Below are 144,179 nucleotides of genomic sequence, written 5' to 3'. Positions count from 1 at the left end.
ATGGTGCTGAGGGTGGGCATGGGGGAATGAGTGGTCCATGGGTAACAGTACAGGTGGGCTAGAGCAGGGAGTGCTGGAGGAGGTGGTCAGCCAGCGCTTCTCACACCCAATTCCTTGGCCCCTAGAGGTGGGTGTGTGGCTTGCCCAGGGCCATAGGGGAGGGGGCGGGGGAGGTTGCTGTCATTGCTGCTGCAGGTGGTATTCCCACTGCCAGGCATCCTCCATGCTCCACACCTCCTCTGCCCAGGCCTTATGGAAGAGCTCCCCATGGCCTCATAGTTGTTATGTATCATGCAGCCTGCAACAATGACCTGGGGAGATTATTTTCAGTGAACTTAATATGGGCAGTGAGGGTGTGCCAGTGTCCCTTGAGGTGGCCACCGGGGTGCAGGTCTGGCCAGGCAGCAATTAAAGTAGGCCTAGCAGGAGCCCAGGTGGCTGGTGTAGGGATGCATGATCCAGGGCAAGTGCAGGTAGGCAGGGGCCTTGATGTGGAGGGGTGGGACCACCATGGTGCCCAGTTGGAGGCCCAGCACCCGGGGCATGAAGTGGCTGCTCTGCACCACGGCTGTCAGGGTAGAGTTCCTGTACACATGGGCATTGTAGGCACTGCCTGCCCAGCCAGTGCTCATGTGTCTGATGGCTCCACAGTGGTCCACGATGGCCTGGAGCACCACAGAGTGAAAGCCTTTCTGTCTGTAGTAAAGCCAGTTGCCATGATGCAGGCAGGTGATGGGGTTGTGAGTCCTGTCCAGGGCTCTGATGCACTAGGGGAATCCCAGGTCATGGAACCCCACCACCACCATCAGGGAGTCATGAACGTGGAACACAGTGTCCCCCAGCAAGTCCTGGAGGGTGCTGCACACCTCCAGAATGGCCTTCTTGGCAGTGGCCTTGCCCCCACCAAACTGTTGTCTGACATACCACAGGCTGGTGGGCATGACCAGCTTCAGCAGGGCAAGGGCCAGCTGGGTGTCCATGCCAGTGTCCTGGTGCTCCAGGTATAGCTAGAGCTGCTCCAGGAGATCCTGGAATGTGGCCTGGGCCATCCTGAAGGCCTCCAGCCATTGCTCATCATCCCAGGTATGCTAGATGATGTGCTGCCACCAGTCCTGACTGGCCTAGAGGGCCCAGAGGCTGCAGGGCTGATGGCCCGGGAATTGTGATGATGGCTTTGGTGGTAGCATCCTAGAGCTCAATGTTGTTGTCCCTACTGGGATCCAGCCAGGCAGATGGGGTCAAGGTGGCAGGTGTCTGGTGCAAGTCCTAGAATTGTACATGGTGAGTGGGCAGGAGGTTGCTGAATGTTGGGGAGCTGGGAGGTGGGGGGGAGGCAGATGGCTGTGAACCAGGTAGCAGTGGGTGCAGGGCCAGCACAGTGGCCAGCAGGAGCCTGGGGCACTGGTTGTTACCACCAGGGACGGAGGTTGGAGCAGCCATAGCATAGAAAGCCAGAGCCTCAAGCTCCTCCCAGTGACAGCAGAGACCCTTTACAAGCCCTTAGTAGGAAATCTGCTCCCACTTCCCTGTACATGTAGACACCTGCCCAGCACCATTTACTCGCGAGTAAATGTGAGTAATTTACTTGCGAGTAACCTGGTGCTGCAGGAAATGCAGGTGTAGATGTGCTTAGTGAGATGGATAGGAGGGGCTTCTGGGCTCTAGCCCCTGTTTCTAATGGAGCAGAAACATTCCTAGTGATCTTTATCCACTTTATCTAGTGAGTACTAAGTGCAAGGTGCAGTGATTTCACTTTAAGCAGGGTAAAGAGATTTCTGGGAATACCTAACCTGTCACCTGGTTGTTATATCACTAAATTTAAACCCACTCAGATTTTAGGAGCATGGGAGTGTAAACCCTAGGTCTCCTGATCTCCGAGCAAGTGTTCTAACCACTGAAGTACCAGGCTAAATCACGGGAGTACACTCCTCCTCTCACCAACCATGTAATTCTCTTCTATCCTGCATTGAAATAGAATTCCAAAGTAAGTGTAAGTGTTAAAAACTGCAATTACAGAGTTGCATATTGCATTTAGGCACATATAGTGAAATAGGGTTTAGTTTTGAGTCTTCAGACCCATAATCCTGGTTCAATCTGTTCCTTTGCAGTAATGGAAAAGAAAATTAGATCAGCAGATTCACAGGGAAACAGAAACACAAATCCTGACATACACCCATGCATGCAACAGTTGGTGTCTATTTTTTGAATAACTTTATCAGGCTGGATTAATTCTTTTGAGATCTCAGGGTAGAACTTATTTTCATTTTGCAGTGATTTTGTTCTACCAGTTCCAACCCCATCTGACTGGCTGCTTCTACACCAGACACTGACTGCACAGTAGCTCATTACTACTGCACACTAGCTTGTTACTACTGCGCAGTAGCATGGCATGGCATGAAGCGTGATGCGACGCTGCTGAGCAGTAGGAATGAACTACTGCACAGTCAGCATCACTAAAAAGTCATTTAGAGATGCTACTGCACAGTAACTCTATTTACAGTGCAGTCATTTAATACTTGTGTATTCAAGCACTAAATGACTGCACAATAGCAACTGCGCAGTCAGCATCTTGTGTAGATAGTCACTATCTAGCTATGTCTTTTTGCGCTTTTTTTTTTAATGTCACCCTTCTTCATATCTAGTTCTTGAATCTATAAGGAGGAGCAATGTGGAACTATAATGTTGGCTGTCTTCCATGTCAGGAACATCTTTATGCTGAGAACATTTCCCAGGTAATAAATCTGCCCAATTTATGACCCCTGTATGCTGCTGTAGAAGGGTAATAGTTTTGTATTATACTGATGAATCAGGCATTATGTCTTTTCTAGTGAGCCTATTGACATGTCAATTATTACACTATTATTATTTATAATCCTATAAATATATTTCTATATAGTATGATACATGTTCAACCTAGCAGATAAAGAGAGACTTCTTGTCTGAAAGACTGTACACTGTACAGCATGATGAAACAAGACACTGGAAGAGAGGAAGGAATACACAACAAGGCTATGCTGCTCCTTCAGTAATGCAGTTATGCAAGCTCTGAGAAAGCAGTACTACTAAATCAGTACTAATTAAAGCTAGAGTTATGATGCCAACCTGCCTGTTATATTGGTGGTGATAAAAATTATATGATATGCACATCTGTCCTTTGGGAACTATATTGAAACCTCCAAATAGGTTTGCATAGTCCTCTGAAAACCATGGGATGCTTGCCATTTTTGTTCACTACTGATCTGGCTTCACTTAAATCAGTGTCCTCTAGGCTTTATTCACCATTAGTCCCCTGATTCACCCCATTTCACACAATACAGTTGATTTAATTTAATCCTGCCAAAAAAAAATAATTACTAACAAATTGGACAGTTTTTTTTCTTGTTCTTTTCTAAATTTGCAAATTATTAGACATAATTTATTTGAGGTCCTTTTCCTGTTTCATGGTTTGTTTGTTTTTTAAATTAGAATCTAATTAAATGTGTTCCTAACAATTGTAAAATACATTGATTGCAGATGAATTATATTCAGTTGTGATCGATATTGGAATTTCACATGGCACATCTCTCCTGGTGTGAAGCTAAAAGGGAATTTGAATCATCCCTTATTCCTTTCCAGTGACTATACTCCATTAAACACTAAATCCAATAAATGCAGTCAATATTTAGAATGAAGTAATGTGCATATTTAATAAATTATGCATTGCTTAAATTAAAAAGAGCAAAATAATTATCTAATCTGTGTCTACCGATTGGGATATACTCATTAAAGTATAATTAAGTGTAAACACTGTGTTACTTATATTTATTTTTTGTATTGTAGTATTTCCTAGAAGTTCCAATTAGTATAAGGGGGCACAGAACTGGCTTCTAAACAAATGTATAGTCAGCCCTGAAAAAACATGTATGTGTGTTTTTAATTTAACGCAGGGGAGTAACCCCATTGTTTTAAATATGGCTGCTCACTTAGATAAAGCTCAGCATGAGTACATGAGTTTTTGGGTTCTAACTGACAGACCCAATCCCAAAGAGTTTTATGGTCTCCTTTTCATTGTTCCCGGCACAGTTAAAATATGGATTGGTAAAAACCATTTAAATATATTTAATATATCCTTTTCTGTTTTAGTTTTAGTCATGTGGGTTTTGGAGTGAATAAATTACTCAAAACCAGAAATCCCAGAACAAAGCTGAATTAAATACATTTAGGAAATTCAAAGAATTCAAATGCTCTAAAACAGCAGTGCTTAACTCAAGCCCTGTGGGGCAGATAAGTGGTGTAAGGCTGTTCTGCAAGCCGGGTTTAGCATTCAGGGTTGGTCTACAGCCTGGATCTGATGTGTGGGCTGGTCTGTGGGCCACATCCAGCATGTGGAGTTGCATTATTTGGTCTGTAAGGCTCCCACGAGGTCCAGAAATTTGACAGGTCTGGAAATTTTATGTTGTTAATGCTAAGTTTCCAGACCCATAAGGAACCATATCCAGCCTGTGGTCCATATCTTGTTCACCCCAGCTCTAAAACAATTAAAGGTTTGAGCATAAAAAGAGCAATCTTAGCAGCATCTGGGTTTTGTCTGAACTTTATCTTATGCTAGATGTGCATTAATTAGAAGTAAGGTGGAATGAGCATTGTACTTGCTAGTGTGCAAAAATTAATGCAGGTTTCTCAATCGTACCCTGAAGAATACCCTGAATCTATAGGAAGGTATGCACTTGCTTAACATACTTACTGAAATCTGTTCCATTAAGTCACAGAAGGAAATCATACCCTCATTGGTAAAGCTCCTTTTGACATCCATAACACCAAGATTTCATCCACAGGAGGAACTCACCAGGTATGGTGTCTAATACAAATTCCAATTTTTACTTTCTGGTACAATTTGCTTTTTTACCTTTTTGTTCAATCTACTTAACTCATCACTAATATTTAGAAAAAATCAATCATTCATTCTTCATTTGAAAAAAAATTGATAGAGAAAAAATTTAGGAGGACCTTTAGTCCTATACCCTCTTAGCTATCTTGTGTACTCCTAAATACTTAATTTATGTCAATTTTTTTTTCTGGCCCAAGAACAAGCACATTTATTCAGCACTTTGTAACTCTGGAAATGACACCTTCCTAATAAATGAAAACATTAATCCTGTTTCAAGGTTGTCCTCAAGAATAACAGAGCACACATTTCTTCCCCTAATAACACACCTCATGCCTTGTTGCTCGGCTCCTTTATTAAAAGATAAAAACTTACCATGGCAACCTTTCAATTAAGGGCCTGATCCAAAACCCATAGAAGTCAATGGCAAAAAATCCCATTTTTATCAGTGGGATTTAGACTAGGCCCTTCAAGAGCAATCCTGTAAAATAAAATTATTCAGACTGTGGGAATGTTTGTTTATTCTACAGGGCTGCATTGTAAGGATAAGAAATGTATTGTACCTTTTTCTCTTATGATAATAGTACTCCATTTTGGTGGCAGACAAGCTACCTTTTTCATCCTTTCACTGCTGGAGAGCAGCTAAAACGTGGCACTGATTAGACCTGACAAGTTATTTCTGTGCCACTGTTTTGATGCAGGAAAATAAATTCCTTTCCCTCCTATCTAAAGCAGAGGTTTATGGAGTCTCTAGACACTTATTGTGATCATCCTTCTGTGAGGCATAGAAGAATAAACTCTACCCACCTGTCTTGTCTGCCAGCAAATTGAAATGTCCCCTAAAGTGTCATGGATTCTCCTAAGCATACCTTTTAAAATCTTGATAGATTCTCCCTTGTGACTGTTAGATGAAAAGAGTCTTTCTAGCTATAGAACTGTCTTCATGTCATCCTGCCTTTTATTCACTCAGCTCAGCGGGGATGATGGAGCAGAGTGAAGTTTTCCCTCTGGTTTCTATGGTATAGTAGTCACAACACCTTGGTTTGGATTTACAGCACCTGGGGTGACCTCCCATCCAACAGCTAGTCAGTCCCCAGGGTTGCTTAGCTTCCAGAACTAATTTGTTTCATCATGGCCACTCTGTTTTGCAGTGATCGCAAACCTGATGTTTCCACTGAAAGTGCTCCCGCTGCCTTAGTCCTGTCACTTGCTTAGCCAGCTGGGGCTACAGCTTTATTAGAAGCAATAGCTTAAGCTTCTAAGAGCAAACAGGCTCACGTTTTTTTCAGACATTTTAACAGTCCCCAATACTGGATTTCTTCATTCTGTTGATGGCCAAGGGGGGATGGGCTTTTGGTCGAAACCGAAGAGTGACTGTGGTACTTGCAGACTGGCCAGCGAGTAGGGGGGAAGAGAGAATGCCCTGACAGAAGAATGGATGGAAAAGTCGGGTTGTTTTGTGTTAGTTTGGGTTGGGGTGGGGGGGGGTGGACTTTAAAACAGCAACAATAACGAATAAGGATATAAAGCCGAAGCTTACAAACAGCCAGGCCGCTTGTCACACGAGGGGTAAAAATCAGTGAGTAATGACCAAGTGGCAGCTTGGACCGCTCGCGGGTGAACTAATCCTGGGTGGGCTGCATCGCACATGGGCTCTTCTTGCACGCGGGCTGCAAGCGCCCTTCCGCCGGAGGCTGGGAGCCCGGGCGCTTGGCGGGGGCCGGTGCCGAGGGCAAGGAGGCGACCGAGCCGCTCCGAAAGGCCCGGGTGTCTGCGCCTCGCAGCTGCTTGTGTGCGCATGAGTCCCGGCGGCGGGCGCGGAGCCCGGACTACTTCGGGGGCTGAGCACTGTGGCTGTGGCTGTGGCTGTGGCTGTGGCAGGGAGGAGGAGCGGGGGCGGGCGCGGGCTCTGGGCGGGCCGGCTGCCGCCGTGCTGAGCGGGCGGGGGCCGGGGGCCTTCAGCACCCTGGCCAGCGCCGGCGGCCCGCGCGCTCTGCCCGGAGTCTCCCCCAAGATGCCCGGGCACCCCCGGGGGCGCTCCCAGGAGGCACCTGTGCCAGCTGCCATGTGTCGCCGCTGCCGCCGCCCTGAAGCACGCCGTGTCCTGGCCCAGGGGCTCGGGGCGACGTGTTAAGACATGGACTTGGCCGGAGTTCTCCTGGCGTTTCTCCTCGTGCTGGTGCTCGTGGTGTCTCTGCTGTCCAACCTCCTGGTGCTGCTATGCTTCCTCTACAGCTCCGAGATCCGCAAGCAAGTGCCCGGGGTCTTCCTGGTGAACCTGTCCTTCTGCAACCTGCTCCTGACCGTGCTCAACATGCCCGTCACTTTGCTGGGGATCCTGAGGCACCAGCAGCCCCTCGGGGACTGCATCTGCAGGGCGGTGGGCTTCCTGGAAACTTTCGTCGCCTCCAACACCATGCTGAGCATGGCCGCGCTCAGCATCGACAAGTGGATTGCCGTGGTGTTCCCCTTGAGCTACACCAGCAAGATGCGGTACAAGGACGCCGTGCTCCTGATGGGCTACTCCTGGCTCCACTCCCTCACCTTCCCCTTGGTCTCCTTGTGTTACTCGTGGGTAGACTACAGCAGCGTCTACGCCTCCTGCACCTTGCACCTGAGAGAGGAGACGGAGAGGAGGAGGTTCACCGTCTTCACCATCGTCTTTCACGCCACCAGTTTCATGCTGTCGCTGGTGATACTGTGCTTCACCTATCTGAAGGTGTTGAAAGTAGCCCGGTTCCATTGCAAAAGGATAGACATTATTACAATGCAGACGCTGGTGTTGCTGGTAGATATCCACCCCAGGTAATCAAGTGAGGTGTGTGTTTGTGTGTGCGCGTGCACACCTTCAGTATGTGTGGCACAGTGTGTTCACTCGGTAAGTATCCATTGTAGGTAGTGTACTGGGGGGTGTACGCTGAGCTGCTGGTCGTGTACCGGGGTATATGCTGGTAGATATTATCCTAGGTAATACACTGGGGGGCGGCGGGGGGGGGGGGCGCACACAGGCCTAATATGACCGTGTCCATATCACACTGTGTGCGTGTGCGTGTATGTGCGTGTGCACGCGCGCGTGTGTATGTGCGTGCATGCGTATGTATGTCTGTGTCTGTGTGTGCGTGCGTGTGTGTGGTTCTGAACGTGCCGACGCCCGTGCCCCAGCGTGCACGTCCCCGTTTCTCAGGGGCAGGGGAAGGAGCCAGGCGTGGAAACCTGCTCCCACCGGTCTCCCGGCTGCCCGCGGTGCCCCGGGGGCACGCCGTTCCCAGCCCCAGGCCCCGGCCCGGGCGCCGGCTCCCGCGAGCACTTTCCCGCGGGGCAGGGCCGAGCTCCCTCGCTTCTCCTCTTAACCCCGGGACTGTGGTTGTCCCTTTTCAGTGTGAAGCAGCGGTGTCTGAACGAGCAGAAGAGGAGACGACAGCGGGCTACTAAGAAAATCAGTATTTTTATAGGCTCCTTCCTGATCTGTTTTGGCCCCTACATTATCACCAGGTGAGTTGTGCCAGGCTCCTGCGCTGGGAGCTGCCTGGGGCCAAAGGCGCTCTGCCCCTCAGCCTCACCAGCCCTGCTCTGAGCTGGCTCCAGCCTCCCCTTCGGGGGTCTGGAAACCCTGGCTTGACGCCCAGGAGATGAGGCGGGGGTGGGGGTTGTGCGCAGACACGGGGAGCCAAATCGCCCGGCTAAGTGGATCGCTGGGTGGTTATGGGAGCCAGGCGGAGATTTCCCCACTGGGGCTGGGCTCTGGGAGTTCATCACGTCCCACCGGGAGGTGGGAGCCGTTCACCTCCGCCTCGGCTCCCCCCTGATCGCAGTGCAGAGATGGAGGCGGTGGAGCATCAAGGGCAGAGGGAAGCGGGGGTGGCTTTCCCGAAGTCTCCTGATTTTGCCTTCGAGAGGCTCCTGGGCTGAAAGGGGTCTACCCGGCCGGCCGGGAGGGTTGACATCACTGGTGCGATAAGCTCTGGCCTGATCTGTCACGCACTGACATCAAGAGGAAAGTTTCCCCTGGTTTCAGTAGTGCAGGACCGAGTCCACAGTCAGACGTGATAGCTATTTGGTCAGCTTAATAGTTACTATGAACACGGAAAGTGGGGACGCCCCATCTCTAAATGCTACGATTTTATAAAGGAGGTTATTGGAAAAGCTGGTGTCATTTGGCATGGGGGAACACAAGAGAGGAGCAGTGATTTACATCCAGCTCATTATTTTTATATTGGGTAGAATTAAGTTAGGCTTCTCAAAAGTAACTGGTGATCTGAGGTGCTTCAGATTTAGGTGGGCAAAAGGGGATGATTTGCAAAAAGCGTGGGGCACTGCCCTCTTCAAATCACCCCCTTAAAGATACGCAGGCACCAAAATTACAAGCCTGTTGGTTTGGGTACATTGGCTTTGCTAGGACACCTGGAATAAGTGTTTGCAGAACAGAACACAGGGATTACTGTTCTTTCCACAGCATTCTTCTCCTTTATAGATGTTAACCTTTGAAGTGACATTTCCTATTATTGCACATTTTTTTATTAGATGAAAACGATTCTTGCCAGATTATCTAGGCAACTGCAGTTCTTCTTTTTTGGAAGAATTGTTACAAATACTAATGTGATGCCAGAAAGTTTAAATGCTAATTGATTAATATTCCACCCATTATGAGTCATGTTCTGTTCACTGTTTGTGACCATCAGTATAGAACACTAAACCAAGCAAAAGAAGGATTTTAGTATCCTTATTCAGCCTGAACTGCATCCTGCTCACGAATTCTAGCCTCCAAGCACTTTTCCATATACAGTTATTTCCCATAAATGTAAAAATGTATGTAAAGTGAAATGAAATGAAAAGCTATTCCATTTTGCAGGCAAGGTGCTTTTGAAATGTAAGATAATGCATTTTTAAGTCCAGTAAGTGGCACCAGATATGTCAGCAGAAACATAAATACATATGTGTGCACGTGTACATATTCATGTGTGTGTAAACATAACTATGTATGGCAGCTTCTGCTGACAGAATTACAACTGCAAGGGTGAATACTGCCCTGCTCCCATGGCCTAAGAAAATCTACTGGCAACAAGATAAAAAGGGTTTGATGATGGCAGTATATGTATCTGGGAGAGTTCTTTCAAAGGCACCCTGTAGGTAATGCTATACTAAAGGATGGAGCTGGGTGATCTTATTACCATGCACATTTCCCCATATTTCTTCCATTGCATATAGGGTGCCCCCAGAGATCATTTCAGCCTTTGTGCTGGAGGAGTTTGGCATACAGGATTCTTCCCTAGCACATGGTCTGGCCACTCAAATTGCACTCAGATCAGGATTTGGTCCTAAAAATACAAATGTGAATGAGATTTTGAATATTAACAAGAAATTCAGTCTTCCAGGCTTAAAATAAATGGAAAAAAATCATCTTGGCCATTACAGCATTGCTGTCAGTGAAATGGTATGAGGGACAAAGCAATGGAATATTTTAAAGACCCAATAGATAAGACTTGGTATTTTATCTCATTGTCTCAATTGTATGAGTGTGAGTTTTCCTATTAATTTTAAAATAAGTAGGCCAGTCACATAATCTGTATAATACACATGTGCATGCAAACACACAGTAAAGCTGCAAACATAGTATTGCTTTTTGACTGTGTCCTATAACAAAATGTCACTCATTTACACATATCCAACACAATGAATGCAGGACGTGATGGTAGTAACCATGCTGGGATAAACTGAGGAGTATTGTTTCATTTGATAAACTGTAGAGCTATATGCAAAACTCATCATTCACTTTTGACATCTGACTTAATGTGGTGGTGGTAGTGGTGGTGGTGGTGGTGAGGAGGGTGCTTTAATTAGTAGGCGGTGCTAATTAAAAGCACCAAAGCATCACATGTATCAGTGTCCCCATGCTGAAAAAATGGTGGTGGGGTGCTTTGAACTAAATCTTGTACAATGAGCTTTAATTCAAAATACCCCACTGCCATATTTCTTTGATACTAATACACATGAGGCTACTGGAGCACCTTAATTTCTTTACTTCAGCAGACTTGATTAATGGAGTCTTCTCTGACATGCTGGATTTACACTGTAAATTCAGTGCGTTGAAGCAGCCTATCTGCATGTGTGCAAGTGCCCTTTATCATTGATTTAAATTCCTGGGAGTTGTTCTGAGACTCCAGCCCCCTCACTTCTCTGAGCAGCTTCAAACATCTTTAAATGCACATATCAGGGAAATGAATGCACTAAATTAAACATGAATTGTTCATGCAGTAGTTTCCTCCTTTTTCCATCTGCTAAATCTCATTATCACATAACTAAAAATAGATACATACTTTCTTAAATGTATGTTTCTAAGAAATCAAATGCAATAGTTGCCACATGGATATGATGAGATTGCAAATTGGAAGAAAAGTGGTTTGCATGGCTGAAGATGAAAATAAATATCCATGAGACAAGCTACACGTTAACCCAAGGTGTTTTATATCACACCAGTCCATCATACACTCTTTCAATATATAAAGAATTTCACAAATGTAGTTAAATAAATCTATCATTATACACTACAGTCTTCCAGCAAGGAAAGTTTAGGCCAGATATTTGGTAAAATTTTCTCACTAGAAGGGTAATAAAGCACTGGAACAAGTTACCCAGCGAGGTTGTGAAATCTCCATCCTTGGAGATTTTTAAGACCCGACTAGACAAAGCCTTAGCTGGGATTATACAGTTGGGGATAGTCCTGCTTTGATCAGGGGGCTAATTTTCTATTATTCTATGATTATTGACATTTTACATGTCTGTCTATAGCTCTCCAAGACAGTGTGGAAGCAATCCCAAGTCAGACTTGTCAGCAAGATCTTGAATATATTTGAATTTGCCAGGTTATTGCATCAGGTAGAATCTAGAATATTTTTTTAAATTGCTACACTATTGGGGTGCAAGCTATCAGGAGAATTTGACCCTTCTTTGTTTAAATATATATTTTATAATACATCTTCCCCACCATTCAACATAGGAAATTGGGAACGTCACAGCAAAATCTGAAATCAAAGGGAATTTTATCTGTGTTCTGATTACAGAAACTGCTCCTCGGCTTTTGCATAGTATAATCATTATCTCTTCTGTTAATGTTCTCCAGAATGTGCATTGAACACTTCGCTAGTGTGGATATAACATTGATCTTTTCCTTTTCTTCTTAATCTTTACAGATTGATAGAGCTCCTTCCCTTTGTTACCATCAACTACTACTGGGGAATTATAAGCAAGTGCCTCACCTACAGTAAGGCTGCATCAGATCCATTTGTTTACTCACTTTTACGTCAACAGTACAAGAAAGTCCTGATCAACATAGTCAACAGGATACTTAAAAGGGATCTATATCCTTCATCGGGCTACAACAGCTCTCTTGACACCGAAAATGATTACTGCTTACACAGAACAAACTAATAACTTGGCTATCCTTACTCTTCATGTGAAGACAGGTCTCTGCTACTCTAGGAATATCACCTGATCTTGTGCACACAGATCTGACAATGGTGACAATCCCTTTGAGACATGAAAGCTGCATCACTACAATGCAGTGAAATGTGCAGGCTTTCCTAAAAGGCTCTTCCATTGTCTGCAGCTAGTGTAGACTACAGCATCACAGTAGCTGTCTGGGATGGGCAGAAAGGAGCCTACCTAGCCAATGCTTTGCTCACTGTACTGGTTGCTTGTTGGTAAGTGGAGTAAATCTGAGGTCTGTGGTTTAGCTCTCAAAGTCTCTAATATTCCAGGTCTCAAAGTCCTGATATCTTACTGGGCATCCAGCATCTTCCTCTTAAAAGTCAGAGATAATAGGAGCACTGGAACTTAGAGCTTGGTGAGACAGGTAGAGCACCCATTGTGCTGTACATTTACCTGTGCAGCCCTGGATCTGTGGTACTAGTTTTAGAACATGTTAACTGAGTATCTTAACTGATGGTTTGCTGTTATAGTGCCCAGTATGGGCATTATGCGTAGGCATTTTGCAAATGAGATTGTTGTTATTTATTATTAGGCATTATGATTGTAACATAGCCTTTAAAAATGATATCTATATTCAATATGCCAATATTTTATCAAGCATAACCAAAGGCCACATATCTGATTTATTAATATTTAGCACTTTTGTGATAATACATCATTAACAGTAATTGCAGTGATATAATCAGAGTTTAATTAATATTGTATTTTACATCATTGAGCCAGTCCTACTCAACCAACCTTGCACTCAGAAAAAAATCAAGTCTTTAAACTGTAGAAATGACAGATGCCACTATATTTGAGATATATTGCTCAATAGCTATTTGGTTTTACAGACCAAGATTCAATATATTAATTCTTTTTAAAGGCAATGTAATAGGGAAAAATTGTTCATGTATCAGCTACATTATATGAGCTGCAACAATATTGTATTTCTGATTTACATGTTTAGAAATCTTGTTTTGTTTGCCAAAACGCTCTAGGGATATTGTAGCCAATCAGCTGCCAAACCCCCATGTAATACACATCAGACGCATTTACACATGCAATTAAGGCGGAGCAATAAACTCTGATGCAGTTTGCACCCAAGTCAATTGCTCCCAGGCACAGCGTCTACACATGTGCCTGAGACTGAGGCACTTTGAGCTAGGGCAGAGCTGCCCCAGGCTGGCAGGGGGCCTGAGGGAGTAAGCTCTGGGCTCCAGGTGGCAATGTCAGGCAGTGGAGGGGCTGGCTGGGGCATAAGGATGCTACAGTATGGGACTAGGTGGCAGGCAGGCCCTGCACTTTAGTACCCTGGTGCCCCAGTCAGCCCTTGTCACTGTTTACATGTGTGTTTGAGTGCAACTAAGTACTCAGCTGTAAGATCAGTACTCTGCCATCCCAAACAGTACTACCGTATGGCAGAATTAATTAATTTACTGCACCCTAATACTGGAACATATGTAGATTGTCACACTTTACTGCACAGCTAATTAGTCTACTCCACAGTAAAGTGCACATACAGATGCACCCATCAAGGAGGAAAAGCAGCTCTGTTTCACTATTAGTTTTTCACTTCAATTTTCTTTAAATCTAAAGAGTCTTTGGAGTCTAATTCCCTTGATTATGTATTATAAAAGACATGAAGAATCAATCTGCAGTGGAGCTCAATAAACCAGTGTTTTATCATATAAACATTTAAATGAAAAATGAGAGCAATTCTAAATGTGTTTTTAAGAATAAAATGACATTATAGAGTTATTTTCTAAGTTACTGTGGCAATAAAGCTGGAAATATTTGCCTGATACTGCAAAACACTTAATCATGAGATTAATTTTAAGAATGCACTTAAGTCAATGGGGCTAGCAGTTAAATGTACGCTTAAGTATTTTGCAAGATCAGGCTCAGAGTGCGGAGTCTTTTGGAGGGTTGAACTATAATATACAATTAGACTAAATTAAAGGTCCTTACTGAAATTGTATTTAAATCAATGAAAAGACTCATGCTGAAGAATGGACATGGTGACATATTATCTCCTGCTTTCAAATGTTGAGGCCTTTCTAGTGCTTTATTGACATGCAAGTAAATTAGGCCTCTGTGTTTTGCATCTCTAGTTCTGCTTCTGTTAAAACTGAATGTACTATGTTTGTTGTCTTGTTAAAGTATTTGTACTCCCTCTAGTTTTCTGTAAATACAATCTTTCAGAAAAAAATATTTGTATATGAAATCTATTAAGTTCCCCCACACCTCACAGCTCTCCTACTAAAACCTGGTGTTCACATCTTTTATAGTAACTGCATTAACAGTGTAACAGTTCAGCATCTCTTCTGGAGGAGGGATTGTGAATGTTCATTTGTTTTTAGAGTCAGTCACTTCTGTGCCAAAAAGTTTTGATAAACTATAACATTCATCACAACCATATTATCTTTAAACTTATGTGAGTTTACTAATACCTGCAATGTTTAGCTGAACTATATAGGTTTTTAAAGAAAATGCTGCTCCCTTTGAGTAAATACATATCACATGATTATAAATGTTTTACAAAATGTGATCTCCAAAGCAATTTGAAGACTAATAAAATTTTTATTTGTGTTTATGGGCTTTTTTAAGTGTGAATAATAGAGGGGAAAAATAATGGATTGCAACAACTTCTGAAATCAATTCTTCAAACATTTAAAATGACGAGGAAGAACACAGTTAAACTGGTACATCTCTTCCCAAGTTAATTAAACTATGCTGATTCACATCAGCTGAGGATATTGTGCCATGCATACACTTTGCAATAAAAGCTCAGGCCTGCCAGATGCTGAGTCCCTACTATAGGCACTTAGGAACAGGTCCAAAAGGGAACTTCAGTGCTGCAGTACTGAGCACTGTAACACCTGAGTTTTAGGTGCCCGATTCCTATAGCAGGTGGGAATGGGGTTAAATTATGGACAAATGTGCATTTTAGCTGCTTTAAAGGAGTGTGTAGCTGCTGTTATGATTTAGCTATTAAATCTGCATGGACCATAGAAACATGCAGATGTACCAGATGTAGTGTAACAGCTTGTGTTGGGTGTCCTTTGATCTACAAAAACAGCATACTGAGCAGGGTGCTGCCTACATGAGCCAACAGGAAAATGTGGTGAGTCGGTTTGTGTCTTACCTCTTGCTCCTCTTGGAGGCTTAGTCACTACCTGGGGCACCTTCCTCTATCTGGGATTCACAGACCAGAACTCTGTCCTGACAGAAGGCACCAATTGGGTGTGTGTAGACAAAATGGAGGCCCAAATTGAAGTGGTGGGTTTTAAAAAACACTGTTTCAAATTAGGGCCAATTAAACCACTGTGTCATGCACACACCCCGCTGACTTACCTGCCTCTCCAGCACGGAGGGAGAGCTGCTGGTGAGTGGAGTGGACCCTGGGCTGGGGTGGGGGGTGCTATGGCACCCAGGTCAGGGGGGTTAGGGGGGGTACTGCAGCTGCAGAGGGAAGCACCAAGCCCCCATGCAGCTCAGGCAGGCAGGCTCTGGGGGGAGAAAAAAAAAAAGATCAGGCTCGCTGCTTTTGTTGGGCAGAGCCTGCTCTCCCAGGCTGCTGCCAGGCTGCCTGCAGGGCTTCCTATAGAGCCGTGGAGCTGCCTGGAGCCCTGTGCTTCAGTCTGTGGCTGTAGGGGCAGCAACTCAGAGGAGTTTTAGTTTGCTGCGCCCCAAGTCATTTAAGGTGTATTACGCTGCTGAATTTCCTACAGCATCTGGAATTAATGTCCAGTACGCCACTGAGGCGTGCAAACACCAACACCATTAAAGCAGTGCAAAAGCATTTTGCCCTCTTTAAAGTGTTGTGCACCCCCCCCCATTTTGTCTATGCATGGCCATGTCTTTTCTTTCAAAAAATGGCATGACGTCCACTCTTTTTTTTCATGATCTGCCTTTTATTGACTAGCTACAGCATTCATGTAGATGTGTGACACCTAGCTATGATTTCCTTTTGTTCCCACAGAGGGTGCATCCCAGTGAGCACACATTTGCAGGGGCATCTCAATGAGACACACATGCTATTTTTGCATGAGACAAATAGCAGCATCACATATTTGTGCCACTGCTATTTGTCCCTGGGTATTCTCCTGCCCATGCACGCCGGTGTGCAGCAAAGGGGCCGCAGGTGGAGTAGGAGAGGCTGGAGCCAGCACGTGTGCTGGCCCCAGCAAACTTACCTAGAGTCCTGGGGCCCTCCAGGGGCAGCACTGGTGCTGAACCAGCCACTTAGAGCCTGGTTGGCAGCCAGAGCATGGCTCTGGCCAGCCAGGCTCCCTGTTTGGTGGCGCACACTGCTGCCATGTGTGCTATGCCATTTTTTTCAGCTGAGGTTTTTTTTGACACTGGGATCTCTTGGAGTCAAAAAAACCTGCTGCAGTGAATGGTTGCATGTGCATTGTGTGCAGGTTGCAGTGACTTGGACTACTTTGAGGCACTGCAGACTGCATGTGCTTGCTCGTTAGGATGCTCCCAGAGGCTGTGTCCAGATGAGCATAGCTGTGCAGTCTGTGGTGCCACAGACCTGCCTGTGTTGCCACACACCACATATTCAGGCATTTCCCATGCTTCTACCTTGCAGTGCAGGGTTTGGGTTTTTTTGATCCCTGGATCTCCAGAGCTCAAAAAAAAAACCTGTGCAGAAAAAAAGCAGGGCAGTGCTTGTAGAAGCAGCAGGCGCTGCCCAAAACCTGGTCCAGCTATTAGTCAGACTCCAACCTGCAGGAGAGATGTTTCTGCATCTTCCCCAGCCTCCAGCACCCCAGGTAAGGCTGCTGGGGCCAGCACAGCAGCTGTGGGCTGTGCTGGGCATGTGCCATGGGCATTCCCCAGGGACAGCTAGCAGTGGCACAAAGTGTCCCACTGATAGTTGTCCCTGGGGAACCAAACATCCAGGCTAGTCTGAACATGGTCAGAGAGTTCAACCCCACCCTTGCCATCTCCCAGGTTTGTGCAGTCTCTGCAAGGTTATGGGCTATTTTATAGGGAAAACAAGGGGGCATGCTCCACCCCTGCTTTGTTTGAATCATAAATTGGATGGAGATGCCTACATTACACTTCAATCCCCTACATTAAGTCCCCTATATTCTTCCCTGGATCTAGCCTATGGGCACTAAATTTTGCTTAACCCAATACTTGTCCATTTTTTGGACCTAGGTCTTAGAGCCTTTATTTTTCATGAATTTCAACTCCAGAAGGTGATTAGAATCTTCCAGGATGGAGCATTAGGACCAGATAATTCATACAAATAAATTAGCACTTAATGTACCTTTGTGAATAATCACCATTGCAGAATGATTACTGAGTTATCCCACCCCAGTATGACTAACACAGAGATTTTTAACTTCAGTTTCACAGATATGTTCAGCATCCTTCTGTTCCAGGCTTCCTATATGACTATTACATTGGAATCACAATTCTTCAAGCATCACTTGGCATCCAGTTGTTTGCCATACATTTAGAAGGCCAACTTAAATTCTGTGAGCAAGGGTGACAGAGCTACTTGAAAGAATCAGCAGCTTTGAATTTTAATATATTCAAAGTATCCTTGGAAAATAATGTCTAGTAAATATTTCCAGTCTGTGGCTGAGCCTCTGTGCCTGTGTAGTCACATGACTGTGTAACCCCTCTTTGTACCCTCACAGAACTTTTGCTGGGGAAAGCTGGAGACCAAAAATGGTACTTGGTTTATTTAGGCAGGCAGGAGGCTACTCTATGTTATGGCAGCTCCTCCTTTTACCTAAGGCTGTGGCACAGCCCAGACTAGCAGTAGCAGCATGTAGGACAGTTGGTTCCACTCTGACCTGTCCTGCTCGTGTAATGTGTAGGTGCCTCTTCCTACAGTAAGCAGATGGTGCAGTGTGGAGGCGGAGACTTTCCTTGTGATTTCTATGACTGAGAGCACAGCATGTCATAAAACAGTAATGTCTTTTAACCAGGTGCCCTGTGTTTACTTATTTAACAAGCTTTTTAGGAGCTGTGATATAGTAAATGTCCAAAAGCAAACAGAGACACATTTCGATAGAGAAAATCATCAGCCTTTTTAGTCCACTCCTGTCTCCTACATTTTAAGCAAGTATGTTCTGAAACATTACTGATAACTAAGAATATCCTTAGCCAAGACTGGAACCCATTAGCACTAAGGGCCTCAGGTAGGCTTCTAGGAAGCCAGTTTTGTACAATAGCAACATTCTAGGTATAAAAGTCCTTTTTTAATATCCAGTCTAAATATCCTTTAGTCTTTCCCTAGTTCATTCCCCTGATTTTCCCTTTGTCATCATTTGAACTTATTCTTTTTCAGGTCTTTGGGGCATTACATCAGGTTAGAGGCATAGCACCTGGGGTCTCATGATAAGAAGTGGTAGTGGGAGGATGGTGACAGGGGCTGGGTCAGCTGTGGTGTCTGTGGTAGCTGCAGTAACCGAAGCAGCTGCAGTGCGAACTATCATTTCTGTGCCTCCTCCAAGTGGACATCTGGGGCTGGTGCCTTGGTCAATGACCACTTATTAGGATATGGTGTTAGGTATTTTTAAATGCTAAATAAGGCTCCAAAGAAGCCTGCTTTCTTTTTCTAGGCCAAATGTGTTTGCTTAGGGAGACATTGTCTAGGAAGTCATCCCCTTTCATATCCCAAATAAGCTTTGCGTCATTCCTCTAGGTGCATTTTCAAACATTTGAAAACCCTTTTTAAGGCCTTGAAGAGTACTACTCCCACAACGTTCCAAATGAGTCCTGACAAGGACCTGATACTGCAGACTCATTACCACCTTTGCATCACTTTATAATTCCCCTCTTTATATATCCAGTCATTCTGTTTTCTTTCTTTGCAGCTGCCATACACTTCAGCTCATTTTCAGGATGTTTAGTTGAATTCCAATAAATAGTTATGCCATGAACTACACTGAGTACTCTCAGAGACCATTGCTAAATGGCCTGGTATTTCTTGATAGTGTTCTCAAAATGTTTTTAGACCACTTGCTTCCAAGATTGTACCTGCACTGTGGCAGAGAAAAATATTAATTGGTTATAGATGACTTTTGTACTATAAACTAATGCAAATCTCCCCTTTCATTTGTGCAATTCAGATTGGCATTCATCTTTAAATCCAACATTCAGATTAATCAAGAAAAGTGATTTATTCATTGCTGATTTTAAAAAAAAACTGTTCTACTGATCTTACCTATCTTTTCCAACCCTACACTGCAGTATTGGAGTAATTCACAATCTATAATGGATTTTTCCTGCTCTGCTCTGAGAATTAGGTAAGTATTATATCCCCATTTTCCTGCTGAGAACTGAGGCACAGCAGAACTATGAGCCAGGTACCTAAACTTCCACTTCTATACGTGACCAGAAACATTTCAGTCTTTATGGGACTGAGCAACTAGGCAACTGAAGTGATAGTCAACAAAATTGGCGTTTTATGAATATTAGTTGCATTTTTAGTTGTATTTTTTCTTTAGCTATACTTTATGCACTCTTTTCATCCTTGTGCTGCTTAAATGTCTATGTGCATTAAGAATTGTGTGCTTTAGCTTGCCGTTAAGCAAGATTGGTTCTTACAATAGGATGAATGGATATTGCATAGACTCAGAATTTTCACCATTTTGTTTGTCATGTTTGAACCTAATACAAGGTGGAATCCAATAAGTAAGCAGGAGCCAGCATGAAGCATCCAATTGGTCTGGTTTTTTAAACATGGTATACTTGGAGCACACATATTGGGTCATGTCATGTTATGATTCACAAATTCCATGTCTCCTGTAATTTGATTGGCTTCTTAGCACTTAACTCATGTGGTCTCGTGTAAGTACTCATGTAGCCTCTGACAGACAGTCTGTGCAATAATTTCACATCAGACCAGGCAGTTTTTTGGGCTTTTTTGCTAAATGCAAGTTTGACTCGGAAAATATGGGATTCTGTTGCTTCTGCCTAGATGTGACTGTTTGCAATTGGATTTGTAAGGATAATCAAAATAAATATGTCCCCATGTTTATAATGTGGGCATTTGCTTGAGCAGTCTGTAACTATATCAATTGTTTCTGCAAGTTCACAATGTGTGGGAAGTGTCTGAAGATATTGTATTCAAGGTTACAAATAGACACTGAATATTTCAGAATAATTTGAAGCTGCATTTGAATGGAACAAGGTACACAGAAATGCCAGAGCTCTCATTAGCAATGAAATGTCCACATCTTACACAAAGGCATGGTTTGCCCGTAAGCAAATCAGTTTGTTTATAAATTGATTTCTTTATAAATATATAACACATTTACTCAAATCCAAGAGGACTTGAATTTAAGATGACACCCCAAATAGATTCTATACATGGAAAATTATAGATTATAATAATTTAAATCATTTAAATTATAATCATTTATTTATATGTAATTTAACTATTGGATAGTCATTTAAAATTCTTCCCCCTCACCTTTGTGGTAGGGAAAGTAGTGGCATGGATGCAAGCATCAGGGAAAGCAGTGCAAAGGAGCAAGCAGTAGAGATGGCAAGTGGTAGGGAAGTAGGCAGCCTGACCTTAGCCCCTTGCCCCCTGCTCCTGCTTGTCTGAGTGCTTCTGATGCTTGCCACTGTGCTGGGTCCCATGTTTAACCAAGCAGATTCTTCTGATTGCAGGAGTTTCATTTTTATTTAATATTTAGTTCTAAGATAAAGCTTTGTTTTCCCAATATTAGATGAGGGGGGAGGGAGGAACCTCATCTTGGAATCAAGTAAATACAGTGTATAGTGATACTGGCTTTTGTAAGAGCAAATTCTCATATAGCCATGATTTTCCATAAGGAACACCAAATCTATGAAAAAATAAATGATGAATGGAAAAGGAAAAAGACATGAGAATCTTGTAGGAAATGGAATGTGAAACAATAAACTAAGAAAAAAGTTGGTCACTGGCTTTGTAAACTTAGATGTGGAGCTCAGCTTAGTTGTCACTGGCACAGACATTAAGACCTCAATCAATGATAACCAGGATACAAAAGCGTCTGCCCAGTTCAGCTTGGAACGAGCAGTGTCCAGAGTGGATTCAGAGAGACTAGAGTGGCATGGCGGCCCCCTCCCTTTTGGCACTGTGGGAACTGCAGCAGGTACTTTTTTAAAGTCCTCAAATCAAATAAGAATTCCATCTCTCTCCACTCCTACCGCCTGCCATTTGCACCCCTCTCTTCCCCTCTGTCCTCACCAGCAAGTTCCCTCACCTCTTATTCACTCCTACCTCTTATTCATCACTGTCACTGCCTCTGCCCCCACTGTACCTGGTTTATGGGGGAGTGGTCTCAAAGTACTCCTGTCCTGCTCCAGTTGGTGGCTGCAGGCAGCTTCCTCCTCTCTGCCTGATCTGTCCAGGTGTTCCCTGCTAATGCAGCATGAAACATGGGGCAGCTGAACTTGCCCACTGCCTCTGCTGTCTCCTGCTGAGCCCAGTTGCAGTAGCTCTAGAGCCCTTCTCCTATGTGAAATAGGATTAGAAGGGTTTTGGTTCGGGAGAGCAGTGGGGGCTCCAGAGCAGCTGCAGGTGACAGCAGCATCAGTAGCAGTGGGCTGTTTTGCCCACCTCATGTTTGGTTGTGGGTTGGCAGGGAAAACCCAGAGTGATGAGGTGGGGAGGAGGAACCTGTGTGCTGCCCCTACTGAGTCTTTCTGGAGAAGAGCAGGAGCAGCTCTAGAGCAGGCTTGATGGAGGGAAGGGAGGAGGTACCAAGATAAGGAGATGGGATTCTTACCTATTTGAGGACTTAAATAAAAATTCCTGCTTCTGCTCCTGCAGTGCAGTCTGCTCTCCTGGGCACCCCCTGAGAGTGCCAGTGCACCCCCTGATTGGCTGCACACACTGTTTAGGCAATGGGTGGGGGGGCAGGCAGGAGCGCTGTTGCACCCCCTGCAAGCTCCGGCCAAGGAAGGGATCTGGAAGCAGCCACAGTGATTGGCCACCTCATGATCGCCATTGGGGGGACCCGTCCCCAGTCGGTGGGTTCGGCTGTGAGGGGACTCCCCCAGTCAGCGAGATTGGCCGTGGGGGGACTGGTTGCTGGAGGGTTGGTTGGGGGCACGTGACTGGTCTCTGGGGTGGCACATGCCCCCCTGACTAAGGTGGCACCAGTTGCCCATGCTCCTGGGAATAGGGGGGGAGGAGCAGGGAGTGGGGTTACAACCAGCCTGGCAGCACTGGTGCTGCTCTTGCACCTCCTTCACAAAATCCTGGATCTGCCCTTGATAGTGGTATGCTGTGGCTTATGGCACTGAATCCTAGCCTACCTGCATTGCACTCACTGATACTTCAGGGACATTAATAAATGCTGTCTAATTCCAGAAGAGCTCCTCTCTTCATATTGGCTGGCCCATATCTCCTTGCATACATACTGTTTGCTGCGAATCCCAACCCTGATGTGCTTAGATATCTCTTTTTGACTTCTGTCTGTTGGCACATGTACCTATGTTTTCTGCAGTACAGTGATCAGCATTGTTGCATCTAGATCCCCTAAGAGAGGCAGATCCAGGGAAGAGTGTACTGGTGCCCATTGATTCCTGGTCCACCCAAAGTTTAAAACCAACTACCTGGCAGGGACAGTAGCATTTCTCATCCTGCAGTGCGAGAGTCAATTGACTACATAGCTCATTATAATCTACTTGATCCCTTCTAAACTCGTCATTCCACCAGTGTTAACAACCCTCTCTCCTTTTTAGTGGTTTTGATATTGCACCAATCAAGTTATCCTTTGCTCTGCAATTCTGCTCTGTTAGCCATTTCTGGTAACGAAGCACCTATTCCACAACCCTGAAGATTGTTTCCAATGAAGTTACATATATTTGTTTTTCCTTCAGTGGAGCCCTAGGCCCCTAGCACATGGATAAACCTGTCAGTTGATTTTTAACTGGAGAAAAAGATGTGTTGCTTCATATGTGATGATGCACCTCATCATCTGCACCTCCCTTTTCAAATTTATAGAACTGCCCACTTCCTTGAATTAACTTAGATCCTAGCTCATGCCTCAGCTTATTTGGAATCCAAAAACAGAGCATTCTTTCACCAAAGTCCTCTTTGTTTGACCCTAGGGGCATTCTCAGAATATGCCTAACACAAATCTAATATATTAGGTCCACAGGTCATGTAGTGTGGACTACCATTTTCTTTTGAAAAGATTGATTGGAGAAGATAGACCTAGTGCCTGTTTCAGTCCCTCCTTGAAGGGCTGGTTGTGCAGTTCTCCAAGCTACCAAGCTATTCCTCTAATTGGTGAACCAGACAGCAGGACTGATAAAAGGAAGCTGAAAATATCCTAAGGGTGAAATCATGGTTTCATTAAAGTCAATGAGAACTGGTTTCATTGGGGTCAGGATTTCACCCCCTTTCTCTTACAGGCAGGCAGGCAGCAGCTGAAGACAACTTCAGAATCATTGTGATGAGCTCAAGAAGTGCACTGCAGTAATGTTAAGAACAAGCAAATTAGATGCCTGGGTTCATTACAAAGTCGTAGTAGATAGTAAATAACATTGAACCTGAAAAGGAACTCCAGTGTCTTCATTTTGTCAACTGATTAGAATGAAAAAAATGACATTGATGGTCTTATACCAGCTCTCAGGATTCCAGTTCTCCTGTTTACCGAACTGGCCCGACTCTATTTTCTATCTGCAAGCCCTTTCTTCTAGAAACCTGCGACTGTTTTTCTTCTTCAGCTTTTTTCACTTCTTTGTATTATGTATTCACACAAAATAAAGGGTGAGCACAATAAAAATAAATATGTGTATTTCCTCTAAAATTTTCTTTGCAAGTGTTTGTGAGGAAATGGCTTCAGTTGAGTTACTTTCATCATCAGGGTTGAAGAGACAGACTGTTTACTGCAGGTCCTGTCTTTTTCAGTACACGCGTGTCATGTTTTGCGCTGTGTGCTGCTACTGACAATCCACTCACCTTCTGTTCTTCTGTAAGTCAAAGGTTAGCACACCCCCTTTGATCCTTGTTTGCACTGAGAAGAATAATCTTTTCCAGAATTATTAGAGCCAGGCCAATGTTACTCCCCAATCAATAGTTTTCCCATTGTTACTTGAAGGATTTTGCCTTTCTCTCACATCATACCTTATCTTTGCTTTTGTTTAATTATTCCTGTTGTTTTCCCTCATCGAGCCTCATTTGATCTAACTTGCTGCAGACTCTGAATATAGTTATATATTCACATTTATACAGTCATATTCACATTTTCCATTTTGCGCAAAACAGTAGTTTAATGGAATGGTCTTTCTGTGCTTGCTCTGAAGGGTCCAGGTACTTGGTACAATCTGGGCTATACAGCTTTGGTAATTCATGCCTTTAGGTCCAGGAGTCACAGGTTTTACTCCTCAGTGAATCGGGCAAGATAGTCATGCCTAAAGGCTTAGAATTAGCTTTAAGCTTAAAATGCTTAAAAGCTTCAAAAAACAAGGTGCCATGAAGGAGAAAATCAGGATCAAATCCTAGGATCTCATGGCCTCTTTACTTCCTGTGCCAGGCACTTGTTCTGATTGTCTGACAAAGTCTGAGGGTACCAGCTGAAATAAAAAAAGCCCAAGACAAGAACATAGGAAGGGATCACCCACTTACTTGATAGGATTTCTGCAGATACTCACATTATAATAATGGCAGAGCTGGGAATAGCTCACCATGAGAGGGAAGAGTGAAGTTTGATAATGAGTGATACGGGTGTGTGTGTGTGTGTGCGCGCGCACGCATGTGTGTATGTAATAAGAAGGAGTGGTATGAGTATGTGTGGTGGGGGGCAGGTCTATGTTTTAGTCGTCAGAGGTAAAGAGGAGAGCAATTTGCCTCTCTTGGCTGCTTTGCAGGGTGATGGCAGTATTTGGCTGCTTTCATTTGGCTCGACCTTGAGAAAGGGAGCATTTATTTACTCTTAGAGATTCTGTTCTCTGCAAAGTGACAGTATTTCCCTTGTGATCCAGCTGCTATGACTGGCAGGCAAGGTGCTGAAGTCTGATACTCCACCTTAAGGGGAAGGGTGCTCAGTATCCAGTGAACAATTTCACATCCATTGTCCTTGGAGGCAGTGAGATCTCTATGGTCCATAGTGTCCTGGCAGTGAGATCACCATGCTCCAGGTGTACTGGCTAGGAGTGATTTGGCCTCAAGGTAAGGCCAAACAAAATCATCACAATTCTGAAGAGCAAAGTGAGACATTTTCATGAGTAAGTGTACATCTTTCTTCCCCTGTCTATAATAAAAGAATAATGGATAAACTCACGAAATTAATGACTGGGAAAATTAGAACAAATACAAGGGACAGTATATAGTCATCCAATAAAAGTTACAGGCATAGTAAGTCATGGAGTTAATAGAGTATGGCTAAAAATATTAAAACAATTTACTATTCTAAGAGTATTGATGACTTATTGTGCCTACAAAGGGCCACAAAAATCATGTAATCTTTAGGAATTTCACCTTGTAGGTGTGTGCATTATGATTCCTCATCTTCACTAAATATTATTGCTTTGGACTACAGCCTCAGTTGTTGCAAACTGGTGTAACTTCATTACTATCAACAGCACTTAGAAAATATATACTGAGCAAGGCTTTGTCCCCAAATACTCAGCAGGCTGGTGGGCAAGTAGGAGGTGTATCCGTGTATCCAAAAGATGATGTTCAGTTTTGGAACTGCTGATATGTCATTCCTACCTATCACAGGTTTCCTGATATTTGACCTCACTCGTGTTTAACCTTATTTTCTTAATCTAATTTTTATCCCTTCATTCCTAATATCTCTGACTACCTGTAACCTTCCAGAGCTACTGACATACTTATAATGCTTGTAGACGGCTCTCACATATCCTGTTAGTCATCATTTGGCCAATAAAAAACATACACAGTAGTTCAAATAACCTCCCATAATGAGTCAGTTCTTCAAACCCCTGCATTTTCTCTGTTCTTCTCCAAGTTCCCATCAATTTGTTGACATTTATTCTGGTATTGAAATACTACTGCTTTTAATGTTATTGATGCAGGTAATAAAAGTGTGACACCCAGCCATGCTGTTAAGAACTTTATTCCCAAGTCTTATTCATATGACAGAGGTCAGCACCACTAATGCCTGTGGGCACTTTTGTAACCTCCACATTTTTTTTTTTTTGTACAAGACATGGTGAGTTTCCTGTCTTTCAGTCAGGATCACTGCATTAGCAGTTTATTGTGCACTTCATTTTTTTCAGGGTGCAAAGCTGCAGGACCTGCACTCAGTCTAAGGGTTCGCTGGTGGGCCTGGTCCAAGGGTCTCACTGAAGTCAGTGGAAAATCTCCCACTGATTGCACTAGCTATTAATGTAAAATGCACATGTGAAAAATGCCTTCATGTTGGCTGTCAGATGTGGACCCAATAATAACGCTGTAAAAGAACTACTTAAGGAAAGGCTACCCCAGCACTGATTTTTAGGTCAACCTTCTTTAATTTAAAGATCCAAGTTCCCTGAGAGCTAAAGGTGCTGCCATCTGTAGATCATCTACTGAAGAATCACTGCAGGATCATGTGGAGCATCTCTTGCTCTAGGAACTGATGATAAATGTCTCTTATATTTATAGACCCCTCTAGAAACTATCAGCCTAAACACTGACAAACTTCACCTAAAATTCAAACTGTTAGTGTAAATTGTTATGTGATTTTTTGAAGGTCTTTAGATGCCAAACTTCCACAGAAATCACCAAAGCTGGACTTATGATTTCAGTCTTAGACCCAAATTATGATCCATGTTCAGTGGTCACCTAACCCAGCATAAACTTACTTTGCACCTCTGGGGAAGCTCTGCAGGTGCCGTCTAGCATTCTGATTCTCGTGCATGCTCAGACATATCCACTGTGAGTAACTGGGTGGCTATGTCCCACCAAAGCCTGATTCTATTTCAGAAATGTAGTGATGCAGTGCCTAAATGTCTTGAAGGGCCCAATCTGGCAGGCAAGTCTGGTGCACATAAAAGATTTTCAATGCCCCCCTCAGCCTAATGCCTTCCTCAAACACTGAATAGGAAGTCTAAACACCTAACATGGGGTCCTGGATTCTGGTCCAGGCCCCTGGGTGACTGCACATTAGTAGCTACAGCCAGGAATTTCAAAAGTAGCTAGTGAACGAGTAGTGCAATTCATGAGTGTCTAGCTGAGATACATTAAAGGGGTCTAATTATTGGAAACACCTAAATATGTACTCTCTCAAAATCAGGCCCCTTTAAGTAGTCTCAAGTTGGACATTCAAAAATTAAAGCATATAGGGCACTAAAAATTTCTGAAAAGTTTGACCATCATTTCCTAAAAGGTTACTCACAATCCTAAAGGACATGCATGTTAGCAGTAAAGGATTAATCTTGTATCTTTGGACTTCAATATTTTCTGAGATCAGGAAAGACAGAAGTGAAATGAGTCTCAAAATAGGACTGTTAAGTTCTTTTCTGGTAGAGCTGGTATTAATTTTTAATATTTCATCTATGATCAGAAGGAGAGACCTTTTGTTCTCAGCATAAATCTTTTTAAAGTACATCTATTTTCTCTGGTAGGCTTTACGTGTTTCTTTCTGAGCTTCTTAGACCTATTCATAAGTTTTTTATTATGCTTCAAGATAGAAAGAAAGAGTCAGTCATGGACTCTTTTAACATCCTAGACTGTAGCTACAACTTTCCTTAGCAACGATGCTGCACATTTGAAAAGCAACGCATACTATTAAGCACACTAAATGAAATTTAATTCACTTTGGGACCTTTGAGAATATAATAGGTCCCTGATCTCAGTACAGCCTCTAAATGTTGCTATAATGCAAATAATAATATATTCAGGAGCAGTAGCTGCTAGCCAGTGTTGTTTTTCCCTTTTCCCTTTGCCCCTTTAGGCCTTTAAGTTTATTAATAGCCAATCTCTCATTGTTGCCTGCAGGCCCTCCCACATCACTTTGCAATATGTCTCTGCCTTCTTCTGCTTGTTCCCCCTCTGGTTTCAATCTATACATTTGATCATGGTGGCATTTTAAACATAAAGAATTTTCACCTTGCATAGAAAATGAACTTTTTAAGAGAGAGCATTTCTGATGTGTCTGCCATAAAATGCACATGAGCACAAGGGAACTGGTAGTCCCACCAGGGAGCTCTATCGACACCTGCACAATTACATCTTTTCCGTCTCCTGTTTTAATTGTACACTTGAGCACTGTGACAGAATTGACTCTGTCAGTCACAGGGAAGTGGTATGACAACTTTACTTTGAGGATCACTGATTTCATTAATCAGTGACCAGTCAATGATAGAAAATGAAAACAAAACATAATCATCACCGTGGGTATTTTTATTTTGTTTGTTGTGTTTCATTGCATTTAAGCACAAAGTCAATGCTTTATTTATTTATTTATTTATTTATAGAAAAGGCAGAGGAAAGGCAACTGGAAAAAAAAAGTGAAACAACAAAAACAAACGACAAGAAGTAAGGTCCAATTTGCTGCAGAAAATCTACATTTTGAAGTGTGGCTAGACTGGAGTGCTCAGGGGACTTCTCATAATAGCACACTGAGCCTTCTGCCATTAGTGAACTGATTTAAATATAGACTCAGGACAAGAGTGACCAAAATAATTACTACTTGACAGAGATTCAGTAGCGTATCTGACAAGAACAGATGGTTTTAGTCCACGGTCCATTAAAGGTAGAAATCCTAGAGTACCATTAGGAAAATTCACTGTTCTTTTTCAAAAACTATCCAATTTAATCAGTAGTTTACATTTCAGTTTCAGTCTCTGCTACAGATGTTTATATACAACAGCTTCTAAGACTGATGCAGTGTCTTAGATACGCAGGAGTATGAACAGGATTTAGATAAATATTACTCAGGCCCACATTTGCATAAAAATTTGCTCCTCTCAAAATATTCAGATTACCATAGAAGACAAAGAGGGGGAAAGATCTACTGAAACACCAACCTGCTCTCGCTTGACAGCATTTTTATTTTCTATTCTTTTTTTCCTTTGGCTTTTGGCTAGCCTAATTTTGAACAACTGATGTACTTTTGGGTCTGGAAAACAAGCACATCCAGATTCTCATATCTTTACTCACATTAACTAGTAACTAGACTGATTCATTAGACAAGCAATTAGTACATGAATTGTTACCTTATTTTAAGACACCATAACACCTGGAAATAAAAAGAGAATTCTAGTCAGTCATCTTCAGATTGTCTCTAGTCTGTGAACCACAGGGAAATATTAAAGGCAGAAGAGCATGCTATGCCAATGCAAATGAAGAGGAAGCATAGCAACGGAGATGCCTGCCTTAACCACCAGCTCTCCAGTTATTTCACATGTAAAAAAATCCTACCAAAAGAGGACACTTGGCCTTACTATTAATTTAATAGATTTCATAGACATTAGGGCTGGAAGGGACCTCAGGAGATCATCGAGTCCAGCCCCCTGCCCAAAGGGCAGGAAGTCAGCTGGGGTCATAGGATCCCAGCAAGATAAGCATCCAATTTACTCTTGAAGGTGTTCAATGTAGGTGCTTGAACCACCTCCGCTGGCAGACTGTTCCAGACCTTGGAGGCTCGGACAGTAAAGAAATTCTTCCTTATGTCCAGCGTGAAACGGTCTTTCAGGAGTTTGTGACCGTAATGAGTTTGTGACTCATTAAGATGAGTATAAGAGCATAGTACAAACAGTGGGGACAAACTCGGGGAAGCCACTGTATGAACTGAGATATAGACAGGAAAGAAAGAGGAAAGACAGGAAGAAATGGGAATGTTTGGTGTAGAGCAGGGGTGACCAACCCATTACCCACGGCCAGATTTGGCCTGCGGCACCATGTTATCTAGCCTGTGGGACTTGTCACCGGTCTGGAAATTTAGTGGCAGAGAAGCAGTGCTCCCAAATTCCCAGACCCATGAAGAGATCTGAGCTCTGCACACCTAGCATGTAGGGCCAGGCAGGGGCAGCTATGTGCCCCAAGGCCCAAACCCGGGGGTGGGGGGGGGCTACAGGGAACAGCAACAGGCCCACAGGGCCCAACCCCAGTGTGCAGAAGCGGATGATGAGGGGGCCTCTGGGGCCCAGTCCCAGCATGCAGGGGTGGGAGGAGGCATTGCCCAACTGTGGACCCAACTGTGGCAAGAGAGGCAGTGCCAGGGCTCCAGGGTACAATCCCAGGGGCCCAGTTCTGGTGTGCGTGGCAGGGAGGGGTGATGCCTGGCCCTAGGCAGTGGTCCTGGCATGTGGGATAATCCAGACCACAGACAAGTCCAAGAGAAGACAGAGGGCATTTGATAGGGAAGGATTTTTGTGGGTGATATATTGTATCGGACCAACTGCATGGTCATAAGACTTAGAGAAGCTTTCAAAGCAAAGCATTTTTAGTCAGGTTCCTGACTATGGAAACTTTCACCTAGTGAAATTATCTTTTGAAGTTCAAAGAGTTTGATACTGGAAAAATATCTGGGCCTAATTCTCATTTACACCCAGTCTCTCTCCAGCATAAAGGATCTCTAAAGTAAGAAAACATTTCACATTTTCTCTCTCCAAGTGCTCTTTACATTGCAAGAGGGATGGAAAAGAGCTTTAGTGTAATTATATAGGAGGCCTTTTGTGTGGCTGCTTCATTGTGGAGTATGGATTAGCAGCAGGATCTTATTTTGATTTTAAGGAGACATTTAATTATGGTCACTTCCTATTAACCCTCGATTGGAGGCCAAGCAATGAATCTTGCATTGATAAATACATGGTCTGTAAAAAGAACTAGTAAAACTGTGTTCTGGCATGTCTGCCATAAACTGCAAGTGGCTTCAATCACGCCAGCTTTTACTTGAAGTTATCCTGCTGCATCCAACCAGAACCAAGCTATAGTTTTAAGATTTGCTTGGCTACTTTTAGGAAATGTGTTGCTATGGCCCCTGACACATTACACTGAAGACATAATTAACTGCTTAATCACAGCTTAAGTACTGACCTGGCCACAAATTCATTCAATTAATGTTGAGGTAGAACCAGGAATAAGTAACTAAGTTTTTACACAAAATATGCATAATAATTTTGTGGCTGGTTCCTATCATGCCTTTAATTGATTGCGTGGCCAATGCTCCCAGCCTCTGGAGTACATTCCTGTGTGGTGCACACAGGAGTGTACTCCAGAGGCTGGAGCACTGATCAGAGGTCCAAGCTGAGTGAGCTCCCCCTGGCTGGGAACCCCAATCAGATGATGGAGCCCCCAGTTACAGAGACATACCATGCATTCCCCGGGCTGGGAGCCCCATTCCCAGCCAGAGGAATGAAGATTGCCTTCCGGTATCCTCCTGGATCAGCAATATGGCATGATGGGCTCTGATGCTCATATAACCTAGTCACCCTTTGTGTACCTCTTGACAAACACCAATAAGCACGCATAAGACAAGAGAGCTTAAAATGTGATTATCCTGCACCTTAAAGCTTGTTAACTGGTACTAAGTGTCATCTAAGCATCTCAAAATTATGCCAGTTCAGAAGAGGGTTAACTCTGGACTCTGATACCTACCTTGTGTTAGTGTAACTTTAGTCTGCTCCACAGAGATGAAAAGTCCTTCAGCATGCCAGGATGCCCTGTTCCCCGGCCCCTCCCGCCCAAAACAGGAGTAGAGCCCAGGTGGCCTGGTTCCTAGCTATGCCCCTGCTTACCAGCCCTCTCCTGGCAAGTTAGAGCTATGCAGGCAAGAAATGTAACTTCACCCTTACTGGAGCAGTCCTTTGCTGATGTAGATGTACCCAGTGTGACTCATACATGCATATGTGCATGATCAGCATATTCTGTGTGTCCAGTGCCACCTGGGTACAGAAATTCAATAACAATAAGTGTAGTTTCAGCAGGTGGACAATAAAGAGGAGGTATGAATGAATGAATGAATGAATGGTGTGGCTGTTGACTGAGCCAGAGACTCCGGATTAATTTCTTAAGGTCCCCAGAAGTATATTACGTGTTGCACATTACACTTAGGACACATTAACTGCACTTAAAACATAGGTGTTTGCATATTCAAACAGTAAAACACATGCTAAGTGCTATCATATCATAGCAAAGTTACGTCTTTTCATGGTGAGATAATCTTCAGATCATGTTAAGTAACAAGTGTTCAGCTATTGCCCACCTACTCTACAGAAATAATATGAGCACAACTCACTGATTGCTGGCCCCAGCTTCAGTACATTGGAGTCTCCCAAAAGTCCTGAACTGGCTTCCATGCCATGCTGTGGCTGGGATCGACCATCCGTGAGTTGGGCATAAGAAATCATGTTAGAGATGGTATTAGAGAGTCTAGTAAACATTACCATGTAATTGCTGAGAACATGTTCTAAATTTTAAGACAGTATGGTAGTGCTTACTACAATCTAAAAACATATGCTATGTGCCCCATGTGACAAGGCCCTAAGACTTGCTTGAAAGTTAGTTAGATCCCTCTGGAATGTGACAAAAAATGTAGCAAACAACTGAAGATTGTTGGGAGTTGCCTAAAAGACTTAAGTGCCTGAAAATTGATTAATGTATACACCTTCTATTGAGTATCTTGTCAACAAGGGTGTATCTTACTGTTTGACTTGGAAGCTGGCAAACTAGTGACAGAATGCAGAAATAGTACCCAGCTGTGTGTACATGTGTTAGCCTGCAGTTGGATGGTTCAAAGGATAATTCGTGTAAACAATGCATGTTTTCAGCGAAACTTTGGATTTGTGCTTCCTGGCATTTATCCCTTTTGTTAGTTTACTTGACCTGCCAGCTGACAGTGAATAAAAGTTACTTGATTTCTATTCACTGTCAAACTTCAGCAGAATAGGAAGTATTCCTGGAAATGGCAACAGGCATGAGCAGTACTTGTCATCCATCTCAGAAAGGTCACTGGAGAACTGACAGGGGTTCAGAAGAGGGTGATGAGCAATTGGGGAACAGAAAAACAGTTATGCAAATGATATACTGAAGACTGCAGTTGTTCACCTCAGAAGGTGATGTGAAAAAAGTATATGAAAAGATGGATGGTAAAAATAAGATAGATTCAGAGTTCCTGTTCCTTCTGTCTCATAATGATAAACAAGGGGATTTTCAATTAAATTGTGAGGTGGCAAATTCAAAATTGACAAAGTAAATACTTTCGAACGTAGCAAAAGAGCTAGGAAACTCATTGTCCCCACAAGTCAGAGGCCAGGAATTTAGTCAATTTACTGTTCTTTTAAATCCCTGTCTGGGATTCAGAAGAGATTGTGTAACTTTGTAAGTATTTTCTTGGCCATTGTCAGAGACAGAATCTTGAGCTAGTTGGATCTTGGGTAGGATTCAGTAGGGGTAATCCTGTCTTCCTGTGACTGTGCACGTGGACACGAATGGAGTGAATCAGGGTGAGTATAAGTAAGTTGACAAGTGAAGGACAGGATGAGTGTGGTGCATTGTGGTTGTGTAAGAAAAAGCTCTTTCAGAGAGACAGAGATGGAGACAGGGAGATAGAAAGCTACAGACTGTGTTTTATGTGATAGCCTGGACATGTGTATGTGTCCACAAGTGAGAAAGACTAGGGAGAGTGTGTAAGGTAGGAGAGATCAGGAATATGCTGAAAGGGGGCCAAGAGCTGCACTTTTCCAAGTTCAGAATTTCTGTTTTCCAAGAAATGTCAACATTTCAAAATTTGATCTTGCTCTAAACTGGAGTGAAGATGAAAATGTTTAAAATGTCCTATTAAATGAAAATCCTTGGAAATTTCAGTGGCAGGGAACTTTCCTGTTGGTATTTTGAAAGTTTATTTTAGAATTGTTTTTATTTATGAGGCTTTTGTCTTTCATTATTTTGTACATTATGAAGATGTTGTTTCATGATGTGTCAGGAGTGTTGTGTACAACTACTGCTGACGTAATACAACCATCTCTTATTTTTATTGGTTTTTTTTAATAAAGGGCAGCTGCTACTTAGTGCTGGTTGAAACATCTGACCTTCTTTTCCCAATCAAAGTGTCTCTAGTTTGCATTGTAATGAAGTAGCTTGACATTCTGCTAAAAGCCTGAGGAGAAGAACTCAGCCGGGATAGACTGGCAGAACTCTACTGAAATAATCAAAGGGTTTGGCCCTTTGTTTCTTCTAATACTTTTGCAAATCACATGAATTCATCCACTGTACATGACAGCTCACTTAGTGGGAAAACTGAAAAGTATACAACATGAAATAAATATTAAATGAATAAAATCATTTTCAGAAGGAAACTTGATCTAACACTTTCCCAAAGCACTCCATCAGAGAAATAATTAATGGCTATGGTTATTTTCCCAAATAATCTCTCTATATATTCCCAGTACAGCAAACACCCTCTGCTTTGTTTTACTCACATGTGGTGTCAGGAACAGCTTGTTATAAAACAAATAGCACAGCTACTTGCAGCTGCTGAAATCAGGGTACACTAGTTTATAAAATGCTTTACAAGATGCTTTAGGGGAATCAGGTGAAATGGATTTTGGTTTGCCATTATGTTTAGCTGCTAAAAATATAAATGATAAAACATGCCATATGGAAATAAATGCAAGGAATCTGAAGAATTGTGCGAGGAAAACAATTCATGGAAGTAATTTATTCTTCATGCATAGAATCAGAAATCAGAGGGATCTATTTAAAAAAAGGAGTGGGAAATGGGAAAGCTCTTTGGAGAGCAATAATTACAGAATCAATTTGAAACCCAAACTCACCCTGACTAATACTGGGATAATCACTGGATAGAGTGCCGTTCAACTTGAATAGACCTTGCAGATTTAAATGTGTGGACATTAAAAGACTTCAAGGCATAAATTACAGATCTAGACATGCTAATCCAGATTCCATCATTGAGAAAAAATAATTTCCAAGACACACTTATTCTGACAAATAGGTTGTTGTTTATGAAAGTTCACACTTCTCTGAAGCAGTTAATCTCCAGATTCCACTCTTCCTGACTTCAAATTGACACAGGTAGCTAGCTACCTTTGCACTGAGTCCATGAGATAAAACCAGATCTAGAGCTGATCCTTTTTGTGACGAGTCTAAGTATATGAACATGCCAGAACAAATCATAAGCTTCTCCTAAAAACTGGATTTAAAAAAATGCTTTTCTGACATTTGCAATAGTTGTCTCACATCACTGCAGTGCACTTCATTTTGTCTGCATACTGAATATAAACTCCGATTTCTTCAGATTCAGTAGGAAGCACCAAGCATCATGGACACCAGAGCTGTCCATACAGGTCTTCAGTTGTGTCACTTATTCCAAATTCTCGATAAACCAAGTGCTTCATGAAAAGCGTGTACACTTCTCTTGTTGCTCTATTTGCCCCTGATGAATATTTCTCTCCAGGAGTCATGATTTGACTTATTTTATTGAGTAGCACAATAATTTAGTTACAAAGGCATTTTATAGTGCAAACCAAGCACTTATGAGGGCCAGATTCTCTGCTACATCAAGATCACTTAAAATCACATATTTGAACTCATCAAGTAGGTAACTGACCTTAAAATGGCACATGGTTTTAGGATTGCTAGAATATCTGGATCATGCTCCAACTCCCCTCGCCCCTGCCAAATCCCAGCTTGTCCTTTATCATATTGCACCCTTCAAGGAGGGGGGTACTCTTGTACCTGGGGAATTCTTACTGGGCTAAATGTGGCAGAATTCAAAGCCCTTCTGTCACCAGAGTAGGCGGTAAGGTCAGAACAGAAGGGACAGTATGTCCTATGTGATTTATTAGTTTATTTCAAACTCTGTGGTCTACACGTTGTTCAAGGGACAAATTCTGTTTTCATGTACTCTGCCAAAACTTTAATTGAAGCCAATAAAGCTACAACTTACGTTGGCTATGAACATAATATGCCGCAGTACCTCCCTAAGTGTGTTAGCTACTGTTCAGGTCCCCCAAGGCTCTGTCCTGCCCTGTGACCAGTGGGGTCCCTCAAGGCTCTGTCCTGGGACACATCCTGTTCAACATCTTCATTAATGATGTGGACATTGGAGTCAGGAGTGGACTGGCCAAGTTCGCCGATGACACCAAACTTTGGGGCAAAGCATCCACGCCAGAAGATAGGCAGGTGATCCAGGCTGACCTGGACAAGCTCAGCACATGGGTGGACGAGAACCTGATGGTGTTTAACAGCGAAAAATGCAAGGTTCTCCACCTTGGGAGGAAAAACCTGCAGCATCCTTATAGGCTCGGCAGTGCTACGTTGGATAGCACTACAGAAGAAAGAGACTTGGGGGTCATCATTGACCACAAGATGAACATGAGCCTGCAATGCGATGCTGCGGCTAATAAAGCGACCAAAACGCTGGCTTGCATCCATAGATGCTTCTCAAGCAAATCCAGGGACGTCATTCTTCCCTTGTACTCGGCCTTGGTGAGGCCGCAGCTGGAGTACTGCGTCCAGTTTTGGGCTCCACAATTCAAAAAGGATGTGGAGAAGCTTGAGAGAGTCCAGAGGAGAGCCACGCACATGATCAGAGGTCAGGAAAACAGATCTTACGATGACAGGCTGAGAGCCATGGGACTCTTCAGCTTGGAAAAGCGCAGGCTCAGGGGTGATCTGATGGCCACTTATAAGTTTATCAGGGGTGACCACCAGGATCTGGGGGAACGTCTGTTCACCAGAGCGCCCCAAGGGATGACGAGGTCGAAGGGCCGCAAACTCCTGCAAGACCGTTTCAGGCTGGACATAAGGAAGAATTTCTTTACTGTCCGAACCCCCAAGGTCTGGAACAGTCTGCCAGCGGAGGTGGTTCAAGCGCCTACATTGAACACCTTCAAGAGTAAATTGGATGCTTATCTTGCTGGGATCCTATGACCCCAACTGACTTCCTGCCCTTTGGGCAGGGGGCTGGACTCAATGATCTCCCGAGGTCCCTTCCAGCCCTAATGTCTATGAAATCTATGAAATCTATGAAGTACAGTCCCTGCCCCAAATACTGAAAGACAAAAACAGACAAGAAATGAAGGAATATGCACAGGAACAGCTCAGTCATGGCATTCCCATATTGTTAATCCTCCATTGCTTCTTCCTGGTTTATTTTGAATTTTTCACTGCCACTCTGACCTCCACATAACATAGACCAGACACCTTACCCAACAGTTCCTGCATGCAGACCATCACTTCCATTTGAGCTATCAGATAATGTAATATGAAGGAGGTGCATTTCATTTTGATGCCACTGTGCATATCACATTGTAAGAGAATCTGGCCTTCTCTCTTCATGCGATACATGCTTCTTAAAATACCTAAGGTTTTTTTCTTTATTTCTAAAAGAAACTTACTGTGCTCAAAAACAATTTGAAGACTAAGTTCACGCAAATCTACACACCAATTTAAAATATATTTTACTCTTTCAAGATTTTTTCCAGATTTTTTTTTAAATTGACACAAGCTATTTCTTACAAATATCCCTCAAAGGCTTTGTTCATGTTAACTGGAATTGATTTTGTTTGAGGAAAAGTGTATCCATAGGCATTGTATATACAGAGGGAAGTCAGTCCGTGCTTTATAGCTTCACATTTTGGCTGTGTAGGATAGGGAACAACTTAGGGGCTCTGCACTGTCTAATTCTAACTGAAATTTGTAATGAGGTTAGTGTACGAAATATCATTTTCTTGAAGGAAGATGCAAGGCAGCTTTCAATTGTCTCTTTTCTCTCTGGTTTTCTTTGTGCTTTCCCAAGGCAGTTAGTGTCAGTTTAATACAGCTCTAATGTGAGACACGCTTTAAGGAAGTTCTCATTTCCCTTGGGCTCTGTAAAGCACAAAGAGCAAATATGCTTGACGGTTAAGTCTAGGAGCAGGCAGCAAACTCCTGTGGGAGCCTCCCCACAAGTTTTAACAAAATTAAAAACCAGGCTAAACAGGACAACAGGGGGAGGAGTTTCTCCCCCTCTTCTGTCTTAAAATCTTTTGCTTTCCAAGCACAACTGCTAACTGTAATATGACTCCCAGACCGTATATCCTGTAAAAAGTGGGCACGCACATGCAATACACTACTTTCCTTTGCAGCCTGGAGAGACCGAGCTGTGTTAAGGCTCAAAGTGGAGGAACTCTTCCAGCAGCCAGTGCCACATCACTGTGCTTACTGCACACAAAAGGGCTCCAGCATGCTTCTCCGCATCCTGCTGTTTCTTGGGGCCCTGGCTAAGGTCACTGAGCCTGCCCCACGCTGTGAAACCGGCCAGGAAACCTTAGGTAAGGCTGAAAAAGAAAAAAAAATTACCCCTTTCTCTTTCATTTCTTCCCCTCAACTCTGCCTCCGGAGACAAGCAGAAATACGGCTTAGGCTTCAGGGAGAGGCAAAAATGAGCAAGGTATTACCTTAGAAATGTGGGGTCAGCTGAGACCTTGGGAGAGTGTAGAAACTGCCAAAGATGATAATGGGTTTATGCTGAGAAGGTATGAACTAGAAGAAAGACAAATATGTTGGTTGGTGGGAGAGGGACAAAAAGATGATGTCAGTGAGTGTAAAGTGTTTCCCCCTTGCCACTCAGTATGATATGTGTGGATGTCTCTTTGCTGAAGTGTTTACAAAGTTACAAAGTGGTAGGGTCCTCTCATTCCTATTTTGGGAAATGCAGGAGTTTCTTCCAGTCTCTTGCCTTTCCTGCTAGGAATGTGGTGGTCAGTTTGCTGAAAAATGAACTTTCAACCTTGTGCTTTTCTGCTTAAGAAAATTTCTCTCTCATTTTTTAGGTAACTTTTTTGAAGTCCAAAGTATGGAAAAGCCTTATATCTAAGTGTATAGGGTGGCTTTAGATTTCATGTTGGCCTGGTACAAATGGCACGTATATACAATTTTTATGAATTGCTTGACTAGACAAAATAAAAACCAGATTTGTAGAGGACACTTGTGTTAAAATGAGTTCAGATTTTATATTTCAGTGATTAAATTTACTTTTGGATCTGAGCAGTTCTGAAATAAACATAATGAGCCTCTTAAAGTACTCAGTGCCTTTTATAAAGTGAACTTAATTCTGGCTTCATTTACTTGTAAATTCAGAGTAGCTCTAGAGTAGCCAACGTAATTGCATCAGAGAAAACTTAATGGAAGGGAGAAGGCAGTTTTACTCAGTGGATTCAAAAGCAAAAGAATCAGACAACATTTATTTCATATGTAGGCATGGGTGACGTGGTGGGTGCACGTGAGTGCACATGCACCCCCGGAGATTGGCAGTGCACCCCCTGAGAGAAGTGCTGCTGATGCTGCTGGCGGCACCTGTGGGTGGTCGCCACTCACCACCCTCCCTCCTCGCTGCTGATACCACCGGTGGCATCTGTGGGTGGTCACCAATCTCCACTGGTTGCTGCCAATGCTGCCCGTGGCATCTGCTCCCTGCCTGCCACCACCACGCCCCCACCGCTGCTGCCACCGCTGCCTGCGGGTGGTCGCTGTGCCCCCCTAGCCACCAGTGGCATGTGTCGTTCATGTATGTAGGAATGTGTTTGGATGAAGGGAGAAGTTAACCTGAACTTGACCTAAATGTTATCCTTAATCTATAATTTCAGTTTTCTAAATATAACCAATACATGTCATTTGGAGGTTAAAATAGCATCCAGTAGAATTCACAGGGCATGTACTGCACATAAGCTGGAAGCATAGTTCCCATGAACATCAAAGTGAGGTCTACCACAGACTTAAGGGACTTTATTTTTGGATAATGCTGCCCAAAAGGAAAGTATCAGACTATTTTGAATTGGCAACAGGAAAGGGACATGTAGGGTGCAATATGCTGTTTCTTTGTAGGGCTTTATTCTATACCAATTACATTCAGCCAGAGTGCTATTATTGACTTATATGGGTATGTACTATTAAGATAAAATACAACTGGCAACATCAGTGCTGTCAAACATTTCCCATGAGTGGGCAGGTAGGGTGAATTATACACATCCCACATCTGGATTCAGAATTGACCCTGGACCGGGTAATACAGTGTATAGAGGGGAAAGGTTCCTTCTCAGATGGCTTCAATTTCCCACGGAGAGATTATGAAGGAGTTGCATCTATGTATAGTTCAGTAGAGAAAGCACCCATTATACAGACATGGGTTCTATTTCTAGTGCTGTTGCTGGGCTTTACCTTGCTGTTCCTCAGTTTTCTCACTTGGAAAATGGGGATTATAATACAGCTATGATTTCCTTTGGAAAATGCTTTCAGGTCTCCTGATGCAATGTGCTGGAAGGGGATTATTACTGTAATTCACCCCAAGAACTGTGTAGCACGTTAAGGGTGTGGATCTTATGGCCTGCACAAAGCCTGTTTACTGAAGCATTAGGAATGTCTCTCTTGCTTAATGATACATTTCAGTGCTAACAGCAACGCTATACTTTATCACCAGTAAAAGTCTAAACAAAGCAGAGGCATTCTGGAATCACAGACAATAAGCCTAAGGCAGGAAAATAATGAAGAAAAAACATTTACTGGTTACTTTCATTCTGCTGCACTCAGCATGAGTCAAACTCTGGTCCTACTGAAGTCCATGGGAATTTCATCACTGACTTTACTGGGAAATGGCCAATGGTTTATATTTAGGAAAAATCTCATCTGAAATGTTTAGGGTGAGATGTAAGAGGTGGAAACTAGTTTTATTATAGAAAATCACCTTGTTTTTCCAAGCATCTAGATCTAGTGCTGAGGAATAATATTTATTTTTTATGTGGGGGGGAAAATCTTTTTTGCTGGGAGTTTGAAGAAAATGTAAAGGGTAACTCTGAAGCTGCCTGTGGTGCCACCTAGTGGCTTAAGGGCAGAATTGTGTTAGAGGCTAATTTCCAAAATCTTTGATGTAAAAAGCGTATGGGCAGCTCAACAATAGGAAGAGTAGCATGAAATCAGTTAAGTACTTACCTGCTGCTGTTGGCTTTCAAAAAGATCTCCTTCTAACTCCATATTAAGGTCATCCTCTAAGAAATGAAACCCCAAACTAAACTACACTCCTTTAAAAGGTGAGTCTTTTTTTTGAAGAATCTCTATCCTGTGGCCAGTAGTACATTTCTTATTAAGGTGGAATCCAACAGCTTGAAACAAGGGACATATCTCACTTTGTTGTGACTTGTCTCCTGTTCTTAAGATTTTTTTTTCTTTTGCAGAATTTTTTATTTTTAACAATAGTGATAAAAGCCCTGAGCTTTTGTGAGCATTGGAAAGACTGTATATCTGTGTCTGAACATACCCATGACTATTGTTTTACCTAATATATATATTTCTGAGAGTACTTTCCCATTGGTGTTTGTTTTTACACGTACAAAAAGCATGCCAAAATAATGTTAGTATCACAATGAGTTTCTGACATCAAAGGCATGTAAAAAACCCAAGAAATTCCGAAGTTGTTAACCCACATCCTGCTCTTTGTTACAAACATATATCTAGAGTGTCTTCATTGACATATATGAGCTATTTTGGATATATGACACTGTAACTGAGAGAAGAATTTGACCTAATATTGCAATGTGAATAATAACCAGGCATTGAACATCCTATATGGTATAGATTAATTAATATAAACAGTGCTGCATTATGGTTCATATTTGACAAAAAGAATGGGAAAGGAAAAAAATTACCACACATGAGGAAGCTAGGGTTATAGTGAATTTTTAATTTCCAAATGTTTTTGTGTCTACTGAAATTGTTTATGTACAATAAACAATTTTTGCTGTTTAAAATTTTTAAACAAGACCAATTTTTAATTCTGAGTCTTTCATGCAAAGTTGAATTGGGCATTTTAAAATTTTGCATGTATTAAAACCAGAAGCAAAATCTTTGCTAGAATATTTAAGTGATGTTTTAGAAATGGGTTCCAGAGTACAAAGTTAATCTAGATCTTGATTTTAGAAACCACCTTTCCTTTAAAAAAATTATAGAAAATTGGAATTGGGGAGTTTATAGTAGCTGTGTCCACGATGAAGGTCTTGATTCTTCTCAGAGTGGTGTAACTCTGTTGACTTCAAAGGAGTTATTTTTTTCTTCTTTGCATGGACAGAAAAATCAAAAGGCCTGGGGGACAGATGTATAGTTAGGAAAATGGAATTTCTACCTATACTATACCAAAGTTTGGGGAATGTAGGGCTTTGGTTAAGATCCTCTGTGTCTTTTAATATATAAATATACAGTGAGATTTGGTCACACTTCTGTTGTCCCCACGATGGACATTTGCTACATTACAATGTCTCTCACTTCTATAAAATAATGAAAAGATAGTAGGGGAACAGCTACTATATTATTAATACAGTTGAGCCTTTTTATGTCTTTTTATTAGAGTGATGCAGTCCTATGTGGCTACGCTTAACTGAATCCACTTGCTTAGCTTCCTATGAGCTAAGCCTGACTGCTGTTTGGATGGATGACCTGTAAATACAAACGAAGGAGTTTTGACTGAACACTTTGCATGTAGGGCCTAGAAACTGAATAAATGGCAGTGTTTTGTATGGCTCTGTTCTCATTCCTGAGCTTGCAGACTGGAATGAAAGAAAGTACTGGAGGTACTGAAGAAGAGTCCTGTTGTACTGCATGGACACAGCCAGTCCCTGCCCTGAAAACTTAATCTTTAATAGGAAAAACAGACAAAGCTTTCAGCTCTTAGCTTCTTATTCCCCACTCTCTGGGAAGTCTCACTTGAGCATTTCCTCAGCTCTCAACTCCCAATATTCCTCTCACCCCCTCTAGCTCCCTTTCCTGGGACCTTCTAGCTTCCTGTGGCCAGATAATTATCTTCCTCAGCTGGCCCAGTCCCCTTAGGCAGCCTGCAATTCCTCCTAGCTGCCTGTGGCTGAGCTGTAGCCCCAACTGCTCCCAGGCTTATTGAGCTAGCAGACTGCTACACTGCTAAACCCTCTTATCTAGGTCCCAAGAAGATGTAATCCTCAGACCCCATCTGCTACTTTAATATCAGTTTCCTCCCAAACTGACCAATTTCTCTTTCACTCATATCCAAGGATCTTTGTAGATTAAATGAGAGGAGTGTGTGCACAACACTTTAAAGCAGTCTAAATGCTTTTACACTGCTTTAATAGTGTCAGTTTTTGCACGCCTCCATGGCACATTATGCATTAATTTCAGCCGCTGTGTGAAATCCGGTAATGCACCTTATGTGACTTAGGGTGCAGCAAACTAAAACTCCTTCAAGGAATTTTAGTTTGCTGCCCCTACAGCCACAGAGCAAAGCATCTGGCTCTGTATGGCTCAGGGGCTCTGCAAGAAGCCCTGCAGGCAGCCTGACAGCAGCCTAGGAAAGCAGTCTCCACCCAAGAAAAGCAACGAGCCGAGCCTGATCTTTCCCTTCCCTACCCGCCACCTGGAATCTGCATGCCTGCATGAGCTGTGCAGGGGCCTGGTGCCAACCCAGATCCAGCCTCAGATCAACCCCCTGAGCTTGCGCTTCCCTGACCCTGTGCACTGTATCCTGCACACCAGCATGATCTGGCCCATGGGACTCCCAATGGGTCTGGAAAATTGGCAACAGAGAAGCGGTGGCAGCATTAATTGCTGTGGCCCTGGGACCATTGCCACTGATCCCCCACCACCATATGTGAGATCCTGTCCCTGCCCCCTGCTCCCAAATTTCTACAGCTGTGCTGACCCATGACAAGATGACATGGCTCTGTAGGTCAGAATTAGTCTGTAGGCCATAGGAACACCCCAACTATAAACTAGGAATCTATAAAGTATCTATTAAGTAGGGATCTATAAAGTAGCTCCTGTGTCCTCAGTCCCTTGTCTTATGGAGTGGCCATGAGCAGAACAACAGGCAGGCTACTCATTTCCAGCTGCTGTTATAACCTCCAGTGTTCTTTTTTGCATAGTACTATTACCTCCTTTAGTACTTACTTTTTTTATAATACTGCTCATAGCAGCTTTTCTGTATATAGACTTCCAAAGCAGATTTTCAGAGTGAAAACAGACTTGATTAATTATGTAGTGTAGCAAACTAATAATGCTAATATCTGTGAAAATGGAAATGCTTTGCACAGATTCCAAAAAGTGGGTGATTTATCCATAAAACCTTTAAAAATGAATAGCAGTTTCTACCAAAGAAAGCTCAGCCTTTTTATCTCATACTTTCAAAGATACTCAGTGAACCAAGAAGTGCCTGTGTGAGTTTTCACAGCACAAATGATCTAATCTGATTCATTTTGTCAATCATAACATAGCCACGACTTAGGTCTCACAAAAGTATTTATATAATTCAGATTTAGCAAAATCTTTTTGGTCAGTCTTATATCCCTTGTGCACACAAGACTTCCACTGATTTGGCTACTGCCTTTAGGTAAACTGTATGTAAGATCTGCTACATGCCAAACCATGACAGGGTAAATATCTATAGAGGCCCATTGGCTCAGTGAGAGTTAATCACAGCAGCCTGATTCTTTCAATACTGAATCATCCATGGAAAAATATTTAAGCTTGGCAGTAGAATATGTATGTGCTGCATTCTAGATCTTTAAGTTTGCTTTTGCAGATTAAAAACAGAAGGACACATTGTAGGGAGTGCTCAGAAAGCTAGAAGCATTTTTTCTCCTCTTAAAATGTGATTTTATCCACATTTTTAAACAGAAGTTATGCTGCCCCAAGCTGTATTGTACCTCCTGTACAGTAGCCAGGGTAGCATTAAATACAACACATAGGGGGCATGAATGATCTGGAAGAAAAAGAGCTCTTTGTATCTAACTAGTTTTGTCTGTAGAATAGACAAGACGTCTACATGAAAGGGGGTGATATCTCTGCAGAATTCATTTTTCTCCACTGAACCCATGGAGGTTTCTACTAAAAAATAAGGCATTTGGTCTGTGTGGTATGGACAGAGTTACGGAAGGTTTATTTTGGGGGTATGGCATCTATATCTATTTTATGTATTGTCACATGCCACTAAAAAAGGTTGGTCTTTTATGGCCAGTAATATTGGAGCCTCATTAGGTACATACAGACGTTCAGACACATTACAGGGAGGTGAGATTGAATTAAAATGGCCACCCCATTTAAGGTAAGTTGAAATAGAGGAGGCCAGCATGCGTGTGTGGTGGGGGAGGGGCTTGGGAGGACTGGGGAGGAAAGCAGGCCCTGAAGGAGATGCAGGGCAGGGCTAGCAGCGTCGGAAGGGGGCTCGCTTCCAGCCCGCAGGACCAGGGGCTATTTTTAGACCTTCCACCTTCCCATCCCCAAATTAACCACCCCTCAACAGTGAACCAACCCCTCGATCCTGCCTGCCCCTCCCTGCACCAGATTTACTTCCTTGGCTCCCGGCACTGGCAAACACTGGTGATAAGAGTGGCTTGCAGGATGGCTTGGCAGGAAGGGGGAAAGGGGGTGCTAGCTGGTCTGCAGGGGGGAGGGGGTGTCCATCTCAGGGAGGGGCCAGGGGCTAAAAATAAACCAGTGACAGCTGCGGGGGGTGGGGGTGGCAGGGAAGGAAAAGTGCTGCCCCGGGGTGGGGCCAGCAACTGGGCTTTCCCAGGCCCAGGGCTGCACTGGGACCTAAATCAGATTACCTCAGAAGTACTCTTAATTTAGATCAGGTCAGCCATTTTTAGACTGATCTAACAGTCTGCGATTAGATATGCCTAACTAGGGATCTAAGTGTAAGGTCTGCCCCTGCATGAACTCAGTTAGATCAAGTGGCCATTTTTAATGTGATTTAACCTCCCCCTAACCTTCCTAAATGTCTCTATGTACCTGCCAAGGAAGAATGCAACAGGGGGAGCATTGCATCATTGGTCATGCCATCTCTATGTATCAAGAGGACCCGTGATTTCCTTACGGTGCCTTGGACTCTGTAGAATTGAGGGACCGTGAGCCTCTCTCCGGAGAGGGGAGTTAGCAACAGCAGCGCCACAGAACTGCTCTCAGGGAGTTTCTGCTGACTCTCTCACAGGCAGGGATAATTTGGATATGCAAAGTGGATCCCTGATTATTTTCAAGTACCTCTCTGAGCCACACCCTTTGAAACATGTGGAATTAGGAAAACATTTCCCAATCACTACATCATCAGACTTCCACATTTAGGACACAGTGCTGCTCTCTGTTACTCTTATTTATAGCATATGATTCACATCATCAGCAAAAAACCCAAAAAACAAAAGATGTACCAAACCCCAAGTCACCAATTGAGCTCTATCCATTTTCTGCTGAACAGTTATATTTGGCAGCCGCTCTACACTGATTCAAGTGACCTAATTAGATGCATGGATTGTAAAGAGTGTGGAAAGAGTGTGGAATTTGAACTTGTTACTTAAAAATGAATATATTTTCTTGAGTCAATTTTTTTTCCCACTAATAATTCTAATCAAGCTGTTAAATTGTTCCATTTAATGAAAACATGCCATAGTAATGTTCATGAAGATAATATTATTGGAAGTCCTTCTCTCCTCCAGTGTCCTCCAGAACAGTGTTTGATATGCAGTGTTTCAGAGAAAGGATGAATTTTCAACATTAATGCATAAGTTATCTGGTAAAATGTTCAGTACTGTGTGAAGTGAGGGAGAGATGTGTCACTCAGTTCTGTAGATCAGTGGGGCCCCAACCTTTTTGGTAGGTTTGCCACAATGTAGCCTCAGACCTTCCCAGAGTGCTACTCCAATTTGCTTCTCTGCCTGATCTGTTGCTCATCTTTTTCCTCCCTACCCCATGTTTTCTTCCAAGTCTGCTGCTCTGCTTTCTGCTCCCTGACCTATCTGCAGTTATGATGCCTGTCCATTGACTATAGAAGCTTCCTGTGCCACATGTTGGCCAGCCCTGTTGTAGATGATCAACTCATATGTTGTTTGCCTTCTTATAGCATGTATAAATTCATAAATGCTGCTCTCAAAGCTGTCCAGTCATTCTGGAAATTCAGTTACTGAATATGATCCACTGAATTTTCCCATTGCTCTCTAGTAACTGCCATCATGGCAACTTTCCTTTTGGCCAGGAAGTCAGGAATGAGGTATCTGCTAAATCTAGCATGTCTGCTCCTTCTTGGATGGACAGTGGGGAAAGGAAAAGTAGCATTGTGATTGGTTTCAGCTTGCTAAATTTTCTTATTGGTTTTCTCTACTTGTTTCCAGATAACACCTGTAGAATACCTGTTCCTCCAGCTGAGTAAGCAAACTCCTGAATCTCCACTATGATTTGTTTTATGCCACCACATATCACACAGTAGGCACATCTACATGTGCATTTAAGCACTGCTAAATTAACTGAACATTAAGCTAGTGTGGAGTAAGCAATTTTTGGCAGTTGTCTACATGTGCAGGTACCTGGCACTATATCTAGTGCCAAGTCCCCTCAGCCCTACCATGGACCCCTGGGGGCACCAGGGTGAGCTCCAGCCTCCAGTCCCATGGTTGCCAGCACTTTGCAGCCATCTTGGAAATACACCCCTGCCCCTTGATCCCTGGCCATCCCCTTTCTTGGGGCTGGCGAGGATCAAGAGCCATGTGCCCAGCACAGCAGCGGCAAGCACCAGCTCCCTCCTTGCCCACCCTGCCTCCCTGCACCATGGCTGCTCCAGCTTCTGCCCCTGCCCCTACCCCTGCCAGTGACACTCAGCACCCTGCTGCTCCAGTTCTGCCCCTTCCAGTGACAACTAGTTCCCCGTGCTCCTGCTGGCCCTGCTGGCCTCAGCAAGGCCCCCTGTCCAGACCCCAGGACAGCCACACACTCACCAGCTGGGGCTAGGGCACCAGGTGTGGGAGGCCCTGGCCAACCTCCTCCTCTTGCACAACCCCCACTCAGGCTATCTGTCCTGCTTCCTACACACCCTGTACCACCTACCCACCCCCCACACCACTCTCAGGGCATGCACATACTTGAAACAAAAACACTTTATTTCCCTAACAACAGTGACCCCCATCCCTCTTCCAACAAAAAACTCAGCCCCCTCCCCCCACCCTCCCCAATACATAAAGACCCCTCCCCACTCAACAAACAAAACTCTTCAACCACTCTCCCTACTCAGGAACAATAAAAAACCCACTTACAATATGAGAACTATTTACAGAGTGAGAACTATGTACAACATGAAAACTAAAATTATTCACAGTGTCTCAGGTTTTTGGGTGCAGAGTGAGGGGAGAGTTGGGGGCTTGCAGAAGCCAGGGGAAGCTGTCTAGCACCCCAGCTTCAGGCTGTTTCCCCATGGATCCAAGGGCCATGGTAATGCTAGCAGGTAGCAGCCTCCTGCTGCGGCCACGTGGGATGGCACTGTCTGAGGGCAGGTGGCTCCCCTTTGGCTGCCCCAGTAAAGCCCCAGCATCCTTGTGGGCACAGCTGGGTCCTCAGGCATGTGGTGCAGGGGAAAGTGGTGGGGCTGGCCCCAGGCAGGCGGCAGCAAGTCTGGGGTGGGGGCCAGGCCAGGGGAGCTGGCTGTCAGGGGGCGCTGGAAGAACCCCTACCCGCTTCCCAGGATGGGACAGGCCAGGCTGCTGGCAGCACCTGTTGCCGCAGCTCCACACCCCACTCCCCTGCCCCTCTCCTATGCCAGGCCAACTGCTCTGCTGCACTGCCACCCAGCCCAGGGTGCCCAGGCTCGGGATGCATGTGGCTCACAGACACCCGGGGCAAGGACTGTCTGTGCCCCCACTCTCCCCACAGGGGACCTCTCTGGAGTAGAACCCAAGGGCTGGCTCCCTCCATGATGCCACTGCAGTCCAAGTATGCCCCTGCTGTCTGTGCCCTGGGCACTGTGTGATGAGCTGTTTATGCCGGCTGAAGGGTGCCTGAGCCACTACACCCTGCTGCTTCTGATCCTGCTGGTGCCATGAGCATGGCTGCACTCCTGGTTTGAGACCCTGTGCTACAACACTGGAGGGGGCAAGCCTGGGCTGCCCCACAACCTCTGTTGTTACCTGCAGGGCTACCTGGGCAGCACTACATGTCCCAGCCCTGCAGTGCTGAGGACAATGCTGCCAGCATTGACACCTTCCTTGGCGTGTGAGAGACCTGTGCCCACCCAGCTAAGGGGACATGGGCTGCTCAGTAAAGTTGTGAACTGTGTCCTGCTTGTCTGCATGCTGTAGGGGGTGGAACCCAGGGCCAGGGGAGTGTGGGTGGGCCAGGCAGAGAGTTGGGGAGGGGCTGGTGACAGAGGCAGGATAGGTGGCTAGTCACAAGCCCTGGGGCTGGGCTCAGGCCAGCCCCCTATTGGCAAGGCAGACCTAGAACTAAACTTAGTGCCAGGTCACGTCTACATATGCATCACTGCACATTAACTAATCGCAATTACATTTGATATCTGCATTTGCCATGATTAGCCATTTTTACTGTGCAGTAAGGGCATACATGTATAGATGCATGCCCATACTGTGCAGTAAATTAGGTTAATGAGCGTGAACACATCTCATGTAGATGCACCCTGAGTGTAAGATTCTTTGTCAATAATTAAAAGAGTATAGAAAATACTAGTGTATGCTCAAGTGTTTCATTTAGTTAATTTGTTCATGCTTAAAAGAAAAACAAAAGGGAGACTTGTCCTTTCAATCAAAGACCAGCAGGCAGGGCAGCTGTCTGGAGCCTCTGTATGAACTGTATAAGTCACAGACACCTCACCTACACTCATAAATAGCCTTGCGGTAGGCTAGAGTGGGTGCCACATTCTCCTTTCCTGAACAAAAATGTGCTGAAAATGATTTTGTCTCAGCCTCAAACCTGAAACAGAATTGTTTCTTGATAATAACTATTGTTAGAATCCATTGAATCTATCTTGGAAATGTAGACAGGCTCCTACCACTTGGGTTTCAAAAGTGGTTTTCTATTTTGTGAACAAAAGTAATTGGTGGTACATTTCTTAGTAAGTTATTTTTTGATCATCAGCATGTTACTTTCCATCCTACCTTCTAGAAAATGAACTGTATTTGTCTCCATGTGTAGAACTGCATGCAGAACTGGAGACCTTTTTAAAAAGTACCCAGGGCATTTGTCTTCCTGTGGCTTCATCCATAAATAGAGTTAACAATAACTACCCTACAGTGAGAATTGTGAGGCTGAGTAATAAAAGCACGTTGAAGCCTTCTGATGGAAGGCACTATAGTGGCACTAAGTATTTCTTATTGTGATTAGCATTACACACCAAGGCAGAAAAGAAGTCTATATGAATAACATATACTAAAAATGTTATCACAAGATTACTCTTTACCACAAATTGCTAGTGTCAGCGATTAAATGTGTCTAATAGCACAGAGCTCTAGAAGTTTTTTTCAGAGTACTGTTAATTGATGCTTACTCAGGGTATATAACCAGAATCATTTCCCATTAAGTTATTCCTTTCCAAGATCAAATTGAGGGCTAATTTTGTTTTGCTTGTAATGACTTGGCTTCATTTTCCAAATAGCACATTCATTAATGAATGTAAAAAATACATTCAGATGACAACTGTTTTACAAACATATTGGGAATAGTTATTCAGAATTTTCTTAATAAATGCAGAACATAATCAATCTGTTTTATGAGAACAAACACCAAAGGTAGTTCACTGAGCAAGGAGCCACCTCCTGGATACCTACCAAGAGTAATTAGGGATGGGTATATGGCTAGGTCTATATTGTGCCTCAAGAAAAGGATAACCTTTGCTGTTTAGGTGGCTTGTACAAAAGAGGTTAATGCAACAGGGCACTGAAGAAAACAGTATGATACGTATTTTAGTAGCATCATTTTGCCTTAGTTGCCAGCGATATAAAAATAGAAATATTGGATATTGAAGCAAAGGGATCTCATGGGTCATTGAGTCTGGTTCCCTGAGAATAAAAGTGCTTGGTTTATTTAGCTTGCAAACTAAAGACTGAAAGGAGAAATGATTGTTCTCTATAAATAAATTGGTGCAGTGAAGAAGTATGCACTGGGGGAGGAAGAAGAGAGGTTTAAATTAAAGCTTTAATGTTGGCCAAAGAAAAAAATGGTTATGACCTGGCTATGAATAAATTTATGCTGGAAGTTAGATGAAAGGTCTTAACCATCAGAGGACTAAGTTCTGAATCCATTATGACTGATTGAGGAAAAAGCCCTAACTGGTTTTGAAGATGGAGATTAATGAATTTATGAATAGGCCTGTATGATAGGGTGCCAGTGACAAAGTAGAATAGGGAGCTGGAGATAGTAGAATGTTTTTAAAAAAAATCTTAATTCTTCACTGCTTTAGGTGGCTACCTGCTCCGTCTGTTGGCTATGAATCTCATTCTGAGGTGCCTAGCTGTTGTTAGGTGCTTGCATCAAAGATGTGGTTTCCACCCAGAAAGGGAGGGTAACCATTTAAAATTAGGCATGGTGATGCAAAGTGTGGCAAGGCCCTCTGTGGATTTATCCCTCAGTTTCTGGGGGGGGGGTGATACTTGCTTACTCGTATACCACAGATGTACCTTTTCCTCCAAAATTAGTCTTTCACAATTGGGGTTCATGCTTTAGGAGGGGTAGCTGATTTTCTGTGTCAGAATAGAAACACTGGGACTAATGTATTGTTGCTCCTCTCCCTTCTCTCCTTGCTGACAGCATGGAGGGAGGGGTTGACTCAAGTCTTCAACATGGCAGCTACAATTTTAACCCTTTCATAGTTGCTAGTAAATTGTCAATGACTTGGGGCTGAGCAGCCAAAAGCTGCTGCCAATTCAACAGCAGCTATGGTGAGGTTTAAGCTTAAGCTGTGGAGTTTACAAGGACATGGGTTTGTTAGAACAGGGATGCTGAAGAGAAGACTCTGCCCCTGCTCCATGTGGCCTACATTCAGCCATGACTCTGGAAGAAACCCTTTTTTTCTTCATTCTACTGTCCCAACAAGGTTTGTGTCTTATTCCAGGGTGTGTGGTATGTGAGAAAATAGGATAAATTCATACATCATATTGGGTGGATACTCCTAACACTAGTGACCAAATTCATTAAAGGGGAAATTGCAGTGACTTCTGTGGAACATGAGAAAGCTCACAAGTTTTTTTTAGATTTTATTTTATTTTGAGGGGGAAGTGGGCATCATAAAGGAAATATTTTCTTCCTTCACTGTAAGTCTTAGAGTAATGTTCCATTGTGTTTTTTCAGGGTACTAAAACCTTAAAGCTGATCATTTTTTTCTGTTTACTGATTATTTCTTAATAGTGGTCCTTATGAAAAAGTATTTAATCCCAAAGCAAAATATTTGAGATGTAATATGGACAAAAATAACAGAGATATAGAAATAATCCTTCTGCCTTGCCCTTTGAGGTTAATTTTTATTTATCTTGTTTATTTGCAGGACAATGCCAAACTGAACAAAAAGGTATGGTATAGCTTCTCTCCTTCTCTCCAGGGACTCTCATACCTTCACTATTTCTAGTTGTTCTCTTGGCTGGAGAGCATGACCTTGGACTCTTCCAATGCTGTTTCTTTCATTGGTCCTAATGAAGTAATAGACAACAGTGGGAGATAGTCTCTGTCTCCCACTGAAGCAGTTTGTTGCCATTACTATGATATTATACAGGCTCAAACTGAGAGATCAGCACAGAATATGAGACCCAAACTTGCACATCAAATTTTCCCAATATTTTACAGTAGTATTGAATAACTTTACCATAAATACCTACTCTTATCTTCCTTGTGTATTTTTGAGCTGGTTGAATATTATGAAAACCTTTCTACTTGTTAATATTTTTAAATGATCCACTTTGGTCCTGATCCTCCGGAAGTTATGTTAGCTCTCTTTTGAGCTCCATTGTCCTAGGGCTAGCTTGTATTATCCTGATGTGATATAAAGCGCCTTTGGTTCAGCTCTAACTGTAAACTGCTTTCAAATTCCATCTCTTTTCCTAGGGTTTTCACCGTAGTAGGACAGCCTTCAGGCAGACAGGCTCATGGAGTGCCCACTGTGGTGCCCAGAAAGCTACTCTTCTAATTTTGTTCAAATTTTGAATTTAATTTTACAAGTTATGTTCCTCCAATCAGGGAACCTTGGGAACACTAAAAATTGAAATAGAATTTGCAATCTGAACTGTGTCCACTTGCAGTGAAGCTCTATACTCAAAATCATTTGCTAGAATGAGTTGATAAATAATTTCAAATAATGAATGCTTTTGAGAATATTGTGAGTTGCCTGTTTCATCATTGTGTTTCATATGTAAAATGAAAGTCACTGATGGGGGCCTACTTAAATTGTGGTGAGACAAAGGTTTTTTGTGGCTCCTCACAGTGCATACAACCAATTTGTATGCATTTCAAGGCAGCCCTGCCCCTCAGCGCTGATTGGCGGAGAGGCCCTGGCATGGAGAAGAGAGATGAGGGGCAGCCACCATCTTGTCTGCTGTCTTTCATGCCACATTACCTTCCCTTTCCAGCAGCAAGAGCTGTTGGGTCCCATGGGGAGCCAGCCCTTTTATTTATTTATTTATTTTTGTTGATTTAACGGATTTCATCAACAAAATCCATGAAACCGCGAATTAAGTACGTCCCCAGTCATTGATCCTATTACTTGTTTTGTATTACCTGACCAGCTCTGTTTGAGTCAGTGTGACTATTGAGCAAGATATTTTTCACATGTTCACCTTATCCTTCTTTTCATAGCAAAATGTGTGGACATCACCTTGGGCACTTGCAATGATGTTCCCTACACCAAAACAATGTATCCTAACTTACTGGATCAGAAGGCTAGACAAGCAGTTGAGTATAGCTCTGAATACGTTCTCATGAGTGTGATACACAACTTGCTTCAGGGAGAATGTAATCCTGATCTGAGACTCTTGGGCTGTTCAATATTGGCACCACAGTGTGAAAAAGACAAAATTATAAAACCCTGCAGGCACATCTGTGAAAATCTGAAAAAAAGCTGCCTTCCTGCATTTGATGCAATAGACATGGCTTGGCCATATTTCTTAGACTGTGACCGATTCTTCGCTGGTGAAGAAGAAGGATGTTTTGATCCACTAGCAAAGCTTCGAGGTAAGAACCAAAGCTGTGCAAGCACATCATAACATGCAACAGGAAACACAGCAGTCCAAACAGCTCATTAATTATTAACTGAGTTTGTGAATCCTGAAGTTCTTTGGTTATAGAAGTATATAAAGCAGGTAACTAAAGTCAGTTCACTTCCAGCAAGAATGAATTCGATCCATAATATTTAAAGGAACAATCTATATGTTTAAAGTATTCCCACAATTTTCAATGCCACATTTTAATTGGCGACAGACACAGCAAAATATCTGTCATTGTGCTATTACAGGAAGTTCTTTGGCCTCCCCTGCTGTCCTCTGGCTTCTGCCTCCTGCATCCTACCTCTGCTCTTGGAGGCAGGGGAGCACAGAGGGAGGGGCTGGAGTCCCTGAGATGGATGCATGGTAGGGGAGGGACCTGGGCTTCCTGTACTGCAGTAGACATGTGGCTGGGAGAGGAGGGGGTTGGCAGTGGGAAGCCGAAGTGCCTGTGCTGTGGTAAGGGTACAGGGGAGGAGGGTTGTTGGGCTGCCCGTGCAGCACCAGGAGGGGAGGGGGAAGCTGAGTTGCATGCATGTCCAACAGGCCTACCCATATGTCATGTGTGATGGGGGTGGGGGAGTCAGGCTGCCCACACTGTGCATGTGGCAGGCACTGTGTGTTGAGCAGCCCTCAGTCTGCAACCCATGCTTTGTGCAGCCCCTGCAACTGCAGCCTGCATGGTGTGTGGACCCTAGCTGCCTAGAAGTTGGACAGCCTTGTGCTGGTTCATTCCAGGATGGAAATAGGCCAAAGGAGTCTCTTGTTCCTCTCTAAGCATTCGTTTAAGGTTCATCCACAAGATTTATAGTTCTGTTATTGGACACTTACATTTTGTGAAAAAAACATTAAGAGTTCATCCACTGTAACTTGATGCCACCCCCCATACCCCTCTTCCCATAACCTCTCAGCCTCTGAGCACATTATGTTTGGACTTATTTTGGTTAAAATTATTCTCTTTAGGGGAGCTAGAAGTTGCTGAGGAAGATCCCCTGGCAGGGCTGCCTACAACATTTATTCAGTTCACCCACCATTCGTATTCCCAAATGGTGAGCATTTTGAAGAGGACTGCTTCCAAATGTTCCCACATTGCAAGAACCTACAGCATTGGCCGTAGCTTTGAGGGGAAAGATCTTCTTGTGATTGAGTTTTCAACCAAACCTGGACACCATGAATTACGTGAGTAATAACAGTATTGGCGTGATTATCTAAGGAAAGACTCTGAGTGAGAAGAGATTCTTTTCATAAGGTATCATTTGAATCATACAGCTGGATATAAGAGAGCTAACTATATGAGTTGAGATATGGCATATTTCTTTCATGTTTTAAATGACTGAAAGATTGACTGCATTACTGATGGAAAGAGCCATTATGATCATCTCATCTGACCCTCTGCTTAACACAGGTCAGACAACTTCTTTTTTATATATCTATGGATGATAGAAACATAAAATCATAGGATTCAAAGGGAACTCTGGGGTTGTTTAGTCTGACCTTTTGCACTGATGCAGGATACCCTATTCCTAAGCCATCCTAGATAAATGCCTATCTAGCTTTTTCTTGAAAACTCCATTGAGGGTAATTCCACAACTTCACTAGGCAGCCTTGTGCATTATTCACAGTTAGGAATTTTGTCCTTTAGCTTTTTCTTATACAGTTTGCATTCCAACCCCTTTATCATCGTTGTTACTTACTTCCAGATCCTCTCCACTTTTTCTTTATTGTTCTTAAAATGTTTTATGATAGACATCATACTTCAACAAATAGAACCCAATTCCTAGTTATGCTTCAATCCCTTTGTGGTGCTCTGAACATATTTGCACCATGGCTTCCTCCACCATGACGTGTAAGGAGCCACAGAATAAAAAGTATAATTGAGGAGAACTCCGAAGCTGTTCTGACGTATAAGAGTATTTAAATCAGCCTCTGGATTTTCTGGAGTATCATTTATAGCCATATTTGCCCTTTTCCTGTTCTAATCATTAGATTGATTTAGTAGAGAATCAGGACTATCACATTATATACTGGCTGTCCAGTTGTCAGAATATGTGGTGATATGATGGCTTGAAAACCTAGGGTACTGACTAATGTCATAGACAATTATTTATTTCCTTCCAATTATGCTGTGCTATTTCTGTTTGCGGTCCTCCCTGAAGACATTTATGAATTTAAAAGCAATAATGAAAGGAGAGAAAAGTGGCTGTAGTGATTGTCCTGTAACATTTGTGAATCCTGAAACAATTGTTTGTATTATTATACAAAGGTAATATATTTAATATGCTGCTGAACTACTTTGAAATGAAGGATAATGGTGATGGAATTGACATGGTGTTTACTAGAATTTGCATGTTAAATTACTGTAAATAAAACTCTGATTAATCAGTTAGTGCTACTTGATCTTTGGAAACCATCCAGATGTGCTCAGATTAAAACAAATCATCTAATTACTTTACTTTTTCACAGTTAAGCCTGAATTTAAGTACATTGGCAACATGCATGGTAATGAAGTTGTCGGGAAAGAACTATTAATATACCTTGCACAGTACTTGTGTTCAGAATATCTCCTTGGGAACCCCAGGATTCAGATGTTGATCAACCACACTAGAATTCACCTCCTTCCCTCACTGAACCCAGATGGTTATGAACTTGCTGCAGAAGAGGTAAAATACTGTTTTGGAATAAAAAGTGATGGTGTCAGGGGCCCTTACTATTAGTTCCCTACAGAGAAGGGGTGATATGGGAGTATTAACAATAACTAACTAAAAGATCTGCCTATCTTGCTTCGTGGTAGGCTGCTCTTTACTGCCCAGAGTAATACATTAACAATGCATTTGGACTGACTTTCCACTATACCTCTTTTGATAGATGCAAAAAACCTATCGAATGTGGAACAGGTGCCCATTGATCCCATTTTGATGACTGAAATTGAGGGGGTTTTTAATGAAGACTTGTAATTTAATATATATTTCTTCTTTGGGTAGAGGATCAGATCTTGTGAAATGTTAATTTTTTTATGCTTTTTGAGAATGGACAGCAGTTCTTAGATCAATTTATACCTCATGAAGATATTTGAAAACTATTCTTCTCTTTATGTTGCTCCATAAAATTTTTGCATTGTTTTCTCCTCACTTTCACCAATAGAGCCATTAGTATGAAAACAAGTCCTGACTTTTAAGAGTTTGTGTCCTCTTGCTGTGTGTCCCTGTACTAAAATAGGTTGGGGTTATTACAATCTGCTTAAATTTCTTTTACAGTGGTAACTAGATGGAGAATTTTTTATTGCTTCTCCAACTCACTCCACGGTGTTGCCTGGTGCACTTTAACAGCTTCTGTTCTCCACCCTGGATTCGCATTAACGGTGGCCGAAAATATCCCTCCCTGCATGTCAGAGCTTTGCAAACTTTACGATAAAAGTTGTTCTACTGATAAAAGTATTATTTTTACTATTCGCTTTTCACAAAACTCTGCTGCCTTCTTGGAACTAATACTTCTCCTTGGTCATTATGAAGCAGCATTAAAACAGGAGTAGTCATTATATGACAGGGGGTACTAGGCATGTTTCATTAATTTCTTTCTTGATTGTAAATTAGGGAGCTGGTTACAATAGCTGGATTAACGGCCGACAAACTGCTCAGAACCTCGACCTTAACAGAAACTTCCCCGATTTGACATCTGAAGTTTATGCAAGAGCCAGGATCCGAGGAGCACGCACAGACCACGTCCCCATTCCACAGTCTTATTGGTGGGGTAAGGTATGAGTTCCAGATTTGTTTTTATCAAATGCATTGCAGAAAAGCTTAGAACATTTTAAATGGAAAATAAACAAGTGTGAAGTTATTCTTGATGCTGGACTTAGCTTCTTCGTACACCTTATGAAGAAGCTCTTATGAATCAGACTAGAGCGAGGGGTTTAGGAAGGGTATGAAAAGACAAGGGCTGGTCACAGCAAAAGTCTTAAATCTTTAGCAAAATACATTGCAAGTGGTAGGCTCTGTTGTTGCAACTGCCCTGTTTTAAACACTAAACACAGTTTGGAGCATCTGATTTTCAGAAGTGAGGAGCACACCCAGCATGTAGGTCCTTCTTATTTATTTGTGTTGTAGCAGCAAACTGGAGCCCCAGTCACACATCTGGACTGTGGTAAATGCTATGTAAATCCTGGACAAAAGATGGTTCCTACCATTCTGGGCTTTACCATAACTTCTTGCCTGCTCTAAATATCTTAGAAATCAGGCCTGTAACTGACTGCTGTCACCTTAAATAAATAACTGAAGTCACTGAAAGTGTTGTCCTCCTATCTGCCACATCAACCCTGCAGCCGCAAGTTAGGTAGAGAGAAGTTAAGTATGTAGGGAAATATTTACCTCCTTGTTTTCGAGTGACAGCAGGCAGAAAGAACAGCAGAAACAGCAGCAACACCATGTCTAAGGCATAGGTCAGGCTTCATGCAGCACTGGGAAATATTTCTTGACTTCAGCAGCCTCTGATGTATTTCCAGGGAACAAAGGTCTTTCAGACTCCAAGCTCTAATTCTGTAAGTTTCTGCACTGTCTTCACCTCATATGCATCTCTGGGTTTAAAGTTGGTTGCTTTCCAACAAGGTCAGTTTGGTTGTTTTTTAGCATGAAATTCCAGGTGCCCAAAGTCTGAGTCTCGCAATTAAAATATTTACAAGATCAAGACTTAATTCTGTCCTTGCTTGTCTATATTACTTCAGCCGTGTAGAGACGTGAACTGGTCTAGGAAGACAGGACTGGGCATGCACCACTCATTTGTGTCCACAGGTACACTTCAGACACAGAAGTTCATCACTGAGGCTACACCAAGCTTGTCTTAAGATTTAGCGGAGAATAGAGGAGGAAACAGTCTGAAAGGGTGAAGGGTCAGAGAGAAATTCTGGAAAAAGCAGATCTGTGCCTCCCTGAGAGCAAGGGCTGCTGTTTCTTGTTAGTCCCAGTGGTGCACAGTTATTTACATAATTTAAAAATCATGTAGTACTGTTGCATTGAGTAATTCCTCTGAAAAACAAAGTATTTGGCAGGAATGTGAAGCATTATGGAAGGACTTTTTTGAGCTTTAGCCCTGCACATGATTCAGTATAAGCTGTTGCAGAACCTGGCACAGGCCTTCTTGTTTTCAAGATATAGGCCACTACGGCTTCTGATCTAGTTGAATCTTTGTGTCATTTGTAACCTCCTCTATAGGTGTCAGGCCCTTCTTGTTCCTATGCACGTGCTCCAGTATGTTTTAATTTGAACACATCGGAGCAGACTCAGTTAAGCATTCTAACTAGAACGCTCCAGCGAGCTGCAGTCTCACGTGTATTCAGCACCCCACATTTCCAAATGGTAGTGGGGGCACTTTAACTAAACCACATCAAATGAGCTTTAGTTAAAGCACCTCTTGGCTGTTTTGAAATGCAGGACGCTGAATATACATGGCGCTGCAGCATTTAAATTAGAGTGGCCGTTCAGGAGTCGCTCTAATTAAAATGCCTCCCCCCCACACTTTGGATCACGTGTATAGACGCCCTCTCTTTCTTAGCATGGGAACCTGTGAGCCTCTCCCTCAAGACCAGAAGCTTAGGCTGCAGATGCTTGCAGTTCACTGTAACTAGCTCAGTGGGTCTGACTTTAATTCAGCACTGCAGTTTTCTGGTCTCCAGGACAACAATGAAAATTTCATTTGGTCACTAGCCAGCTCTTACAAAGCAAAGTGCCATTTGCACAGAACAAAACCATTAGCAGGAAACATGTACCAGGAAGAAATAAACAGCATACATGTACATCTAACTTACCAGACAGCTTCTACCCACTTTTGTGTGGGGATGAAGTACTTCAGACCCTCTCCCAAGGCGTGTCTCACTTAGCCACAGTTTCATGTCAGTTCTTAGGTTGACTTCTCTACCTATTCCAGGCAGTCCATAGGCCCTTGTGTTAATTATTGCCCCCAATCTTTTGACTTTAGTTCCTGCCTGATGCATCATTTAATCACTATCTAGCCCTAAATATTCAGATAACATTTTTAAACTTAATACAATAGCCTTTGAATGTGCCATGTATTGAAAACATCTAGTCTGTTTACATATGCACCTTCCCAGAGGCCATTGCAGGGTCAGGGCTTAGATAAGCTATTGGTGGCCAGTTTTCTGAGAAGCTCTGCACTGGGCTCTGTTACCTCCTGAACTGTGTGCTGTGCAACAAACCCTCTGGTTGTTTGACACACATGGGGAAAGTAATGGGGAAAATGACCCAGAATTACCTGAGCCTATTCAAAGAGGTTTCCTTTGCTATGCTGTTGCACTGGACTGTATGAATTGGCCCTAACATTAGACTGTAAACCTTCCAAGGGAGGGGTCAGGCTATCTTTTCAGTTATGTCTATACTGTTTCTCCAACTCATGTAAGTGCAGGATGAACAGTGCAGCACAAGAGGAGCTTGGATAGTTTGAGCAACTCTGGAACCTAATATAGTCACTAGTGTAAGCAACAGAAATCTGGCTATGCTGACTGCTGGCTGTCCATTCCAGGCTGCCTATGCACTTCAGCGCAGCTCAGAATTCATGAAACACTGCATTATAGGCTTGCTCTTGCTTGCTTCTTATCTGTCCACTTTCCCATAGGCATGCTGCGAACAAGCCTGTTGTACTTGACTTTATGATGGGGGTGGTGGCAAGCCACTTAAAGGAGCTCTGCACTAGCAAAATCTTACCCTAGTTTTATCTTCTTATGAGATCCTGGGATGTGTCTCTGTAAGCAGGGAAAGCCAGACTGGCATTCTGAGGGCTTGAGGGGCCCAATATTGCATGGGAATTCCCAGGGTATGAAATACCAGGCCCCTCAAAACCCAGGAGAACATATTGCCCATTGTCCTGCAGTAAAAACAGGCATAGCAAGGGGCAATGTGTGTTTTTCCTAGTGAAGCAGATAGGTGGTATTGAGACACATCCCAGTACAGCTGGTCCGCTTCATTTGGCAACATCTGTTTCTAGGCAGAGAGTAGCAGTGAGCTTATGTTTAGAGACATACTAACATGACTAGATTGCTTCCTCTTCTGCAGGAGCAGTGGGCAGGGTGTTCTTTACAGCAGTGCTTTCAGGCACAGTATGGAGAGGATGTAGACCTTCCCTTGGAGTCTGCCGCTGCATGAGCCTGGACAGCCTTGGGCATTTTAAGGTTTGCACCCCTGCCTGAAGAGATGCAAAATGCACTAAATTACTGATGGGTTCAATATACAGGAGAAGATGTCTGTAACAGGGTGCATGGGTCAAGGGCTGTAGCCCAGTTTCAGTTGAAAGAGGATTGCTTGCCTGCCTAGGAGGAGTGGGCCAGCTGATGCAGATGATTAGATGGCCCAGAAGAAGTTAAAAGCTCCCAGGGAAAGGAGAAGAGGGGGAGAAAGGGCTGAAATGGCAGCACAGTGCCAGGGATTCTCTCTCAGTGTCTGGGAAAGGACCACAGGATGTGAGTCAACCCTTTATTGTTTATGTGTTTGTTTTGTGATTATGTTGTTTCCTGTGGAGACAAGTTTGACCCAAGGAAAATAAAACTGAATTGTAAAAGTGATAACCTGCTACAATGTCCTTTCTAGCACAGGGCTTTCTCTGCATTGTGAAAGGGAATTAGAACTGAGAAGGAATTAGAGAATTTCACTGTTCCCCTCTGGCCCAGATATTCAGCTAAATAACATGCAAAGTCCACATACTATGCAAAGAATGACTAAGAGGGCCTGTTTTCCTATGATCTGAATGGTGCACACATCTTTTTGATGGCTATAACTTCATGTAGCTCAGGGGTCTAGCTACTCAAATCTTCTCTGAACTCTAATTCTACAGAAGTAATCATAGGAGAATGAGTTGTTGGTACAATGGGCATTGGTACAATTTTGCTAAGTATATGAACCCTTGGGTAGGGGAAGCTGTTACAGAACATGGCTTTGTGCCTGGAAAAATCCTTAGTGTATTTGTTTCAACACCAGCCTTTCAACCTTTAATTACTTAATAGCATTTATTTCCTGGCTGAATTAAGTGATTATTCAGGTATTCCACACATAAATCAGACAACTGAAATAATGCTCAGAACTGAATTCCTTCAGAGACCTTGCTATTACAGCAAGCTTTGTTTTCTGTTTGTACCAATTATTAGAATAAATGGTCTGGCCATTGAAATCAAGAAATATTATCTGAGATTGAATTGGCTTGATTTGAGCAGGGTTTGGGGCTGCCTTATAATGAAGGCTGGTATAGACCCCTTAGGCAGGGGCATAGCAGCACAACGTCAGGCCCAAGGCAGCTGCACAGCACCTGGGGTAATATAAGCTTCTTCGTACCAACTGTGGTGGTAAGATCTGCTTCTGCTGTGGCAGCACCTGCTTTTGTGCCCCTCCATGCAGTTGGCTTTTGTGCCTCTCCATGCAGTTGGCTTCTGGGGCTTCTGTATTGGTCATGCCCCTACCTCCCCCAATTTTGCCATTGACCTGAGGAAAGCTAGTCCAGTCATTTCTGAAATGACAAAAAGTATCACTTTTATATACCAGGGAGGCAGTGGCTGAATGCAATATAACTGACAGAAATGGAAATTGGGTTTAGGAAGAGTAATGGCCATTCATTGCATATATGGCCAAATTAGTTAGCTACTTTCTAACTGTATCTTAAATTGGTTTTGTAAAATAGGTAATTTAAGAATGATTCCCTGTGACTGAAAGGTAAAAGGCCCTTGGGGAATGAAAAAGCTGCATTAAATAGAACTCTATGTATAATCAAAGTAAAGAGTGACAAGGGCAGTAGTTGATAGAACTGAACCAGAATGAGAAGGAAATGCAGATTTCCAGACCTAAATCACTGTAGCTGGTGTCACTTCAGTGCTAATAGGGTAAAAAACAAAAGACAATCTAATTGTTTCCTGTGGGAGTTGTTGTAATATGATAACTGGCTCTGGGGCATAGCACCATCTTGTGGAGTATGTCAGTATCTGGCAAGGGAACAAGCTGCACAAAAATAGGACTTGTCCACACAAGCTGCCCACACGCTGAGCCAGGAAATAGATGTAAGTGAAGTTAAAAGTTTCAATCCATATTAAATGTTCTCTGCAGTTTCAGCTCATGAGAAAGACTGGTTCTAAGTCGGGACACCACAGGATCAGCACAGAAGAGCTGACTCCATGGAGTTGAATACCAAGTTCCCTGTAGAGGCAAATGTTCAGGTGGTGTCATACATTCAATATAACAATTGCTAAATGCAATTAAAACACAGGTAGATGCACATTCCAGCAGCATACTGTGGGTTATCTGTCACCATAGAGTTGTAAAGTTGTTCCCTTTCCGGAGAGGGTAATCTCCTAAGTACTAACTTTAATAGGTCATCACATCCAAACAACTTGCACCTATTCCAAGTGAACGTATGACAAGGCCCTCCCACTCTTGTTGCACACCCTGAAAGGTGCATTCTTCTTGGGTTTATTCTCACAAACCCCCTTGGGTTTATTTTCTCAAAACCTGAGTATTTTTTCTTCTGCTGTGTGAACGTGTATGTGTGCACACGCACGCATGTGTGTGTGCACATGTGCATGTGTACACATGCATATATGCTTGTGAGAAGCAGTTAGCCAGATATTTGTCCTTCATTTTTAATGCCCTTCGTCCAAGGAATACAGTGATGTTGAAAGTGCCTCTCTTCTAGGGAGGTGTTTTAATATCTGTTGGCTTTTTTGAGCCTATGCAGGAATTAGCATGTTCTCAGATATAAGCACGTCACACCATGCTTGATGATAGGCTGTTGGGGTATTACTAAGTAGCAGTGTCCACTGTTATCTGACCAGTATTGTCCTTCCTCATTGTGCTGCTCTGTCTGCCTCTGTTTATTTGTTGTCTTGTGTCTTGCGAGCTGCTGGGAAGACATGGCCTCCACCTCTCCCCCCTGGGGAGGAGGGTCTTCTCAGCCAGGCTGGATGACCTGCTCCACCGGGCTTTTAAAATAAGTCCGCTGGGGAATGGGGGGACTACTGCCACTGCTGGCCCGCTGAGCATCCCTTGAAAAGCCAGCAGACCAAGGCACTTAAGGGAGCCCACCCCTGCCCCAGCCCTGGCACAATCTGTGGGCAAGGCAAGAGCCCCCAAGGGCACACTTGCCTGCCTGTACACTAATGCCAGGAGCCTGGGAAAAGTGCAAAAAATTATGATGTCATTGGGATAACGGAGACCTGGTGGGACTCCACCCATGACTGGACCACGGGTATAGAGGGCTATACCCTGTACAGGAGGGATCGTGTTGACAAAAGGGGTGGGGGTGTAGCTCTCTATGTGAAGGGAAGCTACATGTCCCTGCAAGCTGATGTTGGCGACCAGCATGCACAGCTAGAAACCCTCTGGGTAAAAATTCGTGGGGAATACGGCACAGGGGACACAACGGTGGGAGTCTACTACAGACCTCCCACTCAAAGTCCTGAGCTTGACCAAGAGTTCACCCGGGAACTGACTGAGGCCGCTTGCTCCAGGACCTTGGTTGTCATGGGTGACTTCAATTACCTGGACATCTTGTGGGAAGATCACTCAGCAAAATCCGAGTGGTCGAAAAGCTTTCTCTCATGCGTGGATGACCTCTACCTGACTCAAGAAGTCTATGGGCCAAAAAGAGGCAAAGTGCTGCTTGACCTGGTACTGCCTACGGGGGATGACCTAATCGGTGACCTAGTGATCGATGGGAAGCTCGGTGACAGCGACCACGAGCTAATCACCTTCACCATCCGCCATAAAGCTGGCAAGTCAGTCAGCAACACAGAAGTCCTTGACTTCAGAAAAGCCGAATTTGACAAGCTCAAGAGGCTTGTCGGTCAGGCCCCTAGGGACCATGACCCCAGGGAGATGGGAGTTCAAGAAGAGTGGTTGCTTCTCAAGGAAGCGATCCTCAATGCACAAGCTAATTCTATTCCAACACGGAGAAAAGGCAGCAAGAAGGCACAGCAGCCCCCCTGGCTCTCCAGGGACCTAGCGGACCTCCTGCGGCTAAAAAGGAAAGCCTACAAGGATGGAGGATGGGATTCACCTCCAAGGAGGATTATTCTGCACTGGTCCGGTCCTGCAGGGAGCAAACCAGGAAAGCCAAGACTGCAACTGAACTCCAACTAGCTTCAAGCATCAAGGACAACAAAAAGTCCTTTTTCAGATATGTGGGGAGCCGGAGGAAAAGCAAGGGCAAAGTTGGACCCCTGCTAAACCAGATGGGGTAACTGGCAACTGACCCCCAGGAAAAAGCCAACATATTAAATACGTACTTTGCCTCAGTCTTTCATCAGTCCCATGGGATGCCCATGCCTGCTATGGGACAGGGAGATCCAGGTGATGGGGATCCCCTACCCTCCATAAATGCTGACCTCACAAAGGAACATCTTGAGAAGCTGGATACCTTCAAGTCAGCCGGCCCTGACAATCTGCACCCCAGGGTACTCAAGGAGCTGGCAAGCGTCATAGCCCAGCCCCTGGCACGGATCTTTGAAAACTCCTGGTGCTCTGGTGTAGTGCCTGAAGACTGGAAGAAGGCCAATGTGGTGCCGATCTTCAAGAAAGGGAGGAGAGTGGATCCGGCTAACTAGAGGCCCATTAGCCTGACTTCTATCCTAGGGAAGATCTGAGAAAAGTTTATTATGGAGGCCATCCTTGATGGACTGGCCCAGGCTAACGTCCTAAGGGATAGCCAGCATGGGTTTGTTGTGGGTAGGTCTTGTTTGACCAATCTCATTTGCTTCTATGACCAGGTGACCTATCACCTGGACGAGGGAGAAGAGATTGATGTCATATATCTTGACTTCAAAAAAGCTATTGATCTGGTATCCCATGATCACCTCTTGGCCAAACTGGCCAGTTGCAGCCTTGGCTCCACCACGATCCACTGGCTGGGAAATTGGCTCTGTGGTCAGACCCAGAGGGTTGTAATTGATGGCAGTCACTCATCGTGGTACCCTGTGACCAGTGGGGTCCCTCAAGGCTCTGTCCTGGGACCCATACTGTTCAACATCTTCATTAATGATGTGGACATTGGAGTCAGGAGTGGACTGGCCAAGTTCACCAATGACACCAAACTTTGGGGCAAAGCATCCACGCCAGAAGATAGGCGGGTGATCCAGGCTGACCTGGACAAGCTCAGCAAATGGGTGGACGAGAACCTGATGGTGTTTAACACTGAAAAATGCAAGGTTCTCCACCTTGGGAGGAAACCTGCAGCATCCTTATAGGCTTGGCAGTGCTACGTTGGATAGCACTACAGAAGAAAGAGACTTGGGGGTCATCATTGACCACAAGATGAACATGAGCCTGCAATGCGATACTGTGGCTAATAAAGCAACCAAAACACTGGCTTGCATCCATAGAAGCTTCTCGAGCAAATCCTGGGACATCATTCTTCCCTTGTACTCGGCCTTGGTGAGGCTGCAGCTGGAGTACTGCGTCCAGTTTTGGGCTCCACAATTCAAAAAGGATGTGGAGAAGCTTGAGAGAGTCCAGAGGAGAGCCACGTGCATGATCAGAGGTCAGGAAAACAGATCTTACGATGACAGGCTGAGAGCCATGGGACTCTTTAGCCTGGAAAAGCGCAGGCTCAGGGGTGATCTGATGGCCACCTATAAGTTTATCAAGGGTGACCACCAGGATCTGGGGGAACGTTTGTTCACCAGAGCGCCCCAAGGGATGACTAGGTCGAACAGTCACAAACTCCTGCAAGGCCATTTCAGGCTGGACATAAGGAAGAATTTCTTTACTGTCCGAGCCCCCAAGGTCTGGAACAGTCTGCCAGCGGAGGTGGTTCAAGCACCTACATTGAACACCTTCAAGAGTAAATTGGATGCTTATCTTGCTGGGATCCTATGACCCCAACTGACTTCCTGCCCTTTGGGCAGGGGGCTGGACTTGATGATCTTCCGAGGTCCCTTCCAGCCCTGATGTCTATGAAATCTATGACGTAGTTCTAGATTGTAAACTCTTTGGGCTGGGGACCATGTTTTAGTTCTGTTTGTACAGACCCTAATGCAAAATAGTCCTGGTCCCTAAGTGAGACTCTTAGGTGTTACCACAGTACAAATCATAAGAATAACTTCCTGCTGAAGAACGTCCTTCATTATTTAGAAGGCTCAGGAGAGAGTGGTGCTGCTAGGGAAATTCACTTCAATTACCAGAGCCAGTAAGAAGATGGGGAAATGATGAATGTTTCCTTCCTGTGCCTATTTGGGCCTCCTGGCAAATTTCTCCCTTGGCTTACCCCAGCTACGGTAACTTCTGATAGCACTGGCATGAAAAGATCTGCAAGAGCCCGTTGGTTTTGGTGGAAATGAAATAGTTGATAACCAGGATGTGAAAGTGTGAGCGCCTCAAGCAATGCAAACCTGTATCAGAGTTGCAAACTCCCTTTCAGCACTCTGCCACTCCCACAGACCGTGGTCCTAAATACTGGCTCTGGCAACAAAGTACAAATATATGTTTTTATTCCTACAGTATGTTTCGGCCCATTTCTGTCTCTCCCCAGTTCTAACTTTGTGATTCAATCCTTTTACAAAGTCCCAAAACCATAAAGGTCTCTAACGCAAGTTTTTGGAGCACATTATTTACTTTCAGTGTACACATAGCAAAAGAACTAAACCATTTTTAATAATCAGGCAGATTTTCCAGTGCAGCTTCCTAGAAACAGTATGGGAGACTTTATTATAGTGAGAATGGCTGCTGTATTTGCTCAGTATTTCTATATTTAATAGCCTAATTCAATAGGCGTTGGTCAGATCTAACAGCTGTCAATTCATTCACTATTTCTCTCTCCACCTTACAAATACGAGTAATGCCTATCAGCAAACCAGTCATAATGCCCTGCACTCATTTGGTAGCTACACGCTCTGTACAAGAGCCCTAAATATTACCTGGCTTCATTTAAAAAAATTATTCAGATGGTGCCTTGCTGCCTTTGGGCAATTTCTTCAATAGCCATTGATCTGTCCAGCAAAGCATTCATATAAGAAAATGGTTTAGGGATTACTGCACTGGCATGAAAATTAGGAGGCATGGCTTTCAACACACTTTGGATCCAGTTCACTCTTTCTCCGCTTTACTTCAGCAAAGTTCATGGGAAAGCACCACCATAATGATTTACCTGTGCTTTATACCCATGCTGTGTGGATGCAGATCATGCCTTTTTGGTATTACATGTCTGCTAGAAGGCACAACATCATGGAGCATACTCTGCCACCTGATCCTTCTGATTTAACTGTGTATGGAGTGTACACCAGAAAAAAATCCCAGCTGGCAGGGGAGTTCCTCTTCCATCAGACATAAAGACCTCTAGCTAGGTGATGGAAGATCTGTTACTTTCAACCCTGAGAGAAGAATGCCACCTGCTTTACCAGGGTGCCAGTGCATTTTCTGAAGCACTTTCAGAAGTTGCACTTTGAGGCTAGGGACAGACATTACACATTAGCAGGTTTAAATGGTCAGAAACTGGTTTAAACCTGTAACGTAAGTTTGGTGCACATAAACCAGTTTCAAAATACCTGAAACTGGTTTAAGATACACTTGGTTGAATGTAGTATCAGACTTAACTGATTTGGGTCAAACCAATTTATGCAATGTCTGTCCCAAAACCTTTCCTGGTTTAAGTTAAACCAGAGTCCCCCAGCATCTCAGATGCTTTGCATCCCTGGGCTGTGCTGTGCTGTTTGCTCCAGAAAGCAGAGCTGGCCCCGCCCCTCTGCTCCCTAGCCAGAGCTCTGGCAGAGACTGCAGCTGCTCAGGCAGGCATCTGCCCCCTCCCTCCCTTCTCCCACAGCACAGAACCCAGTCCATGGACCCTAGGCATGTAGTATGCTAGCTAATGCTTAGAGGTGTCTCTGTGTGTGTGTCTCCAGTTTCACTGGGAGAGGCAGACAGAGCAGTGTGCACTTAGGGCTTTTTGGAGCTAATGTCCCTCAGTTCCTTCCTTGGAAAAAGCTGTTTAAGAAGAGGTTGAACTAATGAGAGAGGCTTTTTTTCTTGATGTGCTGCTAAATACTGTGTTATCAGCTCCCTGCTGGATCCCTCATCTGTCAGGTTTGCAGACAGTATGAAGAAGCAGGGAGAGGAAGATTGAAAAATTCAGTATCTTTAACAGATGCATGCACTGCCCTCCCCTCCCCCACTTTGCCTCAGAGTGCTAGCCGGGGGCTGGAACACTCTCACCTCTTGAGCAGTGAGCATGGAAAAGCCTGGGATGGTGCAGGCAGGGTGGGGGATTACAACCCTCACTAATCAGAGCATCCTGCTGGGGCCTGGCCATGCCCCCCCACCTCAGGTCAGCACTGTCGAAGGGAAGGGAGGGCTGCTCTAGTGCCCCCCAGCTTCTAGTCTGAGCCATTGCAGCTATGTGCCTGCATGTCCTCAGTCCTGAAAGAATATCTGTGCAGTTTCAAACCAATACAATCTAGGCAGTTTAGACTAACCTGTAAAGATTGAATCAATTCAGGCTCAGGCTTTTTGAATGTCTGTCCCTAGCCTGGCAGTCACTCATTTAAGCGATCAGCAGATCCAAAGCTGGTAGGATTGAACCATGAAATGAGACACGGTTTTCAAATCTGTACAAAATCCAGACAGACCTGGGCCCAAAGTAACAAAGCCAATTGCTTCTTTGCCTTATACCTTATACAGTTATTTGCATACATGTAAACCAGGCGTTTTGTGTTCTCATCTGATACCATTTTACAGCTAGTTTGCTGTACAATTTTTCACTGTTGTAAATGTCTACAGAAGAGGCAACTGTAGGAAATTCTAACCCTATTACTGAACTCTGCCTGACACCTCTACTTTCACAAACTGGCCAGGGTACAGACGAGGTGGTTTGTAAGTAACTGCTTCTTAGTGGGTCCCAACATGCTGTGTCAGAGGCAATCAGGTATATGGCCACCAGGTGGCACTGTTGCTTTGAAGGAGTAGCTGCTCCCTGGTAGAAGGGAGTCAGGTGATAGCTCAGCAAATACTGAGCTCAGTCAGAATTCAGTCAAAAAGAGGTGCCTGAATGCCTTTGGGGACTTTGGCCTCAAAGCTGTTCATTTCATAACATGAAATTCCATTCCAGGGGGAAGGGATAGGTCCTAGGTTCTGGCATGCAAACCCCATGTACCTTACACAAAAGACATCCCTCCCTGCCCTCTGCGTAGGAAATCTGGGACACCCGCCACATCACACTTCCTTTCTGTGGGTGTTTCTCTGCTAGGGGCCCGCTGGCTCCACAACATTGTTTCAAGGAACCCCATCTTAAGTAGTGTGTGCATTTAAGTATTTTTTCCTTTTCTGCTTCAGGTGGCACCTGAGACGAAAGCTGTTATGAAGTGGATGAGGGACATTCCATTTGTACTCTCTGCCAGTCTCCATGGTGGTGAATTAGTTGTTACCTATCCTTATGATTACTCCAGGCATCCACTGGAAGAAAAAATGTTCTCCCCTACCCCTGATGAGAAGGTAATTTTTTTTCCTGTGACTAGATTATTTGGTTGACTTCCAAATACAGAACAATTTAGAAGCCTTCCTTGACCAAGTAACTTGTTTAACCATTCTGTGATATACATTTTTGATGGTTGATTTAGAAAAATATCTATGAATACGCCATACAAGAATAAATTTAACTCTGGCATTATTATGTACCCAATGGCATGGAGAGATGACAAATTATATCAACTTAAGAAACAGGATGAGTTACCCATTGCTCTTGTTCAGTTTGTTTATCTGTTATGGAGGTAATGGAAGCTAGGCAGGGGCTGTGAAAAAATGTCTAAATTACTTATCAAGGAAGAGAGAACAAATCAGTGCATGCTAAGTCCCCCACCCCCTGCTTTTTAATTCAGGAACATTTGTTCATCTGTTCACAATGTATGGATGAGAATTTAAGGTATGCATTGGTGTTCATCAACTCCTGTTTTGTGTTCAATGGAAGTTTCACCATTGATTTACAAGGCAGCATATTTAGATACCCTTGAAGATCGGTACCGTAAAAAGGAGGAAAAGAAAATTTCTGAAAAGAGACCTTATTTTTAAGTTGACCTACTGGAAGATTTGAAAAGAAATAGTAGACACAACCATTCCCCTTCAACATTTGACGGCATGCATCTTTGGGCCGTGATTTGCATGCTTACAGTTATCAATTGGCAGCATTTTGCAGTCATTTTGCATTGATATAAATGAATCCACATGTCAAAGTAAGAAAAACTCATCTAAAGCAACATTTAGCACCCAGTCATACTCCCACTGGCTGTAGAAAAAGGCAGAAATGGGTCCTGAACTTGAAGTTCTCATCTATGTTGCTACCAAAGATAATGACAGCTCGGTAAAACTAAAAGGAGGCCAGAAGGGGGGAGTAGTGTAACGTTTATTCCAGGTCAGATGGAATGTGTGGGTATTTCTTGCCCCTGTGCCTCTATTCTTGTGTAGTTCTCACTTGGGGATTTTTTTTTAAACACACTGCAATTTTATACCTTTTTTCCTAAACTGACGCTCAGATAAGTGTTAGATATTTGGACATATTAGCCTGAAATCTAAAAAAAAAAAAAAAAAAAGCAAAACCTTAGTTAGCAAACAGATCATGAAAATAAACAGAGAATACAAGTTCTTTCATTTCAAACACAGATCTTGGCCTTGAGCGTGGAGGCATAAGAGAGCAGCCTGGCGCCCTGGGCAGTGATGGCTCTGAGCTGCACCGGCTACCCCATACATTGGTGTGGCTGGCTGGCTGGCAGTGGTAGCAGCTGTTATTTTTCCCCCTCTCCCTGAAGCAGGCACCCAGTGCTGCTGCCCAAGTTGCCTGCCTTAGTTAACACCACTGCCTGAATGCATCAGTGGGAACCAGCCAGTTAGGCTTAATTACAATCCTGTTCCAACTGGATAGGTGTATAAACTGCATATAATTCCTTGAAATGCTAGTCACAGAAAAACTACAACTAGTGAGGGGTGGTGGGAGAAGGAGAGTCCACCCCCTACATGTCTAGTGGTTAAGCCATTTGCACAGGGAGTGGGAGCTTTAGGTTTATATCCCCCCACCCCCACCTCCTAGTAAAGTGTCTTAAGTACAAGCCAAGGGCTAGGCGTTCTGTTGATGATGAACTATAGGGCAACTGAGAGAGGAAGTTATCTGGGGCAGGGAGAAAAGCAAACTAGGAGTATAATTTAGAGAGATGGGCATTGTCCTGCAAGGGAGGGGTCCCTGCTTCTGATTTCAGTGGTGCTTCTCCATTTTATATTTAATAGTCAGTGGCTAAACAACATTGGAATAGCTTCTGCCTCACCGGGTCAGGTGTCACTTAATTTAAGTGTTCCGTGTATTCTTTCTAGATTGCATGGCCATGATTTCTGTGAAATATTTCAAGGAGAAGCTACATAAAGTATCAGGTACAGGCAAAAATCCTTTCATTAGCCAGTCAGCAGCTGATTGTTTATGGCCAGTAAACCAGAGGAAGAGGGACCAGAAAAATGAAAAGCTACAGGTTTAAAATAGACATTGGGAGGAGAATCCATGTGAGATTGCCAATTAAAATCAGCTTTCCTCATTAGCCCATTAGAGCATCTCAAAATATTAACAGTATCACTTTAAATTTTGCCCAGAGAATGAAAAAAACATACCTGCTTAGTGATCTGTAGTTAAATAACTTCATCTGCAACTGCTGTTGTCCAGGGGACTGCATCCTGTAATAGTGTTGCTTAGTTTTTGCTGCTGCTCTCTTAGTCTTCACCTTTGTTCTGACCGCTGACCCAGAAGAATTCATTTGTGCAAGGGCAAACTTAGCACATTTGCATTCTTGGCTGCAACAAAAAATGAAGTGCCCCAGCTCTGCTCTGCCACTTTGTCCTGTTGAGTCTTTTGTGGGCTGGACCAGTATTCCAAAGCATACTTAGAACAGGTTTATACAGCTATTGGTGATTCCCCTGGTGTAAAATTATTAGCTGGTGATATAGGCTATTTATAGATCTTATGTTTTTTTAGGTTTAATCTAGACTGCAGCAATAACTATATTCATACAGATGTCTGTAGTTTGAACTAAAATGGGCTCCAGTCTGAATTAACTAGCCCTCATTGAATGAGAACTAAGATTAATGCAGACTAGGGCAATCCAAATTAAGGAATTTAAACCGGATTAATTAACATGTATATACAGTGTTGCTTTTAGGAATGACAATCCTTAGGAATTCAGGTAAGTATTGTCCCTACAAGGTATCGATGCCTACAAGGGTTATAGGCATGTTGGTCTAAGGACTAAACATTGGATTTATGGCACATTGGCTGTATCTACACAAGACACTGACTGCACAGTAGGAGTGTGTAAAATGGGCTGTATTTGATTCAGAATTGGCCCGAATCAGGGACCGTGATTTGATTAGTTGATTCGGATCACTGTCCCTGATTCGATTCAGCTGAATCCAAATTTGAAGATTTGATGCTGATTTAGAGAATCAGTGATTCGGCCATAGACACAGCTTTAAATGTTTTTTCTACATGCCTCAAAGTACCTGGTGTGGCTCATGAATGCTGTAAAGCTGGGGCAGACGGAGCATCCCACAGGAGCGTGGGGGCCCCTCCCTCTTGCTCAGCAGTGAACCCAAAGTGCTTCTGGTCCACTTTCAGGTCTGCCAGGGAGGGCACTGTGGGGACCTCCTGCACCCCTCTGGCTCAGCAATCAGCCACAGTGGGACCCCAGGTGCCCCCCCAGACCCAGGAGGCACCAGTCATCAACTGGGTGAGCGTGGGGTGGACCCCCACTGCATTCTCCAGCAGACCTGGAAATGGACCGGAAGTGCTTCTGGTCCACTTCCAGGTCTGCTGCTGAGTGCGCTGGGGACCCTCCCTATGCTCCTGTGGGATGCTCCATCTGCCCCACCATCTCAGCATTTGTGAGTCACCTGGTACCTTGAGGTATGTAGAAAAAACATTTAAAGCTGTGTCTATGTCTGAATCTTTCCAAATCTCTCTGAATTGACTCAGAGAGTTCGCTTTGATTCAGAGAGATTAAAGAGTCTCCTGATTCAATTCACATTCAGAGATTCAGTCACCAAATCAGGCCAAATCTCTGCTGAATTGAATCAGGGACCAAAGCTTCACACAGCCCTACTATGCAGTAGCTTGTTACTACTGCGCTGTAGCATCACGTGGCACAAAGTATGATGTGATGCTACTGCATAGTAGTAATGCACTACTCTTAGTAATGCACTAAAGCGTCTCTTCAAAGCTATTTGGTGATGCTACGGTGCAGTAACTCCAGCTACTGCATAGTCATTTAGTACTTATGTATACAAGTACTAAATGACTGTATAGTAATGACTGCACAGTCAGCGTCTCATGTAGATACAGCCATTATAATCTGCCTGCCATTGGATAACCCCAGGTACCTGTCAACTTTTTACCAGCTACATTCTGTCACTAGGTCAACATACCCCCTGCCCCCCACCCCCACCAACCTGTCTCATACCTATTGTCTTCCATTGCCTCTAATCTTCACAGCCAAACATTTTGCATTTTCAGAGACCTGCATTTTGCATATTGGCTTCTATTCCACCCAGGAGAGCAAACAAAACATCAGCAGACTCCCTATTCCTGAAGAAGGGTGTTTGTGCCCAAAAGCTTGCAAAAACAATTTTTCTAACTATTTAGTTGGTTTAATAAAAGATATCACATTGACCCAAAGAACTTTGTCTGCCTAATCCCCACAAGGGAAATTTATTTGGATTTTTGCAGAACAATAGAGACTATCAGGCACAAAGAAACACCTTTTATAAAATCAAATGTGCCAACAACACTCACCCTGCTAAGTATCAGGTCAATTACAGCTTCTGGAATGGATCTTCCAATGACTGCAACAATGTAGTAGTGCTTACACAAGCTTATTATCACCTCCTAATTACTTCCAAGCTCTGTTAAGAGGCTTTCAAATGTATAGACTGTGTGTAGTCAGTAGGTCTGTGCAAAATTTCAGCAACTCTTTGGGTTCGGAGATGTTTCGTCCATTTTGGTGCCTAAAACACCAGATCCTAAATGAAATGGATGGCTCCAAAACATCTACAAAATAAAAGAAACATTGTTTCAGAATGTTTTGGAGGTGGGCTTGTGGGGAAACAGAAACTCAGAAGAAGGAGGGGGAAGGCAGCAGGGGAGAGGGGAGGACAGCTCCAATATTGACATCTGTAGCTGACCAGTTTCTGCAATCCATCCCTGTGGTATCTTCCAATTGGAGTGCTCAGAGGGAGGGACAGAGAAACAGCGTATAAGGCTCTGTGTGAAGCCTTTCTGTCCCTTTTGGGAGCTGTCTCTCTAGAAGCAACAGCGTGTGAAAGGTACTGTGGTTGGCTGCAGTGACTGGCTTCCTAGTCAGTCTCCTGCTAGTCTCTCTTTTTGGAAAGGATTAGATGCACCTTTCCAATATTACAGATAAAGGATATAGTAAGCAGAGAGGAGAAGATATAGTAAAGACAGAAGATATAGTAAACATACAGAAGATATTTCACACACACGCACACATTTTCCAAAACAGCAAACATTATGAAGTATGCTGGAAAGGCAGGTGCTAGGTCTTCCAGCAGAGGAGCAAGAGGGGGCAGAGGGAGAGCTATAAGTCACCCCCCATCAAAAAAAGCCTACTATGCAGTAGCTTGTTACTACTGCGCTGTAGCTTCTTCCCTAGCAAGCATGAGGCTTCTTCTGTTAGTGGCAGCAAGGAGGTGGGAACAGTGTCTGCACCTGCCCCACCTCCACTAACACCAGCAGTAGTAATAACCCCCAACAACACTAGCATGACAAGCACCAACATGACAGTCTCCTCCATCCCAATTTCAGTTCCCAGCAAAAGCATCCCAGTGGCAGAGGAGGAGCTGGATCTGAAACCAGGGAAGATCAGTGTCATAGCCAGGGAAATTCTGGGGAAAGAGGAGAAATCTGAGTTTGTGCTCCACACGCCTCAAAGTTCCCCTAGAGCCAGGTCTCCTTCTCTGGAAGGCATTGTGGAGGAGGTTGTGGGGGCAGGTGGCTCAGCTTCCACTGTTGTGCCTCTGCTTGCTGAGGAGTGGGATAAGGCAGGATCTCCACCTGTGCCCCAGAAGTGAGGGGGGGCGTGTAGTGTGGGATCATTTTGATGTGGCAGATGATCCAAAGTATGCTATCTCCCTGCACTGCCAATGCAAGATGAGCTGGGGCAAGGACAACAAACACTTCAGCACCACGGGGATGCTGATGCATAACAGGAGGAGCCACCTCCTTGCCTTTGCTCCTCCCCAGCCTGGCACCAGTGGGAGCATACCCAAAAAGAAGTCCCCCTATCGCTCTAAAGCTCCCATCCACAAGAAGCAGAAGCAGGCCACCCTAGACAAGTGGGGAAAAGGCAGAGGAAAAGGGGACACATTCCCAAGGTGAGTGAGGTCACCCAGAGCATTGGGCAAATGCTTGCTGCCAGTGGTCAGCCCTTCTCCTTAGCTGAATGGCCAGGGTTCAGGCAGCTCATGGCTCCATCATACCAAGTGCCTGCATGCACCACCTTCAGCAGGACAGTGGTGGCCTCCCTGTATGAGGCATATAGAGAGTACTTGAGGGAGGAGCTGTGCAAGGCAGGTCTGCAGGTGGCTTTACACTTCACCTCAGACATCTGTAGCAGCTAAGGTGAAGATAACGCCTACCTCTCCCTCCCAGGGCACTGGTATTATCAGTCAGGCATCAGTGGACTCTCCTTCAAGCAGAGGTGATGGATGAGTCCCACTCAGCAAGGGAGATCATGAGGGCCATAAACCGCATGGTGCAGGGGTGGCTTATTGGACAGAGAGAGCTCACCCATGGGTTCATGGTCACTGACAATGGGCCAATATGGCCAAGGCGGTTCATGATGCCAATTTTGTTGGCATCCGCTGTGTGGCACACAAATTCCACCTTATAGTCAGGGACATCTTGGAGGGGGACAGGGTTGCCAGTTAGGACACCTTCACAACCATCCAGCTCATTTCAAAATGCAGGAAGGTAGTGGGCTACATTCACCAGAGTATCAAGTGGGGCAAGATGCTGCAGGACAAACAGGCAGAGCTGAGCACAGAATTATGCAGGATGTGGAGACTCTGTGGAACTCTACATACCTGATGCTCAAAAGGCTGGTTGAGCAACAGAAGGCCATCCATGAGATGGCCATGTTGGGGAGATCAGGTTCAGTTGCCCCCTTAACAAAACAAGTGGGATACCATATCCCAGATCTTGGTGGTCCTCAAGCCATTCCTTGAAGCCACCAAGAGCCTCAGTGCTGGCAATGCCCTCCTTATCCAAGTGATCCCTGTACTGAGGGAGCATCAGAACCAAATGGAGAAGTTCTAGGGAATTGATGTTGCTGGGTGGGCAAGCCACTGTCACCAGAGGTGCAGACACTGGTAAAGCGGCTGAAAGAGGGCATCAAGAAACATCTGGATCCATTGAGGTCCAGTATGTACATGTGCTGGTGGGGATGTGTGACCTGAGGATGAAGAGGAGCGTCTGTGGCAGCAAAACCCTGGATTGATGCATGGTGGTGCTGGTGAACAGAGTCAGTGAGGCAGAAGGGTGGTGGAAGGGGGATGTGGAAGAGGGGGATCCACTTTCCCAAGCCAGCTCACCATCCACCAGCCAATCTCCTCCACCACAGGTTCTGCCAATGTGGGCCAAAGGCATGGCTTCCATGTTTGGGTCCAGGGGCACCAGACCCCAGCATCAGAAGGTAGCACCAAGGCCTCAGTGGATACCTATCTCACCAAGGACATGGAGCTGCTGCTTTGCAACCTCTTGGCCTACTGGGCAAGCTGCAGCCAGATATGACAGGATCTGGCCATGGTTGCCCAGGAACACATGTCCTGTCCACTGAACAGTGTTTTGAGCAAGAGGGCGTTCAGCATTGCTAGGGATGTAGTAACACCTCACCACATCTGCTTGGATCCTGATTTGGTGGAGCAGTTGGTGTTCCTCAAGGTGAACCTCCAGCTGCTGGGGTTCCCCAAGCTCCACGTGCAGACAGAGTGAGTGCAACCCTCCTCACTCTGTCTGCATCTGTTTCTTTTTTATTTATTTTTTTAAACCTTTTAATGCCCTGCTCTCAGAGCTGGAGGTAGCACTCACTATATCACCAGCCAGCAGGGGAAGAACATGTCCTTGCTGAGTTCCCATGCCAGGACGAACTTGGAGGTATGGGCTGGGGCTATGGGGTAGGAGGAAACCCCAGGTCCTGGGCATGACCTAAAAGTGAACTCTGCCAGAGTCAGGGAGGTCTGGTGGGACTGCCAGTGGCACAGCAGCCCCCAAAAAGTGCCAGGACCGCAAACCTCCCTGGTGAAAGGTGGTTAGGAGGTGCCTTATAACTTCCAGCCACCACATGTGCACACAGTCCTGGCTAGGGAAAGCCCAGACCTGTAAGATCTTTGAGAGGCCTGAGGCTTGCTGGTTGGAGTGGAGTTGTGGTGCTTCAGGTGAGCTTAGCTGCTTGGGATGCCATCTGCAAGGCATGGGCCGCAGTGTTAGGGGAGGTACGGAGTTGCAGAATGGATGTCACCCCTAGACATCAGGGGCCTAAATGGGCAGCCTCCTGCCTTGGAAACATCTGAATTGGTTTACCATCAAGGCATGGCAGGAGAAAGAGGAGTGGGTGGTTGGCCCAGAAACAGGTAGGTGGGCTGAGGTCTCACCTGCACTGGGAAGGTCCCCAGCTCTTCCTGGATGGAATAAATAGTGAAGAATCCAGAGGCTGGCATGAAATGCAAGCAAGAAAGCCAGTCAGTGAAAATGTAAATGTAGGTGTCAGGAGGTGAGGAACAGGCTGGGGGTGGGGGGAGGGAAAGGGAGATGTAGCAGGTAAAAGTGGAGAGGTACCTGGGGAGTCAGATTTTGGGCAGGTTATAGTGTGTCATAAATCCAATGTCTATATTGATTCCATGAGTTCTGTATCTAGGAGGTTGATGAATTGAAGTTCATAAGCTTGTCTGTGAAAAGTGCTTTGTAAATTCCCTTTGAGGATCAGGCCTGAGAGATTGGAAACAAGAGTGCCTTTCTTGTGAGAAATGTAACCCCATAGGTAGTTGGGTATTCTTGTCTGTAGTTGGTAGGTTTTGCATTTCTTGTCATGGCATGGTTTAGATCCATTCGGTGTGTTTTGGGCTGTTGGCCTCTAGTGATGAGATTAATGAAGTTTGGTGTTTGTTTGAATTTACAAACCACTTTTCATAGACAAGCTTATAAACATCACTTCATCAGCCTCCTGGATATAAAAACTCATGCACCCAAAATAGACATTGGATTTATGACATACTATAATCTGCCTGGCATCTGACTCCTCAGGTACCTCACCACTTTTACCTGCTACATCCCCCTTCCTCCCCCTGCCCCCCAGTCTATTCCTCACCCCCTGACATCTCCATTTATATTTTCACTGACTGGATTTCTTGCCTGCATTGCATGCCAAGCCAGCTTCTGCCTTCTTTACTATTCATTCCATCCAGGAAGAGCACACACACACCAACTAGATGCTTCCTCAGCCTAATGAAGGGTTTTTAAACCCAAAAGCTTGCTAAGATATATTTCTCCAACTATTCATTTGGTTTAATAAAAGATATCAGAGGTATCCTTGACTGGTCCATGCTGGGGCTAGGACCCAAAGCAGGGGTCAAAGGGCCAGGGGCCCACCACAAGGAATGCCCAAGGCAAGAGGCTCAGGGTTCCAACTGACCTGAAGGCAGGGCCAGGGCATAAGAGGGAGCCAAAGGTTCCAGAGAGGAGACCAGAGCTGGAGGGGGTAAAGGATGCAATGTGCAAGGCATGGGCCACAATGTTAAGGGAGGTACGGAGCTGCAGAATGGATGTCACCCCAAGACACCTCAGTGTCGCAGCCTCCCACCTCGGAAACATCTGAATCATCAAGGTATGGCCCAAAAAGGAGGGGTGGGCAGCTGGTCCAGAAACAGGTGGATAGGCAGAGATCTAACCATCACCAGGAAGGCTCCCTGTTACAGAATACCATCCCTGCTGGTTTGATCCCGGTGCACCTTAACACACACACAAAGTCACACATGTCACGAGTTTTGCTTTGAACAGTTTGAGGTGCAGTTTCACAGAAACCCCTGAATGTACCTGCTTGACACCTGGCAGGCTTCATGGATTCAGAAGGGGCTAGCATTCCTGCTGTTTTTATCCTTCCATGCCTTAATACACACACGTGACATGAGTTTTGCTTTGAAGAGTTTGAGGTTCAGTTTCACAAAAAACCCTATACCTATCTCCTTGAAACCTGGTAGGCTTCATGACCTTGGACGGGGCTACCATCCCTGCAATATACATGTGAATTAGGCAAGAAATGACAAAGTTACAGGCATTTTAGTGATTCCCTATTATAGCCTATGGCCAAATCACTGAAACCGCGTCAAAACTCTGAAGCAGATTCAGCTGAATAGAAACGGAACAGTGATCTGAAATACCAAAATGAATCACTGTCCTCTGAAATGGCTGAATCCAAAATCGAACTGAGACATAGCTGTTTCGCACAGCCCTAATAGCCAGTGGCCCCTGCTGTGATGGTCAATGATTTTCTATTAACTCTTCATTTGAACTGAAATTTAATTTGAACAGTGTGACGCAGTTAACACTGTTGACAAAATGCTGAGCACATCTACAAATATCCATACTGACCACCGTGCTACCCCCTTATGGTCTCCAAGTTAACCCCTTCATTGTTTTGGTGGTATAGGGAGTATGTCAGGGATGCTACTATAATTGGTTGATTTCCACCTACCAGAATTACCTCTGAAGACTGGTTGCAGCTATGCAAGACACAGGGAACAGACAGAAGTGGCAATTTTTGCCCAATCTGGCCACACAAAGAAGTTTATAGCTGTTACCAAATACAAGTGCATGACTGTAGACAGCTTCAAAAATGGCCGATTAGGTGAAAATTGAGTGAGGGGTCAGATGAAAATGTTACAAAACAGAGTATCTTCTGTTTCAAAACATGGGTATCTTTTGTAATTTGTCTGTGTTGCCTGCCAGAATGGGAGGGGGGAAAGGGAACTGGTGGAGTTTTGTCTGGGGCGTTTTCAGCCCCCGCTGGAGGGAGGGGTGGGTGTAGTAGAGCTGGATGGGGAGCCCCTAGAATGAGATCCCTCTGCTCCCTTTCTCTCCTCACATTCTGAAACAGGGACAGGCTGAGAGAGGAGGAGCCACTGCTAGGAGAAACTGGCTTCACACTTGCAGCCAGAAAGTAGATTCCTCTCCTCCTTTACAACTTCTGCTTGTTCCAAGGGATCATTGTAACTCAGAAATGCTTCATGCAAAGTGTTCTGAGCTACAGCGAGGAGCTGCACCTCTGTCTGCACTGGCTTTCTTTAACCTCTGTCAGATCAGGTTTCTTTAACTTTTGCTAAGGTCTGAGTTAACACTGATCAGTGGATTAGGAAACCACAAAGTTGATTTAAGTATTCACTCATGGTCTTGCACTGAATTCAGCACCAAACCCAAAATTCAGAGCCCTAATATCAGAAAGCTGGTCCCGGTGACACCTATGCATCCTCAGTAAAGTCAAGAAAACTGCATGGCTGTCAACGAGGATGGAGTATTACATACAAAGTTAAATTAGTGCCTTCCTTGAGTGTGTGCAAGAAAACAACAAAACTGTGAAATCTGACATCAATAACAGCCACTTTTAATCTTTGAGTTGGAAAAAGTATTAAAGTATTTTAGAAATTCCAAGCAAATGTTAATGGTTAGTGAAGCTTGTCCCTAAAACTGGAAACTGTAAGCAGTTTCCTTTTTTCTGATTTCTTCTTTACGTCAGCATCATGTTGCCTAGTGGAGACATGGAATCAAATTTTCAAAATCACTTCGGTGATGTTCAATAGGGCTTAGGCTCCTATGGAAAAAGGCTCCTTTCAAAAGTCGCTCTGGGCCTTTTTAAAATGTCACCCTGAATGTCCAATTGACATCATTAGAAACAGAACTGGGCCCATAAATCCCTGAAGGGTTATTGAGATCAGGATTGATGCCCCAAATATCCACAACACTAGTTATTTATAATCAATTTAAATACACTCATTTTTCCAATGGAGTCTTGAGTTTTCAGAGTTATCCTGCAGATGATCTGTCTGTCATTCAGTCCCATGCTTGGATCTTTGCTTGTCAGTTGAAATGGAACATCCTAAGTGCTCTGTTGAAAGTAAGCAATGACTTCTGGGATGGATAAATAAAACAGTTACTTCCTTCTGCTTGTGAATCCTAGCTCTTTCCAAGGCTTAATTGTTAGGTTTCCACATCTTGTTTTGTCTTCTGCTGTCATTTTTTGTCCCATGGGTGACAAAATTACCCCTCTGTTTTATAATAGGGTCAATTGACTCCCTATAACCAAGCATAAAATGTCACCAAAAATATATAAACTCCTCTTTCCTTCCTGTAATCTGTCCTCTCCTTGCAGTTTCCCTCTAAGCTGCAGACTGGCTCGTGAATCTAGTCGTGTGTAGTCATAGACTTACTCTCCGCTTCGTAATCACTCTGGCACATATAACCCCTCATGGGCCTATGGCATTGGCTGGCTTTTCTCAAGCGGACACTTCAGCACTACAATAGTCTACTCAGGCCCATGCACTGCTGAATGCCTTTTTATAACACTTTTCAGTTTCTGTTAGAGGCGTGTATTCAGCTTAGTATTAATGACACTAAGCTAGAGGTGTTATAAACAGTTTTAGTTTGTGCCAGGAGAAATAAGGAGGCCTGTAACTGGCATTAGTTACTTCAGTTTACAAGCTCAATAAAATAAACTATTTAATCCCCAGAGCACTTGGCACATTTGGTGAAGTGCAAACAGGCTGCTGCTGCTTTCATGATTATTATTTCTACTATTACTACAGTACCTACGTGATTTAGAATCCTGATAATTTCACTACATATAATGGATAACATTTCCCAAAGCATCGAAACCATTAGGTTCCTAAGTCATGAGACTTTAGCTTTCAAAGCCACTTAGGTGCTCTTGTACACTGGATGCTTTTGTATTCACTGTGTTTAAATTACTTGTGATAAGATTCTAAATTGTTTGTGGCACAGTTCAAACTGGGATTTGAGTTCTAGTATCATGAGTTTTTGAAGCATTTCATCCTAGATTTTGGGCAAACTTTTTTATTGAAACGTACTCAGTGGGTGCAACTACACATACACTTAATGCACCTGAATTTACTACACAGTAAATTGCCTGAGAATTTACCTACACGTGTACTCATGTCAGGTGCAGTTTTACACCCAACAGAAGCAGCCTAGTCTAAGGCTGCTCCTGCCCTGCCATGCACCCCTGCAGCAGCCAGGAGGAGCTCCAGGCTCCCCTGGCAGGGGGTTCAGGCTGGCAGGGGGTTCTGGGCTACCAGGAAGCATGGGGGGAGGGGAGGGGGGTCAGGCCTGGGCTCTGAATGCTGGAGGGAGCTGTCCTTGGCTCTGGGGGCAGCTTCCAGCCCCATGGAGCTCAAGTTCAGCTGTGGCCAGTTCTCCTGGGAGGAGTGTGTGTTGATCTGAGCCACCAGCTGGGGAGGCAGGGCCCATGGCAACCATACTGTACCTGTGCTTCCTTCCCCCAGGAGCTATGCCTCCCCCTCAAGCTGAAATCACAGTAGCAGTGGGGCCCGGAGCTTCCCTATGGCATGCATCCTGAAGCTAAGGTGGAGGCACTAGGGTGCAGGGCAGCAAGGACCATGAAGAAGCCCCAAGGCTGGAAATTGTCTTCATGCCACTGAGTGGCCAGTCCTGCCCCTGGCTGTGCTGTCTAGGCCCTGCAGTACCTGGTATAATGGCAGAGCCTGACCCAGTCTGTCAGCAGCCATGCCTAGCTCTGGGGTCCCTGTGAAGCAGGGGTCCATGCTTGCATGCTTCTGGGCCAGTTGCCCCCTATGTGGTTACCACACCAGTGCGGGGCTGCACCCAGTACACCTGTGAAGCTCTCATCAAGGAGCAGGCAAGCGCCAGTGTGCCCAGCCTCTACCAGCTCATACACAGCCTCCTGGGAGAACTAGCTGCAGCTGAACCTGAGTTCTGCACAGCTGGGAGCTGCCCCTGGAGCCAGGGACAGCTTCCTCTACCCCTGGAGCTCAGGGCTTAGCCAGGCAGCAGTGTGGTTCCCTACTGCTTGGGCTGACTGGAAGCAATTTGCTCCTGGTCAGCATCTACACATGTGATACAGTGCATTAGTTTAATGTGCCATGTTCTAGTACCTGTATCTAGTGGTACTAGCAAATGGTGCATTAGACTAATCTAATGCACAGTAATTGCTACACATGTAGACGGCGATGCTTTAGATTAGTCTAATGCATGGTAAAGCATCTTGCATAGACATGCCCAGCGAGAGGCTGATGGAATAGCTTCGGGATTTGCAACCCACCAAAGTTAGAATATGGGATTTAGATAAAAGTCTAGGGATTAGATGCCAATTTGAGGCAAACATCAAAACAAATTGTCCAGGAAACAGGACAATCACTTTCCCTAAATGTCTACTATTTCTTCCCCCTTCCCAACTGCACTTTCTTTTCTTTTTGCAGGTATCAATCTACCATCCTTCACTAACAGTCATTTCCTCCAATGACTTGTGTGCGGTCCATGCCTCCAGCCAGTAGAGCATAACCTGCTCACTTTCTTAAGGGTACCTTCTTCCATCTGCCATTCAGCCCAAAGAAGAAATAGTGGTTAATCTAGCAGAGTATATAGTAAAATGAAGAGCATCCATGTTTGCTACATATTCCTGAAAGCCCTGTGACATTCCCATTGAACTGAGATTAGTGTAGAGGTCAAACCTGTTGGACCTCTGCTCTACCTTTGAAAAGCAGAAGTAGTGAATGGAGGCCCTGACAAACTAGAATAGATTTAATTCCTACTTTTGAATCCAGAAAGTCTTTCTGGATTTATTTTTAATTGGATTAAATAAAAAGAGAAAAAAGGAAAGAAAGAAAAATACCACAGAAGATAACAGGGGGGCTGGTAGTTCAGATTGAAGTACGAACCCTACAGAGAAAGCACAGCATGCCCTCCAAGGAGCTGACAATGCTCAAGAGATAGCAAAGCCCCATGTGTAGGAGGAGCGATAGTCTTGTAGAGAGGTTTCCTTGTTTGTAAAGTCCTAGAGAACACAGTCTGGCTTACTGTTTGGTATCTGAGCTTAAGCGGCTAGTGCTGAGTGGAAATTAGTGGTGGAAAGGTAATTGGGAAAAGTGCTTATCCTTGACAGAGCAACTAAATATTTGCCAACTCCCTTCATTTCAGATGTTCAAACTGCTGGCTAAAGCATATGCAGATGCACATCCAGTCATCTCAGACAAATCAGAAATTCGCTGTGGTGGAAGTTTTGGGAAACGAGGAGGCATTATAAATGGTGCAGAGTGGTACAGCTTTCCTGGAGGTAAGATTCTGCTAATCTGTAAAGTGAAGTGAAACCCAAGTAAGAACCTTATTAAAGATAAATTAAAACTTGATCCAAAGCCCCAGCTGAATTTAGGATCTTCAGATGATTAAACCTTTCCATTTAATAGATAGGGAATTGAGGTGCCTAATTTGACTGTGTGGATTCTGTGCCTGGAGCTAAGCATCTAAACATTAAAGGCTCAGCATTGCAACACCCTTTTTGGACCCAGGCCTGAATGCTCAAATCACTCCTGAAAATGGGGGAAAAAGTACCTGAGACTTACTGTATTTACTCAATTAGAAGAGAAGTTTTCCTCCCACATTTAACATGAAGGGGAAAAAAGCCTCTCACCTTACAGCTGAGTACAAGGCAGTGGAGGGGCAGGCAACTGCCAGAACTGGAGCTGGAGCCTCTGCATACCCCAGCGCTCCTCCCCTGCAGCCCTCAGTCACACCCCCACGCCATTTCTCCTTCTCTCTCCCCATCTTCCACACTCCTCCTTACACTAGCAGGGTCTGTCCTCACTGCAGTCTGGAGCATGGAGAACATGCTCCAACCTGGCCCATAGCAGCAGCGTAGGCTCCATGCCACTGCTACAGGGCCAGGCTGGAGCCATGCTCCATGCCCCATGTTGCATCAGGAACAGAGCCTGCTGGTGCAGAACAAAGGTAAGTGGAGGGGATAGAGGGGCAGGTTGGGGGAAGACATCGAAGGGGGGAGATAGAGAGAAGAGGGGTGGGGGTCTGAGGCTGTGGGGGACAGAAGCAATGTGGAGCAGGTGGAGAGGAGGAACATGAGGATGAGGAACTGGGGCAGCCAGAAACCATAGGGGGCAGATAAGTGATGGGGAACAGGCAGTAGGGGATAAGATGCCTGCTTTTCACTGCCTGTTCCTCTACTGTCTCCCCCACTGTCTGACCCATACCACCTATCCCATTACTGTGACCCTTATTACCTCTACCCCAACTGTCAGCAGCAGTGGGGTGGTGATGAATTTAAAATGATCCTCCAATAATTAGATTCCACACATGGACAATTTTAATAAATTTAAATTTTTTCCATGTGTTCAATCTAAGTACTGGGGGGGAGGGGGGAGGGCGGGGCAGGTCATCTTATATTTAGGGTCATTTTGTATTTGGGCAAATAAGGTGAGTACTTTTTAAAATTTTACCCATTATCTGTGAGAGGCAAGAATTCTTGTGAGTGTCATCTTTTATATGCCTGCCTGTGCCAACCATACAGTTAAATCAGACTTAACTGTACGGTTGGCATAGACATAGGCAAGCTTTTGGGTGTCATAGTGCCCTTCTTCCAAATGTGAAATGGATTGTTTGCAATAATTTTGCTTCTCTTCTTATGACTTTAGGTATGGCGGATTTTAACTATCTTCATACAAACTGTTTTGAAATTACCGTGGAGGTGGGATGTGAAAAATTTCCTTTGGAGGAAGAACTATATTCAATCTGGCATGAAAACAGAGAGTCCCTTCTGAATTTTATTGAAATGGTACGGTTCTACTTTTACAAACATTGCTTCTTTGCTCAAGGGTCTCCTTCTCCATTCTTCATTGGTATTTCTTTGTTGTTATTTCCCAGTTGGGGAATCTTATGAGAACATATGACTAACTCCACTAGTCACTATGCCATACTTCACCTGTCTGAGACTGTGAATAATACTCTTTCTTTATCTCACAGGAGGGATTAAGGGTTAAGGATTTTTTGTGAAGAATTCAAATATAGAAGGGAACCAAGGACATGTCTATAAACAGTCTGGATGGTCTTATAAATTAGATCCTCAAAATTAGAGAAAGACCTATCAATTCAAGAAAATGCACTTCAACCTTTCTGTCAAACCAGTTTAAATTTGTCCAAATTTCAGGTAACTTGTCATTGTTATGTGGTTCTCCAATCTGTGGTTTTGATTATGCTACAACAAAGCTTTTTAAGAGTTCTAGGTGGAATTAGAAAGTACCAAGACTCTTATTAGACACCAATGACCAAAACCTAGCTACTTACTAGGTGTCACATATCCTAGGGTAAGCTGGCACCATGTCACTAATGTGCCTTGCTCCTAAGCATGCTCTGCTAACCCATTTCTGACTGTATGCTCCAAGATTTCACATTTGGAAGTACATCAGTAGGCCAACTCAGCATATCCCTCTTTGGCTGTCCTCCTGACTTTTGCCCCAGATAATCTGGGGATGACCTGTTTCTGGGTTGAGTTCATGGTAAAGCTGTGCCTGGAGAAAGTCTAGCTGAGACATGCTGCTACTTCAGTGTATGTGTACCCCATGGCCTAAATCCTATGACGCCCTTTTTACATAGAAGCTGGTAAGGTCCTGATGTACACAACCAGAATTAGAAAGACATTCTACTTTGTGCAGACATGTAGCTTTCCTACACATTCAATACACGTGTACTCCCCTAGAGAGGAATTCTAAGATAGCTCTCTCATTCCTTTCAGCATGTGGCATTTTGACACATTCAGGAAGCACATGGCCCTCCATTCATTCAATGGGGATTTTTAACTTGTGCTGAGACTTTCTAGCTGGAATCTCATTTATTTCTGATGGTGTAAAAGTCTTGGCATGGTTTTCTTAGTTCTGATGGCCAGATGTCTGTGTTGGCAGCATAAAGATCTTCCTCCATAAATACCTTAGTGGTCCATAACACAAGAAACTCCAAGCAGTCAAGGGATTTGACTTAACCAATGCCTTGTATGTCCCAGCAGAGTGCCCTAATCCCCAAGTTATACAGGAAAAATGGTCAAGGGCACCTTTGACCCTTGTGTTCCCTTGAAGGTAATCCACTAGGAAACTAAGAGGAAAGAGTTGTGAGGCCAATAGGAAAGGAAGCATGGGAGCCTAGGAAAGAGGCTTTACCCTAGAAGGGAGGGAATCCTGGGTTCTGGCTCCTGCTCCCAATGCTATTCATGTATTTTACACAGTGGGTCTCTCTTTAATACCAATGCATCAGAGACAGGACACTTTCAATCATGGCACTATTCTGAGCTGCTTTGTTACAAGTGGGGCCAGGATCTAGGCCAGTGGAATCCCATCAATGCAAGTGGCAGGGTACTCAGGCATACAGCGCATGAGCAAAACTGGAAACAAATGAGTCATCAAACAGATGAGTCACCCATGCCGTCAGTGAGTCACCAGGCTTCCATTATTCTCCTGCTGCGTGAGCTGATGTGTGATGAGAGATGTCACAAGTAAAATGTGGTTTCAGGAATGATTTGACAGTGGAGTCAGTTAATGCCCCACAAGGCAGAGTGGTTTTACGACAGACAGCTGGAGAATGCTGAGTATTAGAGATGTGGGCTTGCTTATTTTTCTAAGGGGAGGTCTGAGACCTTACAGTTTGCTACTAATGATTCATCAGGCTTTTTCATTTCCTTTCACCAAACACAGGCACAGGTATACATAGGGGTGTGTTTGCTGGGGATTCAGAGAAGGTCTTTCCTACATGAAGAAGTACTGTCATAAGAACTGTTGCTAAAAGGCTTGCAAAATACTACAGTCTTGGCATGAATTACAGTCCCATTGGGAAGGCATTTCAAGTAGGCGGAGCACAATGGGAGCCTGATCTCTATTCCAGTGCTGCTTGTTCAGTGCTCCCAAAGAGCGCAGATAGAAATGACATCTGTCGCATGATCGGCCCCTTGAAAATACTCTAAAGTTGTGCTCAAATGGAAAAGCACAGCTTCAGGGCACTCCAATAATGCAACAAATTAACCCTCCAAACTGGAGCACCTTTATTAATTTCTTTCTGTTTTTCCTGCAGCACAGCCTGGCCCCATCTGCTGTATCTGCTCTCTGGATGGGAGGGGGAGAAGGCAGGGGAAGGAGGTCCATTCTGGGGTTTCCTCAGTCCCACTGGAGTGGGGAGGTGTGTGGATTGTAGCTCCTCACCTCAGGGGGGGAGGGGGGACTCCACTCTACCTATGCCCCACTCCAGTGGGGCTGAAAGAACTTCAGAATGGACCTCTCTCCCCTCCCTTCTCCTCTCTCCCATATAGAGATGCACCAATACATTGGTCTGATATCAGATCAGTAATGATATAAAGAATTTTTTCTGTATTGGAAATAGGCCTATTGCAGCCTATAATTTGTCTGATAAATGCCCGTGTGTGTGCACAGCTGTAGAATAGTGCATAGGTAGCGAGCAGTAGAGTCAGCAGTATGGAGAGCTGCGTGCAGCAGGTAAGTCTGGTGTGGTGGGAGGTGAGAAGGGGAAGAGGGAGGGAGAAGGGGTGTGGCGGGGCAGATCAAAGACCCCATGGTGAGGGTGGATGTGGGGTTGGGGTTGGGGTTGGGGCTGGGCTACAGCTGCCAAGCCAGGGCCGGGGTGAGCATAGGATGGGGGTGTGGCTCGTCAGGGTTGGGGGCGGGAAGGGACTGCACATGGTTCATCCAGTGCTCATCTGGAATCTCCTGCCACTGCTCCTGCTGCTCATCCAAGAGGGCATGGGTTGGGGGGCAGGAAGGTGGGGCATGTGCCCCCTGATCTATGCGAGGCAGGGTGGGATGGGGTGAGGCTCTTCCTGGCTGGGGAGATCTGGGGGCACACCCCCCCATCCTGGATAAGTTGCAGGAACAGTGGTAGGAGCCACTAGATGAGCACTGGATGAGCCACACACAGCAGTGAGAGCTGTTTCTCTTACTGTGCCCCCCAGACGAGCCACATTCTCCACGCCATGTCCGCCCCAGCCCCGACACCAGCCCCAGCCCCAGCCTTAATCCCATTCCCTCCCTCACCACAGATGCCTTGATCTGTGCCCCCAAACCTCTTCCACCACACCAGACTTACCAGCTGGGTGCAGCTCTTCAGGCTGAAGAGCTGCGTATTGAAAATCAGATTGGTATTAGCCAATATGCCTCCTTAAAATTCATCTATCAGTATTAGTCCCCAAAATCTCTATTGGTGCACCCTTACTCCCAGCCATAGACAGCGGCAGAGCTGCAAGGGGTGAGAGGTGGACCTAGAGGGAGAGGATGCACAGACACAGCCTTTCACCCTGGATTGGCTCCGAATTGGAGCTTATCCTTCACCCTCCTGATCCAATAGCTAATGTCTGTTGGGTTGGGAAGATAGGTCTAAATCAGCAGTTCCCAACCCCAGGTCATGACCCAAAGGAAGGTCATGGGGGCAATGCCGGCAGTGCTGCACAGAAAAGACAGGCCGCGCTGCATCCTAGGGAGCTCCCCCACCCCTGCCTCTGGGTCTCCGCTGCCACTGCTACACTCCACTCCCAGCAGTGGGGCATGGAAAAACAAGTTTGGAAACCACTGGTGTAACTCATGGCAGTTTCTATGAATTGCTCCAAGTCCTGGGAGCTGCATTTCTGCCTATTCCCAAAGACTCTTAAGCAATGCAAACAGAATTGAAGTAATGGCTTATTTACAAGCCTCCTCAGCAAAGGCAGCATCTACCGCCCCTAAGTCATAGTCAGGGTCTCTTGCTTGTTCTTCTTCCATCTCTAAGATGCTTTTCTTTTTGGCTGCTAGTGGTCCAGTCTTAAGAGAAAGGTGCTCTTGGCTGCATAGCCTGGTAATTCTGTTGCTGTCCCATGATGTAGGAGGGCTGCGTTCAAATTCTTTTAGAGAGAGATGAGTTTAGAACCTCAGTTCCTGGCCAAAAGGTGGAACAGAAACACTCAGTCTTTATTCAACTACAGTTTCAGGGATTTATACTACACTTCTGTGCCTTCATAGAAGAACTGAATCTCATGCAGCATAAGTGGACTTAGAAACTTAGGGTGTTTATACATGTGTGTGTGGGGGGGGGAGGAGGGCACTTCGCGAGCCACTTTAACCAAAGCGCCCAATGTGTCTCTTGTATCATAGTCCCTGTGCTTCAAAATGGCGGCAGAGGTGCTTTATCTAAAGCTCATCAAATGAGACACTGGAGGCTCCCAGAGCACAGTAATTACCACACTCCAGCAGATTTGTTTAATCAAGTCTGCTCCGATGCACTGTAATTAGTGTGCCAGAGCAGCCTCCCTAATTGTGTATAGGCACCCTTAGACACTTCAGGGACAGCACTGAATCACTTCCAGGCATGTGTAGGAGGAACAGACTTTGTTGTGTAGGGCAGGACTGCTGTCATATGAGAAATGGAATCATGTACACATGACTCAGGCCATTACATGAGGTGTTATAGACTGCTGTTGGGTGATTTAGAAAACCAGGAGTAATGGCCACAAACTCCTGGAAGATAGATTCAGGCTCAACATTAGGGAAAACTTCTTCACAGTCAGGGTGTCCAGACTGTGCAATAAACTCCCTCCAGAGGTGGTGCAATCGCCTAGCCTGGAAATTTTCAAGAAGAGCCTGGACAGTCACCTCACTAGGGTCACCTGACCCCTAGTTATCTTTCCTGCTTGGTGCAGGGGGGTGGACCTGATGATCTTCCGAGGTCTCTTCTGGCCTTACAGTCTATGAATGTATGAATCTTAGAAACTATGTAAGTGTCATTTGTTCATCTCGGCAGGGAAACAGAATTCTACCCTGTGGCCCAGATTCTTTTCTGCTTATTACATTGACTTAGACATGTAAGTACAATTCTATTCTACATTGCTCATGCCCCCTAAAAAACTGTGCATATAAAAGATGTGTGGGTCCTCCTGCTCACTGCGTCTTGGGGCTCAAACTTAATGATAAAATGATGGGCTGCGTTCACATGGGCGTGGACATTTGTTTCCCTGGGGACAACTAGCAGCAGCATACCTTGTTTTCCCCAGGGAATGCCTATGCTATGGATCCTCTGGTGCACAACAGGTCATCCCAGGTGGGGTAGGGGAGGCTGAGGCAAGCACTGGGCTGGCCCCAGAAGCCTTAACTGGGGTTCTGGGGGCCTCCTGGGACTGCAGCAGTGGCAATCCTGCCACTCAGAGCCGGCTGGGAGCCAGAGCCTGAATATCCAGGAGTCAAAAAGTGCCTCTGCTGTGGTCCCTGCAGCACGGAAAACAGCTGAATGTGCAGCATATGGCACCGCTGATGTGTCTGCAGCACCATGTACCACACGGCTGCGTTCATCTGGAAGTAGCTATGGTGTCTTTCCAAAATAGATTTTTAAGGGTTTTGCAAATACTTGAATAGGGTAGGATAGAATTGCACTTAGATACTTACATAGGTGGAAGAGAATTTGGTCCAAAATATGTATGTGCACGCCTAGTCCATTGTGCTTGAATTCTTTAGAGAACATTTATGAAAAAGGTGGGTGGGTTGTCGTTTTCGTGCCAGTTTTTGTGACTTAGTCTTGAGGCTGATGAAGGCAACTTACAACAAAGAATTTTGGAGGAACTCAGGGAAGATGAAAAGAAATCTCATGTGGACACTTGACTTGGCTAAGTCCTACTTCATTGCAGCTTTTGGTTTTTATACATAGCATATAATTCAGTTCCTGACATACAAGTGTACATACACCCACTGAGTATGTTCACTAGGGATTTGTGCTGGACAGGCCAGTAAGTAATGGCATGTGTTCTTTCAAGTATGTGCACAAGGCCAGGTAAATCCTGAAATTGTAACTGGAGAAAATCTATGACTAGTTGGTGTCAGACACTGGAGGAGGAGGAGGAGGTACCTCCTATAGCTCAGTCCTTGGGACATTCAAAAAGCCAGAGCCTGAATTGATTCAACCTTTGCAGGTTAGTCTAACGTGCCTAGGTTGAACCAATTGGTAACAGCACATATGTTTCCTCTGGACTGAGAAAATGCAAGGCACATGTCTGCAATTACTCAGGCCAGGTGCCGAGGGGCGCTAGAGCGCACCCTCAGCTGCAGGGAAGCTGTGTTGGTGGGGTGTGGCCAGTCCAGGCTGAACTGGCCAGAGGGGTTTGGGAGGTCAGACTTGGCTGCTGTCCTCCAGGAGCAGTGGGGTAGCAGGGAGAGTAACCCCCCTCCCTGCTCCCTCTGCCTTAGGGGCCATGGTGGCCTGCTGCTGCAGCAGCGAGGGGGGAGTGCGAGGCAGAGCCAGCTCAGGTCTCTGCCAGTAAGACAGGGAGGGGGAATTAAATGCTTCGTTGGCCAGACCCTGTCCCTGCTGGGGAGCAGAAGAGCAGGGCCAGCCCTGCTGGACTGGGGCAGAGAGCCCAGCCCAGAGACCATGCCTTGTCAGATGCTTGGAGACATAGGTTTAAGTTAAACCAGGAAGGGGTCTGGGACAGACATTGCATAAACTGGTTTGAGCCAAATCAGTTAAGTCTGATACTACATTCAAACAGGTTTATCTCAGACCAGTTTTGCTATTTTGAAACTGGTTTATGAGCACTGAATGTCTGTTCTGTTACAGGTTTAAACCAGTTTCTGATCATTTAAACCAGTTTATGTGCAATGTCTGTCCCTAGCCAAAGGAGCAATGACTTTCCCACTGTTCTCCATTCATTTTATCCAATTAATAGTGAATTAAAGGTGCAGTGAGTCGATTTCAGCTGGAGAAGGGACTAAGTAACACCTAAGTTTGCTCTGGTGATTAAAGCACTTTGCTGTAAAGCAGGAATTGCAGGTTTACCCCTTCTCAGGAAGTGTGTTTTGAATGTGTGGCTAGAACTTGGGTTTTTTGGATGAATGACCTAACCACAAGGCTGTTGCCCCACAGCTTCCTCCTTTTTGTTTAGGCCAGTATAGGTAGAAGATGATTCCATTTTCTCACAATCCAAAAATGAGTAAGTTTCAATAACTACAGTTACATGGTTACGTATGTGCCATTTAGTCGCATATAGTGACATATAATTTAATTATTAGATATCAAATAGGTAAAATATGATCATGCCTCTGTTCTTATGATAGCTTAGTTTAATTTCTAAAGAAAAACAGTTCAGATAAGCATCTGCTCCATGAACTTTTGGATAACTCACTGAAACATACGGGTATAGGTTCATTCAGCAGTTACAAATACCTTGCTGACAACAGGTAAGTGATTACAGAAACTTAAGGCAGGACTCTTTCTTTTAGCCATTAGCAGATCAGCTTTCTGTCATGCCTTATTCTGATAGACTACACAGCAATTTAAAGTTGTTAGGAGGTTTTTTTATAGACTTTTTAAGCAACCTCTTGTTTCTTGTGGTAAATATCATCATTCAGTAAAGACTACAATACAGACCACCAAACTCCTTTTATTTTATAGCTGTCTGATGAAAATGAGTTTGAGTGAATCGAAATGGAGCTGGATTAAATCCATATATATTGCCCTTGAAGCCTTTGAGATGTAAAGATTTTTATAGTGTGAGATACTGTAGAAGTCTATGTTGGAAAAGCTTTTTGAGTGAATGCAGAACAGTAAGCAAAACTACTCTCTAGATAAGGCTGACTGAATTACTCCTGATAAGGATTACGTCTGCCATAACCAATTAAAACTTTTCCCATTCTGATATATACCAGATTATTTGGTGTGTGCACAAATCTATTTGGTTTAACAGGCAGAAGTTACACTCATCTTCATAGCACTGACCTCATTGAAATAAGTACCAAATGATGGGGGTCAGAACCCACAAGAGTATTGTCTTTATGGAAGCAAAATAAACCCGACAATCATGAAGGAATTTCAGGGCACACCATGACGTAAATATTCAAGCCCTCCCTTGGTCTGAATATTCAAGAATGAGGAATCTGATCCAAAGAGATTGTATGTGGACCCATAAATCACTTCTTTAGGCAGCCAAATTACCAGTTCATGGAGACTGTTTTCTTTTCATCTCTGCCTAGGGATTTTCTTGCAGGAAGAGGCTTGGATGCAAAGAATTATCATGTGATTTAACTCCTTGATTTTTTTTGTTGTAGGTCCACCGTGGGATAAAGGGAATTGTATCTGACAAACTTGGTAATCCAATAAAAAATGCCCGGATTTCAGTGCGAGGCATCAGGCATGATGTTACCACAGGTAATTTGTTGATGGTTGTCTGTTTCTCGTATGATGGTGATGGTCTGCACTATGTAGCTGAATGTATATGCAATTCTCACTTAGGCAGAACATTCAGTGATGATTTCAGGATTTGGCTGCATGAGCATAATTCTAAAATTACATGGGAAATAATAAGTAAAAATCTGCATATATGTACACAGATGGGGTGGGATACAAAAACCAACAAGCTCACAAGTAAGTCCACAATTTTGTCATAGTATAATTCAGAGGAAACTGAGCCTCATGGCATGCCTTCCTCCTCAGTCAGAAGAGAGAACATATAGGATTTAGGGAAATGTAGTTCAGCTGGGGATCCTGCCAAATAGAAAAGAATGAGGCATTAGCTCTTCAAACTATAACTCCTATGTTACAGTACTCCCTCATAGGGAAATGTACTTGGTAAGGTTACGGTTTAGCTGCTATAAGCACGCAGCAAGACTGCTTAGTAACTTTTCCACAAATGTTGCTATTTCCTCACAACTCTATCACGCAATTTGCTAAAAATTACCATACTGGAATCATAGCCTCATTCGTAAGTGCAAGAATTCTTTGTAGAAAACTCCTATCAAATGTCTTGCTAACCAATATGGCAGTGTATTCACATGGAACAACAAGCCTCACTCTCATTTTAGTTCCCCTTTGGGTTTGTGTCAGTGTGGACACAGTTAGTGTACATGTGCCTCATATATACAACTTGGAAGCTTCTGCTTAGCTATGTGTTGGGGCAGCCCGGGCATGCTAAGCCTCCTCATGCTCTCAAGGACCAGCAGAGTGACTGCATACTTCCCTCAGTTTCCTTATACCACCAGTGGTAGTGAGGCAGAACCACAGTTGCAGCTGACTCATCTTAGCATTTGTTAGAGCTTAACAGCTATTTTGTGAAGGCATTTGATACTCTCCCCCCTGTCCCCCCCATTTGGTTTCTGAGTGTTTCCAGTGTTCCAAGGAAGAAAGAAGAGACTAGAAGGGAGAACTCCCTTGGACTCCCTCTTCTGTGTTCCCTATAAAGCAAGGCAAAGGCACACAACAATTACAGGTGGGGGACTCTAACTCTGACCCTCCTACTGGAGCCTGATGCCCTTTATAGGCAGACATAGTGGATGCCTCTTCCACATCTGGGAATGTCATATCATTAAGTGGTCCACTTCACCAGGGAACTGGTTGAGGCTGCATGCTCTTGGTGCATGGTTGTCATGGGAGACTACCCAGACATCTCATGGGAAGAGCACTCGGTGAAATCCGATCAGTCGCAAAGCTTCCTCACTTGTGTGGATGAGCTGTATCTGACTCAAGAAGTCTATGGGCCAACAAGAGGTAAAGCGTTACTGGACCTAGTACTGGCCAAAGGGGATGACATAGTCAGTGACCTAAGAAATGATGGAAAGCTGGGTGGTAGTGACCACGAGATAATCACCTTTACTATCCATTGCAAAGCTGGTAAGTCAGTCAGCAATATAGAAGTCCTCAACTTCATGAAAGCTGACTTTGACAAGCTTAGGAGGCTTCTTGTCAAGGCCCTAAGGGACCATGACTTGATAGGAAGAGGAGTCCAAGAGGAGTGGTTGCTCCTCAAGGGAGTGATCCTGCCAGCACAAGGGATGGCCATCTTATCTTGGAGGAAGGGTAGCAGAAGTGTTCAGTAACCCCCTTGGCTCAGCAGGGAACTTGAGGACCTCCTATGCCTCAAAAGAGAGACTTATAAAGGATGGAAAGCTGGAATCACCACCAAGGAGGAGTACTCAGCACTGGTCCAGACCTGCAGAGAGTGGATCAGGAAAGCCATGGCTGGAGCCAAGCTCCATCTGGCTTCACATATCAAGGATAACAAAAAGTCCTTTTTACATATGTAGGGAGTTGAAAAAAAGCAAGGGTAACATTGGACCCCTGCTGAACCAAATGGGACAACTTATAATCAACTCCCAGGAAAAAGCCAACCTGCTTAATGTGTACTTCACATTGGTCTTTCATCAGCCCAAAGGGACTGCCCTACCTTGCATGATGCGCGACGGTAAGGTGAGGGCGTATTTATACCCAGCATCGGTGTAGACTTTTTAAAGAATCACCTTGAGAGGCTGGACACCTTCAAGTCAGGTGGTCCTAACAGATTACACCCTGGAGTACTCAAGGAGCTGGCAGGTATCATAGCCCAACCATTGGCAAAAATATTTGAAAATTCATGGTGCTCAAGTGAAGTACCTGAAGACTGGAAGAACGCCAATGTGGCACCCGTCTTCAGAAAAGGGCAGAAAGTAGACCCCAGGAATTACAGGTCAATCAGCTTGACCTCAATCCTCGGTAAGATTCTGGAGAAAATTATCAAAGAGACCCTTCTTGATAAGCTGGCTGATGGCAACATCCTGAGGGACAGCCAGCACAGGTTTGTCATGGGTAGGTCTTGCCTGACCAATCTCATCTCCTTCTATGACTGGACAAGGGAGAAGAGATTGACATCATATATATGGACTTTAAAAAAGTCCTTGATCTGGTGTCCATGATCTTCTCATGGAAAAATTGGCCAACTGTGGCCTCGGCTACACCACAGTCCGATGGCTGGGAAATTGGCTCTGAGGTCAGACGCAGAAAGTAGTAGTTGATGGTAGCAAATCATTATGGTTCTCCATGACCAGTGTTGTCTGCCGAGTCTCTGTCCTTGGACCAGTTCTCTTTAACATTATCAACGATGTGGACATTGGTGTCAGAAGCGAGCTGGCTAAGTTCACTGATGACGCTAAACTTTGGGGCATAGCGTCCACACCTGAGGATAGGCTAGTGATCCAGGCTGACTTGGATAAGCTTAGAAAGTGGGTGGCTATAAACCTGATGATGTTCAATACCAAAAAGGTGCAGGGTACTCCACCTCAGGGGGAAACCCCCCTGGAGCACACTTATAGGCTCAGCAATGCTACGCTCGCTAGCACCATGGCTAAAAGAGACTTTGGGGTCATGATTGACCACAGGATGAACATGAGCCATCAATGTGATGTTGCAGCTGGTAAAGCAAATAAAACTCTGGCTTGCATCCATAGATGCTTCTCAAGTAAATCTCAGGATGTCATCCTCGCACTATACTCGGCTTTAGTGAGGCTGCAGCTGGAGTACTGCATCCAGTTCTGGGCTCCACAATTCAGGAAGGATCCTTTGACCCTATCTGACTTTCTGCCCCTTGATGATCTTCACGGTCCCTTCCAGCCCTAATGTCTATGAAATCTATGAAATCTTCCCATAAATTTAGACACATAAGACTCAAGCTGCATCTCCTGAAGCAATCCAAAAAAGGCTCTCTAATTACAAGGAGGAGAGGTCAGGCAGGTTGGAACTGAGTAGTTCATCTTCTAGAATTGCACAGCTAAGTCCAGTTTCAGAGAGGCCAAAGAAGCTTATCCCAAAGTCTCCAAGTAATAAGAGGTTCCTACTTGACAGCATGATAATTTATACCAACAGTCTCAGCCTCAACTCCCAGACAGAGGCACCCTGAACTCATCACATCAAATGCTAAGTGTCCCTGACGGCTCTGAGACTCATTATCTGCCTCAGAGCAGGGGAAAGGATGAACCATCAGTGTCATTGAGTTTGAAAGATGGTAGCAAAGAAATGACAGCTAAGAAGATAAAGGATTATCAGCTGGCACAAACACCACATCAACAGAAATCCAAGTACTGGCCTCAGTGCTTACCTAACAAACCCCCTTGGCACTGAAAGGAGATTTGCCTTTGAGAAGTCACTTCCTTCTTTCCTCTCAGCAATGGCACTGATATCACTAGAAATGCTTTCTTTCCTGGAGGATGTTTTCTCCTTTCATTCACTGGGCTACTTTTCTTTGGATGCATAAAGCTCACTTTCCTGACTGTCTGAAACAATACTTTGCCAGGTACTCCAGAAGCAGATACTATGGAGGATTACAAAACTAGGAGTGGATGAGACCATCTGCAACCTGGCCAGTATCAATGCAACATACCTCCTTGACCATTTTGGCCCAGCTGGGGCACAGCATCCCACTGATCTCAGTGATACTCAGTCCGTTGTCTCCACTGAGGGCAGGAGAACCCTCTTGTGCTTTCCACACAACTGGTGAGACTGAAGTGACAGAACAGGCCTGGATGGTGCTTTAGCATCTGTACATGACTAAATATCGCTCTTCTTTTCCACCTACTGTGACACACAGCTATCATCCTCAATTTCAATAGACAATGGAATTAATAGGAGGTAGAAACAGACTTGGTAGGAACATATATTTGTCACAGGAGAGATTCCGCCTTGAATCAGACCACACTAAATGTGATACTTGCATATCCAGCCATGATGATGCAAACTCTCCTCACTTCAGCTGTCATATGCTTGCATGTACATAATCTACATACATGATGCTGCTTGTGATATTTACCTGAGGCCCTCACAGCTGAAGCTCCGGTTGGTGTACTCAACTGAACATCAAATGAGTAAAACAGTATTAGGGCCTTGTTGCACCTTATGCTGTGAGTTGCACAAATGTAGATCGGTGTTAGCGTTGGCTTGGAGTGTGGAGCAATCACACCCTTGGTCTAGAAACTTTTTCTGACTGTTCCTTGCACAGCTGCTTGTCACTAGAGGCCTGGTGAGCAGGGCAGGACTAAGAGATGTAGCTGTGAGTTGCCACTAGAGGGCTGGTGAGCCAGGAAAGGCATCTATCCCTGCTCTATAGGCTGGGGTGTGAGTGTTCCTGGGATAGTGGAGGATTTGAACTTGGGTGGCACATCTGTGGGGAGCAGCCACATGTTAATGGAAAAGGAGCTGCATAGTGTGGATCAGAGATAATCCTGCCCTGGAGTGGCATAACTTTGAGCTGCATAATGAGTGCTTAAAACACCTTAAGGTGTTAATGTGTGGACAATCTAGGGGTAAAAACTCCATAAACTGCCCCAAGGTACTTTGTAGATAGCAGATATGGTGCACTGAACTATACTACACCCAGTCAACCCACAAATCCATTTAACCTTTTATCACAAACCAAGGACAAGCTCCAGGTATCATTACCACTGCCATTGACATCGTGGATGCTGGTTGGATGAGTACCATGAAATAAACGTAGTCATGACACATCTAGGACATCCTAGCAGAGAGCAGGAAATGATTCAAAAGGAAAAAAAAAACTGTTCTTCTAAGTGGAAGACTTTCCTTTATGGGCAGCCCAGTACAATCTGGTGTTTGAACATACCCCCATCTGCAAGGTACTACTTACTGCACTTCAGATATTCCTGAAATTCCCATTTCAGTCAGGGTCTATCTTGCAAAAGTATCAGCATATCATGTCTGATACAATCACTTTCTATCATGCATCTGATGGTCTCTGAGTTTCTCAAGGCTTGGTGAACAATTATCAACTGCTCATGGAACCTATGCTGGGTTGAGAGCTGAATAACATCTTCCCGAAGCTTATAGAGTCCCATTATAAACCCCGTGTAGGACATTTAAAATGCAACTATTACTCCTTGTGTTACTGTTACTGTTGGATATATATAGAGCTGTGCGACATGGGCCCTATTTGATTTGGATTTGGAAGTTTGAAAAGAAGGGTGCAGATAGTGCTGTGTGTAATTGTACAAACTACTATTTCTTTCTAGTTAAACTAGGGGGTTTACTAATATGTTAGGATCCTAGCACTCTACTATTTAGTTCAAAGTAAAACTAAATATAACTTTAATGGAATTGCTAGATTTCAATAAAGTAGTCAATATAGTCAAAACATATTGTTTCATTAGTCTTGTATAGTTAAATGAACATCTCTTATTCAGATACATAAAAAAAAATCTAGTCTTTTCGAGCATCTTGACAGTGCCTCCAGTACTTTACTATTAATCATTTCTACATCTGAGTTAACATTATCCCACCTGAGTTAAGGTTTTTAGCTAGAGATAAAAACAGAATGCAGGGCTGTGAAACAGGACAGAAACATTACCAAAAATGGCAAAATTACAGCAAAGTTGCAAGATCATTAAAAAGGCAAGAAGGACCTTAATACTTGTGGACTGAAATTAGTAGAAAGCATACAGATTTTAATGTCAGTGCTGATTTCGTCAGTGCTGATGGAATAGAAATACCACTGTTCCTCCTAGATAGTTGCTTTTAAGAGTAGATGAAACAGGAATCAAAGGGTACAGCACCGCTGCATCTCTTTGGATCTGCCCGTGCTGTAGAATTTGTAACAATTTTTCCCCATGCATACATAAAAAGTACTTTCCAAATATACCTAGGATACACTATATAGAGATCAGATGTAAAAGAGTACATTATAATCCGGTTAGTAATTTTCAGGAGTTGTAAAGTTCTGAGCATTTAAAGCTCAATCTTGCCTTCACTGCAGTCAATGAGAATTTGGCTATCAGTTTTAATAGGAATGTGATAAAACCCCAGAAGTGAAAAATATCATACATGTGTATTAAGATCTTGCTCTGGAGCTGGTGATTGTCAGTGAAACAGTCCATGAAACCAGAGTATTATATAACATAGTAGACACTACACCAAATCATCTGGGGGAAAAATAAAGACCTAGAATTTGAGGAGATACAAAATTGGAGATGATGCAAATTTGAGGGGCTGATAGAAGACTGATGCATAACATTGACTTTAACATAACACTGACATAATTAAACCCTTTGGATTAAACCCTTAAAGATTTAACAGCAACATAAAAACTATATTGGTAGATGAAGGAAATAGTGATATTAAATCTCATTTTAGGGTAGACCAGAATTTGATGTGCCTGAAATTGCTTTTCATTTCAGTTAAAAATATAAGCATATAGATATCCATCACAAATAGGATGCATTCATTTAATTGCAAAACCATGTGTTCAAAATTCAGCAAACCAAGTTATTTCTATTATGTAAAGGTCAGACATTCACAGCTATATCCTTTTCTTTAAAAGAATGAAACATCTGATATACTGAACTCATTTCAAAAGTCAGGCTCCTGCTGGGTGCTGAGATCTTCTGAGTTTCTATATATCTGTCTTTATATGATTACTGCTAACACATACATGTATATGTGTGTACATTAACATTTGGAAAATATGAATGCAGCTTGAGAAAGAATTAAGTTATCCAGTTTGTTTTTCTTTTCTTTTTTTTAGCTGATGACGGTGACTATTGGAGACTCCTTCCTCCAGGAACATACATAATCAGTGCCCATGCTGTTGGATACAGCAAGGTGATAAAAAAGGTCACTCTGCCTGTCAAGATGAAAAGGGCAGGGCGGGTAGATTTTGTCCTACGACCTTCAGAAATCTGGCCAAATACATTTCTCCGTAGGCCCATGGAAGCCATGCGTGATCAATATGACCCCCTTGAACATTTTGATCCTCATGCCCAACATGCACAGCCGGGGCAAAGAGATGAAAGAGGAGACCTTTCACGGAATAGAGACAGGCCTTGGTGGTGGTCTTATTTCAGTTCTCTAGATCAGCATAAACCTCTGTGGTTGCTTAAGCGTAATTAAGTCATAATATTATTCCCTCACCTTCTTATGTTACTAGTCCATCAAAGCCCTTCTGCCTTGTTTGATAATGGCAATATTTAAATCTGTTTAATTTGAAAATATAATGTTAATTCAACCTCACTTTCTGTATTTTTTTTATTCCTTCTTCATACAAATGCCTATATTCAAGCATTTTATATATTAAATAATTAGCATGCATTTGTTCAAAGGCTAGGTTCCATGCAGTTTTTTCATAGTAATGTGCTGTCCTTATGCCCATGAAATTAATCATCAAATTCATTATTTATTAGGTTCTAAAGTACCTGCAGGAATACATTTTCATACATGTCTTAACACATTCATTATTGCAACTGAAAACGCCCTTTCGGAAAAGGCTTTTTTTCTTTATACATTATTTCGGCATATTAAGCTTAGTACATTAAGTCTTCCAATGTAGCTTTCAGTGATTAATGGGGAAAATAAACCCTTCATTTGATATCAGTATTAATTTGTAAAATAACTCTCAGAAATGTGAAATATGGAAAGAAGAATTCTGCCTTTGAAAAATTCTGCAAAAAGGTAGCAGGATGAGTGGCTTAGGAAAAATCTTTTAATAAGGAACCATTGGGTATCTATACACATGCTCTAGGGATGGCAGGGGGGCAGGGGGTGAGGCTGTAATTAGAGTGGCTCCAAGAGCTGCTCTAATGAAAGTCCCTGGAAAGTCTCATGTATCAGCATCCCTGCGCTTCAAAATGGTGGTGTAGGTACTTTATCTAAAGCTCATTTGGCAAGGTGTAGATAAAACACCCCCACTGCCATTTTGAAGCATGGGGATTCTGGTACATGAGACATGGAGCCTAGATGAAGCACGGTAATTACCACACTCCAGCAGACTTGATTAACTGAGTCTGTTTCAATGTGCTGTAAGTACAGCGCGTCAAAGCAGCCTCTGCGCTTGTGTATAGGCACCTTTTGAAGTAAAATTTTCCCAAATTCTATTTGAAAATTCAGAACTTGATTTCCCTGTGCCTACAACTCACAAGAACCTGTACAGTATTTAAAAAAATATAATAATAATAGTTTAAAAAGCGATAGTGGCCAGATTGTGATAGGCTTTCTTAGATTGAATAGTGCCCAGTATTAGCAGTAGTCCCATTGAGATCAGTGAGAATGCTTGGAAAGTACAGCATTCATCCACTGACCCTAATCAAATTGAATTGCTAAAATATGCTTGTACTGTACTTCTGAAATGTGTAGGAAGAAAAACCTGAAAGAAAACTAATTTATGGGGAATTTAGATCAAAAGTAGCATGCCATAATGGGGGGTAAGTTGGTAGCATGCCATTTAAAACAAGCAAGCAAGCGGAATCTATTTCCAAGCTAAAAATACTCCATTGCTCTCAGAAGCTGAGAAAAGGCTTATAAACCATTAATGTCAACTGTGAACTATAAAAAGTGTTTTCAAAAGCAACCATCTTGAAGTCAGAACGCTGCCCTAACTGCTTAGTATTAGCTGTGTATTTTCTCTCCGGCAGCCTCACTCCTTTATAAAGATACTATTTTAAAATAGATTCCCCGGGTTTTGCCAGGGCTATCACAGTAGGCCTGACCCAACTGTAGTGCAAGTAGCACAACAAGCAGGCCAGAAAATCCACTTCCTTCTTTGAGTCCTTCCCTGAAAGGACAAACAGGAAGAAGAAAATGCAACTTTATATTTCGCCTGGAAATACTGTACTGCAAAGAAGCACCTTTGTGGGGAGGTTTCAAAATGCCTTCTAAATTCGATCAGGTGTAGGATAAAATAAATATAACCTTCCCTGTGTGTAGTGCTCATATGAGCTAAAATTGTTGAGTTTTCAGCTGGGAAGAAAGCAGAATCAAATCCTATTATGTTTCATAAATTGTTGTCCACATATTATGGTACCCCAAGAGTTCAAAACTCATCCACAATGAATTCTTGAATCAAATACAAAAAATGAAGGAGAGTTGACACCTGTCTTGCTGATATTGCAGTACTTCCTAGTTTAAACAAACCCGTAAATTAAATTAAAAATATCTTTTTACTCTAAAATCTGTGAACAACCCTATCAGTCTTTTCGAACAAAGTGGGTATGCTGAAACTAGCTGATTTAAATAAGATTGCATATATTCAAGTTTTCTTAGTTTAGCAAGCCAGTGACTCAGTTTAGAACATTTCCAATTAGAAGTTAGAAATGATGATGCAAAATACTCACTGTTTAATTGTCCTTTGGCCATAATGGTATAAGGGTCCTCCTGTAATGATATAGTTATCTCCTTCCTTTAAACACTAGAAAGAGATGTCACATTCATGTTTCTCTGATTCTGCTGAGAGGAAAAAAAGGCCAGTTTCATTTGAAGGTGGAAGAAAGAAATTATTTTTCCAAGTGACATGAAAAAGCTATTTCAGATTAGATTACATTTAAGAAATCTTTGTGAGTGATTTAGTGAGCAAACAAAAGAAGCATATCAATGACAAAGTTCAGGACAGTTACAAAGTGTATCACCTTTTCATTTTTTCTTTAACATTAACAGATTTAGCATTATACTGGTGGAGGAAGGATAGTTTTGAGTCTGGGTTGGTTTCTGAAGATCCAAGTTCAATGCTCAGTTTAATCAGGGCCATCTTGAAGAGCCTCTTGGGCAAGCTAGTTTGTCCTCAGTTCAGCAAAATACTGAAGTATGTGCCTAAATGGAGTGCTATGTAGGGCCAGCCCTGGGCATGTTTATGTGCTCTGCTGAAACAGGGTCTTAAGCTCACTTGTAATATAGGAGTTACGATATTTGTCTTTGGTCCGTCTTGTTCAGTTAGATTATAAGCATTTGGGGCACAGACATCTATTACTCCATGTATGTGCTGTCAGGCCAAGGTGAAACTGTTTTCATGGAGCCTGTAGGCAATACCATAATAACCCCAATCAATTGTAAGCGATGACAAGCTTTCTTAAGCTCCAGTTCAGGAAAGCTCTTCAGTGCTAGTTTAGTGGTAGTTACAGGTATGCTTATGAGCTTTCTGATATACTAACAGAATTAAGCATAATTAAGCATGCTTTTAAGTACTTTGCTGAATTCGAGGCTCATGCAACAAACTTAAAATTTAGGAACAATGGAAAAAAGTGAAAGTTAGGAAACAGCCTTCTTTCTGATTAAAGTACAAGTTTCAGACTTGGCTTATCTCTTTTTCTACCAAGTCAGAACCCCTTTCAAGTGTGAATGGTCTCCCAGGGAGACTGTATTGTTAGCTGAAACACCACACAGGAGGATTGTTTGCCTTTTATGTGAATTATAGTACATGTTAGTTTGGCTCCTTATCCTTTTAAGTCAGAGCCTACATAATTTCTTTTCAATTACCTTCCAACCACATAATGAACATTATTGACCTATGTTTTTGTAGCATCCTCTTTAAATAATTCATTTCCTAGTCTCCATGTTCATTTCAAAGAGGCTCTTCTTTGCCATGTAGTCAAAAAAACTTTTTTGTACAATGCCCGTGAGTTAACAGACAGTTGTAATAGCTGAAGGTGTGGGAGGCACTCCTAAAGAATGTTATTAATGTATTAGCAATTAACCTCCTCAATGAAGGCACAGTATCCAGGTGTAATTCATAGCATTAAGAAAGCAAAGAACACATGTTATATTTACAGTTTCTCTTTCAATTTTACAGCAGAGAAAAATTAAAAATAAACAAAAATTACTAGAGGTAAACAATTAAGACCACGGGCAAAATCCTAGTACTCTAAATAACCCCTGGCTCTTGAACCAACTTGGAAAAGGGCATAAGGAGTTGCCTTCATTTTATTTTCCTTGTGCAGGATGTGGCCACAATTATGATCCTTGTTATCAGGATTATTTCTAATTTTTAACTCATTTGTTTCCCAATGGAAAATGCATAAGAGGTCGAGAGACTAGGGACAAGGTCCAGGCCTTACCTCCTTTTTTGCTATGTGCCTTCAGTGGAATCAGGCTCCTTCTTGGCTGTTCTTTTGGCTCAGTATTGACTGCACAATGTCCTCGCTTCTTTTGGGATTGAAAATGAGGTGGAAGGAGGAAGAGGTTATCGCCACATAATCTATTCTCCAGCTCGATGGTTACAGCACTTTCATAAGACGTATGGGTATGACTTGCGTGTCCAAGTCAATGGCAAAACCCCTAGGACTCAGGTATTTGGATCAACGATTTTTTTTTCCAGTTTTTGGTAACCTATTAGTTAACTATTAGACTCCTATTTACCAATCTACTCATATCTGTGCTGTTGTATAGATAAAAAAATGTAATTTTGCAGATGCATCCTATGTTTACTGTAGACTGATATTCAAAACAATATTAAATTTAGGCCAAAATCAGCAATAACATTTTAAGGCCATCATAAAACGATAATTTGTATTCCAGTTACACAAGTAACAAGATGTGATTAACGAGAAGAAGACTGATAAAACCTACATAAGGCAGATTTAAAAAGTGACTTCAGAACTTACTGTTTGCTTTATTTATCTTTAACTGGGAATAAAGATAAGTTTTGTCAGCAGAAAATAAAATTTCATAGATTAAAATCACAGTTAAATTTGCAGCAGTGTAATGGCAAATCAAAGTCCTGCCAGCTCAAACAAAACCCATAAATTGAATAACATTAATAATAACCATAAATCGAATAGCTTTAATGTTGACAGGGAGTAGTATTTCACAATGTAATGATATTATAGCAAAATCGGTATTTTAACCATATAATCCATTATTCAAATGAATGTGCTAAGTCATATACTTGTTGCAATGTTTTGTTACATCACAGTTTCTAAATCAAATTATAAAACAATCCATAATGACTAAAAAAGTCAGACTGCATGCATGAAGTCTTCAATGTATTGTAAAAGTAGATCACTTAGAAAGACACTAGCATACATACACCCACCATAAGTAATATATATGGCACATTTTCTAGAACACAGAAACAACATAGTAGCACTGGAGATATAAATATGGATGAGAGAGGGAATCTATGGTGTAGGCAGTCGTGCAGCTAGGATGGGGCAAGTGGGGCACTAGCCCAGGGCAGTGAATGAAAGGGAGTGCTAGTATGGTCCCCTCCTCCCAGTTATCTGCCATGGTAGTGCAGCTGTGCACTGTCTTTGTTCAGCCATTGGAGCCCAGGGAGGCTATGCTGCACCCAACAATATATCTGGGAGAGGAGGCAGGAGTTGAAATGATGCCCTGCCAGAGGCTTTCCTATTGGAGACCCAGCTCTGCACCAAGGGACTGGAGTCGGGAGAGAATGGGGCTCCAGGAGGGGAGCCCACACTACTGCCTGTTTCTCATATAGGAGCAGCCACAGCAGAAGCATTCACTACCCAAGTGGAGACAGCCGTGTTAGGTAAGACTCTCCCACCACTTCCAGCACCCACCGCTGCTCTACAGTGGTCAGCATAATCCTCGCTGTTGCATCCCTATGACTTTATAATGCAACTTATACCAGGCAAGGAGACTAAGACACGGTCGTCCTAAACTAAAAGTAAGTTTATTGAACCCTAACAGATACAGCTATAATTAGAACTGAAGTAGCATTAGCAGTTAAAAATGTTAGGTTTGTAGCTAGTCAAAGGTGATGCTCACCATCCCATAATGTTGCAAATGCAACTTCATTGCTCGATCAGGCCATGAAGTCTTGTTTGGGGCCCCTGCTTCACACATCTGATGTCAAGACCGGATCTTGGATTGGTGACAGGATCTCTTCAGACTTTCTTCAGGAGTCTTCCAAGGGGTACGCTCTCTCACCTCGCTTTATATACCATATAGCTTGCATTTTTTAATACATAAAATTAGTTTGTCTTCCTCCTAATGCATATTAATCATCTTGCTTCAGTTTACCAAATATGGTTACCTTTAATTGGGATTTTCTATTCTGAGGTAATCTTTTCATCCTTAGGTGGGGGTAGGTTTTGCTCCGACTGTTCCTCTTTTGCCCAGACCATATTTATTCAATTTAGTTAGCCAACTTCCCAATTCATTTTAAGTCAGAGACAGTGTTTTTCCATGTGCTCCTATCACTGGGTTCATGTCTCGACCACAATTCAAACTAAGCATGAAGCCTGAGCTGAGCACTAAGGTCAAACCCAGGCCTGAAGGCCTCTGGGTCCCACCACCACCTCCTTCTCCCCCCACTTTGCCTTGGGCCCTGAAACTTCTCTCTACACTTCTGAGTGTAGCCTTTTTGTTACACATGGGGGAACTGTGGGCCAGCGCCCACACTGCGCATTAGGGCTGTGCAAAATTTCACCGGCAGTATCGTTTTGATGCTGTTTTGACTTGTTTCGAGCTTGAAACAGCGAAATCAAAATGAAACAGAGAGCTACAAAAGAGCTTCAAAATGAAATAAGGTAAGTCAAAACATTTTGAAATTTTTGAAATGTTTCGAGTTTCAAAGCTCAAGCTGGGCTTGCCTGCAGGGAAACAGAAACTAAAGTAAGGAGAGGGAAGGGGAAGTGTGTGTGTATGGGGGGGGGGCAGAGAAGTGCTCTCATTATTGACTGTGTAGCTGGCCAGTGACTGTGATCCTTCCCTGAGGCCCCTTCCAATCCCAGTGCTTTGGGGCAGGAATGGAAAAACTGCATAAAAGGCAGCATTGTTTGACCTGCCCTGCTTTCTGCCTTCGTGTCAGTTACTGAGCTGTGTGTTCCAGTTTTGCCCATCAGCAGCTACAGTGGCAGGGCCCCACCTATCTCCTTGACAGCTGGCAGGTTTCGTGGCCTCAGCAGGAGAGAGCATGCCTGTAGCTTTCACCCTGCTGTGCCTTAACACATACACCAGTGTCACCCATGTCACTAGTTTTGCTTATCCATAGTTGAGGTACACTTTCCCCAAAACCCTTGTACCTATCTTTTTGAAACATGGGAGGCTTTGTGGCCCCAGCAGGGGCTAGCATGCTTGCAGGTTTGACCCCGCTGTGGCTTAACACATACACGTGACATGAGTTTTGCTTTCACGTTTTTGAGGTAGAGTTTCCCCCAAACCCCTGCACCTATCTCCTTGAAGCTTGGCATACTTCATGCCCTCAGAAGGGGCTACCATTCTGGCAAGTTTCATCCAAATCAGGCCATAAATGATAAAGTTATAGGATGTTTTGAGCTTCCCCATTATAGCCTATGGGCAAAACTTGAAACAGCATCGAGAGGGTCCAGAAGAGGGCCACTTGCATGATCAAGGGGCAGCAGGGCAGGTCCTATGAGGAGAGGCTACGGGACCTGAACCTGTTCAGCCTCCACAAGAGAAGGCTGAGCGGGGATCTTGTGGCTGTCTATAAACTTACCGGGGGCACCAGCGGGGAATGAGAGGCCCTGTTCCCCTGAGCACTCCCCAAAGTAACTAGGAATAATGGCCACAAGTTGATGGATAGTGGGTTCAGGCTAGACATCAGGAGGCACTACTTCACAAGCCAGGGCAGGTTGGATTTGGAACAAACTTCCAAGGGAAGCGGTGCTTGCTCCTACCTTGCTCCTTCAAAAGGAGGCTAGATAATCACCTAGCTGGAGTCATTTAATCCCAGCATTCTTTCCTGCCCGTGGTAGGAGGTCAGACTTGATGATCTGCTCATGTCCCTTCCAACCCTAATCAACTATGGAACAAACCAAACACTAATATTTTCAGAAACTGATGGATCATGGAAGTGTTGGTCGTCTTTTAAAATGGTTTTTATAAGCTAAGTTGCATGAAAAATTGCATATTAAAATGTTAACTATGCCACATTGTAATGATTATTTTTGTCTCTAGAAATATAATTTAATTAATTCAAGTGACTTTATCTATTACGTCAAAACATTAGACCCTTCACCAGGACACTGATGCAGCTCTTCTTTGTACAGAACTTCAACTGGAAATACAAATGTGAATAAGAGCAGATCTGTAGTAGACTGCAACAATACTAAGGGTGGCTGGATATACCCATTAAAGTAAGAAACATGGTGTCCTGAAACTAGACATTATTCATGAGAAAATCCTGAGGTTTTTCTCCTGGCTACAGGCAAGGAGCATAGTGTTAATAGAAACATAAGAAATCTTTATGAAAGATAATGATTTTTCAATAATTCTTTGACAGATGCAGAACACGTGCGCGCGCGCGCGTGCGCACACACACACACACACACAAAGATAGCTGCAGGCTAAAATCTCTCTACCAGGTGAACTGAAACAGTTGACCAAAATCATTAAGAACAGCAGTGTGGACTCTACTTCAGCAAAGCACTTAAACACATGTTAAAGACAACTCTCTCCAGCAAATCATTTAACTTTACTCACATGAGTCAACAGGACTGAAGCATTTGCTTAATGTTAAGGGTAAGCTTAATTGCTTTGCTAAATCATGGCTATAATAATATTGCCTACTGCTACCATAGCACTTTTAATCCTTAAATCCCAAAGTATTTCAAATTTAGATGCCTTGAGCCCAGGATTTCACAAGATAAGTGCTGTTCCAGAGGCCCAGTTCAGTGGGGGTGGTCTGAGCATGTGTAACATATGTTGGCAGCATTGAGTTCAGCATTAATATCCATTTTCAGTCAAACATGTGAGGGGAAAAGGAGGTTGTGATAAGTGGCTCTTTTGTGTAATACCATAGTGGTTATGGCACCTTCCCAGAAAGTGGAGAACCTGTTTTTTTTATTAGTCCCTCCCCTTTAAACCCGCTGTTTTAAAACCTCCATCTCCAGTCTTCCAGGGGAGTGGTCTAACCACCAGAGTAGAGGCCAAGCAAGGCTGAAAACCCATTCCACCTGCCCTGTTGAAACTTGTCCATTATGCAGCAAGGAGTCCACGATCTGTAGGGCCTGAGAGAGAGAATGCAGGTAGGGTGGGTGGGGAAGATTATAACTTTGTAGGCCAGGGATTGGCATGCCAGATATGGCCCAAGAAGCCATTTTCATCCAGAATATTTAACTCATCACATATCCAGGAGTCTACAGCAGCGTTTCCTGATAAGATCTACTATTAAACCACCTCCTTTTTTGAAATAGTAAAACTTATCATCTGACTTAACTAAAGTTAAAATAACATATACATTCAAGGTAAAAGCAACATTTAAACATATAATATTATTTTTAAAAGCCTTACTTATGAGCTTCAGCTGTATCAAACTGTATAAACCATTAGGGTAATGAAACCTTTTTGTTTGTCATGACATATTTTAAATGAGCAGGACTGTTAAAATTAAATACATATTTCATTTATATTATGGCTGACTTCCCAGGCAACACTTTTTTTTAATAAGAAGTATATCATTTAACCACCTTCTGTAGATGCTTATTTTTTTCTCATGCAAGAAACTTCCATGGCAAAAGATGTTTACTGATGACTGAAGTAGCATAAGGATGTTACTGAATGTTTTTTCACAATTTTCTTTTATTCTCTTTAATAAGTTTAAGGCAAGTTACACAAATTCTTCTGTAATTAATATGTTCCTGCCACCTTGGAAAGATGTTAGTTTAATTATAAACAGTAAAACATAATTCAATCTTGATACATATTTAGTTGGAGAAAACAAGAAGGCAACCCTCTTCAAGAAAGTATGTAATAATGCACTTAAGAAACTAATAAACATTTTAATAACATCTCTGTCTAAAGAATTATTTAACTTTAATTTTCTTTCTGGAAAACTACAGAACATTAACTTATGATTTTGCACAAACTTTTTTTTTATGATTGAAAAGGTATTTCTCTTGCTAGACACATTTTAGAGCTGCTAAATTTCTGCAGAAGAAATTCCCTTTAAGATTTCTGATATTTTTATTTTCTATTCACATGCAAATTTTATTTTTGAGAAGTCTCAACAGCACTGTCTGTGAGCTATTTTGATACCTGCAAGCTGTCTTTCACCAGTTTGGGCATGTAGTAGGTATGTGCATGTGTGTAACTGGATAACATCAAAGTAATTTATTTTTAAACCTTGTGGAAACCTCATTCTTAATGTATACTGTCTCAGTGTGGCGAACATCTAAAGAAATTTAGTTAAGTACAGAAGGTACAGAAAAGGAAATACTAGAGAAAGTAATGGAAAACAGCACTTGAGTCCTGGCACTCTTGGGAGCTTAGGCACCTAACTAGGCTATAGAGAGGCATCAATGTCAGCTTGGATGCACAACCCAGAACTCTTCCCCTGAAGTTAGGTGCTTAAGTTGTTTCTTTTCAAAATGATTGCTATTTCTTTCAAAACATGTTTGGAGGAGGTGATAGTGATGGTATCCTCACTCACCCAGAATGTGGGAGTCCTCACATCCAGTATCAACTTGTGAATAGATTCTTTACCCCTTGTGTGTAGCCATACCATTTTTTGCTAAAAGGATTTTGAAATTACTTAAGTCAGAGAGAAGTTACAAGACTCTTTACCCCATGGTTAGAACAGTTGAAAGATCAAATCCCTGATTTCCAATCAGCATCTGATGGAAATAAGCTTCAGCTTACGAAAACTGGGGGATGGGGGGACTACTGCCCCTGCTGGCCTGCTGAACGGCCCTTGCAAAGCCAGCGGACCAAGGCACTTAAGGGAGCTCACCCCTGCCCCAGCCCTGGCACAATCTGTGGGCAAGGCAAGAGCCCCCAAGGGCACACTTGCCTGCCTGTACACTAATGCCAGGAGCCTGGGCAACAAGCAGGACGAGCTCGTCCTCCTGCTCAGTGCAAAGAAATATGATGTCATTGGGATAACGGAGACCTGGTGGGACTCCACCCATGACTGGACCACGGGGATAGAGGGCTATACCCTGTACAGGAGGGATCGTGTTGACAAAAGGGGCGGGGGTGTAGCTCTCTATGTGAAGGAAAGCTACATGTCCCTGCAAGCTGATGTTGGCGACCGGCATGGACAGCTAGAGACCCTCTGGGTAAAAATTCGTGGGGAATTCGGCACAGGGGACACAAGGGTGGGAGTCTACTACAGACCTCCCACTCAAAGTCCTGAGCTTGACCAGGAGTTCGCCCGGGAACTGACTGAGGCCTCTTGCTCCAGGACCTTGGTTGTCATGGGTGACTTCAATTACCCGGACATCTCGTGGGAAGATCACTCAGCTAAATCTGAGCGGGCGCAAAGCTTTCTCTCGTGCGTGGATGACCTCTACCTGACTCAACAAGTCTATGGGCCAACAAGAGGCAAAGCGCTGCTTGACCTGGTACTGGCTATGGGGGACGACCTAATTGGTGACCTAGTGATTGATGGGAAGTTGGGTGACAGCGACCACGAGCTGATCACCTTCACCATCCGCCGTAAAGCTGGCAAGTCAGTCAGCAACACAGAAGTCCTTGACTTCAGAAAAGCCGACTTTGACAAGCTCAAGAGGCTTGTCGGTCAGGCCCTCAGGGACCATGACCCCAGGGTGATGGGAGTTCAAGAAGAGTGGTTGCTTCTCAAGGAAGCAATCCTCAATGCACAAGCTAAATCTATTCCAACACGGAGGAAAGGCAGCAAGAAGGCACAGCAGCCCCCTGGCTCTCTAGGGACCTAGCGGACCTCCTGCGGCTAAAAAGGAAAGCCTACAAAGGATGGAAGGGGGGATTCACCTCCAAGGAGGATTACTCCGTGCTGGTCCGGTCCTGCAGGGACCAAACCAGGAAAGCCAAGGCTACAACTGAACTCCAACTAGCTTCAGGCATCAAGGACAACAAAAAGTCCTTTTTCAGATATGTGGGGAGCCGGAGGAAAAGCAAGGGCAATGTTGGACCCCTGCTAAACCAGATGGGGCAACTGACAACTGACGCCCAGGAAAAAGCCAACCTATTAAATAGGTACTTTGCGTCAGTCTTTCATCAGTCACACGGGATGCCCATGCCTGCTATGGGACAGGGAAATCTGGGTGAGGGGGATCCCCTACCCTCCATAAATCCTGACCTCGTGAAGGAACACCTTGAGAAGCTGGATACCTTCAAGTCAGCTGGCCCTGACAACCTGCACCCCAGGGTACTCAAGGAGCTGGCGAGTGTCATAGCCCAGCCCCTGGCACGGATCTTTGAAAACTCCTGGCGCTCTGGTGTAGTGCCCGAAGACTGGAAGAAGGCCAATGTGGTGCCGATCTTCAAGAAAGGGAGGAGAGTGTATCCGGCTAACTAGAGGCCCATTAGCCTGACTTCTATCCTAGGGAAGATCTTAGAAAAGTTTATTAAGGAGGCCATCCTTGAGGGACTGGCCCAGGCTAACATTCTAAGGGACAGCCAGCATGGGTTTGTTGTGGGTAGGTCTTGTTTGACCAATCTCATTTCCTTCTATGACCAGGTGACCTATCACCTGGACAAGGGAGAAGAGATTGATGTCATATATCTTGACTTCAAAAAAGCTTTTGATCTGGTATCCCATGATCACCTCTTGGCCAAACTGGCCAGTTGTGGCCTTGGCTCCACCACGATCCGCTGGCTGGGAAATTGGCTTCGTGGTCAGACCCAGAGGGTTGTGATTGATGGCAGTCACTGATCATGGTGCCCTGTAACCAGTGGGGTCCCTCAAGGCTCTGTCCTGGGACCCTTACTGTTCAACATCTTCATTAACGATGTGGACATTGGAGTTAGGAGTGGACTGGCCAAGTTCGCCGATGACACCAAACTTTGGGGCAAAGCATCCACGCCAGAAGATAGGTGGCTGATCCAGGCTGACCTGGACAAGCTCAGCAAATGGGCGGACGAGAACCTCATGGTGTTTAACACCGAAAAATGCAAGGTTCTCCACCTTGGGAGGAAAAACCTGCAGCACCCTTATAGGCTCGGCAGTGCTACGTTGGTTAGCACTACCGAAGAAAAAGACTTGGGGGTCATCATTGACCACAAGATGAACATGAGCCTCCAGTGCGATGCTGCGGCTAGTAAAGTGACCAAAATGCTGGCGTGCATCCATAGATGCTTCTCGAGCAAATCCCGGGACGTCATTCTCCCCTTGTACTCGGCCTTGGTGAGGCTGCAGCTGGAGTACTGCGTCCAGTTTTGGGCTCCACAATTCAAAAAGGATGTGGAGAAGCTTGAGAGAGTCCAGAGGAGAGCCACGCGCATGATCACAGGTCAGGAAAACAGACCTTACGATGACAGGCTGAGAGCCATGGGACTCTTTAGCCTGGAAAAGTGCAGGCTCAGGGGTGATCTGATGGCCACCTACAAGTTTATCAGGGGTGACCACCAGGACCTGGGGGAACGTCTGTTCACCAGAGCGCCCCAAGGGATGACGAGGTCGAACGGTCATAAACTCCTGCAAGACCGTTTCAGGCTGGACATAAGGAAGAATTTCTTTACTGTCCGAGCCCCCAAGGTCTGGAACAGTCTGCCAGCGGAGGTGGTTCAAGCACCTACATTGAACACCTTCAAGAGCAAATTGGATGCTTATCTTGCTGGGATCTTATGACCCCAGCTGACTTCCTGCGCTTTGGGCAGGGGGCTGGACTCGATGATCTCCTGAGGTCCCTTCCAGCCCTGACGTCTATGAAATCTATGAAATCTATGAAAACCTGTGCTTTGTATATCTACTTCGGTTAGTCTGTAACAGGAGTGGACAAACTCTGGCCCATGGGCCACAGAATGGTGGCCATGGATCATAGCTCTGCCTCAGCTCTGCAATACACTGTCACTACTACAACATCTTGGCCCCATCCCTGGTGAAGCTCCTTGCCCAGTCATATACCCTGCCAGCACTGCTTGGGCCAGTGTCCATGGAAGCCCCAGTATGTACTGTCACGCCCCACTCCTATAGGGGTTTCCATGGAAACCAGATGCAGCAACATGGGTAAGGGCTGCTGAGAAATGGAGTCCAGCCACACTGTCTGCATCCACCATTTCCTGCCCCCTCCCCACTGGTCTATAAGGTTGAAATCTACCCAACCTTCCAATCACTGTGCTAGGACTGCTCATGTCCATTTTATCCAAGGAGTGATTAGGATGTGATTTCCACTCTCTTGAAAGTAAACATGGGCATGTCTACACATGAAATTAATGCAAACTCCAGTGTATATCATGCCAGAGTTTATTGCTCTCAGGCACCATGGCTTCCCATGCACCTGGGACCGCAGCATGTTGAGCTAGGTCAGAGCAGTGCCAGCTGGCAGGGGGCCCTGGAAGTTATCCTGCCAGCCTGGAGCTACTCCAACTTGGCTCAACATGCTGCAGAGGGGCTGGCTGGAGCATGAGGGTGCTCTAGTGCAGGACTAGCTGGCAGGCAGCTCCACACTGAAGCACCATCATGATCCAACCAGCCCTGCCAGTGTCTACACATACATTGCTGCACACTAAAGAACACCACCACTGGATCTGTATTTACAAATACTAACCTGTGGTGGAGTAAATTAGTTTCTTGTGGCCTAGTAGGACCACACGTGTAGATGTTGAGACTTTACTGCAAAGCTTATTAGGCAGTTCTGCAGTAAATATTTCATGTAAACGTGCCCAATGTGTATCTGAACTCACTTAAACTAAGGGCAATATAGAGGCTCACCTACTTACTTAGACCCCTCAGTGAAGTTAGACATGGAACACCTAGTTCATCAACCCAGGTAGACCTGGAAGCAGCTCAGTCCTGCTGTGATAGTGGCAGTTCTGGGCACATACAGAGGCAGAACTTCAGACAGTCAGGGAACTTTTCTGACAAACACTTAGGTCCCTACATATTTTAGGGTGATGTTTTCAGGAATTCAGTCTCGCACTTTGTCACGCAAATTCTATCTAATCCTCATTTTAAAACTTTCTTCTTCTTGTGGAACTATGTACTAGTTATCACACAAGTCAAAGTTTTACCAAAGGAAAATTACATTTTAGTGTTAGATACATATATCATGAAGTGGAAGACTACAAATTCACCTTCTGACCTAGAAGGAAATTGTAATGAACCTTGACATATCTTGTGGTTTGCAGTGGTATTTTTCATGCCACTGATTGGCACAGTGTCAGAGCCCAGAATTTTTTACCTGTCACAGAATACGTGTTCAAAATTTCTCCTGAATACTGTGATTGATTGGACTTGTGGAAGTATATTGGTAAAGTCCACAAGTGTTCTTTGCTCTCAAGACTTAAAATATTCAGAAGACACAGAGATGCAGCGGAGGTCTGAGCACAATCTTTCCACTGTGGGATTAATGGTCATGAACAGTCTTTATTTTGGAACACAGTCATTGCAGCTTATTGGGTACATTTCTTGATGGCATTCAGCAGTGTTGGCAATATGTCAATTCAAGGACAAGTTTTGCCGTAACTCACTGATGGGTCTGGAGGTGATTTAAGACTTTGATCTTTGAGCCAGAGATCCACCCACCAAAGTTGCACGTCTTTCTGCAGGGGACAGTAAGCTGTAGAATGGGTTTCCCCTCCTTTTGCTTCCTCCTTCTCTGCTTCAAGGGAAAAACACTTTACTTTGAAGTGGGATGCTGCTGGTTGAGGTTGTGGTGCCATTGGAATCAGTTAGCAGTCACCTCCACCCTATTCTTGATGTTTCTTTCAGTGTGTCTCTTCCCACCATGAGATCTCAGGTCACAACTAAGCTGGAAGTAGAGCACTTGTTTTGGGGGTTGAGTCAGGCATCTGCACACCATGTCCAGTCCAGCAAAACTGAGGTTGGTACTTGAGAATAACTGACTCAACGCTGGTAACACTGGCTTCAGCAGGGATGCTGGTATTTGTGCAGTGATCTTCCTATGTGGTGTAGAGGATTTTCTGAAGGCTTCATTGATGATACCTGTCTAAGCTCTTGAGATGATAACAATAGGTCACTGAAGTTTCACATCCATAGAGGAGAGTGGGGATGATGATTGCATTGTGGACCTGGATCTTCATGTCTTTCCAGAGATTGTGATAAATAAAGACATGCCAAAGTAGTTTCTCAAAGGATGCCTTTGCACACCAGATCCTGTGCTGGATCTCCAGATCAATGTTTAGTCTTTGAGAGAGGTGGCTGCTATGGTAGGGAAATACTCACTATCTCCAGGGTCTTTCCTTCAATGGTTATTTGTTGAGGGGGAGAGCAGGTTGATAAAACACTAAGGGTGAAGCACTGGCCTTCCCTGGCCAGCCAACAAGAATATCAGTAAAATATCCAGTCACCCACTAATATTTGCATAAAGAAACTGGAGCATATGGTATTGTGGGATTTAAAAAAGATTGGCATGAAAAAGACTGGATTATTGGATGAAAAGTGAATTTCAACCCAATTCTCATGACTCCCTGACAGAATTGATGGTATCTCAAATGTTAACAGCATCATATGTCCTTAGCCAATCAAACCTAATGTGGGAAGGACATGTTACATTGGTGGCAGCCATCTGTAAAGTGAACTCTAGCTAGGTAGCTATCAGTGTGGAGTGATCCTAGATCCCTAGTTCCCCAGACCTACCTGGGAGCACCAGAGGGCTGCATTAGGGGACAGTAATAAAGATCTGACAGCCCTGGAGGGGGCAGACTACAACAGACACAGCACAGCTACATATGTCCCTCTTACTCTCACTACAATCAGTAACAGTACATTGGCAGTGCTTTTCTTAGTGAAAACTTCTTAGTGGAGACAAGCCACTTAGATGTAACAAAATTGTCACAACTATGACGGGAGTAAAGATGGGTGAGCAAAACTGCAGATCTAGCCAGCAGCTGGACGCCTTTTCCCAGCAGACATTGTCCACATTGCTGTGACTGGTTTCCATGGAGACCGGAGGAGGGGTGGGGCCATGACAGCCTGAGGCTGGGGTTTCCATGGAGACCAGCCCAAGCAGTACTGGCAGGATGTATGGCTGGGCAAGGAGCTGCTCCAGGGTTGTGGATTGCATCACGGCTTGGGTTAGTCTGCATGGGACCCCTCGACCCCCAACCTCTGGCATCTCCATGGAAACCAGCCTCAGTGACATGGGCAGGGGCTGCTGGGAAATGGATTTCTCCATGGGATAAATCCAGCCCATGGGTGGGGGTTTGCCAGCCCCTGAAGAAAAGAGTAGCAGCAATGGTTACCACTAATCTGCCATGTCCTAGAGCAATATGGCTGCAGGTTTTATATCTGGATCACTTTGAGGGATTTCTCATGTAGTTTTACTGCCTTTTAACTCAGTGTAACTTGCTCATTTGTCCATGTCCTTTCCTGAGCAATAAAACAACAAGAGTCCAGAGCAGCGTATATGGAGGCCCAAAGGCCCTGGGTCCCCTCACAAGGGCTGTCACCTAAAATGCGTAAAACTTTCCACATGTCCATTATCTTAGGCACACCCCCTCCCTAGCAAAAATAAGCTAGCACCTAAGCTCTAGAGCAGGGGTTTTCAACCTCTTTTGATAAGTGTGCCCCTGGTGGCCAGACATGGAGCAGTGCACTCCTGATGGCTGGATGTGGAGCAAGGTGGGGGTGGTGTTGTGCATGGCTGAACGCAGAGCAGCAGCAGGCACCACATGTGAGCTATCCTCCCGCCGCCCGGGCACCTGTGTGGCAGTGCGGGATGGTGCATGACAGTGCTCCCTCCCCTCCCTCCTGTATGTGCCCCTTAGGGCCTTCTCAAATACCCCTGGAGGTACGTGTACCTCCAGATGACAACCCCTGCTCTAGAGCATTCAGGAAAAAGCTCCCACAGCAACAGGGAATCCTTCTGTCATATAAGAATGTAGTGAGAGCTACATCTAATGCTTTAAAAATAGGTTTGCAATGCAAATAACTCAGATCCGGGCAATTAGAGTGAGGTCTCATTCCTTATAGGCATGGTGAGGCACAGTATGGAATCCTGCTTGCTGGAAGTTGGAGACTGACTTGAAATGTATAGATAACCAAATGTATCTGCTTTAAATTGCTTACAGTGGTAAAAATGACTTTTCAATGAGCTCTTTTAGCAATGATAAATGCAGCAGAATCCACTTCATTAGTCCATGATAAATGGCATGCCCAATTAATTATGATGATTGCCTTGAGAGGAAGAGGGAGAGGGAGTGACAGTGCAATGCAAACCAATAACTCCTAACAAGTGACTAATGACATTCTTTACCTAGCTTTCTAAAGTCTATTTAAACAACTTTCCTGCAGTTGTCTAAAGTTTATTCACAAAAGTGAGTAGCCACAAATTGGTGTTTGCTGGCTCTGACATTTAAACTGTGTAATTTGATCATTTTATCCTCGTTAAATGAGTCAATATTATCTTAACACAGTGTGTTTGCCTTAATACCATTCTACAAGGTACACACATTCTGTGAAAGTCTAATTCATAGAATAAACATGTATGATGCACAAGGGGGTCATTATCCTGTCCAGCTTTCAAGTATAGCTCAGTAATAACTATACGAAAGATAATAGAGGTCCATTCATGGTAAGCTGGTAGAAATTGAGGGATAATCAGGTCACACTATACATCTTTACAGACAGCCTCATAAGCAGGAAAATTCTATGCAGTGTTGCACCATTTTTGATTAAATAAATAATTTTAAAATTATACCTTATAACAGGCTAGAAGGCTGTGTAGACATTGATAGTTCAGTTTTAATGCAGTAAATGCCTTCATGGGAAAGAATCAAGCTCCAAGGGCACCATCTGTCAATTTGTGATTTATTCCCTAGATAGACAGCTGAGTTGAAGGCAGCCACCTTTTGGTTCTTTTACATAATAGTGTCAGGTTGTTTGCCAGAACAAAAAAATTACTGTTTTCAGTGTTTAGAAACTCAATAGAATTGAAAGAGAGATAAAACATATCCAGTAGTCTTACACATGGAAATTAATTATTTTGAATTACAGCACAGAACCGGTTTAATTCCATTTCAAATATCCTCACTGCTCTAAATCAGCCAATGTGTTTATATAAGAAGAGTGAAGGGCCTATCCTGGAAATGTTGACATTTATTGAACCTGTTCAGCCTCCACAAGAGAAGGCTGAGGGGGGAGCTAGTGGCCTGTTACAAACTAGTCAGAGGGTACCAGCAGGCACTGGGGGAGTCCCTGATCCCCCAAGCACTTCCAGGAGTGACTAGGAATAACGGTCACAAGCTGGCAGAGGGTAGATTCAGATTAGACATCAGGAGGTGCTACTTCATGGTCAGGGTGGCTAGGATCTGGAACCAACTTCCAAGAGAAGTGGTGCTGGCTCCTACCCTGGGGGTCTTTAAAACAAGGCTAGACAATCACCTTGCTGGGGTCGTTTGACCCCCAGTACTCTTTCCTGCCATGGCAGGGAGGCAGACTTGATGATCTGCTCAGGTCCCTTCTGACCATACGAACTATGAAACTATGAAAATGGCTGACCTTTGTTTATCTATTTGTCCACCCATTGTCCTTTGCCAGTCATTGAAGTCCAGTAAGTTTCCTTCACTGAACTGAAATAAGGTGTTTGCGTACAGCAACATACTATAAAGGCATATAGTAATATATCATAATTGGGGGCTGGGCATAACTGGAATGAGGATATACAGTAGCATAATATGGAGCTAGTATGGGTAGCTCCGACATAAGAACAAGACTTTATAGGAATAACTTCCAAGTAGAGTTACTCTTCATTAATTCAGGTGGTTGTGAAAGAAAAGGCAAACAGCATTAGGCAGGAAAAGCTTTTAATGAGAATGCCATAAGTCATTTGGAGCCTGGCCTATCCAACCCTGGGAATAAGGCGGGGGGTGGGGGGGCAGGCTGCCTGTGACCAGCACCCAGTGGCCTGCTGGGCCAGAGAAGCAAGCAGAAATGGTGGGGCTTGGCCAGCAGCCACCTGTGCCCAGGCCTGCACACCCAATTTACCATGGTCCTGGGCACCCATACACAGTTGACCCCTGATCTGAGGCCAGGAAGTGCCTGCCCCTGGTGCAGGGCATCTTATCTCTGACATGTTGAAAACTCTCACAAAAAGCTTCTGCCTCATGGCTCTGCAGGTTATGCAGCCAGGAAGCAGCCTAACAACTTATTCTTGTGAGATATGTGTGCAGTGAGCATGGTTTTGGGGGTGGGGGGGAGGGCGGTGATGCAGGTGAGCTAGAGTGGGGTGTGCTCAAGGAGGTGGTCAGCCAGGGCTACCCACACCCAGTGCCCTGGCACCTGCTGGCAGGTGCCCTCCTCTGCTTCCAGCCCCATTGCATCTGGGCCTGCCAGGACTGGTGGCAGCACATTGTCCAGCACAGCTGGGATGATGACCAGTGGCTTCAGGATGACCTGGGCCACTTTCCAGGACCTTGTGGAGCAGCTCTGGCCTCACCTAGAGTGGCAGGATACCGGCATGCAGCTGCCCCTCCCTGGCCCTCACCTGCTCAAGCTGGCCACATCCACCAATCTACATTACATTGACCACCTGTTTGGCATGGGCGAGACCACTACCAGGGAGACTTTCTTGGAGGTGTCCAGTGCCTTCCAGGACATGCTGGCAGGCATTGTACTCTACAAGCACAACCTGCTGGCAGTGGTGGTGGGGTTCCATGTCCTGGGATACCCCCAGTGCATTGAGGCCATGGAAAGGACTGCATCCCTGTCAACTGCTCACCCCATGGGGACTGGCAGCCAGAGGGAATTTTACTCTGTGCTGCTCCAGGCTGTCATGGACTACTGTGGGTACTTCACACACATGAGCCGTGGCTAGGTGGGCAGTGCCCATGATGTCTGCATCTTCATGAACTGTGGCCTGCCAGGCCTGGTGGAAAGTGACCACTTTGTACTGGGGTGCTGATCCTGCAGCTGGACACTATGGCCATCCTGCTCCTCCTCACTGGGGATCCCACCTACCCATTCCTGCCATGGCTCATGCTCTACTCCAGCCACCAGGACCCCCTTCCATTCCTACTTGAAACATTACCTGGGCTGGACCTGTGCCCCAGTGGAGTATACCTTTAGCCACCTCCAGGGCTGCTGGCTCTCCCTCACTACCCATCTTAAGGTCGCTGAGGACAACCACCCCTGGGTCATCATTGCAGCCTGTGTGATGCATAACATCTGCAAGGCCCAGGAGGAGCTGTTCTGTGGGGCCTGGGCAGAGGAGGTGCAGCACATAAACAATGCCTGGCAGCAGGAGCACCACCTGTGTCAGCAGCAGCAGTGGTGCCCTGTTCGCCTCCCCCCTTGCCAAGGCCCCAGATTGCCGTGTACCCACCAGCAGGTGCCAGGGCACTGGGTGCAGGCAGCCCTGGCTGACCACCTCCTTGAGCACATACCATTCTAGCTCACCTGCATCACCGCCCTCCACCCCTGCCCACCCCCAACACCATGCTCACTGCACACATATCTCACAAGAGTAAGTTCTTAGGCTGCATCCTGGCTGCATAACCTGCAGAGCCATGAGGCAGAAGCTTTTTGTGAGAGTTTTCAACATGTCAGAGATAAGATGCTCTATACCAGGGGCAGGCACTACCTGGCCTCAGATCAGGGGTCAACTGTGTATGGGTGCCCAGGACCATGGTAAATTGGGTGTGCAGGCCTGGGCACAGGTGGCTGCTGGCCAAGCCCCACCATTTCTGCTTGCTTCTCTGGCCCAGCAGGCCACTGGGTGCTGGTCACAGGCAGCCTGCCCCCCCACCCCCCGCCTTTTTCCCAGGGTTGGATAGGCCAGGCTTCAGGCAACAGCTGCTGCCATGGCTTCACACCACCCTTCTCCAGTCCTCCTGCAGTCTAGCTGCTGTCCTGTGCTTCCACCCACCCAATGGCTCCCACGCTTAGGGGTCATGGGACTCCTGGATGACTGGGATGAGGAGCTGCCCCTGCCCTCCCTGCAGGGGGCCTCTTCAGGGAGGGGCTCCATAGCCAGCCCCCCAGTGTGCCAGCACTGTTTCCAGAGTGTGGCACTGCTGCTTGTGTTGTAGGTGGTGCATGAGAAGCTGTTTGCATGAACCAAGGGATGCCTCACTCACTATGCCCTCCTGCTGCTGATGGCCATGGTGCCATAGGCACACCTGCACACTTGATATAGGACCCTGAGCTACAACAGTGTATGGGGCAAGCCTGGGCTTCCCTGAAACCTCCATTGCTGACTGGAGGGCTACCCATGGGTGTATTACATGTCCCTGCCCCCCGCAGCCAAGGGGGCAATAGCTGCCAGCATCAATGCATTCCTCAGCATGTGAGAGGCCAGTTTCCACCTCACTGTGGGAGCACTGGCTGCTCAGTAATGTTCTGCACTGTCTCCTGCATCCCAACAGGCTGTGGGGAGGGAACCTGGGGCCAGGGGAGTACAGGTGGGCTAGGCAGGGAGGTGGGGCAGAAGCAGGGTCAGGGGGTGCCCCCACCCCCAGTGTGGGTCTTACCATGTGGCTGGAACTGACATGGCTGCTGGCTCCTCCACCCTGGTTGTTGGCAACAACAGGCAGCTCTGGCCGGTGTCCTTGGATGGCAAGGTACACCATACAGGCACCTGGCCAGGACCCTCTCTGGGGAGGAGCTGGCACTGCTAGTGGTCACCAGTGTCATGGCTGGCTATGCCTCATGGGTGGGCCAAGGGTTGCAGAGCAAACACTGGCCAGGGCTCCCTGAGCTGCTAGTGGAGACTCCAGCTGGGGAGTTCAGTGGGACAGGCTGCTGGCTGTGGCCTGGGTCCAAGGGCATGAGGATGGCTGTCAGTTGCTGCCTAAAGGGTATGAACTTATGGGCACTGCTGCACCAATGATTGTGGTCAGTCATGGTGACCCACTATGCCTACAAGGCCTTGACCTTTATGATGCACTGCTGTGCCTATGCTTCTGCATCTGGTCTGACAGCACTTCATAGATGTGGGCATTGGCGTGCCTGCCCCATTCAAACTGGAAGTGCACCTCTGTCTCACCGCACCGCACCACAAAGTTGCCAGTCTCCTCCTTGGACCAGCTTGGACCCCTGATGGAGGGCACTGGCACTGGCATGGGCACGGGCATCAGCAAGGAGGATGTCCTCCAGGATCCCACACTGGTGCTCTAGGCTCCTGTGCAGTTGTCTCAGTGCTGCTGGGCCTAGGCAGCTACCTGCAGTGCCCAACACAGAGGCACCCTGCAGCACCTTGCTGGCCTGGACAGCACGGTCCTGACAACTGCATGCCACTGCGGTGCTAAGGAGCAGTGCTAGGGTGCAGGCAGGCTGGTGTGGCTAGTCTGTGGTTTACCCAGGGGGACACCTGGAGTGCTCTCTGGCTCCCTTGTGGTAGGCCCCAGGGCCCAAAATGCCCACAGACTTTTAAATCCTGAGGCAGGGGCTGCCATAGAGGTAGCCCAGCTCTGGGGCAGGGGAGACTCTCAGCCCAGAGCCTTGGGGCAAGCCTGAGGATGGCCCCCTAGTGGCAGGGCAGACCCAGGAGCAAACTTGCTCCCAGGTCATGTCTACATGTTCATTACTGCACCGTGACTAATCTCACATAAATTTGTTACCTACATTTATGATTAAGAGTTTTTACTGCATAGTAAACATGCAAATGTTTAGACACATGCACTTACTGGGCAGTAAACTGCACATTTAGGTGTCTCATGCAGAAGTTTCCAATATATCTGAATTAGTTATATGAAATAGTATCTTAATACTACGGCAAATTCAGCTTGGGGGACATATTAAGATTCACTAAAAACAGTAAGAATACTCATTTTATTTTTTGTTATTTTAATAGAAGGGTCATTTTTTGAGGGAAGCAAGGGAAATCTTCTAATGCTCTAAGCTCAGAGTCCCTGGAGTGAATAGAGTTCAATGTAGCATGGATAATTTGTTTGCTTTGCAATTATTTTCCGTCAGTGGAGACAAATTGATTTGTACAATAAAATTGACGGTCACTGCAAGGCAGCTGGCTTTCCAAATGGCAGGAGGATTTGACTAGCTTAAGTGAGGACCGAATTTTTGGAATGCTGGAGTTTCATATTTACTGGTCAAATAAGGAGATTGCAATTGTGACAAGCTGTAGCAACGTGTTACAGAGGAGGAGACCACCTGTTATTGCTATGTGAAATTTAACTTTAAATAACATAAGAAATGATTATTAACACCACCCTAAGTTAGTCATTATTAGGCATAAGCCTACTGTGTCAGTTCATGCCTCTTTAAATAATGTGTTATTCTGTCCTACCTTCTGCCTAATGTCAGACTAACATGGCAAACTACCTCTCCTGTATCATTGTTGGGTCATCATTAGCCTTCTTTGAAAACTCTTTTCCTGTTGAAGGAAAAATAGTTATTTAGCATGAGCAACAGTGGAGGACTCTCTACAATGGGAGTGAAGTGTCACCATTTCACAGTTCATTTCCTTTAAATATTACAAGAATAGCCATGTGCATAATGCTTTCCTGTTGTTTTCCAATAAAATGCATAGTAAACATGCATCTGCCTAAGTGAGGAGCGTGCACAGCAAAAGCTTATTTAATTGTAAATATGGTAGCAGCAAATAAATGGTATCTCTACAAAGGCTTCTCCATTTGCACTTAACCAAAAGTACTAGGAGAGGGGCTGGAAGGAAAGAGAAAGTGCCAATTGTGCTGTATGCTTTCTGCAGTTTTTGGCTGGGGTTTTAAAAGGAGCATAAAAGGACACACAGACTGAGTGGGAGAAGGATACCTAATTCTTCCTGACTCCTTTAAAAATCTTAGCTTTTCCCTTACCAAAAAACATTAAGGCTTTGTCCTGCAGTCATTGAAGTTAGTGGCAAAGCTTCAGGAGGAGAATCATGATTAGATACTAAATTTTATGAGGAACGGTATGCTCACAACACTGGCCAAGTCTGATTCCTGTCCTTGAATTAGACTATGATTCTTCCTTTTCAAGCACTAATAAGATTGATACATACTGTCATATTCAATCTCGAGGTAAAACATGCCAAGCAAAATGCTGTATCTAATCGGCTTCCAAAATTTGAGCAATTTTTTCTTTGGTGGTACCCAGAGTTCACGAAATTGCTTTTTTCAGATGTTCCAAATTTTAAAGCCTCCCAGCAGACATCAGGATTATGTTAGTAACACTGTCAGGTTTGCATCAATCCAAGATCAGTGCTAAACAAGAGAGAAGTTTGCGACGGCCAGACTAGCTCCTCTTTGTAGAAACTTACAGGGCCAGAGAAAAACTGATACTGTACAGTTCAGGCACATTTGACTGGGCTAATATATAAGGTAAACAAAGCACTCTGAGCACCGATCAAAGTGCAGTTCCAGGGGCCAGTGGCATGATCTTCAAGTGTGAGAAAGAAAGTTTTAAGGAAAAGGGTCACATGTTTGAAGGTTCAGACAATCAGGCTTTGGCTTGACCTGTCTGCTTAACTGGGAGTAGTTCTCCCCAGCTACTCATGTGAGATGGGTTCAGAGGTTACCAATTACTTAGAGAGGCTGAGAAAGTTGTATGGAGCTGCTCTCAGCTGCCATATCACATTAGTATCAGGCCACTTGCAGGTAGGCCATAGTGGTTAATGCTTCATTTCAGTTCATTGATTGTGTTCAGTTAGCTATTTCAGTGGCAGCAAAGTACCATTTATCTGCTGTGTCAAGCTGCTTTTTGTACCTACAATAGGGTACAGTAGAATTTAATAGTGAAGCTTATCTCAGTCAAATCATTAATATGCAAAATATCCTTATATGCACTACATAGGTGTTATTTTAATTACTTAATCAATGGCAATGTAACATATTTTTTCCCTTTTAATCGTTTCCTTTTAAACACTGTTTTATGCTGACCGCAAACTGCCTAACAGGCAAATGGCAATTTTTGACACACTATATAGGACTTGTAGGGACTGAGATTGGATAACCAGAGAGTAATATGTTATAAATAAAAAATTACATAAGCTATATTTCTGAGGGAGGGATGGATAAAGAGCACTGTTTAGTCGATATTCTTTTGTTCTTCATTTATAGTTTTTCTGTGAATATTTTATAAATAAGCTAGCAGAAATTTTAGAACGTTCTTTTAAAACGTTTTCATGTAAGTGTCACCATTTCACAATTCATTTCCCATAAATATTACAGGGATAGTCATATGCATAATGATTTCCTGTTGTTTCCCAATAAAATGCATCAGCCTAAGTGAAGATGACATGGGGCCCATGTAAAATTAGGGTCCAAATTAGCATAATTTTATATGTAATGTGCTATCATAATTACGGTACACATCATTTTTGGAAGGGCATGAAACCTCATGTTTCATGGTTCAAGTTAATCTCTAGCTATTAAAAATCAGGATGAGAACTCTGTGAAGGATGAATTATCCATCTCTTCCCACTGTGGATCTTCGATACTTTCTTTCAAAGTCCCTGGTTGTGAACACAGCGAGCCTGGACTAGATGGACTTTTGTTTTGATCCACTATAGAAATGTATCTTCTCCTTCCCCTGAAACTTTTTGCATAAAAAATATCGCAAACCCAGGAATGTTCACAGTTTTCTAATGCAAGACACATTTTCATTCTAAAAATGGGCCAGGGTTTTTTGGGGTTTTTTTTTTCTTTCTTTCTTTTCTTTTTTTCTTTTTTTTGAGAAATAGAGCTGCTTTTGATTATGCACCATCCTACTTTCACTGGAGAATGGATTCATTCTGTGTGTTTGTTTGAAATATTAACATATGTTAAGATAATTCTAGGAGAAATAAAAAGATCTATTTTGAATTTTCAGTGAAATGCAAGAATAACTTGACCTTTGATTTTGCTATCATTGTTTTTTTTTCCTGCACATTCCTATCGTAACTTACTTTTACACTCTACAGCTCACTTCATTCAAAATGCTCCCACAGAGGTTTAAAGATTTAACAAATTGACATAGAGCTAAAAGATACATTTGGAATCATTTTATCCATGACTGAAACTTCATTCCCCCTTCCCAATTAATCCACCTCTAGGGTGAAAGGTGGCGACTGTTAAACAGTGCACTACAGAACTAACCATATGTTTCCCAGTACTGTTTAATGTGTCATTTGCTGTATCAGCTCATGGAAGTTATTGTTTCTGTATGACAAATGAGCAAGCATAAGCCATAGTGTCTAAGACATGGGAGAGATGTGGTCGTACCATCTTGGGCAGGCAGCTTTTGGCACCGTACAGATTTGGACATTTTGAGGGGAACATTTGTAACACATTAATTTTCACAGCAATGGAATGTTTTTCCTTCCAAATGAAGCCTCTATTTTTCTTTAAAAGTACCTCTTGTCTCAGCACTGTTTCCTACTCATTTGATTATTGTATTGCTTCTTTTCTTTTTCTACTTTATCCTCCTTCTTTATCCTCTTAAGTTCCCCTTTCTTCTGAGATCCTGCCTCACAGTTGAGTATGCTTTAGTCATGTAATAGAAGAAAATATCATACAAAAATATTGTCACAGTCTGACAGGCAAAGATTAAAGGAATCTTTTAGAGAGTACTTCTGTACCCATTACATTTAATCAGTGGCTTTAGCAGTACCAGGATCAGCCTTATCATTTGCAGTGACTAGTAAAGCTAAAAGAGGCGAGGAAGATGTGCTTCTTGGCACAAAAGTAATTTGATTTTAACCCTATTAGATTTTGGATGTGTTTAGCTCTGTGCTTTTTGTTCTGACTACAAAGAATACAGAGGACTACATATTACATACAGAGATATTTTACAATGTCAGAGTTGTTTGGTTCTGAGATTTTTGTACAGATCCACCTCTGGTTCTCAAATGAAGTAGCAGCTGTTTTTACTATAGTTTTAAAGGAATACTCTTGTTCCCCACAAATACATGTATCAACACTATTCAAGCTCCAAAAATATTAAGAAAACATTAACCAGCCAAACATTAATCTCCTTTGAAAAGCTGAGCCCAAAGCTACTGGGGTTGCCTTGAGAAGGGGAACCTTTGTGGATGTTAGTGGAACTGTGCCCAAGTCACGGTTAAGGGAAGTCACTGTTTCCATAAAAAAACACAAGAACAAGCATTAGTAGTAATAGCTATGGCATCAGGAAGGCTGGGCTACGATACTATCACAGTCATCAAAAGCCACTTTAATGGATAGTTTCAATAGGGCCTGCACACTAGACAGGAGGGAAAAAAGGAAGGTGATTCCCTACTGTTGATCCTACCCTAAAGTACTCCCTGGGTGCATCTACACATGCAATTAAGACAGAGCAATTACCTCCAGCTCAGTTTGCACTGGAGTCAACTGCTCCTGGGCACAACGTCTCCATGTCTGCCCAGGACCACAGAACTTTGAGCTGGGGCAGAGCAGCTCTGGGCTGGCAGGGTGGTGGCATCAAGTGGTGGAGGGGCTGGCTGGGGCATGAGGGTGCTGAAGTGCAGGGGTAGGCAACAGGCAGCCCCTACACCTTAGTACCCTCACGCCCCAGCCAGTCCCTGTCACTATCTGCACATGCGTTTCAGTGCACGCAAGTACTACATAAGAAGTACTGTCCCTGACAGTACTGTATTACAGAGGAGTTGATTAATTTACTGCCCCCTAATACTGGCATATGTATAGATGGTGATGCCTTACTGCAAAGCTAATTAGTCTAGGATTTGGATGCATCACAAGAAACTCACTAGAGAAGAGATGAGAGACTCTTTAAGAAACTATGTATACATTTGAGCAGATGGAGAAGAGAGCAGGCTAAAAGGAGTTATTGAATGTACATCCTAGAATCATCCTGTCTCAAGATTTTACAATAAAGTGCCAAAAGGTGGTTTGGGAGATGGAAGAGAAAGCCACAAATTAAAATCTAGAAAAAGTTTACACAGTATTTCCTCATTTTTAATTATTTTAATTTAAAAATACAGAATTTATTTTAAAATATTTGAGATACAGTTTGAACATCAAAACAATTATACTTTCTTTTCTTATGGCTGTAAATTTATTGAGAGTGATTATTACACCAGCCATATGCAAGAATACAGATTGTTACTATACTGGCTTCAGTTGCCAGGTGCTTTATGTCTTTGGAGGACAAAGATAGACAGGATCCTTCCATAAACTTCTACCTACTTTGAATGAGTTCAGGTTTTCTCATTTTTTTTCCAGTGCTGACCTCTGGCTACTACCAGGAGTGAAAAAGCAACAGGGCCTTGTGTTTGAGGAATCCCAGAAGTTTTGGAATGACTGAGTATTCATCCAAAAGTTAATAGAGAAAATGTGTTATTCACTATATACAGTACAATCCTTACCTTTTAAAGAAGTATCATTCATCTAGTAAAACCTCTGACAATACCATATGATTTAGCACTGTGAATAATGAACAATATATAACAAATAGTTGAGGTAACTCATCAAAAACTTCTTGACTGAAAATTGTTCACCCAAATTAGTTGGAAAATACTACTGAATACGTAGCATGTTAGTGGAAAGTAAGATTAGTTTGCAAACAGAAAACAGGGCTACATTTGTCATGAGTATTTTTCTGAACACATAATTGATCACATCCACTTCAAGCCATAATTATTATGTATATGATACTAGCCCCTGCAGACCTCAATGAGATCACAGTCCCATGGTGCTGTGCAATGTACAAACACAGAAGGAGTCAGTCCTGGTTTTGCAGAACTCACATTTTCTAAATGGACAAGATAGAAAAGGGCTGAAGGGATGCAGACGAAATAGGAAGCAAAGCAACTGCTAGAAGTCTTACACTAAATCATGGGCAGAGTGGAGATTAAAGCTCCAGTTTCCTGATACCTATACTGTCCCTTTTACTCTGAGGGAGAGATCTTGTGAATACATCTTGTCTATCCATTACTGTGTATACACACCAAACCTAAAAATGAGGCAGCGAAAGAACTTAGGCTATGTACAGGCATTCAAGAAGCCCATATCAGAAGTGCTCTAACTTTCGAGATTTACTCTCAGTGCCCAGTTAGATTGGGAGGAAGCAGGCCACACGTTAGCCCTTATGTGGTGGGGAAGGGGCTCCAAGCCTGCCTGCGCGGTCGGAGCCCAGAAGATGGGGGAGGGATCTTGCATGCCCTGCAGCATGCCACATGAGCTCCCTAGGCTGCTTAAGACTCCTGAATGGTTAAGTCACCCCTGATTGGTTGGCAGGAACATCATGGCTGCACACCTGGACATGATGCAGCAGCGGCTTGTCATGGCCACGAGCCATCAGCTGGCTGCCCATGCATGCCCACCCACTGCACCTTGCATCCACAATGGGCACATGGGTCCTGTGTGTATGTGTTTGTGTTTGTGTGAGTATTCCCCAGACACCTGGATTGTTTTTATGTGTGTGTGTTCAGGACGCCGGGGTTCTGTGCATGTGAGTGGGTATGTGTGCTCTCCCCAACACACACACAGACACATATGCAGCTACTTACACACAGAACCCAGGTGTCTGGGGCATGACTGGGCCACCAACTTTCACCTGGCTGATGAGGGCAATACCTGCCTCTTGCTCAACTCCCCATTCTCCGGGGTGATGGAAAGTTAGTGCTTTGCTCCTGGAGTGTCTGATTTCAATATTGGTGATGTCATCACCCCCTAACTTTCAGCAGGAACACAGCCTGCCCCCTCGTCCCCTGGTTCATGAGGCCATATGAGGGGCTGCTGCACCACTGGAAGGAGGACTTTAACTGGGGAATGAGCCTGGCATCACAAACACACGTGGTGCAGAGATGGGAAGAGGGTGAGCCCCTCACCAACATGTGGTCCTGGCCCCACACTGCACTAGGCTGTCCAAATCCACAAAGCCCTGGCCAGCTGCCTACCCACCCACATGGACCAGCAGCCCTCCCCAGATGAGTAGGGCTGAAGGGCTTCAAATGCCTGTGCCCTGGCACTGGGCCATGGGTTTCCTGGCATGAGCTCCTCTGGCCCTGTGTCATGGGCACTGCTGCCCACAATACAGGCTGCCCAGGCATCTTGAGGGATGGGGCAGTCTGTTGACTATTACTGAGATTTATGGCCCCATTCAATGTAACACAAACTGATAAGATAATCCCCAACAGTAATAGGGGAGACTGAGCCTGGCATATCTGCTTTGTTCCAGGCTAGTGGTTTGGGGGTTGTGCCAGGGGAGGGGGGGAGCGGGGTTGAAAGATATGAGATCAGTGACAGGCATCAATAACTCAGTATTATCAGTCTTCCATATGGACTATTATGGAGCCAAGAGCATAATGAGTATCAGAGTAGGCAACTATATCCTTCCCCACAAGTATACCCCATTTTACCAAGAAGTCACTTTAGATCATTCCTTCACCTATAAACAACACATTCAAAAAGTCAACAGTAAAGTCTTTGCACAGATAGCTGTCTTAAGATGTTCAGACAGCACAATATAGTGTTCCAACTTCAAAGCGCTCAGAACCACCACACTTGCAATGGTATATGCCCCAGAAGATTACTGTGTTCCTTCCACTCCAGAAATTATAGTTTCATAGTTTGTAGGGCTGGAAGGGACCTGAGCAGATCATCTAGTTCGACCCCCTGCCATGGCAGGAAAGAATACTGGGGTCAAACGACCCCAGCAAGGTGTTCATCTAACCTCCTCTTAAACACCCGCAGGGTAGGAGCCTGCACCGCTTCTCTTGGAAGCTGGTTCCAGACCCTAGCCGCCTTGACTGTGAAGTAGCGCCTCCTGATATCTAATTTGAACCTACCCTCTGCCAGCTTGTGACTGTTATTCCTGGTCACTCCTGGCAGTGCTCGGGGGAACAGGGACTCCCCCCAGTGCCTGCTGATCCCCCCTGACTAGTTTATAACAGGCCACAAGATCCCCCCTCAGCCTTCTCTTTTGGAGGCTGAACAGGTTCAGGTCCTGCAGCCTGTCCTCAGAGGGCCTGCCCTGCTGTCCCCTGATCATGTGAGTGGCCCTCCTCTGGACCCTCTCCATGCTGTCCACATCCCTCTTGAAGTGTGGTGCCCAGAACTGGATGCAGTACTCCAGCTGCGGCCTGACCAGTGCCACATAGAGGGGGAGGATCACCTCTTTGGACCTGCTCGAGATGCATCTGTGGATGCAGGCCAAGGTGCAGTTGGCCTTCCTGACTGCCTCTCCACACTGCCAGCCCATGTTCATCTTGGAGTCAATGATGACCCCCAGATCCCTTTCCGCCTCCGTGCTGACAAGAGGGGAGTTCCCCAACCTGTAGGTATGGTGCCGGTTGTTCCTCCCCAGGTGCATCACCTTGCACTTGTCTGTGTTGAAACCCATCCTATTCTCATCTGCCCACCCTTGTAACCTCTCTAGGTCTGATTGTAGCCTGTTGCATCCTTCCAATGTTCCCACGTCCCCCCACATCTTAGTGTCATCAGCAAATTTGAACAGGGTGCTTTTTACCCCCTCGTCCAAATCACTGATGAAGATGTTGAACAGTGCGGGCCCGAGGACAGAGCCCTGGGGGACCCCACTGCCCACGTCCTTCCAGGTTGAGAAGGACCCATCTACTACCACCCTTTGAGTGCGGCCCTCCAGCCAGTTGGCCACCCATTTGACTGTGTGGGTGTCGACACCACAGTCCCACAGCTTCTTAATGAGAACAGGGTGAGAGACAGTGTCAAAAGCCTTCCGGAAGTCCAGGAAGACTATATCCACTGCTAGTCCTGCATCTAATGATCTGGTGATCTGATTGTAAAAGGCCACCAGGTTGGTCTGACAGGACCTTCCACTGATGAACCCGTGTTGGTTGCCCCTAAGCATGCAGTCTCCTGCTGGCCCCTCCTGGATGCGTGCCAGCATAATTTTCTCAAACAGCTTGCCTAGGATCGAGGTGAGACTAACTGGCCTATAGTTTCCCAGGTCCTCCTTCCTCCCTTTTTTGAAGATGAGGACCACTTTGGCCCTCTTCCAGTCCTCCAGTACCTCACCAGAGCCCCACGAGTGCTCATAAAGTTGTGCCAGGGGACTTGCAATGACCTCGGCCAGTTACTTTAGAACTCTAGGGTGGAGATCATCCGGGCTGGCTGACTTGAATACGTCCAACCCCTCCAGAAGCTCCCTAACTAAATCCTTGCTAACCCGTGGCCCAGGTGTGCCTCCCCTGGGGCCCCGAGGGGGGCCCAGCAGGGAGGTGGCTGTTCTGGTCCCTACTTAGGAAGACGGAGGCAAAGAAATCGTTAAATTGTTGTACTTAAAAGCTCAACACTGTACTTAACAGTGCAAAGAGAATAATAATAGGATGCACAACATGGACACACACAGATATTTTCCTTGCACTCTTAGACATCACTTGGGTGGGGTGAATAGAAATGAAATGGGGTATAGGTTGTTGCAGTTTTGCTCTAAGGTCATAGGCAGACAAGCTTCTTTGGGCAAATCTCATATCTTTTATTGAACCAACTCAAATAGCTGGAAAAATTCTTCTTTGCAAGCTTTCGGATACAAGTACACTTTATGAGGCTGAGGAAGCATCTGCAATTGGTCTGTGCTCTTCCTGCATGGAATGAATAGTAAAGAAGCCAGAGGCTGGTATGCATGCAATAAAGGCTGTCAGTGAAGATGTAAATTGAGGAGGAGTCAGTGGCTGACAAGAGTCAGCAGCAAGGAACTTCTAGGACAGGGAACAATCTCCCACCCCCTGCTGCCCAGCTGACTGGGGGAAAATTTGTTCCTGGTCAGGTGTCTACACTTGCCTTACTGTACAGTAATTACTTAGCAATTCATTTGCAGGGATTTGGTTTTTTTAATATCCAAGGAGCTCCAAATTTTTTCCATTCAGTTTAGAAACAGATAAATGGGTGATAAGCTCTATTGATAGGAATATCAACTGGCCTAGGAGAAAGGTTTGAAAGAGCGGGATGATAACCCACTAGTAAAGGGTAATTGTCTTTATATGTCCTGAGCATAATTAACTGTTCCTCAAATGATAAAGAATCTTCTTTTTTTCTCCATAACATGTAAATTATGCCAGTCCTTCATATTACTTTGTAGCTGTCAATAACATCACATAGATAACAGCAGTTTTTTTCATGAACTTTAGGAAGACAGGAAAAATTAGTTGAAAAGGAGAATGCAGAAGAAAAATATATCCTATTCACAACAATATTTGGAACTCAAGAGCTCAGAGTTCACTTCCCATGTCTGTTTCATACTAGTGCAAATTACTGTCTCTCTGTGCCAGACTATGCCATCCATCCATAATACTCTTTTCTTCCCAGCCTTTGTTTATTTTTCTTCTATAATTCCTTTGGGAAATGATGGTGATGATAATGGAGCCAGTGCCACCACACTCATATGCTGGAAGCATGATGGAAGCAGAAAGCCAGAAACAGGTAGAATGAATGGTCAATGTCAATAAGATCTTGGGCACCCGAAGGAGGGCTATAAGGGGATTCATAGATTATGTGGTTGTCTGTCTCAGCTTGAATACCACAGCTGTAGCCAGCATTGCTGAAGAGGCCCCGAGAGTGCATGCTTGCCTCAAACTTTCCAGCACCCATTCTGAGATGGTTAAGAGAAGTCCAGGCCCTGCAGGGCAGCTGCCATCCTGAGGGGCAGAAGCTATTGTTGGAAATTAAGTTATTGAGCTGCAATTCTTGTGCAGCATATTTCCTCCTCCAGTGATGGGAGGTCCATGCTGTAGGTGACATGCCATCTGCAGATCTGATTACCTTATTGACCTGAGTGAAGAATGGGTTCTAAGACCTCAGGCGGTAGTTGGTTTTCTGGCTTGCAGCTACTAGGCTGGAGTGCAAAGACTGGTTTGGATCTTGGGCTTTGAGGCCTAGGCCAGGTTAGCAGCTTGTCTCCAGATGTCAGGGAGGAAATGCCTGAGAGACCTGGTAAGCAGTCAGCTGTGGATGGCATAAGGCATCCGGTAGTAGTTCTCATGACACAGGACTGGGATCCACTAACTTAGCTGGTGTGTTCCAGCCTCGTGCTGGTGCACAGTACTCAGCAGGAGCATATGCAAGTACCAAAGCAGAGGTGCAAAGTGTTTGGAAACTTGTACCCCAGATGGTGCCAGGACGGTGATGGATAAGAGCCCTCTGCTATTAATCTTACCCTGGGCCTCTTCCAGATACTGGCGGTAGGTAGGGGTCTGGTCCAGCTGCATTCCTAAATAAGTAACAATGTGCAAGTGTCCAGTCACCAATCTTAACTTTTATTTCTTTCTTCACTTGGTTGTTTTTTAGGTGGAAGGCTGTTGCCACTGTGTTAGGCTGAGCTGGAGACACCATTTATGGAAGTTGTCAGCAAGGGTGTTCATGTCTGATGTCAAAGTGGACTCAGTGGCTTCCCGTTGCTTGCTTGATTTGGTGAGAGCCAGGCTGTCGGCACAGCCATATTTCTTGGACTGGATGTCAGGCAAGTCGACAATGTACATGTTGAAAAGCAATGGAGAAAGTAGTGAGCCTTGCAGAATGCCATTCTTGAGACTTCTAGGGTGGCTTTCCTGTCCATTGGTGGTCTTGAGCATGAAATGTGAAGCATAAGCGTAATAAAGCTAACAATCATTTTGTCAGGAGGAGGAGCTTGTAGTAGAGGTCATGGAACCAGACAGTGTTGTATCCAGCAGTGAGATCCACCAGTTTATCAGAATTATATTTATTGTCAGATTTTGATATTGATATTCATTCCCAGATTCTGGGAAATGATTGTCCATTATATGTTTGTACAGTGGCTCACTGAAAGCCTTTCCAATCAGTAGTCCTCAGCCTTTTTAGACTCAAGGCTCCCCCTCAATAGACTCAGGGCATCCCTCAGAAAATGCCAGCACTTCATTTTCACTTGTTTTTGACTACAAGAAGAAGAATAGATCAATTCTTTTGTTGCAAAGAACCCAGAAAGACTAAAACAGGTCAGACTGTTTTTACCCTATGGATAACTATATGAAAATGTGGGGTTTATCTTGTGAATTATGTTTGAATGCCTAACAGTGTTAGCTTTGTGTGGCACCTCACAGAACTTCTGAAATGATCTCAAGGCACCCCAGGATGCCCTGGCTGAGAATAAGTGATCTAAGCACCACTGCAATATGGAAAATAAGCATTATTTTCAGTATTTTTCAGTTTTTTTCTTTTTATGTTTGCTGACATATATGAATGTTGGGCGGGGGGGGGGAAACCTGACCTTGACAATAAATATCATCCTAGGCAATGTAAAGATGTTCAGCAGCATACTGCACTACATCAAAGGAAAGCTTCAGGCTTACTGACCTGAAATAACATTACTGTTTACAAAGAGACTAGTCAATTAGTTTATTTAAAAAAAATAAAATGAGTACAGACTTTTCCTTGAATTGCTTTGTATTTCATTACAGTTCCATTAGGAAAATAATCTCCTGGAAAAAACTTCATGAGAGAGATGTAGTTGATTTCCAACAAAATCTGACTTCTGGACTTACGAGTCAAATTAAGATATTGTTGTTCCCTTCAAATATTTAGAAGAAATCTATAACAGTGACAACCCTGAAAAACTTCAGCCATCTGAAGTATACACGTTCTGCAGCTCAAACCACACAAGTTCTTTTGGGTTTTTTTGTCACAAAATTCCTCAGCTGCTTTGCCTGCAGTTAGCTTCCATGCTCTCTTCCTGGATTGCCAGGCAGGTTAGGCTCCTATACACATACAGGGAGGCTGCTCTGACATGTAATTACAGTGCATTGGAGCAGACTCAATTACTTGAGACTTCTGGAGCATGGTAAATACCGTGTTCCGGCAGACTCCAGTGTCATGTGTATAAGCATCCCTGCACTGAAAAAATGGTGGCGGGGTGCTTTAACTAAAGCTCCTTCAATGAGCTTTAGATAAAGCGCCCTCACTGTCATTTTTCAGCATGGGGATGCTGACACAAGTGACACTCCAGGTGGTTTAATTAGCTTTAAAGCGCACCCCTTCCCTGCCTTCCAAAACATGTCTATAAAACCTCCTAGTACCCAGATTATTTCCTTGTCAGAATCTTTTAAAGGTTTTCCCTAGACTTAATTGGTCAGGAGGGTCACAGGTTAGTATGAAAGGGACTGATAGGAAGTGTAGTGTCTTTCTGATCTGATTCATCACATTTACTTCCTCTGAGATTAATAACAAAGCTTAGTTTGGTTGCAAAAATAACAAAAGCTAATAAAGTGCTATAACATTTAATTATATTTACTAATGAGGCACTTAAACTTTACTTGAAATTGCATCCCAGTGGACCATATGGTAGCGAGAATGGCAAGGATTTAGAAAACACGTAACAAGACAGTCATTTGAGCAGTTTTTGTATGATATGTTTAATTGTCCTGCCCTATGGATGGCTTGTAAAAAGAAAAAAATATATATAAAGGAAGGCTAGGTGAGGTAAAGAGCACATGCATCTAGCAGTAGGTATCTCATTATGCTTCAACCACTTACAGAATTAATAACAGTTCTTCAGTGTGTGTAAATGAGGAAATGCAATTTGAGACTGGCTGCATTAATTTTTGTCCAGCCTTCAGAACTAATTTCACTTTAAAAATAGGGAGGCAGTGGGATATACTGCCTCATAAATTTATTCTACAAGGAAACTAATGTCAGCCAGTCTAATTTATTAATTTTCATAACTATAGTTATTATTTAGCATTTAAGCTGCAGTAAGTCTTTGTGGTCCCAATTGACCCTGATAGTGGTAAGTAATGTAAGAGACAGTCCCCTTGCCAGGAAGCTTCTTTAAAAAGACAAGAGATATAAAAAATACAAAAGAAACATTCCAGACTGTACATTTCATATACAGATATACATTCCCTTTCTTTTCTTATAAACAGACAGTCAGTCACCGTCAACTATTTCCAAGCCTAAATATGATGCCAGAAGTAGGTCTTGATGAAATATTTAATGGAGGAGGGGGTAGCAGCTTAGGGAACAGGCTTTGTTTGATGTGTAAGAAGCAGAGTGGAAGAAGGTACATGTTGTTTCCATTGTAGACTGATGACAAGTGTGTGGAAGAGGTTGGACTCACTGGTGAGTGGAGGATTTAGAAGGGTTGACCTGGTGAGAGGCAAAGAAAATGAATAGGTGCACACTTGTAAAACTGATAGTGAAGACAAGATATATTAATCTGTGGCCAAGAAATGTACAAAGCCAGCACAAACACAAAGAAGTATGTGATATCAGGGGACAGAATAGCTTAATAATTGTGTTCCATATCAACATGAAACATGAGGATGGGTCCTGAGAGACAAAGATTACTGTAAATCAACACAAGAGGTATCATATTTTCTTACATACAATGCACCCAGAATAAAATGCCCACCTTGCTTCTGAATGGCAAACTGTAGGGAAAAAAAGGACTTTTCTTGTAGTCAGTAACTGAATAGCAATAGCTAGGGAGACAAACCTGGGCACTGTCATGCTCTCTATGGAACACACGAGGCACAGGTACAGGTTACCATACGGTGATGTTGTTATGGGGCTGTGCTTTAGTACTTTCTTTTGGAAATAAAGCATAACACAGTAATCACCCAAACTGCACTGTGCGCATGGCACACGGTTATGTTTCACTGTTACTTTGCCATAGCAGCAGGCTAAAATGGGGGAGTGCACCACTATGGCGAAGTAGCTGCTGATCATGTAGAAGTAGACTCACATGATTGCTACATTGCTGTAGCATGCCGTACGGCAACGTAGTGCATCGCTATGGCAACGTAGAGTGGCATGTAAACATGTTCATGGAGACTTTAATTTCTCTTTTGGCAGGTAAGTGGCAGAAACTTCCTTTACCATTGTTCTTGCATATAATATGCACTCATTTTTCAAGCAGCTGGAGGCTATTTTTGAAAAAAATGTGTGCTGCATGTGAGCAAATATGGTATTAAAAAAACTTAGATATGAGTTGTAGCTGCCTAGACAGAAATAAAGGGATAGATTTTAGAAACACTGCTAAGGAGGAATAGCTAACATGGATTCGATGCATCTGTTTTGAAGGGAGAAGAACAGAATTAGAGAAGAAAACTGTCAAATTTTAGATTTTCTTCAGAGACTTTCAGGAGTGGAGGAAGCAAATCCCAACACAGGCAACAGATGAAAGCTAAAGGGATAGAATTTGGAGACGGAAAAGAAGAATAAAAAAACATAGGGTAAGAAATAAGAAATAAGGGACTCTATCAAAACCAGCATGCAGGAGAACTGGGAGGATGAGGTAGTCTAAAACCAGGTAGAGAGCTCTTGAACATGGATGGCTGGAGTTCTCAGAAAGTCTAGGAGCAGTGAGGGCAACACTGAAGGAGATGAGATGATCAACAGAGAGAAGGAACTTTTAATGATTCATTGTTAAATGAGGAGCCATGTCTCAGAAATTCATTGTAGAATCAAGCCATGCAATTTGTCTGTCTTCAAGAGGATGCTGGACAGATATTTGGCTGTGGTGATATGACTCCGGCACCTGATCCTGTCCGGGGCAGGGGGTCAGACCTGATGATCTGTTTAGATCCCTTCCGATCCTACGCACTATGATACTATGAATTTTGGTTTTAATTCCTTCTGGTATAATTGCTACTTTTTGCCCTTTTGAATGGGCAACTTCAGGGCTCATTGAAGAGAGAGACTAATAGTATTGGTTTCAACACTACAAATAATGAGCAGATGTTATACAATATTTCATGTATGCAAGTCTGCCAAAGTACCTGATATGTCAGCTGTGACCTGTGCTAACATCTCAGCACCTTCACTTGTGTACTTTTCTTAACTTCAGCTCATTTTGGTCTGTGTGTCTATTTCAAGATGCAAACAAATGGAGAATAGGATTGTTTTAGTAGGCCCCCTCTGCTGGTTAGTTGTGCAATTCACTGAGACCAGCTACACATGCAAAATACCTGTCATGTCTAACCAGCTATAAAGTTAGACCTCAAAAATGTGTACTCATTTTAGAGCTGGTTGGTATTGTGGAAGAAATCAAACTTTGCGTTGTGGTTGAATCAGAACTGACAGAGCCAGCTTTTCTTTATTTAGGGCTATACTATGATCACAGGGAGAATTCCAGACAGCAAGGGGAATCACCCACTCGTCTGTTTCAAAGGATTTCTCAGACTCTCTAAGTTTACAAGCGTATTTATACTAAAGACAGAGAAAGAGATAAAAAATACACCTTGGAGAAACAAAACAATAGTAAATTACACAGAAACTTAGAAAGTTTACTTAAACAAACTATCTATGCACAGGGCAAAATATCAAGATAACCCAAGGCATGCAGGAATGCACAGGGCAAGATATCAAGATAACCCAAGGAATGCAGGAATGCGGATTCCTTATCTCATTTGAATTAAGCAGTATCAGCACTTCTGGTCTTTGTCTGTTTTTTTCTAGTCAAGTAAGCTAATTACTTCTACAGTATCCAGCTTTAATTTACACATGTATCAGGGTATCCCCTTTGGCTGGGAGCCCCATCAGCTGGCCAGACTCCCAGCTGCAGAGATGTACCATGCCCAGCTGTAGCTGAGAGTCCCACCACTGAGGGGACTTTTAGCCCCAGCAACACCCAGCATCTGTACCTCATGGCTGCCATGACTCAGAGTCCTACAGCAGTGGGGTGCTGAGTCCCGGCAGCTATGGTATTGCTCTTAACTCGCAGTCCTGGGAGTGCATGGATCACCCCCATGGCTGGGATATCACAGCTACTGTGGTTTCCCAGCTGCAGGGACTCATCATGCACCCCAAGACGTCTCTCAGCTGTGGGGATGTATGGGTCACCCCCATGGCTGATGGCTCCTCAGTTGAGGGGGTTTCCAGCCACAGAAGCTTATTTTTGCTAGTGTAGGGGGATCCTGGTCTCCGCCTGCACCAGCAGTGTGAAATGGGATGTAACACATAATCCACACCATCATGCCTCCTGCCATGCCACATGTGTATGGCATGAGTCATGATTGTATGGCTCACACTTTAGATCCTATTGCATCTCTGCCTGCATTTGTAGAAGGGCCCCTAAATACTTTTCTAATAATAACCAAACATAAGTTTTCAGGCACCTAGAGAAGATTTGACCCCCTAATCCAAAAATGAATTTTGTGAAAACATTATCCATGTTTTAATCATGTTCCATGCATTAATACTACGTCCATGACTTTGGTACATATGTAGCAAATATTTTACATAAGAACTTTTATTGTATATTTTCACTGATGTTATATGTAGTTAAACAGGAAGTATTCCTTCAAAGGATGATGTATCCCTCTGCATAGCTAGAAAGTAATGGTAGACTAGTCATGAAAAGACTTTTTAAAAAAAATCTTCTTCTTCAGCAATCCCTTGCAGTCAAGGATGATTGTTTTCCATGATTATCTTATCTCTGGGTCTGAAAATGGCTGATGAGGTCAATCTAGGATTGACAGAATCTGTTGAAACTTGGGCACGTTTCCATGTGAGGTGGGTGGCTTAAGATTCTTGATTTAGTCCATGAGCTACTGTTTCTGCTGCTCCCACTTTTCCATCTCCATTACATGTTGTTGTAACTTCAAAGTACTGAGATCCTTGCAAAAGACTCTTCCTCCATTCTGGGATGGTCCTGGGCAATAGTCTCCTATGAGTTGATGTCAATAGT

General features: G+C 44.1%; 2 protein-coding genes across 3 annotated transcripts; both read left to right on the top strand.

The window, feature by feature from the left end:
• Nucleotides 1-7,001: 7,001 nt before the first annotated feature.
• On the top strand, nucleotides 7,002-12,289 carry GPR78 (G protein-coupled receptor 78). Its single transcript, XM_090034682.1, has 3 exons — nucleotides 7,002-7,669; nucleotides 8,243-8,356; nucleotides 12,052-12,289. Exons 1-3 carry the CDS (start codon nucleotides 7,002-7,004, stop codon nucleotides 12,287-12,289), a joined length of 1,020 nt encoding a protein of 339 aa, XP_089890808.1.
• Nucleotides 12,290-38,306: 26,017 nt separating this feature from the next.
• Nucleotides 38,307-110,713, top strand: CPZ (carboxypeptidase Z). Of its 2 annotated transcripts, none has more exons than XM_090035504.1 (11): nucleotides 38,307-38,533; nucleotides 52,522-52,545; nucleotides 53,823-54,197; nucleotides 55,190-55,405; nucleotides 56,690-56,886; nucleotides 57,817-57,978; nucleotides 70,525-70,683; nucleotides 85,472-85,607; nucleotides 86,977-87,116; nucleotides 95,395-95,494; nucleotides 102,621-110,713. In XM_090035504.1, the coding sequence occupies exons 1-11, from the start codon at nucleotides 38,446-38,448 to the stop codon at nucleotides 102,983-102,985; spliced, it is 1,962 nt and encodes a 653-aa protein (XP_089891630.1). In that variant the 5' UTR covers nucleotides 38,307-38,445; the 3' UTR covers nucleotides 102,986-110,713. The 2 variants fall into 2 exon arrangements, with proteins under 2 accessions (XP_089891630.1, XP_089891629.1); XM_090035503.1 differs by lacking the exon at nucleotides 38,307-38,533 and adding an exon at nucleotides 41,181-41,284.
• Nucleotides 110,714-144,179: the final 33,466 nt, after the last annotated feature.

This window comes from Crocodylus siamensis, chromosome 2 (assembly GCF_052110815.1).
Source record: "Crocodylus siamensis isolate JL-2025a chromosome 2, ASM5211081v1, whole genome shotgun sequence".
NCBI lineage: Eukaryota > Metazoa > Chordata > Crocodylia > Crocodylidae > Crocodylus > Crocodylus siamensis.
The sequence above is the reverse complement of the archived record's forward strand: the minus strand, read 5'-3'. Positions and strand labels throughout refer to the sequence as shown.

Bases quoted from the DNA above. Each gene is read 5' to 3' on its own strand.
- CPZ (XM_090035504.1), top strand. From the start codon at position 38,446: ATGCTTCTCCGCATCCTGCTGTTTCTTGGGGCCCTGGCTAAGGTCACT. The intron at 70,684-85,471 runs GTAATTTTTTTT...CCTTCATTTCAG, and splicing joins CCCCTACCCCTGATGAGAAG to ATGTTCAAACTGCTGGCTAA. The intron at 85,608-86,976 runs GTAAGATTCTGC...TTATGACTTTAG, and splicing joins GTGGTACAGCTTTCCTGGAG to GTATGGCGGATTTTAACTAT.
- GPR78 (XM_090034682.1), top strand. From the start codon at position 7,002: ATGGACTTGGCCGGAGTTCTCCTGGCGTTTCTCCTCGTGCTGGTGCTC. The intron at 7,670-8,242 runs GTAATCAAGTGA...GTCCCTTTTCAG, and splicing joins CTGGTAGATATCCACCCCAG to TGTGAAGCAGCGGTGTCTGA. The intron at 8,357-12,051 runs GTGAGTTGTGCC...TAATCTTTACAG, and splicing joins GGCCCCTACATTATCACCAG to ATTGATAGAGCTCCTTCCCT.